The sequence below is a fragment of the Pinus tabuliformis genome, chromosome 1_1 (genome assembly GCF_031772625.1).
Source record: "Pinus tabuliformis cultivar Carrire ecotype Pingquan chromosome 1_1, CPIR1, whole genome shotgun sequence".
In the NCBI taxonomy this organism is placed as follows: domain Eukaryota; kingdom Viridiplantae; phylum Streptophyta; class Pinopsida; order Pinales; family Pinaceae; genus Pinus; species Pinus tabuliformis.
Genome location: NC_142297.1, coordinates 195470135 through 195614313, shown reverse-complemented (window position 1 = coordinate 195614313; position 144179 = coordinate 195470135). Strand labels below are relative to the sequence as shown.

Genomic DNA, 144179 nt, shown 5'->3' with positions numbered 1-144179 from the left:
AGGTTTCAAAAGGGTTTAGAACCCCTAAACCTAACCCTAACTCTAATTTTAGCTCTCAAAAGCTTGGTATATGGAAGGATGAAGGTTTTATTTTCACTGGCCACTAGTTATTCAATAATATGAGTAGGAGCAAGGAGGAGGTGCTAACATAGCAAGGAGACATGAGCATATTGTAGAGAAATGTAGAAGACCACAGTGTCCCATAGCTTCATGGTAAACTTGGAAAGTTTTGTATTCTCTATTGTAATTTCCATGAGGTAATAAGATATAAGGCATGGTCCTTCATTAAGTGTTGGTTTTCCCATATGGCCTTTTGTAACACCTCCCACCCCTTATGCCATCCCGGGCTATGGGAGTGCTAATCATTTAACCTGATCTCCAAGGTTTGTTATGAAGAAGGGGTTACAACAACCTCTTTTCTCAAAGTCTTCAAGTTCTAAAACTAATGCTACCATTTCGTTTATCTTGTCAAGAGCTTTCTGATGATATAAATTTCATCTCAATCTAAGTCACGGTTAGAAAGTTGTGCCCCTTAAAAATTTAGTCCATTAAAGAAGCCATGTCATCAAGAGGAAACGATATGGCACCCATGTAGCCATGCTTGAACCACATGATTCCATGTCCACATGGGATCCACATGGCACACACATGACATCGAGTCAGGTTCTATTAGCAATGGACCCATCGGCATTGAATAAATGCACAACTATTTCGAAGGCCCGACAACTCGATGGTCAAACAAGCCAGTGGGGTCCACTCAACACACGTCATATTGGTCCTCGGTATTACCTCCCTTGATCCGGTATCATCACACTTTCCTTAGGTACCACGTTCTCCAATGTCACTCCTCTCGATATTGTTTTCCCCGAGTACCATCTCCTCGAGATCACTTTCCCCCAATATTGAGTTTCCCAGGGCTAACACCACTTTCCCCAGTATTGTGTTACTCCGAGCCGACATCACTTACCCCAGTATTGGATTTCCTCGATCTAACATCCCTTCCCCTAGTACGATGTTTCCTTGGACCAGTATCACTTCTTCGATACTGCATCTCCGCAAGACATATCTCACTGGGTTGGGAGTTATTGCTTTCCCTCAAATCATCTTCCCCATGCCAGTGTTCTTTACCTCCCCCCCATACCACACTCTCTTGACCAATAGGCTTAAAAAATGGGTTAAACACCACTGAAGCATTGATTAAGCGCCTTAATTAAAAGGATTATTAATTAATCCTACATATACCATCCAACAAATTTTTATGTAGAATCGTATTATTTCAAAGACTCTATTCATTTCATCAATACAATGAAACATTTAATAAACTATGATCACTTACTTACACAAATTGCAATATGGTAGAAAACATGTTATTTCAAGACTCTAGACATTTCATTAGTTCAACGAAACATTTAATAAACTATTTATCGTTTCCCTTGTGATCTTGTCAAACTTGTTTGGAGAACCATGAATATTAATTCACTATGCATGAATTACACAGGTTCACATAATTATACAAGAGGAATTATAGTCCATCTATCACACATTGTTAATCCTTTGAACAAACTAAGCTAATATATACAAAATCCATTGGTGTCAATTAAGATAGAGCATAAACACACATTTTCTAATATCAATCATAACCTAAATAATGAACAACATAGTCCAAACATTCATTAAATTCATAGACATACTAGATCACATGTTAGTCTTAAACATAAAATTGAATATCATGGTTCTTGATTCAAATATACAAATGCAATATACTTATATGTGTGTTTTAAACTTGTTGGCAACTAAAGGAGGGACTTCCACTCTCCACCCAACCATAGGCCAAGTACACAACAACTTTCTTGCAGTTGACCACCCCTGAATCAGATCCAATGTCTAAGGAGATGCTTGCTTATGGAAGTTCACACCCATGGCTTGCTTTAATACTCAGAGTATGGATTCCACTATTAAGGTGGTTTTTTAGTTGTATTTTCATAGCAAGCACCAAAAGGGTCTGGTTTCCACTATCTAGGTGGCTTATCATCTATTCAACAAGAACCACAGTGATCTAGGTGTATATTGGTGGCCACCTACCTATTCTACTTAGACCCCCAACATTGTTTCTTTTCAGATTCCTTATATCTAGCACAACTTACTATTTTTTGCAGTTTTTAGGTCCTGAACTTTTAGAGCCATTTTGAGGCCCTAAAAGCGGTGTTTTTTTTTTTTTTTTGGAAAATAGGAAAACCCATGGTCTTTTTTAAGGTTTTTCAATCGAAATTTGTAGTCCTCAAATAAATCTTTCAAACGAGGTATTATATGCACCAAACAGAGATTCTACGCCAAAGTTATGACGTTGGGAAGTTGATGTTCCAACTAACCCCAACAAAGCCCACAAACTTTTGGCGCTTCATATCCTAGGGTAGGTTTTTGGATGTTTAGGGTTTTCCATTATTTATTAATGATAAATAGTCATGTGAGCCTTATTGTAACACAGTTCATAAGTCATGTAGCCACCACATCTCTTCTTAAAGATAAGCTACCATTGTCCTAACTAGTTTGTTTCCATTATGCATGTAAATAATTTTCATTGTTTGCTATTAATTAATTGAAGTTTAGTTTTTGTTGTAGCTATTTGTTTCTATTTAAATATGTATTTCATTTCGTTCCTGCATAAATTTGGATTAGTGGTATCAAAGCAAACTGCTCTTTCTCTGTTTTTTTGTGCATGTCCCCAACGAGGTCAAGGTATAAGGACTTAGGACTTGAACTGTTTGAACCCTTGCAAGACCAGTCTCGCCGACCCCGACAACCTCCCATGGTAGAAGAAAAGAAAGACAAGGGAGCAGGAGATCATTTCAAAATGTTGCTTGAAGAGGCCCTCGAGCAACAAAGGAACAAGATGATGGATAACTTTTCCCAAATCCTTCATCATGTATTAGTGGGTGAAGCATCTTCATCTGGCAATCACTTCAGAGGTGCTACCCCCTTTAAGCTACATGTTAAATTTGACATTCCTATATTTGAAGGCCAGATAGATTCATATGTCATAGATAGATGATTAAATCTGCTAGAAGAATATTTTTTGGTCCATAATTTTTCCAATAGGGAAAAGATTACTTTGGCACTCCTCAAAGACGCCCCCCATGTTAAGGACTAGTAGGAAACCTCTGCGAGAAGAGGGAGGAGAAGGAACCCTCAATATTTTCAGCCACACCCCCACTTGGTATTCTTTCTGAGACGGTGTCAAGGAACAATAGTACCCTGTTGAGTACATAAAATGTACCACACTGCGGTAAGAAAGGGACCAATATGTGTCAAAGTTCACAAATATTTTTCATACCCTTCACACAAAGTTGGGTATCAAGGATTCTAAGCGGCATCTGGCTCTCAAGTAATGCAATTATATGCTCAAATACATCTAGGCAAAGATGGAGTTCCTAGACATCTCCTTGCTTGGAGTTGCATACTGATATGTTGTCAAGATTGAGCATAAATTTAAATAGAAGAAGTGAGACTTTAGATCAGTGAATCTGGAGCAGAGAAAAGGCACCCCCAAACCACATAACAAAGGACAAATCCAAGGTGGGGTGACACAAGACAACCCATTAAAGCCACGAGCAAAGATAGCACCATGAATATGAAGAAGGACACAATAAAATGGTGTGAGTTCCACAATAGCCCCACTCACAAGACAAATGAGTGTCATGCCAAGCTGTCACTGGTGGTCGAGCTGAAAGGTTCAGAGTCAGATGCATGTTGTGACTCTGATTCGGAACCCAACAAGGGGAATGAAAAAGGGAAGTAGATTATTGATACAGAGCCAAATGCCACATTTACAACCACCAAGATCCAAAATATTGAGCCCAAAGATCCAAAGGAGGGGGAGTGTCTCTTCCACTCATAGATGTGGATGAAGGTTTATCTATTTCAATTCATTGTCGATAGTGGGAGCCAAAAAAACCTCATCTCATTCGAGGTCATGAAGTGGTTGGGTCTACCAATGACACCACACCCTCAACCGTACACCATTGGATGGCTCCACTAAGGGCGAGATCTTCGTGTCAGCCAACAATGTCGCCTTCCCTAAAGAATCAAGCCCTCCATGGATGAGGTAATGTGTAATGTTGCTCCCCTAGAATTTTGTGATGTATTATTAGGCCAACCATACTTTTGGAAGCACCATGTTATGCATGATTCCGAGCCTCATATTATCATTATTAATTTGGGAAGTAAGCTATACAGGATACTGGAGATGGTTGCACCTAACGCCATTTCTTTAATCTCTACTAGGCAATGAAATAAGATCATCTCCTAGACTGGAATTTTTTTTTCCTTTTTGATTCACTCTCAAAGTAAGGGGAATATTGTGGCCATGTCCATCACCCTCGGGAAGGGTTCCTCCATGCAGCAAAAGTTGGTGGATAAGGTCATGGAAGAATACAGGGACATATTGTCCTCACCCACAGGGGTACCTTTGCACTGTCAGGTCAAACATACGATTGATTCGACTCCTAGAATGCCTCTACCCAATGGGTCAATATATTGTTTCTCTCTTCTAGAAAACAAAGAAATCAAGTGATAGATCCAAGAGTTATTAGAAAAAAGGCACATCCAACCGATTTCCTCACCTTCTGGGAGCCCAATTGTACTCGTACAGAAGAAGGATGGGACCTAAAGACTTTGCATTGATTATTGGGCACTAAATAAAATAACTATCAGGAACAAGTATCCAATCCCATGGATTGATGGCCTTCTTGGCCAGCTCAAGGGGGCCAAGTGCTTCAGCAAGATTTATTTGAATTCTAGCTATCACTAGGTTCCAATATAACACATAGATATATGGAAAACCACCTTCAAATCCAAGGAGGGCCTTTTTGAGTGGTTGGTCATGCCTTTCTAGTTGACAGATGCCCCTGCAACTTTCATGAGGTTGATGGATGATATTTTGCGACAATTAACCAAGTCGTTTGTGATTGTATATCTGGACAACATCATCATCTGATAATGGGGGTTGGGAAGAAAACTTGCAACATATTCGGTAGGTCCTTCAAACCCCGTGGAAACACAAACTATGTGAAAATTTGGAGAAATGCACCTTTGTCATGAACCAGGTCCAATATATGGGTTACATCATTCATGAGAAAGGCATGCATGTGGATCAAGCTAAGATCCAAGTCATTTGGGATTAGACAACCCTAACCACTCTAATAGAGCTTCATAACTTTCTGGACCTTGCTAATTTATATCGAAGGTTCATGTTGGGGTTCTCTCATATCACTTGGCCTTTGAGTCAAGTTACCAAGGGCGAAGAGAAAGAAAAATTATTTTGGTTTAAGTCCCAACATAAGGCATTCGTTGAGCTAAAGCACTGCCTTTTTTATACACCAATTCTCACATTGTGGGACCTACAACAACCATTTGAAATCAAGATAGATGCCTCTAAATATGATATAGATGCAGTTCTCACCCTACAAGGGCATCTGGTGGCCTATCACAATGAGACACTCTCCAATACAATTCAGTAATGCTTCACTTGCAATAAAGAGATGTATTCCATCGTGCAGGCTTGTCGATAGTAGAAGCATAACAATATGTGGAAGTAGACGATCATCCACACAGATCACCTACCTCTCGATTTTATACAGACATAAGGGAAGTTGCAAAAATACCTCCATCAGAATGGTACACATATCTGCAACACTTTCATCTAAACATTAAGTACAAGAAGGCAGCACCAATAATGTTGCAGATTGCCTCAGTTGGCCACCGGTTTTTGCACTGACCACTGGTTTCAACTCTTGTGGGCACGAGACTTCTAGATGGCCGCAACTTTAAAAAATGATCCAAAATTTGGTACCACATACCAAATGCTAAGGGATGGAAAACAAATTCCAGAATTCCACCTGGGACACCTTTGTGTTCCTTCAAGGGAGTGTACCAAGATGATTTGGGAGGTGCACTAAAGTTGGGTCGCATGACATTTTGGTGTGGAGAAGGTAGTGGCAGTACGACATAAGTATTTTTATTGGCCAAATATCTGAAAGGATGTTGGAAAGTATATATGATCCTATACTGCCTATGCCATTGCCAAGCCAACAATTAAGAAGAAAGGCATGTATACTCATATGCCTACTCCTAAATGGACCTGGTAATCCATCTCCATGGACTATATTTTTGGTCTTACTTCTACCAAGCATGGCAATGACTGTGTATTTGTGACAGTCGAAAGATTTTTAAGATGGCCATATTGGCTACCTGTAAGAAGAGTATCACAGCAGAAGCCATTGCCAAACTCTTCTTTGAACGAGTGTGGGAACATTTTGGGATCCCACATATCCTTAGATCATATCGAGATAACAGGTTCCTAAGCACATTTTTTTCGAGCCTCTAGTCATTGTTGGATACCAAGCTCACCAAGTCGGCTGCATTCCACCCTAGAGAGATGACCAGACAAAGGTCGTCAACAAGATGATTGTGCACATATTTTGCATGTACAACTCTAGGCATCCCTGAACATGGGATGAGAATATTCCCTATGTTCAACACAACTATAACATATCTCTCCATAGCTTGACTGGCCACATCCCCTTTCAAGCGGGTCTAAGATTTCAACCATTATGTCCCCTTGGTGTTGTACTTCCTTTTGCAACTACACAGGAATAATATGTCCATGTTCAGTCCAAATTTGATAAGGCTACCAGGTTTGTTGAGCGCATTCAGCACATCTTCCAGCAGGTTCAAGACACCTTGGATAAATACAATGCCAAATACAAACAATGGCATGATCAGCATCGGGTGCCACATAAGTTTTTGGTGGGTGACAAATTTTGGTTGCATTTGTAGAAATAATGCCTTTTCGGAAACCATCGAAAGCTTAAACCACTATAATACAAGACTTACACCATCACCAAGGTTGTGGAATACAATTCTTTCGAGCTCAATATTCTCCCATTCTTCGGCTGGCATCTCGTATTCAATGTGGATCGCCTTCGGCCATAGTTTCCACCATTGTTGGACACATCAGATATTGTTGAGCAGCTGAGACTAACAAAACTTAACCTAGACACATTGAACAAGCCACAATTGATTGGATCATGGACACAAAACTCAAGAATGCTCGCAAACAGAGGATCCAACTGTATCGAGTTGTCAAAGCTAGCCAACGCCTACACCAAGGTTAGTGGCTCGCTAGGGACCAAGTTCAGCAGAAGTTTCCCCATCTCATGGAGGCACTCAACGCAGTGGGTATCGTTGCTTCCTAAGGGGGGAGGACTAATCTAGGTGGATATTGGTGGCCACCCACCTATTCCACTTGGACCCCCAACATTGTTTCTTTTCAGTTTCCTTAGCTCTAGCACACTTAGTATTTTTGGTAGTTTTTCGGGTCCTAAACTTCCAGAGTCATTTTGAGGCCCTAAACGGCATTTTTTGGGAAAATGGGCAAACCCAATGTTCATAGTAGGGGTTTGCAGTCAAAATTTGTAGTCCTCATATATATATATATATATTTCTAATAGGGTATCATACACGCCAAACAGAGATTGTATGCGAAAGTTACGACCTCGATAATTTTATGTTTCAACTGGCCCCAACAAGGCCTACAAATTTTTAGCGCTTCATATACTAAGGTTAGGTTTTTGGATGTTTAGGGTTTTCCATTATTTCTTAATGATAAATATGCCTACGAGCCTCATTGTAACATATTTCAGAAGGCATGTAGCTACCCTATCTCTTCTTAGAGATAAGCTACCATCGCCCAAGCTAGTTTATTTCCATTATTCATGTAAACAGTTTTCAGTGTTTGTTATTAATTAATTGAAGTTCAGTTTTTCCTATAGCTCTATGTTTCTATTTAAATCCATATTTCATTTTGTTCTTGCATAAAATTGGATAAGTGGTATCAGAGTAGGTTTCTGTTTATCTTTTTTTCTTTGCATGTCCACAACAAGGTAGGGGTATAAGGCGTTAGGACTTGAACTGATTGAACCCTTGCAAGATCGGCCACACTGACCCTGATGACTTCCCATGATGGAAGAAAATAAATACAAGGGAGTAGGAGATCCTTTCAAAATATTGATTGAAGAGACCCTCGAGTGACAAAGTAATGAGATGATGGATATTTTTTTCCCAAATCCTTCAACGAGTGAAGCATCTTCATTCAACGGTCACTTAAGAGGCATCGCCCCCGTTAAGGTACAAGTTAGCTTTAACATACCTATATTTCAAGGTCAGATAGATGCATATGTCATAGATAGATGGTTAAATCTGTTGGAAGGATATTTTTTGATCCATAATTTTTCCAATAGGGAAAATATTACTTTTTCACTCCTCAAAGTCGGCCCCCACATCAAGGACTAGTGGGAAACCTACTGTGAGCAGAGGGACGAAAGGGAACCCTTACTATTTTCAGCCACACCCACTTGAAATTATTTCTTATACATGATCAAGGAACAATACTACCTTGTCAGGAGCTATGAAGATAAGTACATAAAATGGGCCACACTGTGGTAGGAAAGGGACCAAGACGTGTCGAAGTTCACAAATATTTTTCGTACCCTTCGCATGAAGTTGGGTATCAAATATTGTGAGAAAAATTTGGTTCTCAAGCACCACAGTTTTCTGTACAAATACATCCATGAAAATATGGATTTCCTGGACATCTCCTTGCTTGGCACCACATACCAATATGTCGTCAAGATTGAGAAGAAATTTAAATAAAAGAAGCGAGACTTTGGATCTACAAATCTGAAGCAGGGAAAAGACACCCCCCAAACTACAGAAAAAAGGATGGAGCCAATGTGGCATAACCCAGGACAACCCATCGAAGCCACAACCAAAGAACAACACCACGAAGATAAAGAAGGACATGGGAAAATGGTGTGAGTTCCACAAGATCCCTACTCACAACACAAATGAGTGTAATGCCAAGTAGTCACTAGTGGCTAAGCTGAAATCTTCAGAGTCAAATGCATGTTCCTAATCTGAGTCGGAACCTAACAAGGGGAATGAAAAAGGGAAGAATATCATCGATGTAGAGCTCAGCACCACATTTTCCACCACCAAGGCCTAAAATATTGAGCCTGAGCATCTAGAGGAGGGGGAGCATATTTTCCACTCATTAATGTGGGTGAAGGGTTCTCCATTGCAGTTCATTGTCGACAATGGGAACCAAAATAACCTTATTTCAGTCGAGGTCATGAAGTTTTTGGGCCTACTGATGACATTTCACCCTCATCCATACACCATTGGATGGCTCCACCATGGGCGAGAACTCTGCATCAACTAGCAGTGTTGTCTATCCTATAGCATCAAGCCCTTTACGGATGGGGTATTTTGTGATGTTTCTCCCCTTGAAGTTTGTGATGTATTATTAGGCCTACCACACTTGTGGAAGCATCATGTTGTGTATGAATATAGGCCTTGTACTATTATTATTACTTTGGGCAGTAAGCTATATAGGATACTGGAGGTAGTTCCACCTACCACCATTTCTTTGATCTTTGCTAAGAAATGCAGTTAGATCATCTCCTAAACCGAGAAATCTGTTTTCTTTCAAGTTCGATCTCAAAGTAAGGGGAATATCATGGCCCTTGGGAATGGTTCCTCCACATAGCATAAGAAGGTGGATAAGGTTGTGGAAGAATATAGGGACATCTTCTCCTCACCCACAGGGGTACCTTTGTACTGTCAAGTCAAGCATATAATCAATCTCACTCCCGGAGCACCTCTACCCAATGGACTAATATACCAGCACTCTCTTCTGGAAAAGGAAGAAATCAAGCGATAGATCAAAGAGTTGCTACAAAAATGGCACATTTGACCGAGTTCCTCACCTTTTGGGATCCCAATTGAACTTTTATAAAAGAAGGATGGGACTTGGAGACTCTACATTGATTATTGGGCACTAAATAAAATCACTGTCAGGATAAAGTATCCAATCCCACAGATTGATGACCTTCTTGACTAGCTCAATGGGGCCAAGTACTTTAGTAAGGTTGATTTGAAGTCTGGCTATGACCAGTTTCCAATAGAACCCACAAATGTATGGTAGATCGCCTTCAAATCCAAGGGGGCCTTTTTGAGAGGTTGGTCATGCCTTTGGGGTTAGCAAATGCCCCTGCAACTCTTATGAGGATGATGGATGACATCTTGAAGCCCTTCACCAACTCATTCATGCTTGTATATCTGGACAACATCCTCATCTTTAGCAAGAGTTGGGAAGAACACTTGCAACATATTTGACAAGTCCTTCAAACCCTGCGACAACAAAAACTATGTGTCAACTTGGAGAATGAACCTTTGGCATGAACCAAGTCCAATATCTAGGTTACATCATTGATGAGAAATGGGTGCATGTGGATCTTATTAAGATCCAAGTCATTCAGGATTGTCTAGCCCCGACCACTCTAACAGTGCTTCGCAGCATAGTGGGCCTTACCAATTTCTATCGAAGGTTCGTATTCAGGTTTTCTCATATCACTTGGCCTTTGAGTCAAGTTGCCAAGGGCGGAGCGAAAGAAAAATTATTCAAGTCTGAGTCCCAAAAGAAGGTGTTCGTTGAGCTGAAGCACCACGTTTTCTATGCATTGGTGCTCACATTTCTAGACCTGCAACAACCATTTGAAATTGAGACATATGCCTTTGAATATGTTTTTGGTATAATTCTCACCCAACAAGGTCATCCATTGGCCTACCATAGTGAGACACTCTCATATGGAATTTTGAAATACCCCACTTACGATAAAGAGATATATTCCATCGTGCAGGATTTCCAGCAGTGGAAACATTACATTCTGGGGAAGCAGACCATCATCCACAAAGAGCACTGACCTCTCGAGTTTATACAGACACAAGGGAAGTTGCAGAATGACCGCCATCAGAAATGGTCCACATATCTACAATAGCTTCATCTGAACATTAAGTACAAGAAGGGTAGAACCAATAATGTTGTATATTTCCTCAGTTGGCCACTGGTTGTGGCGATGACCATTGTTCTCTACTCTTGTGGGCATGAGACTTCTGGATGGCCACAACTTTACAAAAATGATCCAAAATTTTCCACCACATACCATATGTTGATGGATGGAAAGAAAGTTACAAACTTCCACATCCATGATGCATTGTTATGCCACCTGGGACACCTTTGTCTTCCTTCAAACGAGCATGCTAAGATGATTTTGGAGGTGCATTATAGTCAGGTCATATGACACTTTGGTGTAAATAAGATAGTGGAAGTACTACAAAAGTATTTTTATTGGCCAAATCTTAGACAAGATGTTGGAATGTATGTCACATCCTACACTACCTGTGCCATCACCAAGCCAACCATTAAGAAGCAAGGTCGGTATACTCCTCTGCCTACTCCTAGATGGCCCTAGGAATCCATCTCCATGGACTATATGTCTAGGCTTACTACTACCAAGCATGGAAACGACTATGTTTTTGTGGTTGTCGACATATTTTCTAAGATGCCCATATTGGTTGCTTGCAAGAAGAGTATCACAACAAAATCCACTACCAAACTCTTCTTTGAACAATTGTGGGTACATTTTGGGATCCGACAGACCATTATATCAAATCAGGATAGCAGGTTCCTAAGTGCGTTTTGGTTCAACATATGGTCATTGTTGGATACCAAGCTCACCAAGTTGACTTCATTCCACCCCCATACTAATGGTCAGGCAAAGGTCGTCAACGGGATGATTGTGCATATACTACACCTATTCCACTTGGACCCCCAACACTATTTGTTTTACGTTTCCTTAATTCTAGCATAATTTATTATTTTTCACAATCTTTTGGTTACTGAATTTCTAGGTCCATTTTGAGGCCCTAAACAATGGTTTTTAGAAAATGGGAAAACTCCTAACTTTTAAGATGGGTTTGTAGTCCTTGGATACGAGATATCATACATGCCAATCAAAGATCGTATGCTAAAGTGATGACCCCGGGAAATTGATGTTCTAACTAACCCCAATGGGGCCTACAAACTTTTGGCACTTCATCTCCTAGGGTTAGGTTTTTGGATGTTTATGGGTTTAGATTATTTCTTAATGATAAATAGGCATGTGAAACTCATTGTAATACAATTTAAAAGGCATATATCCACCACATCCCTTCTCATAGATAATCTACCAACACTTGAGCTAGTCTGTTTCCATTCTGCATGTTAATAATTTCAGTGTTTGTTATTGTTTAATTGAAGTCTAGTTTTTGTTATAGCTTTGTGTTTCTATTTAAATATGTATTTCATTTCATTCCTGCATGAATTTGGATCAATGGTATCATAGTGGGCTACTCATTCTTTTTCTTTTTTCTTTTTTCTGTGCATGTCCCCAACGAGGTCTGGGTATAAGGAGTTAGGACTTAAGTTTGTTGAACCCTTGCAAGTCCGACCCCAGTGACCTTGCATGGCATAAGAAAAGAAATAAGACGGAGTAGGAGATCCTTTCAAAATGTTGTTTGAACAAGCCCTCGGGTGACCACGAAACAAGATGATGGATAACTTTATCCAAATCCTTTGGCGAGTATCAATGGGCTAAGCATCTTCATCTAACAGTCACTTCGAACGCACCAAACCCCCTAAGGTACAAGTTAACTTTGGAATTCCTATATTTGAAGATCAGATAGATGCAATTCTCAAAGATATATGATTAAATTTTCAAGAAGGATATTTTTCGGTCCATAAATTTTCCAATAGGAAAAGAATTACTTTTGCACTCCTCAAAGCTGCCCCCCACATCAAGGACTAGTGGGAAATCAACTGTGAGCAGAGGGACAAGAAGGAACACTCATTATTTTTAGTCACACCCACTTGGAATTCTTTTCTGAGACATCGTCAAGGAACAATAATACCTTGTCGGGAGTTATGAAGATAAGTACATAAAATGGACCACACTGCGACAGGAAAGGGACCAAGATATGTCAGAGTTCACAAATATTTTTCATACCCTTCACACGAAGTTGGGTATTAAGGATTCAGAGTGGAATCCAGTGCTCAAGTACCATGGTTGTCTACACAAATACATCCAAGCAAATATGAAGTTCCTGGACATAGCCTCGCTTAGCGTAACATATTGATATGTCATCAAGATTGAGCAGAAATTCAAACATAAGAAGTGATGCTTTGGATCTATGAATCTGAAGTAGGTAAAAAGCACTACCAAACCACAGAATAAAGTATAGAGCCAAGGTGGGGTGACCCAAGACAACCCATCAAAGCTAAAAACAAGGAATAACACCACGAAAATGAAGAAGGACATAGGAAAATGGTGTGAGTTCCACAAGATCCCCACTCACAACACAAATGAGTGTCACGCCAAGCAATCACTAGTGGTCGAGATGAAAGCTTCAGAGTCATATGCATGTTTTGACTTTGATTCAGAACCCATCAAGAGGAACATAAAATGGAAGTAGATTATTATTGCAGAGCCCAGCACCATCGTTGCCACCACCAAAGTCCAGAAGATTGAGCTCAAAGATCTAGAGGAGGGGGACTGTCTCTTCCACTCATAGATATGGGTGAAGGGTTCTCCACTACATTACATTGTCGATGGTGGGAGTCGAAAGAAACACATCTCTTCCAAGGTCATGAAATGGTTGGGTCTACCGACGACACCACACTCGCATCCATACACCATCATTGATGGCTCAACCAAAGGCAATATATCTACGTTAGCCAGTAGTGTTGCCTTCCATACAACATACAACCCTTCATGGGTGAGGTATTGTGTGATGTTTCTCCCCTTGAACTTTGTGATGTATTATTAGGCCAACCATACTTTTGAAATATTCATGTTGTGTATGAGTCTAAGCCTCATACTTTTATTATTACTTTGGGCAGTAAGCTAAACAGGATACCGGAGGTGGATCCACCTACCACCATTTCTTTAATGTTTTCTAAGCAATGCAGTAAGATAATCTCCTAGATTAGGAAATTTGTTTTCTTTATGAATCACTCTCACAGTAAGGGGAGGATCGTGGTCACGTCCATGGCCCTTAGGAAGGGTTCCTCCACACAGCAAAAGCAATTGGATATGGTCATATAAGAATACAGGGACAGCTTCACCTCACCCACACAAGTAAAGTTTTCACTTTCAGGTCATGTATACAATCAGTTTGATTCCCGGAGAAACTCTACCTAATGGATCGATATACCACCACTCTCTTCTAGAAAATAAAGAAATAAGGTGGCAAATCCAAGAGTTTAATAACCCTACTTTGGGAGGATGCATGGAAATAAGAACCTAGCCTAGCTACGCTAATGAGAATAGACCTCTAGGAGGAATTGCAGTGAGTTGGAAAATGGGAAGTCTACCAATACTGGGACCTAGGAGGGATAACCAGAAATGGCAAAAATGGTCATCTTTAAGCCGCCATGAGCAGGATCTGCCAGCCCAAGTTGGACAAGACCTGGACAATGAGCTTAGGGGAAGACAAATTATTTTCTTAGAGGATGACGACCAACTAAGGTGGGGGTGACAATAAGGAGGATAATTTACCTTATATTATGCCTACATATACCTAACAGGGTACCAACAGGAATTAGTAGACCTAGTGTGGAACAAAATTTGGTCCATTCCATAATGGTCGAAAATCGAGTTGTTCACTAGATTGGTAATGCACAAAAATATCTTAACTTGGGAAAACCTATGGCATAAAGGTTTCATTGGATCCTCACAATGCAGTCGTTGTGAGAATTAGGAGGGATTTGGTTTCTCAGGTGTTTGGCCAATCAGATAGATAGCGAGACAGCATTCAGGAAACGTTAAGAAAATGGCGAGGATAAATTATGAAAAATGAGTTAGTAAACCTTGCGTGGTGTTTGAGTCCGGGATTTGTGATATGGGCGATCTGGAAGGAAAGAAATGGATGGATATTTTAAGGTAAATCTTCCCTATCCTTGGCCCTGATGGCATAAATCCTGCAACAAATACAAGAATCAATCCTTAGCATCTCATTGAAAAATTCAGAAGACAAACCTACGGAACAAGAGAACGAAATCCTAGAAATTATAGGATTGAAAGGCACCCAAGCTTACTGTAATAGAAGGAAGGAACCCAAAATCCAAGGAGCCACATCGAAATGGTCACCACCAACTCAGGGGTTCCTAAAATTGAATTTCAACAGATCCTCTAAAGGAAACCTTGGTCAAGCCAGTGTGGGAGGGTTAATATCTTTGTAGAATGGTTGCTTTCACTTCTACCCAAAAGAGCAATTTTAGTTGATTCATTATCATCATCACTACATAAGAAAGGGAGTGGGAAATCATTTATACAATAGTCATCACGATTAAAATTAAAGTAAAAACCAATACATGATAATTCCTCGTCACTATATTCATTATCTTCTCCATCCTTGATCAACAGAAAATGGGGTGCACCTGAATCTGAGAATTCTCTAACTTGTTTAAATATTGTTTGTCCTTGATCTATGATTGCTGATATTTCCATTACATCTGATACATCGCTATCACTGCCACTGTTATTTTGAACTAACTTCTTCCTTTGTGCAACCTTTTTTTGTGTTTCTTTCCCATGATCCCTTATCTACTCTCAAGCGATCAAGCTTTACTAGAGAGACCTACTCTAATATCGATTTTTAGGAAAAATACTGAGAGGGGTGGTGTTGTGGGGGGGGGGGGGGGGGGTGGGGGGGGGGGTGGAATGGGGTGAATCACTAATTTTTATTTCACTTAGCCTTCAATTTCAAATTCAAAAAAGTACATGTTATTGTTATTCAGAAAACTCATCTGTGTACACGCCTTCAGTGAATTAAAACTGCGTATGTGCAGATTACTAATTTTTGTAAATTCCATGAGCGATTAACTTAATCGTTGCATCATTATTTCATTTTCCATTAATTATTCATTAATCATGATAATTAAAGAGAAGATAAACCATAACATATAAGAAACACATCAACACATAAGAACATTGGGATTTTAGGTGGAAACCCAATGTGAGAGACAACCACCATTATTGTCGTCTTTGTCTTCTTCTTTTATTATAAAGAAAATATTCTTACAATTTTGTACTAGTGCAAACTCTTTCCAGCATGCAGGCTCCTACTTGCAGGAGGCTATATCCTCCACTCATTCTCAAGCACCCATTGGAAGGGAGCTACAACCTCCTGATCAAGTTTATTGGATCCTGTTAGCTCTCCAGGAAACTCTCCTAGGTTGTAGCTCGGAGATCCCTGGTAACATATAAATTAAATTATTTTTGCAGAAGTTTATTGGAAGGGATGATGGTTTGGTTCAAGCCAGATAACCACTTCTACTCTGTTTTCACTCCAGAAATGCATGAACACACTCAGACTATAAGGCTTTAGACCACCAATGCTCAACAGTTTAGGAATTAGGTGAATATGGAGAATACTGACCACACCAACAAATACACACAACCATGTGATGGCCAGCTGCAACCAGTAAAGAAACTTGTTGATCTAATCTATCAATGCAAAGATAAGATGACAGTTGTCTTGCATCAGACATAGAAGAAACCTGAGTATCCTTTTCACTAATACATTCAATATTTCAATACAGAGATAAGATGACAGTTATCTAGTATTAAAAATGGAAGCAATCATGAATACAGCACCACAAGCACAAGCTTAGAACAGAGAAGAAATGGACAGTGAGCATGTAACAGAAAAAGAAGCTTGCATTGCTGAAAAAAAAGATGAGACGTTGCAAGTTACAGAGTGTCTACAGTCTCCAGAAGTTGAACTTTACATCAAATGCCAACCTTGGTTACGCCTTTTTTCTGGCTATTTATAATTTAACATTACAATGGCCTTGGCTGCTTAGGGATGGAGGTGTCTTTGATAGCGTCTTCGGATGCAGTTGCTTTCTCTGTTACGAAAACTCCATCAGTCTGGTACTGTGCTATCCTTCAGGCGGTTGGACTAATCATGGCAGAGGAGTTCCATGACTGTTAAATTCAGTTGCTGAGTCGTGTTGTGTCCTTTTCTCCATTTGGCCATGCTCTCTGTTTAATTCGGTTGTTGGGGTCAGACTAGACGTGGGGATGGAGTGCATGGGCAGATGAACGACGAGGATGGTCGTGGATGGTGGCCATCGGATCGAGGAGACGTGTGGCGGAGATCAATTTTACAGAGGCTAACGGTCGTGGTGGAAGCGGGATATGTCCAGGCCGTCAAATCTTTAAGCAGGTAGATCAGACGATTATCGGGCGGGGTGGTTTACTCTGGGCGGTAATGGTTTTTTTATTGCGATGACATCGGGTGGTAAGTGGTAATTGTCCGAAGTCGCGCGATTCCATTCAACGACTGACACGTAGCGGTGGAGGAGAGAGAGAAACTACCCATATCGCGTGGAAACCGCCCATGCTAGTTGTCCATGTGATATGAACGAGGACCATCAGTTTTGGCGGAGGTGATCTGACGATGGAGGCTGATCGGGTAGGTTGCCTTTATCGAGAGAAATATGGGCCATTGGATTGGCAGGAGAAGATCAACGGCGTGGATGTGGTGAGGCGTTTTATGAGCACGCAAGGGCATATGGTCAGGTTTTATGGGTACTTTGGCTTTGCGCTTGGGGCTAAGGCCAAAAGGGAGTATTTTGTCAGGGTAAGAGGGTGAACGAAGGAAACGGGAAGGTTAGCAATTGAACGGGTAAGAGGAGAAAAGGGAAAAAATGACCCAGGTGGGGCCCCTTTGAGAACAACAGATCAGACCGAGCCCCTCTTTGACCTTCCAAAAGTCAGCACTACATCTCAGGGCTAACACTGGCTCCTTCTGGGGATGAAATCCTCCCTGTGAGGTTTCAAGAACCATAGACCACTGCCTTTTACATAAAAAAACAAGATCAAAAATATTGCCTAGTATTCCATTGGGCATGGAGTCTATATAAGCCTACACTACAACTTTGAAAACAACATATTCACAATACTAAGGCCTGAAAGCCTTAAACAAAATAAACTTTCAAAAACCGCCCATTGACTGGGCCATCAAAAATTGTTTCTCCTTCCAAACTCTGCAGCATGAAAGTATTATTCCCTTGGACCTGAGAGATGACAAACGGTCCTGTCCATAGAGCATCAAATTTACCATGATTTCCTTTCTTCTCCTTTAGTGCATCCCATTTGAGGATCCAGTCACCAACCTGAAAGTTGTCCATTTTTGCCTTTCTGTCAAAAGCTTCCTTGATTTTCCTTTGATGTACTGCAGACCTCTCAATCAATTGATCTCTGATCTGATGAACTTTAGCCAAGTCACTAATCCTCCTTGCCATGGCACTTTCCTTGTTCTACTCTTCTTGTAAGAATTTGGCCACGGGGAGGCTCAATTGGATTGGGAAAATAGCCTCAGTGCCATAGACAAACTTGAATCGAGAATTCTCTGTGGATTTTTTGGTGGTAACCCTGTCAGCCCATAATGCAAACTTCAGTTTGGAATCCCAGCTCCTTTTATTGTCTTCCAGTAGCTTTTTGATTATCCTTACCAAGCTCTTATTAGATGATTCTGCTAGGCCATCTCCTTGAGGATAATACGAGGTGGAATGCACTAGTTTAATGCCCATTGAGTCGCACATGTCCACCAACTCTTTTGCCCTGAAAGCTACTGCATTGTCTGTAACCAATTTGTTTGGGCAGCCAAACCTGGTAAAAATGTTTTCTGTCAAGAATTTCATGACAACTTGGTGATCAGCTTTCTTAGTGGGGATGGCCTCGATCCATTTAGTAAAATAATCGGTGGCTACTAAAATCCATCTATGCTAGCCACTAGAATGTGGATTAATCTCCCCTATGAAATCCAAACCCCACTACTGGAAAGGGCCACTGGTGTGTATTGGCTTCAGGGGCAGGGATTTCAGCTGTTGTCTCCCCGCAAATCTCTGGCACTCATCACAAGATTTGACAAAGGAAAACACATCAGAGAATAGGGTGGGCCAATAATACCCAGCTCTCAAGATCTTGTGAGCTGTGGTCTTCCAATAATGATGTCCTCCACAGATGCTGGAATGGAGCTGGTGCATGACTTCCACGGATTGCTCTTTGTCTAGACATCTTAAGAGGATTCCGGATGGGTCCCTCCAATAAAGCAAGTTTTTATGGATACAGAACTTGGCTACTTTGAGCTTAATGGTCCTAGCTTGGCTCGAACTAAGTCCTAGAGGAACCTCTAGCTTCAACAGGAAGTGAGCTATTTTAGAATACCATTCACAAGAAGCCAGATTTTCAGCCAAAGACTGGTTCTGTCCTTGTTCCACTATTGCTTCCCCTGTCTGTCCAACATTTGAACTTGTACCCATGCAGTTTATGTCCAGCATTCTGCAATTTTCTTCAGCCATCAGCTGAGCAAGGCCCTGGCCTTTGATGAGCTTGGTGGGCTTCAATTCTATGTTGAACTCAATGAGCTTTGCAATCCATTTAACCCTTCTTCCATCAACATCTGGCTGCATTAGGACATCCTTTACTGAAGTAGAGGGAATGTAGGAAATCACCTTGGAGTGCAGAATGTAGATTCGAAATGCCTTTAAAGACTTAATAAGAGCATAAGCCTGCTTTTCAATTATGTCATATCTTAATTCAGCATCCCTTAAAGTTTTGCTAAAAAAGGCCACTGGGTGCTCTGTACCTTCATCATCTTTCTGCAACAAGACTACTATAAGGGTGTCACAGGAAGCAAAGGAGAAGATATGGAACTCCTTGTTATAGTCTGGGCTAATCAGAGTGGGAGCTTCCATAATAGCTCTTTTGATGTCTTCAAAGGATTTTCTTGCTACATTGGTCCATTTAATCTCTGATCCCTTTTTCAACATGGAGGTGATATGTTTCACTAGTTCTGCAAAATTGGGAATAAATCTCCTCACAAAGTTGATCTTGCCCAAAAAGGATTGAATGTCCTTCTTTGACCTTGGAATAGACAATGTCTGTATTGCTTTAACTCTTTCTGGGTCAATCTTGACACCTGTAGCAGAAACAATGTGTCCTAAAATTTTGCCTTCTTCTAAAGCAAACTGTGACTTCTTAGGATTTACTGAAATCCCAAACCTTCTGCACTTCAGAAACACTTTCTTCAGATGCTGCAAATGAACTTGATGACTACTGGAGTAAACTGTTATATCATCCAGGTAAACTAGGACAAACTTGTCCTTCTCACCTACAAAAGCTATATCCATGGCCCTTTGAAAGGTGGCCCCAGCATTCATCAGTCCGAATGGCATCTTGGAGTACATAAAAGTGCCCCAAGGAGTGGTGAAGGCAGTGTTTTCTTGGTCCTCCGGATGTACAGCCACTTGATTATACCCTGAAAATCCATCCAGGAAAGACATAACTTTAGCCCCTGAAACCTTCTGCAGCAAATGTTCCATTTTGGGTAGGGGATAGTTGTCCTTTTTAGAGCATTTGTTCAAGTTTCTGAAATCAACACACAGCCTGATTTCCCCACTCTTCTTCCTCACAACTACCAGGTTGGCTACCCACTTTGAATACCTCAGGGGAACTATGATCTTGGCAGCCAACAATTTCTTAATTTCCTTTTCAATCAAAGGGAGAAGCAGAGGGCTTATGGGTCTCAGTTTCTGTTTGAAAGGAATGGTGTCTTTCTCCAGTGGGATCTTATGTTGAATGATGCTTTTGTCATAAGTCTTAAGGTCACTGTACTCCCAGGCGAAGACATCAGCAAATTGCTTCATTAAGGTGCAGTATTCAGAACTTTGGGCAGTAGACAAGTGAGTGGACAGATTTATATACTTTGGATGATCTGGGCTCCCTATGTTATGTCTATGGATTGCAGACTCATTTTCTTTTTGGGTAGTCTGGTAAGGCACATCATTATGGTCAAACAACTTCTCTAAAGGCACCAACCCTTTAGGTATATAGTTACTGGGTAATTGCACAATGCTGTCTTGACCAATTTTGTTTCTCAGCTGGGACTGAGGACATTCCTCCACGGCTTCATTCTCTTGATCAATTTGCATTTCAGAGAATTCATCAATGACTTGCAGAAACCTATTGACTTCATCATCATCCTCAAAAACTTTCCAGTATTTGACATTATCAGGCAGAGATGGTCTATATTTTACCTGAACCTCATAAGCCAATCTAGGGGGCATGGGAGGGATGAACATGCTAGCAGACACAACAAGTGAATCGGCAAGCTGATTTTTTACTCTAGGAATATATGAGATACAAAAGCTATTGAAAGAATCTTTGAGCCTCCATACCTCATCTCTGTACGCTTTCAGCCTTGGGTGCCTTGCTTGGAATGTTTTGTTCACTTGCTGAATGATGAGATCAGCATCTCCAAACACCTTTATGTCTCTGATTCCCATGTCTTTGGCAGCATTTAAGCCCAATATCAGAGCCTCATACTCTGCTATATTGTTGGTGACCTGAAAAGTCAGTTTGAAAGACAGATGTATGCTTTCTTGTTTCGGGGATACCAACACCACACCTGCTCCTGTAGTTTCCTTAGAGCAGGCTCCATCAAAGAACATATCCCAAATCTGTGGCCCTTCTTTCCCCATGACCTGGCATACTGGTTTCTTGAGCTTCACTGAGGCCAAATGGGACTGTTCAATTTGGAGAATACATGCTCCAAAATCAGTGTCCATAGCATAAATGGGATGATTAGTGGGATTCTTTTCATCACTAATGATATATGCCAGCTGGGCTTCCCTGTACAACCTTCTGCTTTCTCCCCCAAAAACCGGGATAGTGGCATAGGACAGGTCATTTTGCAATGTCCCACCCAACCTCTTAATCCATCGTCTGGAAAGTAGCATGCCAAACCTAGGGGGGGACGTTTGCTACCACAAAATCCATCATCATGTTCTTCATGGGCAGTTGAGATAAGGTGATGGCCAAGTCTTTGATTAAACCCAAACATTTCACTTTTCTGGAATCGAAAGAGAATAAGTCATGATAAGGTCTGGTGATATCCAGGCCTAACTCTTCCATGACAGCTTTTGGCATCAGATTATGACTGGCACCTGTGTCCAGCAGACAGTTGTGAAGGATTTTGTCATGAATGGTCAAGGAGACATAGAAGGATGGGGATCTATCATAACAGGGTTCAGTCATGGGGCTAAGCATAACTGCACGTTTGTCATCTTGCAAATTGACACAGTCATTTGATGTTTGTGTGGCTTTGAGCTCGAGGGCATCAAGGATGGGTTTCTTAAAGGCCTCATTCTTTACCAGTTCTATCAGAGGTACAGATATTTTCAACTTCTGGACTTCTGATTCAAAACTGAAAAGGGAAGGGGATTTGTCTGGACCTCTTACCTCTTGAGCTAGTGCTTTGAGGATGATGGGATCAGTTGCTGGTCGCTTCTGCTTGCTAATCTGCTGCTCCATAGGGACCGTAGCTTTTTGGGCAAGACTTTCTTTGACATTACTCATTCTTGACCTCAGGTTATATTTTTGCTGATATTCAGTTTGCAGAACAACTTCTTTGTCCCATTCTTGGCTGGTCTGGTCCTTGAGTAATGACTCCTCATAGGCAGCTAACGTCAAAAAGGCAGCACTACCTTTGTCTTCCATGCAGTGGATCTCATCCTCTTCATCATACTGCTCCTCTTCCATGACTACATTCTGGAAAGGAGTCTTCACTTTCTGTTCTTCACTGGCCTCTCTTCCCTTTTGCATGATCTGCAACTGCTCATTTGCTCTTCTATATGGATTTGGATTTCTAGGAGCAAATGTATTAGGAACCCTTCCTTTCCCTGAATGCTACTCAACCTTCAGCTTGGAGATTTCAGAGGCTAGTGACTCTATCATCTTGGTCATTTTGTCTATTTTGGGGTTTGAAGATGAAGAAGATTCACCCCTCTGTCTCCTTCAGTCAACATGTCCCTTGAGTTTCTCTGCAGCCATGATGTTGGACTCTACTTCCAAGGCTGCATCCTGCATCTCAGCCAGGGAAGCACATCTTCTTTCTCTCAATAGCAGGCAGAAGTCAGAATCAAAGGCATTGGCATAGGTGAGCTTGGCAGAGGTGGGAGTAGGTTTCACTTCAGCTGGTATCTTGTTGTACATGCGGTTAAACCTTTTATTGAAATCGGACAATGACTCCCCATTTTCCCTTTTTAGGTTGCCAAACTCAGTATGATAATAGAGCAGATCTTTCTTATCCCCCCAATGCTTTAGGAACACATCATCTAAGGCCTCAATGTCGGTTATAGACCTAGGGGTTAATTCTCTGAACCATTTTCTAGCCTCTCCATCTAGGCTTTGGACAAAAACTCTCATCCACACATCATCTTCACTAATATCTAGGTTATCTACATAGCTATAAAAGGACTCAAGATGTTCTTCTGCTGTGACTCCTTCTGTCCCAGTGAACTTAGGCATGTACTTCTGATATTCTCCTATAGGCATAGCATTCAAAGGAGTAGGCAAGACCAAGGGTCCATACCTAGCAGCTATGATTCTTTCCATTTTGGTGGGTGCTTGTGGGCCTGCCATGACTGGGGTAGATGAATGAGTGCTAGCAGTCTAAAAGGTAGGCAGTTGAGAAATGACTGATAGGGTCAAAGGAATATGATGGACGGGAGGGGAGGTTTCCTTTGGGCTGAGATCCAAAGGAGGACCTAAAAGATAGAGAGCTTTATGAATCTCTCAAAATTTCTCTTCACTGCTAGTACTAGAGGCTATATTCTCAATATGTATGTGCTCTGTTACAAGCCTTTCTTGCAGAGATGCATAAGATTGTTTAGGTTTACCTAATCCTGATGCTCCCTTTTATGATTTCTTTCTTTGCTTGATAATATTCTCAGGGTCAGGTACTGGGTCAGCTGGTGATTTCTGAGTATTCCTCTGAGTATGCCTCACAAATTGAGCCAGAACTATGATGTGGAGTCGCCAAGAGTTTCGACCTCTAGTAGAGTCGCCAGATAGATGATTACAACCAAAAATGTGTCTAGACTTTGTCTATCATCAAAACTGGATCTGTGTCATTCTCCCAAGGAAGCTGAGCTTCAATCTCCTCTCCCCGGCAACGGTGCCAATTATGTTAGCTCTCCAGGAAACTCTCCTAGGTTGTAGCTCGGAGATGCCTAGTAACATATAAATTAAATTATTTTTGCAGAAGTTTATTGGAAGGGATGATGGTTTGGTTTAAGCCAAATAACCACTTCTACTCTGTTTTCACTCCAGACATGCATGAACACCCTCAGACTACAAGGCTTTAAACCACCAATGCTCAACAGTTTAGGAATTAGGTGAATATGGAGAATACTGACCACACCAGCAGATACACACAACCATGTGATGGTCAGTTGCAACCAGTAAAGAAACTTGTAGATCTAATCTATCAATGCAAAGACAAGATGACAGTTGTTTTGCATCAAACACAGAAGAAACCTGAGTGGCCTACTCACTGATACATTCAATATTTCAATACAGAGATAAGATGACAGTTATCTAGTATTAAACATGGAAGCAATCATGAATACAACACCATAGGCACAAGCTTAGAACAGAGAAGAAATGGACAGTGAGCATGTAACAACAAAAGAAGCTTGCATTGCTGAAAATGAAGATGAGACGCTGCAAGTTACAGAGTGTCTACAGTCTCCAGAAGTTGAACCTTACATCAAATTCCAACCTTGGTTACATCTTTTTTCTGGCTATTTATAATTTAACATTACAATGGCCTTGGCCGCTTAGGGATGGAGGTGTCTTAATTGACCACCAACTGCATTTAACTGTCTGATAGCGTCTTCGGATGCAGTTGCTTTCTCTGTTACGAAAACTCCATCAGTCTGGTACTGTGTTGTCCTTCAGGCAGTTGGACTGATCATGGCAGAGGAGTTCCATGACTGTTAAATTCGGTTGCTGAGTCATGTTGTGTCCTTTTCTCCATTTGGCCATGCTCTCTGTTTAATTCGGTTGTTGGGGTCAGACTGGATGTGGGGATGGAGTGCATGGGCAGATGAATGACAAGGATGGTCATGGATGGTGGTTGTCAGATCAAGGAGACGTGTAGTGGGAGTGGGATATGTCCGGGCCATTAGATCTTCAAGCAGGTAGATCGGACGGTTATTGGGCGGGGTGGTTTACTCTGGGTGGTAAAGGTTTTTTTATCGCGTGGACATCGAGCGGTAAGTGGTAATTGTCCGAAGCTGCGCGATTCCATTCAGCAGCTGACACGTAGTGGCGGAGGAGAGAGAGAAACCACCCATATCGCGCAGGTACCGCCCGTGCTAGTTGTCCATGCGATATGAGCGAGGACCGTCAGATCTGGCAGAGGTGATCTGACGGTGGAGGCCGATCGGGCAGGTTGCCTTTATCGAGAGCAATATGGGCCGTTGGATTGGCGGGAGAAGATCAACGGCGTGGATGCGGTGAGGTGTTTTATGAGCGCGCAAGGGCATATGGTCAGGTTTTATGGGTACTTTGGCTTTGCACTTGGGGCTAAGGCCAAAAGGGAGTATTTTGTCGGGGTTAGAGGGTGAACGAAGGAAACGGGAAGGTTAGCAATTGAATGGGTAAGAGGAGAAAAAGGAAAAATTGACCCAGGTGGGGCCCCTTTGAGAAAAACAGATCAGACCGAGCCCCTCTTTGACCTTCCAAAATTCAGCATTGCATCTCAGGGCTAATAGATCCTACTAGAAGGAAACTCCTAATCCCTCAACAAGTTTACCAACTACCAATGGAAGGAAGCTCTAACTCCCTCACTAAAGGCTCTGACCCTCAACACCTCTATGGACCACGTTTCATAATCTTTCACATTTGATCCACCTGTCTCAAATACACATCAAAACCTGTAGGCCACCTTTCATCATATTTTCAAACTGGACCCACACCTAACAATATGCTCAAACAATGAATACTGAATACTAGTAATGGAATCATTGAAAATTGAGTCATTGATCAAACCAATATACCAAACCACAACCATATCAATCTTGTGAATACCAAACACTAAATAAACTCAAAGCTAATAACCAATCAACATTGTCAGATGCCCACCATCTAGATCAAGACATCCTTGATAATCAACGACAAATAATACATAACTAATCAACTATCATCAAGGAGCACTTCAAACCCTAGAATGCATACAAGACTGTCATAAAAGGGATTCACGTATATACATGATATTTATTCATGGAAATTGAGTACAGATCTTAAATCAATATTCATAAAACCCTAGCCATAAATCATTCATCACAGGGACTTTGTCAGCCTTTATTAATCATCAATCAATAGAAATAAGGTCTGTATTCATATACAAATAACAACATTAATCAAAACGCAACTACTCAGATAGTATATGCAACTATTCTGAAGTGGATCCATGTATGCACACAAACTTGAGGAGTACAACCTGCGTATAGATCTCAAATCATTGAATCAAGTCATCTCTGCAAACATAACACGCATTTTGCATACTTCACTCTCAAAATCAATGATCTATGCAAACACATTCAGATCATAGCTCCACTATAACCATATATCTTGCATTGTTATCTACTTAAACATAAGAAACTCAAACATGTATATCCATTAGTTTTCAATATACTTTCAAATTTGAGCCTTCTCCCTACTCCCTAGTGCACACCTGTTTCAGATCAAATATAACATGAATACTCCATTACATTGCAGAAACAACTCCTTGATCTCCTACTCCCTATATAGCCATTTTCCTTGTTAATACCAGAGGAAAATCCCTTGGTAATTTTTGTCACAATACTTTGGGCGATTACCATGGGAAAGCTCCTAGTTTTTTATTTTCCATGTGTAGGATCGCATACGCAACTTTTGTTCATTAAAGCTACGTATGTATGTGACTATTCTTTACAAGGGTCGCATATACTTTTCACACTTCACACTTTCATTTTTTATCAAATTAAATCTGTGACGACACTATAAATATACTTCCTAATTTCTGCAATACCTGTATCAATATTCCTATCATCTGTATTAGTTCCATAATCATCATATCATAACTAGGTTAACATCAAGGACATATTTGACATGCAGGTTGTCATCAAGGACAACACATTAACCATAATGCCAACATAGAATATAAACCCACATTGTATTAATTTAAAAAAAAAAAACAAAAACAAAAACAAAAAACACTTATACTCCTGAATATATTACAAATAGAAACAAAACAAGACATAAAGAAACACACATACTTCCATAATCATATAACATAGGGGAATAGTGAGAATACTTGTTGGCTCAAAACATCGACCATAAAAATTTTGATGTGAGTGATCCAAAAATGTTAGAACAAAATTACTCTTCTCACAAAATCATTTTCTCTGAGACAAAACTAGTAAAAACCTACAAATAATGAAGCGTCCTTGCCAAACAAATTTATATTTAATTTCATTTTGTTTTAAATATTTTGACTTCTTCTATCTATTATAATTGTTTTATTTTTTTATTTATATTATGTAATTTTATATTATAATATGATATTTTTTATACCATCCTAGATCCCTCTTAGCTCCAGATCTACCAAATGTCGAGAGGGATCAAATCTCTTTTCACTATAAAAGAGGTTTGCACCTCAAGAGATTTGATCCCTCTCGGCACTTATACATCCGATGTTAAGATGGATCTAGGTTGGTTATATATATATATATATATATATATATATATATATATATATATATATATATATATATATATAAGAGAGAGAGAGAGAGAGAGATCTTCTTACATAAGAATACCATTGGCAAAGCCATAGGTAAATTAAACCATGGGAAAAACCTGTGATTGATTAGTTTACCTCAAAATATGGTATATATATATATGTGTGTGTGTGTGTGTGGTAATATATATATATATATATATATATATATATAGAGAGAGAGAGAGAGAGAGAGAGAGATTCTTACATAAGAATACCATTGGAAAAGCCATAGGTAAATTAAACCATGGGTAAAACCTGTGATTGATTAGTTTACCTCAAAATATGGTAAAAATATATATATAGTAATATATGGTAATATATATATATATATATATAGAGAGAGAGAGAGAGAGATCTTCTTACACAAGAATACCATTGGCAAAGCCATAGGTAAATTAAACCATGGGAAAAACCTATAATTGATTACTTTACCTCAAAATATGGTAAAAACATATTTTCCAAATTCAAGTTTTTGAAAGACTTACCCAAGAACTTATAGACTATTGTGGATTGATGGATTACTGTGCCATATGGATTATTATGCATATAAAAATGGGGATAAAATATTTTTCAGATGAAATTGAAAATATTTAGAAGAAATTTGAAACTTACCTTCGACATGTAGTGCACATGTAATCTCCATCAAACTCTTGATCCCAAAGTTCCATCAACTTGGTTAACAACTTTGTGAATCCACGATCTCAAGTTGCATAACTAAAGGAGCGGGTTCCTTATTTATATGATATCTTGGTTATAACCAAAATACATAAATTACATTACATTGCACCTAACTCGACATTTAAAATATATCAAGTCGACACTTATTAATTAGAAAAAAAAATTACATCTAACGTTTAACATTTAACATTTCTTGCCTACACATCTCCCCTATACTAGGTTGTAAAGTGCCTCTCGGTGCAATAAGTGGACATAATTGGTTATCATCATAGATTATGCAAAATTATTTTTTCTTTTCTATATACATACATAAACTAAAAAGAAAATAAATATACTTATTTGTTGCAATCTAAATTTATTACCATAACTATAAAATCTCTTTCCTTCTTTTTCTTTATTACACATATTTTAGAAAAAAAAATTACATCTAACGTTTAACATTTAACATTTATTGCCTACACATCTCCCCTATACTAGGTTGTAAAGTGCCTCTCGGCAGAATAAGTGGACATAATTGGTTATCATCATAGATTATGCGAAATTATTTTTTCTTTTCTATATACATACATAAACCAAAAAGAAAATTAGATATACCTATTTGTTGCAATCTAAATTTATTACCATAACTATAAAATCTCTTTCCTTCTTTTTCTTTATTACACATATTTCATATAAACTACTCGACTTCACAATTTAATTAAGAACATATTTAATAATGTTTTTTTAATCAAAGCAATTCTATTAATCAGAAAGATTTCTACGATGCTTCCATTTTCTCAAAGACATGTTGGCCTTACTCTTAACAAATTTATTGTCCAGTAGATAGATCCCCAAACAGATAGCTAAATGCTTAAATATTCTAAGTAGCCAAAACTTAACTAAACAGACACACAAAAAGGTGTTCAAAATTAAGATACATCCAACAAACATTATGCATCTGAGGAATTAATTGGAGTTGGGTGATCATGACCAGATCTCGGAGACGGTGGAGGTCTAAAATCCAAATGAACTTATTTTTCCATGTGGGAAAGCCTTACTTGAAGGCACTCCATCTTTACTTGCAATCTCCCTTGTCCTCTTTGAATATTGGCTAGGTAGCCTTGCATGTGTCGTTGGTTGTGTTGTAGATCATTCATGAAACTAATAATAACATTGTGATCCTCATGTAGATCCTCACCAAGCTATTCCAATAGACGAGTAACTTGACTGAGTTGATTCTCCCAAAATTCCAAGAAAGAGGGATGAACAATGTTGCCTGGTCTTTGAAGGGGATGGGGGTCGATTGCCTCGTCATGGTCATGTCCTGTAAGAAACCCCATATAATCCCCAACCCAAGTTAAGGGTAGAAGGAGGTAGTTACTATGATGACCCAACTATAACAGACCCCCTTCTAATCCCAACCCGCAACAAAGATTAGAAGGAGGTAGTTAATATGTTAACCCAATCTCCATGGTATTGTTATAGTAATGGGATCAAAAATTTTCACTTTGTTTCAACTAATTCAAAACTTAAAACATATAACATAATTTATTTTTCTTGTCGAGACCTTTCCAATGATATAAACTTTGCCTCAATCTGACTCCTAGATCAAGAGATATGACCATTCGAACAATTTGCCTAATAAATGGTGCCATGTCACTCTGACTTGCCACATGGAACCTACGTGGTCCCACGAGGTGCCAATGTGGGTATCCATGTTATCACTAACATGTCAGATCTATGTGGAGATGTGTCACCTTCCTTAGTTAGAGGTTGGCCTCCCCTTGTGATACAATAATCATGAATTTGGCCTAGGCCCCGACTCCGACCTAGCCGATCAACCCGAACTCCCGACCTTTCGAACTAGAAGTTAGCTCAACATCCTTCTAGGACCGTCTACACTTTGCACCTTGACTAGCCCGACCTTGCCCTGGTCATTTGGCCCAACCTTTCAACCCCTGACCAACAGGTCTCACCAGCGGCTTAAGTTTGTCTTATAAAATTTTACACTTAATAAATTTTTTGATTCCTTCCTGGTTTTTACGCAGGTGCCACGACATTCAACTAAATTCGTTCAAATATGCACATAATTTTTAATGGTGAAACTTGGAAAAATAACATGCATAAGAGGATACACTCAATGAACATGCATTCAAGTGCATCTATTCATAATCACAAGGGACGTGAGAAGCTCCCTCACACAACATAAAGACTTGTTTCTTATACTCAATCAACTCACATACACAAGGCAATAAATAACAAACAACCAACAGACCTTACTCATCAATTTAATGAAAGGAACACATAAAAATACGAGCTCACACAATGTTTACAGGAAATTCAACCATACTTCAAGAAATTATACAAAGAATCCAAAGAATCCAACGTTCCTGTAGTAATTATAGGAATCACATTCCACACTTTTCAAGAATTCACATTACACAAAACCAACATAAGCTTTTAACCAACATGATAAACATGTACATATCATTCAAACATTAGGAGCATAATTAGATACTTATCTTATATGGAAAATAGGCTGGCAACTGAGAGTGGGACTTCAACTCTCCACCCAACCATAGACAAGCTACAACCACTATTACTTGTAGTTGTCACCCCCAAGCTAGATTCCAAAGCTTGAGGTGGAGTACTTTCAAGGGAAAAATTCAACCAATTAAATACCTGAAACAAGATTTTCTCAAGGCCACTCTGCCTTCAGCCACCAGCTACAAAAGCTTCCACTTAGTCTTTTTATACTTTTCATACATGATAAACATCCATGCCAAGATACTATAGTACAAAGAGTTCAACTCACTTTTACGAGAAGACATTCCACAATAAAGGAAGGTTCGCCAGTGGATAAGCTATTATAGGAGCATAGAAGCCATTTTACTAGATAATTCATTAGTGAGAGAAAGTACTAGTGTTATCGTCACCCGATGGTTCATTATCTCCCCAAATACCTAGGTGAATCTCTCCTAACCAATGGTTCATCAATCCAAAAGCTTCGCGTGGTTCTTCATCCTTCAAAAAAGCCATCACTTTCTATAATGTTTTCACCTAGAAAGCCCCTGTGAGGACATTTTAGTTGGTTTTTAGCCTCTCCGAAGCTTAACAACAATGTATTTTGGTCACTTCCTTCTTTGTGTTCTCACCTCAACCCTTCGAGGAATTTATCTCTTCCTTCCTTTTTTTCTTACCACAACATTATTTGCGTGCTTTCTTCCATCTCTTCTTCACACCCTCATAGTGCTTGTTCCCTCTACATATGCCTATGTGTGTGTGTGTGTGCATGTGTGCGTGTGTGTGTGTATGTGTGAGAGAGAGAGTCATGTGTTATCACTCAGGTTGTCCTTTGGCTCCTTAAGGGATACGACCGAGGTAACCACAAACCAATCTTTGGATTACAGGTTCTAGCCTACCTGCAATCAGAGAGGGCTCTCTCTTTATAATTTAGCTTTGTTTTGATATGATTTTAGGCTAGTTATGGTGTACATGGGTTTTGTTTTTAGTTTTGGTGGGAAGGATGATGCTTTTCAAACAGAGTTGGACTGCAAAGTGTGAGAAGTTCAAACCATTGGGCATGGAGTCAAGGATAAGGGCTGCTGGTGCATTTTCTTGGTCACAAGAGGAATACAAAGCAGGATAGCTACACATAGAACAATATCAAGCTGGAATAAAGATGGAATGAAGGTCAGAGATGAAAGGCAACTAAGAATCTTTCATCAGCTAACAGAAGGAGGGTGAATGAACTTTATCTAGGAGCAGTCAAGGATTCCTAAACAATCATTCATAAATGAGAGAAACAGTGTAAACATGATCATTTAAGTATGCATATTCATAACTATTTCTGAGGAAAAACATGTAGAAATAACAGAAATTGAGCATAGAGTGCTGCTAAGCAAAGTCTAAGCTATTCTTCCTTCCTGCTATTTAGATGGTGACACAATGGTGGCATAAACACATATAAACTGTAAACAGAGGTAAGAAACACTTATTGGGCCATGTAGAAGCACAAGAATTCCATAGTTCACTCTTCAGCCCTTAAAAACACAACAGACAGTTCATCATCCAAGCATTCCAGCGATCTTTGATTATAGAGGCTCTCAAAGAATACAGCGCAAGTCTGGAGAGGAGTTATCAACCAACCAACCCTTTAAACAATGAACAGGGTGGTTTATATAGAGAAAATATCCAAAAAATATCTACAACAGCAGATCTTAAACAGATCTGAGGGAAATAAGTGCCTTTAACCTAACTTATCCTGAAATAAATGCACAAAAGATCTATCTAAGCTGCGCTGGAGGCACTTGGCCGATCAAAATATCAACAAAAAATGAGGAAATACTGAAGAAATGGCGGAGGACTTGTGGACTGATAGGTTGCTGAGGCTGTGCTCGTTGTCGGGAGCAAATCTGGGCTTGGAGCGATCAAAAAATGGTCGAGAAATGCTAAGCTTCTTTTGAACTGGAGCACGCGCGGGCGCCGATTGAAAAACATGAAGAAATGCCTTTTTCCCTATATAAAGTGAAAAATCAGTTTACACAGAAAAATTGATGAAAAATAGAGCAGGAGCGACACTGTAGCGGAAATTAAATCCGGGCCGTTGGATCTAGCGCGGGCAGATCCAACGGCTGCGATCAAATCGCAATATCGCAATCAGCGGATCTCCAAACCACAATGCCTCCGATATGCGATGAACCCCGCGGACCTGATGCGCTATAGGCTCTCTTTTTTATGGATATCGGGTCCGGCCTGTTGGCGGTCCCTTATCGGCGGGTTTATAATGAAATGGGTCTGCAGACCCGATGTCCCCTTCAAACTGTTCTTTATAATTTTTCGGATCCGGAATAAGCGATGTTGTATATGGGGCCGCGACTTAATGAGGACCGTTGATCTGAGGGCCCGAATGGGTGGCTGCGATTAAATCGGCGTTTCGCTATCGGCGGGGACATGGGGGCGGGGCTTTATATATATGCGACCATTGAAATGGGGCGATCACCGATAAGATCTGAGCCGTTGGATGAGCGGGGGTGATCCGACGGTTAAGATTAAGTCGGCGATTGGCAATCGGCGGGGTGGAGGGTGCAGGCCTTTGTACGATGCGATTGCCGACAACGAAATAGCGATATAGGTGTATTTTGATGAAAACATGCATTTGCGGCAAAACAAAGGGTTTTGCGCTAAACATGGATTAATGCCCAAAGCGGAGGATTTATGGGTAAAGCGGGAGGATGCGATAACAATATATTGTGATAGCGATATCGCTGTCGGGTGCGACGGCGATATCGCATCGGCGGAGGGGTCGGGGGCATATATATATAGGCACAAACTCTTGCGATAGCCGATTGCCGACTTGCGATATCGCTTCGGATGCGATAGCGATATCGCATCGGAGGAAGTGATCGGAGGAATGTTTAAAGGGTATTAAACCATTGCGATTGCCGACTGCGAAATCGCATCGGCGAAATGATATTGGGGAGCATAAAAAAAAAGGCCAACATTGTTATTGCGACCTCAGACAGCGATATCGCGTCGGAGGGGAGGAAAGCTCATCGGAGGAGGAATTAATCAATCGGAAGAGGGTCAATGCGATCGGAGGGAGATTCCCTTGATCGGAGAGGGGTTTTTGAAGCAAAATGAGGGATTTTTACATCGGAGGAAGGGTTTAGTGCATTAAAAAGGTTTTTTAATACCTTTGAAGGATTTTTTATGATCGGAGAAGGGAAAACTGAGATCGGAGGGAGATATATGTGCATTGGAGAGGTTTGTTAATGCATCGGAAGGGGTCCGATTGCATGGAAGAGGGTTTTTATGCTTTGGAAGGGGTCCAAAGCATTGGAAGATGGTTTAAAGAGGAAAATGAGGGTTCTTACTAAGTTTCAGGCAAACTTAGTAATTCCCAAGGGATATTTATGGTTATTTTTCAACCAAAGGGAGGGGATACATAAATAGTGGGATTTTACACATATTTTAGTAAGGGGAAGGGGAAATAGATGGGGATTTACATAATAATGTTAGAAGTTAATATGAAACTGGTGAAGAAAGCGCTAAGTTTAGAAATCTTAGGCTACAAAGGGGAATTAGGACTTATAGAAGAAATATGAGCATCCTAAGTAAAGCAGATCTTTACTTAAGCAAATGTTTATGGAATATGATGATTTTTTAAAGATATCAAGCAGATCTTGACCTCTTTAGGGGAAGTTAGTGAATGATTTTGGGGAAAAGGAAGAAGGGGAAGTTAGACATGCCTCTCTTGAGCTGCTCCGAATGGATTTTGCCTTATACTTGTGATCTGAATAGATTTAACACTTGAAAACTTGAAATGGATCACAATTCATCATTCTGCCACCTCAGAACTACCTACCCGGCCTACTTACCTAGCATTTTGTCTTCTTTTTGGTTTGGGTGCACTTGAACTAGCAAACCCAGCTTTTCAACTTTTCTTTTTGCTATCCTCCTATCTAAATCTATCCTTATTTCTGCCAGGGGTTCAGATTAAGTTGTTGAGCACCCTTTATTATCTACCTATCTAAAATCTGCCAAGATTAAACAGTTTGGACAGATATTCATTCTCTATCTTCTAAAACAAGCAATTTAAACCTAGGGAGGCCAAGATTAAGCTGTTTGGCCTTCCCTTAACTGTGAAACTCTTCAAAAATGGAATAGTTCTTCAAAAATGGAATATAGTAGTGGCATTTGAGCTAGCACACTTTCCTAGCCTTTTGTTTGGGGTTCATTTCATTTATTTTTCTCTTTGGCCAAATGATTCTTTTTGCCCTTTGATTTTTCTTTTAGGGCATACCCTCTTTACATTTTTTAATTTTTCTGAGTTTTCTTGGAAATATGGAACCTTTGCAGCATGGAAAGAATGACATATTTGGCATGTAAACAGTCAATCATGAAATATGAAAACCTATTGCAATAGGAGGCTAACATCATGAATGAAGGCCCTCCCCTTTCAAACATACTAATTGTTCATCTCCTCTCTAGCTAGCCCATGTGGCCTTTACGATTTTGTCCTTTTCTTTCTTGTTGTTGGAGCTAAAGAACACTTGGGCCTATCCTTCCTCTTTCAATTAGTCAACCCACTTAAAACCACTTAGCCAACCAAGAATATTATTTAAAACAATAATCCCCTCAAGCAATCTCCTTCCTCAAGCAATGGAATCTATGTCTCTCTCACCCATTTAAATAATTACAATTATTTTTAATGAGAGAAATATTGACCAGGGGATGTCACGCCAACTCCCATTGTCAAGTTATGGAAATTGGGTCTAATATTTTCACTTTCTTTTACTAGTTTAAAACTCAAAATGAACGATTCCATCGCGCTTGTCTCGTTTAGATGATTTTGGCGATATAATGTTTTGCTCCAATCCAGCTCCCAAATAAAAAAAATATGGCTGATGGAAGTCCTAATCAACTAAAGTGTCATGTCATCAAACCTAGCACATGGCACCCATATGGTGCCGACATGGAGTCCACGTGGTTGTTAACTCACATATTGCATCATGTTAAGTGGTAGTTGTTGAGCTGCACATACACCATGCCCTTCCAACAAATAAACACCCATGTATGGACAAGGTTGGTTATGTGGGTGTTGGCCCCTTCATAGCTGCATTGCCTAGCTGCACAAAACCCCAGCAAGTTCCCAAAATACTCCCAACGAAACTTCTGAGGGAATTCCCTTTGGGATACCTGGGAGTGCCACCACTGCGTAAAGGTTCAACCACCTCCTTGAATTAAGAGTAAAATCATTTATACCACGTGACGCTTGCCACATGCCAAGTCACCCTAGGAAGTAGATCTCATAGGTTCCACTATAACTTTCGTCAAAATTATATGTGCTTTAGGATATGAGGTGATGTCACCGACCCTGAGTGTCAGGGTGACATCATCCTTCATCACTTCTCCCACATAGACTCATTCCCACGTAACCTTTGACCCCAACAATTCATGATTTTTACACTATATTGGATTATGTCCTTCTGCCTAGTCGACATGCACGCCCATGCAGTGGCCCACCCAATCACATCAACCCAGGAATTTGGTCCCGGTATATTCCCCCTTTCAATCCATTCGAAACCCCCAGGGAGAAACCTCTAGGGAAGAACCTCCAGGATCATCCAACAGCCATGGATGCTCATCCACTAACAGTCAAGATCTCCCATGCTTACACGCCTAGTTATTGTGCCCGATCACTTGATATACTAGGCTTGGGTTCTCCGGCTCTTCCAAGCCCTAATATTTCGACCTAGTAGCTTGAGTAAAACGGGTATTAATTTGGCCTTCAAACCCTCAAAACTAAGTCACGGTGGTTCTATTACACAAGGCCTATTGAAGCTTAGGGACCAAGCTAGTTTTGTTATTGAGCCTTAACCCCGCTTTATGCCTATGCACATAAAAATGTGTAAGGCTTATATCCGATGGTTTTCTAAAGGAACTCATATATATATAGATATATATCGAAGTCCCACCAGCCTCGTCATTTTCATGCAATCATCCATATAATTAACAGAGCTCGTCTACCTCTTCATATGCAGGTCACATAGACCAATTCACAAAATTAGGATGATTATAGGAATAAACCATATATCAAAGTCCCACTAGCCTCGTAATTTTCATGCAATCATCCATCTAATTAATAGAGCTCGTCTACCTCTTCATATGCATGTCACATAGAATAATTCACAAACTTAGGATGATTACAGGAATAAACCATTTCTTAAGGAAGACATTCAGGAGTGATACTACATAGACATTCACATTCCTTATTCATGCAAGAAAACAATACTCCTCAACATTAACATGGAAATGATTCCACACACTAAATAGAAACATAATTCTCACAAGCACAAATAGTAGTATACTTATCTTATAAGAGATCTTGAAACTAAGAGTAGGACTCTAAATCTCCACCCAACCATAGATAAGCTACAACCACAATTACTTGTTTCTATGACCCCCGAGCTAAATTCTAATGCTTGAGGTGGAGTGCTTTAGAGAGGAACTTCACCAATATTGATAGTTGAATTGGGATGCCATAACGTTGGGTCCCTATAACACTAGTGATTACCCCATTACTATTGTAGTTATACCCCTTATTAATATTGTTGTGCCCCTATTTCCCCCATATTGTTATTACTGTGCCCCATAGAATCCCTCTATTGTTATTTTTGTGGCTTTATATTATTATTGTTAGGTCGGCTGGATTATATTGTGACTCCTTAGACTCCTATATATAGAAAGGAGGTTTTGTCATTTGAATCATCCAAGAATTGTTCATTTATGTAATGTAAAGGAGGTTTCCCCCTCGAAGAGGCTGAATTTTAAGGCGTTGATCTATCTTTTCTATCTTTTCTTGAGTTGGTTTCATAACATTTGGTATCAGAGCTTTGGATTCTAGGGTTTCGCTGCTCCAAACAGGTCAACGTGGCATTTTCGCTATAACTTTTTTCTGCGACGTTTCAGAAGTTGCAAAAAAAACCCATTTTAGAAGAAATCACGCTGAACCTCGGGTCCAAATTTCAGAGCTTTTTGCGCTATATTTGCGGAGATATAATCTGAGGAAGTTGGTCTTTTTGCAGACTCCTGAATTACATTCCAAACAGGTGACCTGGGGAAAATCGTCATAACTTTCTTTCTGAGCATCGGATTGAAATTTCGTAAGAAGGTACAGAAAGAGGATGGACTGTAGTTTTCTTGTATATATTTTTCAGAGTCAAAGGTCAAAACAGTGACACGTGGCACTTCATACAAGTTCGCTCTACTGAACTAGTCTATAATCAGGTCACTGTGGGAGATTGTGCATAAATCTTTCTTGGAGAATCCAATTTGGATCAGACTAGTGGCATTGGAAAGAGGACACAGAAGGCTACTACAGGTCACAATTTTAGAACTGGATGATTCGAAATTACAGAGATACATCAGATTCAATATCAGGCTTCTACAAAGTGAAAAAAGGTGTGTAGTTTTTTTTTAAATTTTTACGTAAGCTTGGTTTGAAGGAATTCAAAGGGCATAGTAAAGCATTATTATCGGTAATTGATGCCACGAGGAAAGAAAATGCAAACACCTAGTAAGCAACCTGAAAGCTCTAGCATGACTCATGAAGAAGAGGAAGAAATGCAACATGATATATCAAAATTACGAGACCAAGTGCAACAAGTGTCACTTGCACAAAAAGGAACAGAATCTAAGATGGATGGTTTAAAGAAAGATGTAGAAGCTAAGATGGATGGTTTAAAGAAAGGTGTAGAAGCTAAGATGGACGATTTGAAGATAGATTTGAAGACAGACATGGAAGAATTGAAGAAGTTGCTACAAGAAAGGGTCACTAATGGTGAAAGGGTAGTAAAGGAAACTCATGATGAGAACAAAAGAAATGTTAATCATGATTCCATAGACTCTAATGTTGGATCGAAGACCCACCATATTCCAAAAATCGATATGAGGAAGTTTGATGGCAAGGATCCCGCAACATGGATATTACAGATGGAGCAATTCTTCGATCTCAATAATGTGCAAAACACACAAAAGGTACGTATGGCAACTTTATATTTGGAACCAAATCAGTTTGTATGGTATCAATGGCTTTGCTCTCGTAAACAATTTATCACTTGGGCAATTTTTACGGAAGAATTGATAGCACATTATGAGGATACAAAAAGCAACACTTTTTTTAGCCAATTGATAAGTCTCAAACAAAAGGGTTCAATAATGGAGCACATTGAGGAGTTCCAAAAATTGAACATAAGGGTAAAAGATATTCCAGAGGAGCATAGGATTGATGTGTTCATAGGGTCTTTAAAGGATAATATCCAACATGATGTTCACCTTTGGGAACCTGATTCATTAGAGAAGGCATTCAGGTTAGCAAGAAAAATGGAAAGCAAAATTATGGCAACCAGGAAGCATACCACTCACAACTATAAAGACGGAAGTGTTGTTGCCCCTAGTCTTCCACAACCTATAAGGTTGACACCACAACAATTGGAAGAAAAAAGAGCAAAAGGGCTTTGTTACAGTTGTGATAGCAAATACACTAAAGGTCATAAGTGTGCTGAGAAGAAATTATTCTACATAGATTGTGAAGAGGAAGAAGAAAAGGAGCAAGAAAGGTCAAAAGAAGAGGATATACTCCAGGAACAAAGCCTAGATGAAGAACAAATAAATCCGACCATATCTTGTAATGCATTGGCGGGAATTACCACTCCTCAAACCATCAAGATAGAAGGACAAATCAAGAAGAAAAAGGTAATAGTGTTGATTGATTCAGGAAGCACCCACAATTTTATTCATTGTAAGGTAGCAAAAGAATTGAATTGCTTCCTATATCCAGCACCAGAGTGTCAAGTGATGATTGCAAATGGAGGAACAATAAATTTCTCTGGAAAGTGCCATAATATCAAGCTATCCATGGGAGAATATGTATTGACTAGCCCAATGCTTTCCATTCCAATGGGAGGTGATGTTGTACTAGGAGTCCAATGGCTACAATCCTTGGGTACAATAGCTTTTAATTTTCAAGAACTTTTCATCAAATTTTCTACGGAAGGAAAGGAAGTTGAATTAAGGGGTATTGCAGGGAAACCAGGAAAGATAATCAGCTCTAATGGTATGACAAAGCTTCTAAAAAAGGAGCAAAGAGGTGTAATTGCACAATTATGTTCGCTAGATGTTTCCACATCGGAATCATCTATTTCTCCAGATCTCAAAAAGTCTTGGACAATCATTCCAAGGTATTTGAGACTCCCAAAGGTCTCCCACCTATGCGTGATCATGATCATGCTATTCATCTGATTCCAGGAAGTGTTCCTCCAAACATCAGGCCGTACAGATATCCCTATGTCCAAAAGAGTGAAATTGAACGTATGGTTGCAGAAATGCTAGAGGCTGGTATAATTCAACCGAGTCAAAGTTCTTTCTCTGCTCCAGTAGTATTGGTGCACAAGAAGGATGGATCATGGCGCATGTGTCCGGATTATAGGGAGCTCAACAAGCTCACTATTAAAGATAAGTTCCCCATTCCTGTCATTGATGAATTACTGGATGAATTGCATGGATCAATTTACTTCACCAAGTTGGATCTTCGTTCAGGATATCATCAAATCAGAATGAAGATTGAAGACATTCGAAAACAGCATTTAGAACTCATGAGGGTCATTATGAATTTTTGGTCATGCCTTTTGGCCTTACCAATGCACCTTCAACATTTCAAGGTTTGATGAATTCAATTTTCAAACCATTCCTTAGAAAATTTGTGTTAGTATTTTTTGATGATATACTAATCTACAGCAAGTCTTGGAAGGATCATGTTGAACATGTTGACAGGGTGCTACAACTATTGGAGGAGAAACAATTATATGCAAAAAGATCCAAATGTTTCTTTGGAGTCCAGGAGGTGGAATATTTGGGTCATATTGTATCTCATGAAGGAGTTAAGGTAGACCCTAGCAAAATTAAAGCCATTAAGGAATGGAAAATCCCCACATCCATAAAGCATCTGCGAGGATTTCTTGGGTTGACAGGGTATTATCGCAAGTTTGTTAAGAATTATGGGAGAATAGCAGCACCTCTAACAACATTATTGAAGAAAGATGCATTTTCATGGACTCCGGAAGCAACAAAGGCCTTTGAACATCTTAAAGAGGCAATGTGCCAAGCACCGGTCTTAGCTACACCGGACTTCACAAAAACCTTTATTGTGGAATGTGATGCTTCAGGAAATGGAATTGGTGTTGTTCTAATGCAAGATGAAAGACCCATTGCTTTTGAAAGTCGTCCAATCAAGGGAAAGTTTTTAAGCAAAGCTATTTATGAGAAGGAAATGTTGGCAATACTCCATGCACTTAAGAAATGGCGACCCTACCTAATGGGAAGACACTTCAAGGTAAAAACGGATCATGATAGCCTTAAATACTTTTTAGAACAAAGATTATCCTCTGAAGAGCAACAAAAGTGGGTCACAAAGATGTTGGGTTATGACTTTGAAATCATCTACAAAAAAGGGAAGCAAAATGTGGTGGCAGATGCACTCTCAAGAAAGGATGAGGATGTGGAAGCATTGTTGTGCGCCATTTCTATTATCCAACCAGATTGGATAAACGAAGCAAGGGAGGAATGGAAGAATGACGAAGAAGTGTGGGCACTTATTCGAAAGTTACAACAAGATTCCAGTACGTCTGATACATTTAGCTGGAAAAATGATTCGTTATGGTACAAAGATCGCTTATACCTCTGTAAGAATTCCCAGCTAAAACAAAAGATTCTTATGGAATTGCACACTTCTCCCTTAGGAGGGCACTCAGGATTTTTAAAAACTTACCACAGGGTTAAGAAGGAATTTTTTTGGGATGGCCTTAAATCAGATATTCAAAAGTTTGTGGCAGAATGTTTGGTTTGCCAACAAAATAAAGTTGAAACAATTAAGACACCGGGTCTATTACAACCTTTATCCATTCCAAGCCAACGTTGGGAGGAGGTTTCAATGGATTTTATCACAGGTTTACCCAAGTCTGAGGGAAAGAGTGTCATCATGGTGGTAGTTGACAGACTTACCAAGTATGCACACTTTTGTGCATTATCACATCCATTTAAAGCCAGTACAGTTTCTACTGCATTTATGGAAACAATTCAAAAGCTACATGGAAACCCAAAGATTATTGTAAGTGACAGAGATCCCATTTTCACTGGAAATTTTTGGACAGAATTATTTTCTTGTCTTGGTACTCAGTTAGCTCATAGCTCATCTTATCATCCTCAATCTGATGGGCAAACTGAGATAGTAAACAAATGTTTGGAAGGATATCTTCGTTGCTTTGTATCTGATAAACAGACACAATGGGTCAAATGGTTGCCTCTGGCTGAATGGTGGTATAACACTTCCTTCCATACAGCAACAAAAATGACCCCATTTATGGCACTTTATGGGTATCAACCACCATCCATCACATCATATTTAAGAGAAAATTCTAAGGTTCAGGCAGTGGAACATCACATCGAACATCAACAACAAGTCCTCCAACTCTTAAAGGATAACCTCGTGTTGGCACAGAATAGAATGAAACAACAGGCAGATCAACATCGCAGTGAAAGAAGTTTTGATGTAGGTGATTGGGTATTCCTACGGCTACAACCATATAAGCAAATGTCCCTCAAGCAAGCTAAGAAGGATAATAAATTATCACCAAAGTATTATGGTCCGTACAAGGTGTTGCAAAAGATTGGTACTATGGCATACAAATTGGAGCTTCCTGCAGCTTCTCGATTGCACCCAGTTTTCCATGTTTCATGTTTAAAGAAGGTTATAGGCGACAAGCTCCCAGTTCAAACAATATTGCCAGAACTTGATGAGGAAGGAAAAATTATATTGGAACCGGAAGCAATCACAGAAACAAGAACTCGACAGCTACGAAATCGATCAATTTCAGAGTATCTTATCAAGTGGAAGAACTTATCCGCTGAAGATTCCACATGGGAGGATGAGAATTTTATGCAAAAGTATCCAGAACTACTCAAGCGTTGAGGACAACACTTTTTTGAAGGAGAGGGGCATGTTGGGTCCCTATAATACTAGTGATTACCCCATTACTATTGTAGTTATACCCCTTATTAATATTGTTGTGCCCCTATTGCCCCATATTGTTATTACTGTGCCCCATAGAATCCCTCTATTTTATTTTTGTGGCTTTATATTATTATTGTTAGGTCGGCTGGATTATATTGTGACTCCTTAGACTCCTATATATAGAAAGGAGGTTTTGTCATTTGAATCATCCAAGAATTGTTCATTTATGTAATGTAAAGGAGGTTGCCCCCTCGAAGAGGCTGAATTTTAAGGTGTTGATCTATCTTTTCTATCTTTTCTTGAGCTGGTTTCATAACACACAAGGCCACTCTGCCTTCATCCACTAGCTACACAAAATTCCACGTAGTCTTCCCATATTCCTCAGAAAATCCAACATCCAAGAGAGGATATCACCGTGTAGAGAGTCTCAACTCACTTTCAAGAGAAGGGAGTCGACATTAAGGGAAGGTTCATCAATGGATAAACTACTTATGGGTGAAAAATCACCTCTCCAGGTGGTTCATCAATGATTCAAGCACCAGAGATTTAGCCCCAAGGAAACTTTTGGTGGTTCATCAGACCTCACAAGCACCTGAGTGTCTCTTCCTACTCCATTAGGTTCATCAATACACAAAATTATAGTGGTTTATTTATCCTTACAGGAAATCCGTTGCTCTCTAACCCAACAAGCCTCTCTTTGAGGGTTCCTCAGCTGGTTCCCCTTCTCTAGATCTTGATAACTGCCATGCCAATTACATCCCTTTATGTGTTTTCACCTATGCCTTGGAGGAGTTTCCTTGCATGGCACATCGCAAATTTTTCCACTGCATATGTGTGAGAGGAATTAGAGTGCATTCCCCATTCCACCTATGTGTGAATTCCCTCTCTATTGCACCAATGCCTTTTTCCAATATACCAACCCCCTGTCATTTTCCACGACTGCACGTAGTCAACCCTTGGACAGTGCAACCCTTTCCTATCATTCAAGAGTTCATCCTATCAACTTATTATTGGAGCTAAAGGACACATGGGCCTGTCATTTTCCCTTTTCAGGTATTTTGTGGCATCATCATCCCATTTAATGTAGGTTTTAACCCTGTATAGAAATTACCTGCATATGAATTCTAAAAATAGAAAATAAACAATGGCGAGAGCATAAAACATAAAACATAAAACAGATATACACAAAGATTTTCCCTTGGATCCCAAAACGAGGACTACAAGATTGATTTTTCATTATGTTCCTTTCAATGTTACAATACATATATATACATGCCGAAGCATCCATAAACCCCAATCCATTAACTCTGGATTAGAACATAATCGCAATTCCCTTGACCGGATCTACAAAATACCATGGACAAAAAACCATCATGCCCAAAACCATGTGTGAAATCCATGCACAAAACCATAGGTAGGTATGCCCGCCTAATATAGGGTCCAAAAAAAATAAATTCGGGAGCGCTACCCCAGACCCTGTGCAGGGGGGCTACCGCCTCCCTGCTTACCCCCTATGACCCCCCGGCACAACGTACAGGGGGGGCTACCGCCCCCCTGTGACCCCTCGACAGCACCCGACACAACGTATAGGGGGGCTACCACCCCCCTGTGACCCCCTCGCGCGTGGGATAGTCGTGGAAATAATATAACACAACCCAACATTTAAATCACTCAACTAAACAAGACTGATATTCAAAACAACCCATTCCTTAAGCAATCTGTAACACCCCCTCCCAGGTCTACCCAAAGTAACCATGCCAACCGGAGTGAACATGAGATGAGAGGCTACTATGATCATATTCGACCTCCTATGTGACCTTAAGAAGTGGAATCGATGGAACATCACACACAGTCATCCAACATCATCAACAGAGCCCTCAGGAGATAAGTCAACCACTGAGACAGCCTGTACCTGGGTCCCACTGCTATTCTGGATCTTTTGGGCCATAGTCACTCTCATGCTATGGGCAAGGGAGCAACCAAAATCCTAAATTCGATCTCATAGGCCTGCTCGCCAGCGACTGTGGACCAAAATTGTCAGTTATGTGCCAACGACCCTGAGATTTAAGCCACTTTTCTAGCCCAGAATCCCGACCTCTACCCAAAACTTGCTACAACCTTTAGAATTCATTAAGGACATGATAATAATGTTGATAAATCAAAAAAAACCTCAAGACTAGACCTAAGCATCCCCAACCGGTACTGACATTTTGTCAAACACTTGGCACCAATGCAACCTATAAGTCTAGGATACAAGACAGAGCACAAATGACGAAAACAACTTATGAAACATAACCAGAAGGATCACCTCCTTCTCCATTGCACTACTACATCATAAATTAGGTTTTGCATCCATCCATTTAATAGTTAAAAGTAAATACATTAAATAACCATGACATGAAACAATGATTTAATCATGCTTATAACCAACATAAAACCATGTAAATATTAGAGATAAGACTACCATTAAATCCACATATAAATTAGTGAAAAAGTAAGAGAACTTATCTTTTATTATTCATAGGAAAATCTGACCAGGTTCGGGACTTCCATGTACCACCCGATAATAGAAATGGCTGAACCAAATCTCTCTTTCAACCAGTCACCCCTGTGCCATATTCAAAGCATGAATGTGGGATCTCATAGAACAACGAATCCAAGAACAACCAAGGGAATCTAGAGGTTAAACTACCCCCACCCTCATCAAACTGTGATCACACCAAAATCGATGCTTTGATCATAACCGAACAGAACTTGGAATGCCATCTAGAATCCATCACTATCCTTGAGGAATTTTTTGTCTCCTTGTCTCTCGAGCTTTATTGCAATCCAAACCCAGATCACTAGGCCCTAAACCGAGACTGCTCCCTTAGGCTTTACCATGTATCCCGCTTAAACAGATCAAGGGATTCCTAGGCCTTTGAGAATGGAACTTGAGACCACCTCCGCCTCAAATTCTGAAATCCATCCGACAAACCAAAGCTCAAAAACCGAAATAAACATCCCAACATACCTTAGCATCTGGAAAAAGAAAAGGCTAGGCTGAAATCTACTGTCATAACCCCTATATACCATGCCACTGAAAACAAAAGAACCATACACCAACATGCAAAGTCATGCATGTCCAAACCAGCTAGGAAATCACACATGTGAAAGGTTACCTGTAAGTATTATGTTGAAGCTGCCTGATCTTGCTTTCCTTTACTTGATCCTTGCTTGCCTTCCTTTCCCTTAATTGTTTTTCCTTCCTTGATCCAAAGCTAGAGTGCTCCAAGAAACTCTTAGTGACCAAGAGTGTGAGAGAGAGAGAGAGAGAGAATAATGAGAGAGCTTCAAAATTGAACTCACAAAAGCCATGAACTGGTCCTCATAAGCATTTTTATTGATAAGGCCTCTATTTTCTTCATTTTCCATTATTTTCCTTCAATTTTCTCCTCACATGAAATGTGTGACCTTTCACCTTACTTTTCTCCTAATTCCCTTTATTTTCGTAAATAAATGTGCCAAAAATGTCTTTTTGCCTTTTAATGCCCTTGCCTTAGCCTTTGCCAATTTTCCTTAACCAAAACACACATCCAGTGATGCCCACTAGGATATCTTTGCCCAACATTCACTAGGGGAATCTTGAGGTCTAAAATGGACCTCCTAAGCAAATTATAAAATAATAGTGGAAATAATAAAATAATATTAGATTACATCATCAAATTTTAGAGGAAAAAAAAAAAATATATGTATATATATATATATATATATACATGGATTTACTCAAATTTCGAGCAGAAACACTCGTTGGATGCAAAATTTGATTCCTCATCCAAGGATTCCCCATGTTGCATACTTTCGATGGACCCCACTACACGAAAAATGACAAATACATGAAAAACATGATTGCAATCACGTTTTTTCATGTATTTCTCATTTTTCATGTAGCTAGGTCCATCAAAAATATACAACATGAGTACTCCTTGGATCAGGAATTAAATTTTGCATCCAATGAGTACTCCCACTTGAAATTTGAGTAAAATGTTAAGGAGATAAGTTAAAATATGAGTTGAAAAAAGTAGTTTTATTATTTTATTATTTTTACATTTTTACTCCAAAATGGTGAATCATCCCCCATGGTTGACATCATCATCTTGAATCGTATTGGTTCTTATAAAGTTTATTTTAGTTGTACAATTTTCTTAGGAGGCACATTTTAGACCTCAAAATTCCCCTAATGCAACTTGGAATAAGTGTCCCTTAACCGCAATCTTATTTTACATTTATTAACTTTTATTACATGAACTTTTCAAGAGGGTTGTTACATAATCTCCTTCCTTAAGAAATCTGGAAATATGTGTTTCTTTTTCTCAGCCTATAACACCCTCCTCCCACATTCACCCAAGTTAACCGGTCCACTAGGGTAAACATGTGATGAAGAGTTATTATGATATGATTCAAGTCCCCATGTATATTTAAGTAAGTGGAATCGACATGACAAGACCAATCTGACCTTCCTCCCAAGTTACAGAACCTTCAGGAGCCAACCAGCCCCTTCAGGTGTCCAACCCCCGAGAGAACTTGCATTTTCATTGACCTAGAGCCTCAGTCACTCCCATGACAAGGCATGCATGCCACTAGGACCCTTTAGTCGCTCCCACAACAAGGAATCCATGTGACTGTGGCCTTTTACAGGAAGTTCTTTGCTAGTGAACTCAAATTTTCTGCCACTTTTTTAGGGCTAGGAGTCAGGCCATTGCCTAGAACTTCACGAAACTTCTAGAAATGACAAATAACATTGAAACAAGGTTAATAACACAAACACTTGAACAAGGACTTGATATGACCCTTAATAGCCATGACAGGCATTTTTCCAAACACATCAAGAACATGTAATCTATAGGTCATAACAAGAGACCTAAGCATAGGGGTCTCATACTTATCTAATAATCGTCAAAGAGGACTAATATCTCCTCACAATAGTTGCATTATTATTTGTTAGGTCATTCATTCATTATTGTTTCATATACTAACCAAAACATGATGAGATCCATACATCAAGACTACCATAAAACATGCTTACAACCTCCAAATAACTAGAGATACATCAAAGATGAAGCAACCATTAAAGCCATATAATGACAAGCACATTTACTCATAAAATACCAAAGGAAAATGAGCTCTTATTAACATATGAAAATCCAACCAAGTTAGGGACTTCCACGTACCACCCGATGTTAGGGTCCCACCCTAACCCCCTTATTTATGTAATAGGATCGAGTCGTAGTTATAGTTAAGTAAAGAGTTAATAAAGCCCATATTAATAATTGTAAGTGGTTAACCCGCATTTAATGAAGGGACCACAGTTAGTTGCAAATGGGCCATGGTATTAGATAGATGGTATTAATAAGAACCATGGTATTGCCAAATGGTATTGCATGTATGAATCATATATAAAGGATAGAGACTCCCCTCGAGGAGCATCGTGTCTTATTTTGTAATCGAGCTCTGCTCTATTGGAGGTTGCCCCCTCGAAGAGGTAAGTGAACATTGCTTTCTGAATAATAAAATACTTGTTGTTATTTCTCATTGTTTTATGTTCTGGGTATATTTCTTCGCATATCTGGTATTCTGGTATTGCCTTGCAGGTTAAGAACATAACAAGTGGTATCAGAGCGCTTTCTAGGGCCGGTGGATCTCCATTTTTTAGCAATTTTTTTTTTTTTGGCTAGAGACGTGTTCCAGCGTCTTTAAACCACGGGATCTGTCATTGAGCGCAAAACCTGCGGATTTGGGGAGGCATGCATGCAGGGAATACAAGAGGTGGTCACGCTTGTTGGACTCCCTTGTAACCCTTGTGGGTACCCCTTCGAGTAGTAGCGCATTAGACAGAACCGCGCACAGACTATCTTCCAAGTACCCTCTAGGTATATTAGAAGCCCCCTAGCTCCCTTGAAACCTCGCCATAGATAAATCGTCGGCCGTCTTGCTGCTACAGTACACCGAGAACAACACTTGGAGAGATTACTTGCCCGTACGATAGGGTAGTCGGGTTGTACGGCTAAGGGTATGGTTGATCCTCCTTGGTTAGTGCCCTGAAAAATTGGGTCGAGTACTACTGTCAGACCCTTATGTATATTGCGATCTGTAGCACCTGACACTCCTGGAGACCATAGTTCCCTTCTCTATCTCTGGATCACGCATAATCTCTGCCAGATCAGATCTCGCAAGTGGGGTTTTGTCGCAGCAGCAGCAATCAGTTCCGCCGTTCAGATCTATCAGAACAGCCATTCGGATCTATTAGATCCATCAGATCCGTAGCAGCAATCAGTTCCGTCGTTCAGATCTATCAGATCAGCCATTCAGATCTCTCAGATCCATCAGATCTGCCATCCAGATCTGAGTAGTTGTGTGGGTTCCTATACCTGGGCGTGATTTTCGTAGGACTTTTGGCAACATTGACATTTCCGGGATTCGGCTACTGCAGTATTCCTAAGCAAGGAGTAAAACTATGTTCAGAGTATTAAAAAATAATAATAAATAATGAATGAAACAATAATGAAGGTGTCAGGGTGGACCCCAAAAAGATCCAAGCAATGCAGGATTGGCCTCAACCTAAGACATTGAAGAGCCTAAGAGGATTTTTGGGTCTCACAGGCTATTATCGCAAATTTGTCCACAATTATGGTCACATTGCTAGGCCCCTCACTCAACTCCTCAAGAAAAATTCATTCCTCTGGAATGATGAAGCATAACAGGCCTTTACAACTCTCAAACATGCCATGTGTTCCACTCCAGTCTTAGCACTACCTGACTTCACCAAATCTTTTGTGATTGAATGTGATGCTTCGGGTACAGGTATTGGGGCGGTCTTAATGCAGGAAGGTCGACCCTTGGCCTTCACGAGCCAACAACTAAGTGGGAAGAATCTGGGACAATCTACCTATGAGAAGGAGATGATGGCCATCTTACATGCAGTAGATACCTGGCGACCATACTTATTGGGGTGACGTTTCCAAATCCGCACAGACCATCAAAGCCTTAAATATTTTTTGGAGCAATGCCTATCCTCACCACAACAAAATAAATGGCTCGCCAAAATGTTGGGATATGATTATGAGATAATTTACAAGAAAGGGTGCGAAAATATTGTAGCAGATGCATTATCCTACCAATTTGAGGAGGAAAGTACCCTGCTCGCAATTTCCCTTCCCATTCCAGAATGGATTGAAGAGGCTCGCAAGGAATGGTTTTCACATCCCTGGCTCTCCCAACTCATTAATCAATTGCAGGCGGATCCAAATTCCACAGCGGGCTACTTGTGGCAGGATGAGATTCTTCGCTACAAGGACAGAGTCGTAATATCACCAACATCCACCCTCAAAAGCTGCATTTTGGCGGAGTTGCACTCATCTCCCACTGCAGGACATTCAGGCTTTCAGAAGACGTATGCTCACACTCGAAGATCTTTTTTTTGGATAGGCATGAAAAAGGACATTCTTGCTTTTGTAGCTAAATGTGACGTCTGTCAGCACCACAAAGGAGAAACAGTCAAATCCCTAGGCACATTACAGCCATTGCCCATCCCGGCCTCAATCTGGACGGAGGTTTCTATGGATTTCATTACGGGTCTTCCAAAGTCAAGAAACAAGTCAGTCATCATGGTGGTTGTGGATAGACTTTCTAAGTATGCTCATTTTTGCGCCTTACCCCACCCTTTTACACCGACTTTGGTCGCTCAATATTTCATGGATCAGATCTTCAAATTGCATGGCATGCCCACTTCCATTGTGTCTGATCGTGACCCGGTCTTCACCAGTAACTTTTGGCAGGAACTCTTCCAGTTACAAGGTACCCAACTACAACTCAGTACTTCCTATCATCCACAAACTGATGGTCAAACTGAAGCAGTCAACAAATGTCTGGAAACATACCTTAGGTGTTTCACTTCAGAAAAGCAACATCTCTGGGTACAGTGGTTACCTCTAGCTGAATGGTGGTATAACACCAACTATCATGCCACCACCAAAATGACTCCATATGAAGCAGTTTATGGTCAACTCCCTCCTTCCCCTACTTCTTATATCAAGGGATGCTCGAAGGTACAAGCAGTGGATCAACTCCTACAGAACCGCACAACCATGTTGGCCCACCTTAGAGAGAATCTTCATCAAGCTCAAAACCGCATGAAGCAATAGGTAGATCAACATCGCTCAGAACGCCAATTTCAAGAAGGGGATCAGGTATTTTTGAGGCTGCAACCATATAAGAAAACATCACTCAAAGACAAGGGTTGTCAGAAACTATCTCCAAAATTCTACGGACCGTATCAAGTACTTCAGTGCATTGGAGAAGTTGCCTACAAGCTAGCTTTGCCACCCACTGCAAAAATCCATCCAGTTTTCCATGTCTCATGCCTCAAGAAAGTGATTGGGAACAATTGCAGAATTCAAACCAATCTACCTGAACTGGATGAAGAAGGGTCAATCTGGCTCCACCCTGGAAAAGTTCTTGATACACGAGAAAGGCACCTGCGTGGCCGCATGATCAAGGAAGTCCTCGTCAAGTGGAAAGACACCTCTCTGGAAGATGCAACCTAGGAACCAACCACTATTCTTCAGCAGTTTCCGCAGCTTCAGCCTTGAGGACAAGGCTATTCTTATGGGGGAGGGCATGTTAGGGTCCCACCCTAACCCCCTTATTTATGTAATAGGATCGAGTCATAGTTATAGTTAAGTAAAGAGTCAATAAAGCCCATATTAATAATTGTAAGTTGTTAATTTGCATTTAATGAAGGGACCACAGTTAGTTGCAAATGGGCCATGGTATTAGATAGATGGTATTAATAAGAACCATGGTATTGCATGTATGAATCCTATATAAAGGATAGAGACTCCCCTTGAGGAGCATCGTGTCTTATTTTGTAATCGAGCTCTGCTCTATTGGAGGTTGCCCCCTCGAAGAGGCAAGTGAACATTGCTTTGTGAATAATAAAATACTTGCTGTTATTTCATATTGTTCTATGTTCTGGGTATATTTCTTCGCATATCTGGTATTCTAGTATTGTCTTGCAAGTTAAGAGCATAACACCCGACCATAGATTGGGCTGAACCAAATATCTCTTTCAGCCAATCACCCCCGTGCCATATTCCAAGCATGAATGTGGGATCTCATGAAACAAATCAAACAAAACCAAACTAGGGCTTCTAGAGGCCAAACAACCTTAATACTCAACCAATGATTCCACCTCATGGTCAGACATCACTAACCATCACTATATCGGTCTCTACCCAAGTTGCCCAAGGATCTAGAGCATTTGTTCCAACCAAGGCTTCTAGGACTAGTAACTCAACCCACAATTGTTGTCGAGCTCTAGAGCATTTTTCCAACCAGGGCTTCCAGGACTAGTAAATCAACCCACCAAGGGATCCAGAGTGTTTTTCAAACCAAGGCTTCTAGGACTTGTAACTCAACACAAGTTGTTACAGGTCTTCCATAGCGTTTGTCCAACCAAGGCTGCAGGAACTAGTAACTATACCAACATCCATAAGGAACATGAGCGCCAATTAAAAAATAAAAGGAAATAAACCCACAACACCATTATCCAGAAAATGGCAAGGTCAAAAAAATTCATTGTTAATCCAGGCAATCCTCCATGCCAATGACATATCATAACCAAGAAACCACATGCATGTGCCATGCATGCCAAAACTAGCAAGGAAATCATACATGCAACTCGGTACCTGCAAGCACAACTCGCTAAAGATGTTGTTCCCGATGTCCTCTTGTGCTTTCCTTCTCTTCCTTTGCCTTCTTGCTCCAAATCCAAAGTATGCCACACTCCTCCAAGAGTGCTACAAGAAATCTCTAACTGTCCAAGAGTATGAGAGAGAGAGAATAGAATGAGAGCTCCAAAACTAAACTGACAAAAGCTACAAATTGATTCTCAAAATCCTTTTTATTAATGAGGCCTCTATTTTATTCATTTTCCATTATTTTCTCTTCATTTTCCTCCTCACATGCAACCTGTGACCTTTCACCTTCTTTTTCTCCTATTTTCCATTATTTTCATAAATAAAATGCCAATAAATGTCTCATGCCTTTCTAAAGCCATTGCCATTACCTTCGCCAATACCCATATCAATAAATTAATCGCAAAGGATCCCTATCACTATGTCTTTGCCCAACATTAAGCTTGGAATGCGTGTCTTGTAATAGCCCTAGTGAAAAATATATAAGGCCACGGTTGATGGGACACATATTCCAAGCTGAATGGTGGGTAGAACATCCTAGTGGGTGTTCATTCGGTTATTATGGCTAAAGGAAATTGGAAAAAACAATGGCAAAGGCTTTGGAAAGGCATGAGACATTAATTGGCATTTCATTTAAGAAAATAAAGGAAATTAGGAGAAAAAGAAGGTGAAAGGTCACAGGTTGCATGTAAGGAGGAAAATAATGGAAATTTAAGAAAATAGATGCCTCATTGATAAAAAGGATTATGACGATCAGTGGGTAACCTTTTTTGTCAGTTCAATTTTGGAGCTCTCTCATTATTCTATCTTTCTCATACTATTGGAGACTTAGAGTCTTTTTGAAGCACTCTTGGAGGGTGTGGCATACTTGGATTTTTTAGCAATAAGGCAAAGGAAGAGAAGGAAAGCGTAAGAGGAAATCGGGATCAACAACTACAACGAGATTTGCTTGTATGTACCGAGTTGCATGTATGTTTTCTTCACTGGTTTTGGCATGCATGACATATGCATGTGGTTTTTTGGTTGTGATCTGTCATTGGCATGGAGGATGGTCAAGATTGACAGTGGATTTCCTAGCCTTGCCATTTCCTAGTTAGCCACACGTTAGCCATGGTGATTATGGGTTTGTTTTCCTTGATTTTTTTTGGTTGGTTCTCATGTTTCCTTAGCTTGGGTTGAGTTATTAGTCCTGGAAGCCCTGTTTGGACGAATGCTCTAGAAGCGTTGTAACAACTTGGGTTGAGTTACTAGTCTTGGAAGCCTTGGTTGGACAAATTATTTGGAAGCCCTAGGTGGGTTGAGTTACTATTCCTGGAATTCCTGGTTGGAAAAATGCTCTGGAAGCCCGGTAAAAGTTGTGGGTTGAGTTACTAGTCCTGGAAGCCTTGGTTGGACAAACACTATAGAAGCCCTGGAAGGCTTGGATAGAGACCGACTTGATGATGTTTTTTGTGATGTCTGATCGTGAGGTGGGATCATTGTTTGATGGGTTAAAGTGGATGGCCTCTGGAAGCCCTCGATGGTTTTAGATTGATGTGTTTTATGAGATCCCACATTCATTCTTGGAATAGGCACAGGAGTAAATGGTTGAAGAGAGATTTGGCTCAACCATTCTATGGTCGGGTGGAACCGGGAAGTCCCATCCCAGGTTTGAATTCTTCATCATCAATATGAGGTTATTTCTCCTTGTATTTCTGAGTATTATATTGGATTATATGTGGTTTATATGGCTGTGATTTCATTGGTATTTTTGTCCCTATTATGTTGGTTATGTATATGTTTTCTGACAACATTTATGTGTGGATCTCATCATGTTTTTACTTGTATGTGATTGAAAAATGTATCTATGGTCTAATGGATGAAACTGCAGCTAAAGTGATAAGGAAACAATGCCTCATAGTGAATCTTAGATAAGTATGAGACCCCTATGCTCAGATCTGTTATTTACACCTGTAGATTACATATTCATGATATGTTTGACAAAATGTCTATCATGGCTAGTAGGGGTCCAGTTAAGGTCTTGTTGAAGTGATTGCATTAGTACTTCTATTTCCATGTTATCTTATTGTTCTGAAGGTGTCATTCAATTGTGGGCAGTGACCTGGGCTCTAGGCCTAAAAATGTGGCTTAAATCCTGGGGACGCTGGCACAAAACTGAGCAAAAGAGTCCCTAGACGCTGGTAGGCAAGCCTATGAGAGCGTCCAGAGGTCCTTGGATGTTGGCATTCCCATAACATGAGAGCGCCTAGAGGTCAAGTTGTCCAAAATTTCAGTGGGACCCAAGGGATGGTTGGCAAAAAGGTTGGATTGATTCTTGAGGGTCCTAATGCTAATGTTGAATGTATGTATGGTGTGTTTCCGTCAGTTCCACTTCCTCAATGTGACTTAGGAGGTCGAATCATATCCTAGTGGCCTCTCGTCGCATGTTTACACTGGATAGCCAGTTGCTTGGGTAGATGTGGGAGGAGGGTGTTACATGTCCCATGATCTTGGTTATCATTTTGTCTTTATTAACTTTATTACATGGATTTTTTACCAGGGTTATTACACAACCTTTTGATTAATTACAATTTATTTACGATGGAAAAATGTTAACTAGGGGATGTCACAGTCCCCTCCCCCCTTGGGGGGAACACTGTCCTTCGTGTTCAATAACCACATACAAACAAAACATGCTTTAGACCAAGCATTGCTAATATGGAGCTTTATATACACAACTTTGTATAGGATTTACATTGTATTTGAATTTTCTTTACTCAAAAAATAAGAAAGGATATGTTTCCAACACCTGGTCAACCATTTCCCATGTGGCTTACTCGGGCCCAAAGTGCCTCCAATGCATTTTGAATTGCTATATTACTTGATTCTGGACTGTGAGCTACTTATGATCCAGGATGCATAGAGGTTATGGTTGGAACTCTCCCTTTGGCTCTACCTATAACAAAAACCAATCCATTACACAATTATCCTCCTGCACATATCTTTTAAGCAATGAATCATGGAAAACATCATGTATTCTAATTGATGGAGGCAAGACCAGCCTATAGGCCACTGGCTCTATCCTTTTGAGCACTTCAAATGGCCCACTAAACCTTGGCGCCAACTTGGAACATGACCAAAATTTCAAGGACTCTTCTTAGGTTTAACTCATAAGAAAATATGTTCCCCTACTTGGAACTATTTGTGCATTCTATGTTGGCCCACATAGCTCTTTTGCCTGTCCTATGCCACTTTTAAATTTTGTTTAATAGTTTACATTTCATGTTCCATGTCCTTTAACATGTTAGGCTTTATAAGGAACATGTTCACTAGATCATTCCAGCTGATAGGAGTGTTACAACTCTTCCCATAGAGTGCTTCAAATGGGCTCATTCTCAATGATTCTTGATACCCATTATTATATGCAAACTCTACAAGTGGAAGATATTCTTCCCACTTCTTAGGCTTGTGAATTACATACATCCTTAGTATGTCTTCAAGAACTCTATTTGTCTTCTTTGTTTTCCCATCAATGTGCAAATGGTCAATTGTGCTAAATTCCAACTTTGTTCCGAAGCCTGCAACTAGTTCTCTCCAAAAAATTGAAGTGATCTAAGAATCTCTATTCGAGATAATCTTCTTGGGAACTTCGTGCAATCTCACAATCTCCTTAATGAAAATTTGAGCTACCTCACTAGCTAAATTTATGGACTTAACAACCACGAAGTGAGCCACTTTGCTCAACTTGTCAACCACTACCATGATTGCATCATGTTGCTTAGAAGTGTTTGGCAAACATGAAATGAAGTCCATAAAAATCACTTCCCACTTCCATTTTGGGATGGGAATGGGCTGCAATAAACTAACCGGTTGCTTGCATTCAAACTTTACTTGCTGACACTCTATGCACTTAGAGATGAAATTGACCACCTCTAATTTCAAATCAGGCCAAAAATATAATTTCTTAATGGTTGTTAGAGTCTTTTGTTAACCTGGGTGGCTAGAGTACAACTTAGCATGAAACTATTTTAATATGAGTTTCTTCAAGTCACTGCTATTTGGCACATAAATTTTGTTTTTGAATTTAATCAACCTACTTTCAGTGAGGTTGTACTCCTTACTATCATTGCTCTCAGAACCTTGTTGAAAATTCTCTTTCAATTGTTGATATTTTTCGTCTTGCTACCCAATTTTTTTTATCCTTTCAATGAGATCAGTTCCATAGGAACTCGTGGCTAGTATATGGTGTATTTTCACTCTCTTGTTGAGTGTGTCATCCACTTTTTTCTCTTTGCCCTTTTTATATTTGATTTCAAAATCAAATTCACTGTGCATGGCCAACCATCTAACTTGCCTTGCATTTAACATGGGTTGTTCAAATACATATTTCAAATCTCCATGATTAGTCATTAGAGTAAATTTTCTACCCATAAGGTAGTGCCTCCACATCTTCATCACTTGGATGATGGCATCCAAATCTAGGTCACAAGTTACGTAATTCTTCTCATCTTCATTTAATTTTTGAGTTATGTAACAAACCACTTGGCCTTCTTGCATCAAGACTCCACCAAGTCCTTCCTTGCAAGCATCTGTGCATACAAAGAATCCATGTTTAGGATATGTTATTTGTATCACTGGTGCATTAGATAACAATTTCTTTAGTTGATCGAAGCTTGCAGCGCAATCAGTTGTCCATTCAAACCTCTTTCATTTCTTCTGCAATGCAATAATTGGGTCGTCAATTTTGGAGAATATATTAATGAACTTCCTATGGTAGTCTGTCAATCCCATGAAGGACCTAACTTCAACCACATTGTCATGTTCTAGTCACTCCATGATGGCCTTAACCTTCTATGGGTTAAATGCTACTCCCTCCCTTGAGACAATGTGTCCCAAGTAATGGATTTGTGACCAAAAGAAATTACACTTACTAAGTGTTGCATAAATCTTATGCTCTTTTAGCAATTGTAGTAATATATCCAAATGCTCTTCATGTTCCTCCTTGGTCTTTGAATAGACAAAAATGTCATCAACAAAAACTATGACAAACTTATCCAAGTAAGGGTGCAACACATTGTTCATAAGGTACATAAAAGTTGTAGGTGCATTAGTAAGCTCAAAGGGCACCACCACTAATTCGTAATTCCCATACCTTGTTCCAAAGGATGTTTTATGGATATACTCATCTATTATGTGTACATGGTGGTATCCTAACCCAGATCAATCTTGGAGAAGATTGTTTCTCCTCTAAACTGATCAAATAAATCATTGATTCGTGACAATGGATACTTGTTCTTGATGGTCACCTTGTTCAATTATCTGTAATGAATGCACAACCTAAGTGTGTCATCCTTCTTCTTCACAAATAGAACTAGTGCTCCCCATGGAGACATGCTTGGCCTTGTGTAGCCCTTGTCCAGCATATTTTTGAGCTACAACTTTAACTCAACTAATTTTGGAGTGCATATGGAGCTTTGTATACTAAAGTTGCTCCTCACACTATTTCAGTAGAGAAATCCACCTCTCTATGAGGAAGCAATATGAGTATCTCTTCTAGAAAAACATTTGAAAAATGTTTTAAAACAAGGTATTTCCTTAGGATATCGTTGTCATCATTCTTGACACTGCAGTTAGCTTCAACATTGTTGGTCATTTACACAACAAATAAAAGACATCCCTTTCTACGATTTCTCATGGCTTACATAGCTAAAATTAATCTCACTGAAGTGGGCTTCAAATTTCCTTGCAATACTTTATGCTCTCTAGCTTCATCCAAGCATTCGATGGTCTTCTCAAAATAATCTACCTTGGTTCGATGTAGGTACAACTAATCCATACCCAATAGTACACTATATGCTCCAAATAACAACGTATTGATATTTACAACCGTTGGCATCCCATTCAATTTTATTGGGCAATCCCTCACCAAATACTCAATTCTTCTTTTCATCCCTATGGCTAGTTGAACTAACCAAGAATCATCGTGTGCTTCCTTCTTTAGTGTGCCTTTCTCAATGATAGCAGGACTGATGTAACTGAAATTTGAAACAGGGTCAATCAAAACTGAAATGTTTTGGTCATAGAGCATATCTTCCATCTCTATAATAGTTTTCTGGTGATCATCTTGGTGATTATCCATTGTTGCATAAATTCTGGGTATATTTTGAGCCACTTCCTTGACTGTCTCTACCTCCTGCGTATTGTACAGTGTCGGGTCAACATGCTTGTGTTGTGGGAAATATTTCCTCAAGTGATTTCCTCAACAAATCCAACACTTAAATGGATCCTTCTCATAACCCTTGGCTTCTTCTTGAGTAAAATGGCTTCTTCTGGCAACGTTGGACCTCTATTGATTTTCTGGGTTAACAGGGGTCACACTCACTCCCTTGGTTTCCTTTTACATTTTCCCTTTAAACTTAGCATTTCCCTTGAATTTCCAATTTGATTTATATTGAGGCATGTTCCTAGATTGCTCATAACAATGCTTCAACTTTCAAATTGCATCCTCTAATGTATTGGGTTCATCAAATTCAATTCTATCCTTGAAGGGTTGTGGCAGTCCACTAACATACCTATAACACCCCACCCCACATTTACCCGCTTTTACAAGCTCTCTAGAGTAAACATGAGCTGCGAGTTACTATGACATGACCCATTGTCCAAGTTCAAGTTATGGAAGTGGTGTCTACTAACCAGAAACATACTAAAACCTCCCAAGGACACCACATCACCTAGATACCAGACAACATTTGTTGATGATCTTCCCCTGGGCTAGAACTTTATTTTTCCTGACCATACATCCCAGCTGCACACATGCCAAGTTGTGCATGTGGTTGGAAAGCTCTAGCCGCATGCACAAACCTTCCTCCATGCAGTTGTAGCCGAGATCTCTCAGTTCAAAGGGTGCAACTAACAACCCAATTCCATATTTTTTAGGGCTAGCTACAGAACAACTATCCAGAACAACCCAAAACTTTCTAGAATTCAATATAAGATGATAATAAGTTTGTATGATGAATACTAAGGCTAGATCTTCCTCGGAATTTTCCAAATACATATTAAAAATTTCGTCAAACACATGGTAAACATAATAATCTACAGGTCACGAATGCATATTTATTCAATGTCTTCTTAACTTAATGAGAGAATCGTTAAGAAAGCTCAATGCCATCTCAAACTAGTTGCAACAACACTTGTTAGCCCATGCATTCACATAACCATTCAATAACGCATAAACAAGATCCACAACAAGAGCACATTATACAATAAGAATATACCATGCCTATATCCAACATTTAACCAGAATAAATCCATGACAAAACAGTCATGAAATCAACATAATAACCCATACAAGTGCTCATTGATCTCAATAGGAAATAACACATAATAACATATGCACAAGGCCAACCAAGTCATGGACTTCCACGTACCACCCGACCATAGATTAGGTTGAATCAAATATCTCTTTCAGCAAATCACCCCCATGCCATATTCCAAGTATGAATGTGGGAACATATGGGTTAAACCAAAATAGAACCAACCAAGGCTTCTAGAGGCCAAACCACCTCAACCCTCAACCACACTGATTTCACCTAAAATGGTCCAAAAATCACTAGCAAAAACAAGCTTGGATGCCTCTGAATTTCTTCACCATAACCACAGGAACTTTCCTGTCTCCACACATCCATCAAGAGTTTCAAGAGAAAGCCCATCTCCACCCTCGACCCTTGGGAATTTTCCTGAGACCACCTCACCAAGATCCAATGTCTATCGACCATCCATAACTTAATCAAAATAGGGAACTTGCTACACCATGGCTATCTAGGAAATTTCAAGGAAAGGATGAAACCACTATCAATCCAAGTAAATCCCATGCCAATGAAAACAAGGTAATCATGCAAACCAAATGCATGCACCATGCATTCAAATTTCAGCAAGGAAATCACACATGCAACTTGTTACTTGCACAATATTCTTATTGTAATTGCTCTTACACTCTTGTCCTTACGCTCCCTTGCTTTCCTTCGCTTGTTCTTTGCTCGCTTGTGTGCTTCCCTCTCTCTCTCTCTCTTTTGGAGCATGTTTTCTGAAACTGATCAAAATTTGTCAATTGTTTCTCATGTGCCTTTTTATCATTGATGTTTGGTGTCTCTTCCTTTCCCTTTCCTCTTTTCTTGCATTTTCCTTTATTTTCTTTTTAATTTCCCTTGCATGCATATTCTTATCTCTTCATATTTACTTTCTCCTATTTTCCTTTATTTCTTGAATTAATTGCCATTTATTGCCTTTTGCCTTTGTCAATGCCAATGCCAATTTCCATAGCCATTAATGAACCACAAGTGATGCCCACTATAATGTTTTCCCCTCATTTAACTTGGAATACGTGTCCCATGAACTTGGTTTCATTTATTTACATGGAAAATCAACCCAAGGTTGTTACGATACCTTTGAATCTTTGTTTTTTCTTCCTTAAGGCATGGAAACATTCCTTAGTAGCTCTAAGAATTTGGTGGTGTACTCATCATCTGTCATTTTCCCTAGCCTGAATTCATAGAACTCTTTAGCCTTGCTATTGAAATGTCTCTCAGATAGATACCTATTCTTGAAATACTCCTCAAATTCCTTCCAGGACAACTCTTCTTCCCTTATGCCCTTTACATTTTTCAGATCTTCCCACTATTTATAAACTTTTCCTTTTAGGTTGAAAGTGGCTACCTTCGCTTTCATGTCCTTTGAATCGTGGATTCAGAAGAACAACTTAATTCCCAGCAGCCAGGCTTCGACATCCTCTAATTTCCTCATTTCACCATCAAAGGTAGGAGGCTTAGCCTTCTTAAACTCCTCTGGTACATACTCTCTTTCCCTCCTTTCCTCATGGTGATGATGGTGTCAATGATGATGTGGCCTTCTGTAGTGTCCTCATATTGCTGCTCATAGTTTCTTAAATTATTTTTAGGATTACTTAACATAGTGCCTCCTTTCACAGTGTCTTCACCTGAAAATGTGTGCCTCTTCCTAAATCTGCTCTCATTTGTCCCATTGGTTCTTTCTTCTCATGCCAAAGGGCTTTGCATGCCCCTATAGCTGATCCCAATTCATGTTGCATTTGCCTTTATATGTCTGATAAGATTTGTAGTATGACTGCATTGACCTCTGCTTGTTTCTCTCATGCTTTGACAAGCCTCTCATTGTCAGTATTACAACTCCTTATTTCTTCTTTCAAACTCCTCAATGCGTCCATCCAATCAAGAGAGTCTACCCCTCCTCCTCATCCAACTGATTTTTCCTCTTCATTTGTCCTTCCTTCTTCATGTTCATGTTGTGATTGGTCAGAGCTATACGACACCATTCTATTATTCATTCCTTGGTATATTGGTTCTATATTGTACCATCCTTTGCTATTCATATGGTCTTTGACCTTCATGTGTTGTCCCACACACGCATGATTGTTAGATTTAAACAAATTCAAATGCATGATAAACACTATCACCTTGGCTTGTTGTTGGAAATCTACATGTGTGAGGCTAGTTTCAACATTACACCTCAATTAGTGCATTAGTATCAATAAAATCATGCCAAATCATCAATACTATGCTACATGCAAATATGGAAATGAGTACACACCAAGTAGTGCCTATGATCAATTCACACAGTAATCAAATTTCTAATACTTAATACGAGGCTTTAACGCCTCACTAGATCTTCCAAAGTCCAGTGTTGAACCTTTGCTTGTTAATTATGCGATAGAGCTCATCCAGTCAAAGTGTTGAACCTGGTGACTCTGATACCACTCTGTAACACACCCCCTACTCTCCCCAACCCAAGTTAAGGGTAGAAGGAGGTCGTTACTATGATGACCCATATCCCATTGTCACGTTACAAAATCGGGGTCTAAATTTTTTCTTTCTTTTGCCCATTCGAAACTCAAAATGAACAATGCCATCGTGCTCGTCTTGTCGAGATGATTCCAACGATATAAACTTTTGTTCCAATCTAGCTCCCAGATCAAAAGATATGGATGATGGAAGTCTTGATCAATTAAATAGTTCCATGTCATTAGGCCTAGCACGTGTCTATCAATTCACATACCATGCTATGTCAAGTAGTAGCTACTGACCCACCCATCTGTCATGCCCTTCCAATAAAGGAACTCCCATGTATGGAAAAGGCAGTTTATGTGGGTGTTGGGCCCTTCATAGCCACGTCACCCCATTGTACAAAACCCCGATGGGTTCCCAAACTGCTCCCAACTGAACTTTCAGGGACATTCCCTCCGAGCTATGTGGTAGTGCCACCTCTGCGTTAAGGTTCAATCACCCCCTTGACTTAAGTGCAAAAGCATTTACACCACACAATGCTTTCCACATGTCAAGTCACCTCGGGAAGAAGATCCTGACGGGTTCCACTATACCCTTCTTCCAAATTCTCGGAGCTTCAAGATTCAAGGTGACGTCACCGACCCTAAGTGTCGATGTGACATCATCCTTCATTACTTCTCCCATGTGGATTAGGTCCCATGTAACCTTCCACCCTGTAATTCATGATTTTGCCGCTATACAGGATTATGGCCTTCCACCTAGTCGACGTGCATGCCCATGTAGTGGCCCACCAAGCCACATCATCCTAGGAATTTGGTCCTCGCAAATTCCCCCTTATGCTCTATTTGAAACCTCTAGGGAGAAACCTCCCAGGAAGAACCTCCAAGGTCATCCAACGATCATGGACGCTCATCCATTGATGGTCTAGATCTCCCATGCTTACACGCTTTCTTATTGTGCACGGTCACTTGATCTGCTAGGTTTGGGTTCTCTAACTCTTCCAATCCCTAATCTTCTAGCTCTGTAACATAAGTAACATGTGTATTACTTGGGCTTTTCAACCCTCAGAACTCGGTCATGGTGGTTCTATTGCACAAGGCCTATTGCGGCTTAGGGCCTAAGCCCATTTTTTTATTGAGTCTCAGCCCTGCTTGATGCCTATGCACATAAATATGTGTCAGGCCTATACCCAGTGGTTTTCCAAAGGAACTCAACCTGGTTTTGGATACGGTGGATATGTACCCAACTCGGCCTAGTATAAGTATATTTTTATAAGCCCCTTGGCCTGCAACATGTGTGTGTGTGTGTAATTTCCAATCCTCATAAGCTTTTAAGTAGCCCACTAGACTCATCATTTTCAAGCAACCATTAAATTAATAGAGGTCATCTACCTCTTCATATGCAAGTCACATCGACCAATTCACAAACTTACAATGATTATAGGAATAAGACATTTCTTAATGAAGACATTTAAGAGTGATACTACACAAGCATTTACATTCCTTATTCAACAAATAAACAATACTCCTCAACATCAACATGGTGATGATTTCCCACAATAAACAAAAACATAATTCTCACAAACACAATATAGAAGTATACTTATCTTGTAAGGGATCTGGCAACTGAGAATGAGACTCTAACTCTTCACCCCACCATAGATAAGCTATAGCCACATTTACTTGTAGTTGTCACCCTCGAGCCAGATTCTAGTGATTTTGGGAGGAACTTCACTGATATTGGCAGTTGAAATGGGATGCCACAAGGCTACTTTGCCTTCATCCACCAACGACACAAGCTTCCATGCAGTCTTTGTAAATTCCTTAGACAATCTAACATCCAGGGAAGGATATCACAACACAGAGAGTCCCCACTCATTTTCAGGAGAAGAGAGTCCACATTAAGGGAAGGTTCAATAGTGGATAAGCTATTGATGGGTGAAATATCACCTCTCTAGGTGATTCATCAGTGAGTCAAGCACCAAAGCTTTAGCCCCAAGGAAACTTCTAGTGATTCATCAACCCTCACAAGCACTTCCAATAGATTCATCAATCCACAAGCTTCCAATGGGTTCTTCAGCCTTATAAGAAAGCCATTGCTCTCTATAATGTTTTTCAACAAGCTTCGCTCTAAGGTTTCCTCAGTCGGTTCCCCTTCTCTAGAGCTTGATAACTACCATGCTAATTACGACCCTTTTTGTGTTTTCACCTTCGCCCTTGGAGAGGAATAATAGTGCATCCCCCCTTCTACCTATGAGTAAGGGGAATCAAAGTGTGTTCCCCCTTCCGCCTATACGTGAATTCCCTCTTTATTGCACCAATGTCTTTTTCCAATAGACCAACCATCTGTCATTTTCCACGATTGCACGCAGTCAACCCTTGGAAATCACAACCCATTCTTGCTATTCAAGGTTTCGTCCTATTTGCTTGTTATTGGAGCTAAAGGACGCCTGAGCTTGTCCCTTTCCCTTTTTAGCTAATTCATGGCAATGTTAGCCCATTTAAACCACTCAACCAACTAGGGTTAATATTTAAAAAATGCATTCCTCAAGTAATCTGGAAATCTGTGTCCTTTTTTCTTAGCCTTTTAATTAATTACAATTTATTTGCAATGGGAAAATATTAACTAGAGGATGTCACATGACCACCCAATCCATCATCGCCCAGATGGATGGCTTCACCATGCCCCTCCTAGCCTGCCCATGGTGATGAGGCATCACTAATTCCCCAAAAATCCTACAAATCAAGAAAAAAAACTTTACGCTTGTGGTCGCACAGTTCCCACTAACTCTGAAACTATGCACCCTTCTTTCCAAAATATCACAAAAAAATTCAAAGTGGGAGTCAAGGGCAAGGACATGAAGGCATGTTTGGAGCACCAGGACAAATCACCTTCCCCTGGAGCTTTGAATCTCACATGTTTTCACTCACTACTTTACAAGTTGTCAGTTGTCCAGAATGCATAACAGTAATGAAGTTGAAGCCATTTCCAATGCCACAAAAGCTCTTAGAGATAAATCAGACCCTCTCCATTTCCTATTTCTTGGAAAGAGCTTTCCAACAGTATATGGAAGTCCAAAAATGGACTCCTGGAGCAGAAGTTACCCATGGAAAGCTTAGTAATCAAAGGAAAAACACCAAAGGACAAAGGTAAATCACAATCAGGGTCCGGGAGCTAATCTCATCGCATATCGTCCATGCCGCATCCCGCATATCAGCGATCCCGCATCTCGCTTATCGCAATCCCGCATCCCGCAGTCTTGTAGTCCCACAATCTCGCATCCTGCAGTACTGCAATCCCGTAGTCTCGTAGTCCAGTAGTCCCGTAGTCCTGCGATCCTGCAGTCTCGTAGTCCTGCGATCCCACAGTTCCATAGTCCCACGATCCCGCAGTCCTGCGATGGCCATCCTTAAGGAATTGCAGGGGTTGAAACCCGCTGATAGCTCAAATCGCTGATAATTCAGGCCCTCAGTGTTAAATCGTCGAGGAAGGACGAAACATTTAACAAAGGAAATGCATGAAAAAACAAGAATGGGTGGCCCCCTTTCTCTCTCTTCCAAGGGGCCACGTGTTGCAATCCCATTGACCCATATGTATGACATGACAACTGACCTCATCAATGACATGGCAATATGGGTGACACGTGGCACGTAGATTCAGCATTTTCAGGGGTCCTATAGGGACATTTCCGAGTGACACATGTCACCACTCACAGGGTGACACATGGAAGTGATGACATCACCCTCCCGTAGATCGGCAATCAGCGATCCCGCACAACAAAGTCTCTCTTCCGCCCAAGTTACTTTCAGGCTTGTGATTGCGATAAGCGGGGATCCTCCCGAACGCGATATATTATGTGATCTAGCCTATAAAGCCCCTACGTCTGGACAATTGGCCAGTGCTGAGAAAGAAGGTAAGGGTCCCCCTCTCCGTGGTTGCGATTGCGATATATTTGGTGGGCCCGACATCGCAGATCGTCGATTGCATGGATAAAGGGAAACGCCACAAGAAACACACTATAACTCGCTGGGATGCGGTATTCTACATAACAAAGGAAAAATACCCTCGAGACGGGAGCCTGAAGGCCTTAGCGCCCGAGGGCTAAGCCCCTGGTCATAGCCCCTGGTCATATGATAAGAAAAGTGGAAAGGGGTTAAACCAAAGGGGGCTGAGGGGGATCATAGCCCACAGATTTGTAATGTTTCAAAGGTAAAAGCCTCGATTACAGCAACGCCTCGATAACACAATACAGGGCATTGAAGGCATATGGGTTGACAACGTAAGCATTGAATGAAGTATAGTGCGACAGTAGATCCATATGGGGGGGGGACTCAGGAAGACTTAATGGCACGACATGGTGCTCCACTTCGTCACGCAACAAAGGACTACCTGGACACACTCCATTCCTAGTCCACGACATGCATTCACTGTCGACCCACTCCCTACTGTAGTGAATGAGCTACTCAGGCAGTTAAGGCAAAAATGACAGAAAACGGCTCCACAATAGTGGATCGCCTCAGCAGCAGAAAAGAGCATGATGATAGAGACGTGGCTTTGATCAGAAGCCTTCATAGGAACCGCAAAGGACCTCTTCCTCCATCTTCCTCCCGTTTCTTATTATTTTATGTAGTTTCTTATTTCCAAGAAAGGGAGCAGATCTCGATTGTAATCTTTGGGCAACCAAGCCTTACACTGGCCGAGACAGCTGGTCTAACAGACAACTGGAGCTCTGGCTCAGATATTTTGTGATTGTAACTCAAGCTCTCCCCCTCTTCTTATAAATATGGGGAAGTAATCTATAACAAAGGTTCCAGAATTTCTCACCCGTAGGGTCTGAATTCTGAGATGCCAATTTGGTTCTAATTTGTTTACTCATGGGGGCTTCACTGATATCATGTTGAATGTATGGACTAGTTATTTGGACCCTTTGAGATAAATGGCATTTCTCTATTGATTCCAAGCATGATTAATGTGTAGCATTTTCCTCTCGGTAATCTCATTTCATTTGTGTTTTTCCTCCTTTGAAATAGTATAATGAATGCAGTTGGTTTAATCTATGGATTTATCTTCGCTGCTCATAGAAGACAATCCTTGCTCTTATCACATACTTGCATGTGTTATTCACTAGCATTGCACTACCTGTAAAATTACAGATTTACTTGTGTATTTGATTAACCTGTAGGACCTATATTAGCCCAGATCTATGTTAGCTTTGGCAGAGAATGATACCCATGTCATGTTTGATCTGAAACCTTCTTTCGCATGCCTCTATTTCTATCATTCCACTAGAAAACCATGGTTTAGGATTCTGTGTTGTTTACAGCCCTATCCATCGAATTCCACTTTCTGCTGGAACATTGTTGCTTAGGATTTTGTTTGTTACAACCCTATGCATCTTTTTCCCTCCTTCCTTTCCTCCTCTCCATCATTACTACGACTTCAGTTTTAAGCTATCTCATTTCCGTGTGTCGGCCACCAAAGGAAGAAGCCATTTCTCTTTGAGATTACCCCAATATACCCCCAACATTTGGATCCATGAGTTGGCTTGAATCTACCTCATTGAAGGCTTATTGAACCAAGCCCCTCCTATTACCTTTTTACGTGACAATTGGAGTGTTGATAACCCCTCACAGATAATCTCTTAAGCACTCCTCTATTTAAGATGTCTTAGGCACTGGTCTACAATCAACCCAGAAGTTGTCTCTAGGAGGCTCTCTATCTCCCCTGGAACACCAGTGCCATAGGGTGCTATATTTAACTACAACACCACCCACCAACGATAGCTTATAGGCTCCCCAGATTGAGGCCAGGTCACATAATTAGCACTTCTTAAGACAACTCCAGACTCCCTAAACCACCATCCAACTAATCTAGGTCTAGAAAATTTCCAAGCTTGAAATGAACCACTCCCCTAGAGAATTACAATAAGATCCTTTCAAGAATACCCAAAACTGAGGCACTTGGCTTGGGGGATGAGCTTCTTTAGCTTGCCCCTAGCAAACCCCCACCTGAAATAAAGAATAACCCATATTTAACACATGCAATTTTGAACATTCGATGATAGAGGAAATCACGAGTACTTAGAAGACAAAAGAACAACAACCCAACAAAGAAAGTGGAGTTTCTTACCAAAAAAGCTAAAACCAAGCTTGGCAAGCCGAGATACATGCACCAAACCTCACATTGCTAAACCACCTCTCAAACTTCACGCAGTGAAGCCAAGCAAGTGTCTAAAATACCAAGGTCCTAATCAAGGTGTCTGCTTTTGCACACAACACCCAACAATGCAACACCAAGACCTAGTCGCCCACATGCAACACACATTCCAACTCCACTACATGCATACCTCCTTGTGCAAGAGTTGCATACATTCCTCTTACAAGCTCCACTTCCATACCACCTGCAAACTCATAGGACGCACTAGCAATCTAGACCAAGATCCATATAATTTTACCTCCCACTAACTCTATCGGCTTAACACGAACGGGCTTAATTGCAATGCTAGTGTGCATGCATAAAGGGTGATATGCCACCCCTACAAATTGTTAGGTAGATTGGTGGGGCGGCAGTCACCCTCACCGATTCCAAAGTTCCCCACGTTCATCACCCCCATCAAGGAAACACATTTAATAATGTTATATGAATAGTGAGTGACTCCGTCCCTATGAATAAGTAGGGGCCCTTCGACTCACACCGAAATGACCGATAGCGTACAAGTACCGTGAGGGAAAGGTGAAAAGAACCCTCACCCATATGAATGAGTGAGCGACTCCGTCCGAAAGGGAGTGCAATAGAAAGAAATCCGACGCGAACAATCAGTCGAAGGAGCGAGAAGCCGCTCACCCGACCTACTATTTACCCACCCACCCCAATCCCCGGTGAGGAGCGAAGCTGCGGGTAAGAAGGCTCGACTGTTAAGGAGAGGACCCTTTAGGGTGCTCGACCATAAGGGAGAGGAGAGGAGAGGGCCGCCATCGAGAGGACCCTCACCATATGAATAGTGAGTGACTCCATCCCTTTAGGGGGACTCGCTGGAATAACCAGACCTAATGGATCGAATCACCATAGTGGAACCAGGCAAGACATCCAGAGAAGGTGGAAAGACGAGACTTCTATTTTGATCCTTGCTTTACAAGGCACCCATTTAGGTGCTTCCGCTCTACAATCCCACCTTTATTCCGCTTTTCGGCGGGAAAGAATTACCTACTTTATAAACATTCTTGTGCAACCACGACGAAGCCTCAACACGCTTTGTGCCGAACTTTTTCTCCTTGCAGAACCAAGGAAAGCATCTGGCACTTAGATTATCTACGTAATTACATATAAAAAGAAAGACCCAAATTGAGAATGAAAGAGTTTCAACCTTACTAATCAAGAAGTCATTATCAGAACTTACCTCATCCATCAGGGAGTCGTTCTAACACTTACCTCAGAAATCAGGGAGTAGCTCAAAGACTAACCTCCTCAATCAGGTAGTTGGTATAATACTTACCTTAGAAAGAAAGGAGTCATTATCAGGCCTTACCTCCTCAATGGAAGTCAGAAACTACTTGATATGGTCCGTTATCCCCAACTGCTCTCAAGTGGTTCTCTCTTAATAGCAGGAATCGGGCCTTCTTGGAACTATTAGTGTGTTTACTTTGGAATAGGATTTTTAGAATTTTAATTTAATTATCAATAATTATTAGGTAAATAGTGGAGATTAACTTCATAGAATATTCTAGCGAGTTATTGTTTTTTGGGCATTCGGTATTGATAAGCCATCATATTGTAACAAAGTCTATTTACAAATTAAGATTCTTTATGGTAAAGTGGGGGTAAATGCCCATGATTAAGAATTTTGTTCCATGTTTTTTCAAAAATATACGTGTTTAACTTATATATTAAATTTTTATATAATTAACAGTGATAAACATAATTTAAAAGAAAGTTATAATTTAGTTAGTTTTTATATATTTTTTAAATTTTAGCAATGTATCATGAAACACGTGTTTTAATGTTTATTATGAATTGATGCATATGGACATTTACCAATCATTTAATTTATATGGTTGCTTGTTATAATATGATTGTGTGAGTTATTTTACTAATTTGGAATGAAAGCGTGAGAAATTTATTTATTATTATTATTTTGTTTACTTAGAATGAAAACATGAGAAATTTATTTAATTTATAGGGATTTTTATTTATTTGTTGTTATTCTTATTTATTTGAGATTTTTTTTTTGCCCACAAGGGGCTATACAACGCATTAGAGGGTGGATGGGTGAGTGTTAGATTAGATGTGAGTTTTAGATGTGAGATATTTTTTAAATTCTATTTTTTTTTATTGTAATTTTGTTTTTATTAATAAATTTACGAACAATCTTTTAGATAAAAGAAAATATAATCTACATGTAACATTAAAATATATAAAATATAAATAGTACCTATAAATTAACATCCATTTTACCATAACCATTTTTAAATTTAATTAATAAGTGGATACAAATTTAATATTTACAATATAACAAGATTTTTAATTATGAATATTGATGAAAGAAAATATAATCTACATGTAACATTAAAATATATAACATATAAGTAGTACCTATAGATTAACATCCATTTTACCATGACCATTTTTAAAAATAACTAATAAGTGGATACAAATTTAATATTTACAATATAACAAGATTTTTAATTATGAATATTTACCGTCCATATTATTAACTTCTAAATAGGCTTTTTGACAATACCATGGGCCAATACCTAGCAAAGAAAGATATAGAGAGAGGGAGGGAGAGGAGGGAAAAAAATCATAATACCATGAGCTAATACCATGGTTTATCAATACCATGGGCCATCTAGGGTTTTGATTGTTACATTATGGATCTAGGCTTTTAATTATTTTGTTACAATGCCATGGGCCAATACCATAGCTTATCAATAACACGTGCCAAAAAACCATAACTTATTTTAAAATCAAAATATTTTACAAATATTCCCATAGAGATTAAATCGAGGTTCTAATAAATTAAAAGTGAGAATATTTTTCTATATACATATGTGAAATTTATATAATATAAATAATATTATAAGAACTAATATAGATGCATCTCAACCAAGGATCCAAGCGAAGAGAGAAAGCAAAGTGACTAACAATGATAGTGAAAAGATATTGCATGATTCTTTTAAGTTTTTTATTATTGTATTTTCTTTGACATGATTGATCCAAAATATAGATTTAATATTTTATAAACAATTATGTTTTTTTAGATACTTTCTTAAATACAATACAATGGGATCATATTTAAAAGAGAGAATGAGATGGAGGGGGAATAGAGTGGGGGAGAGACAAGAAGAGAGAGGAAGGAAGAGGGGGGGCGCGGGGAGAGGAGGAGAGAGGGAGGGAGATATAGATGGATTTGGAGGGGAAAAGAGAGGGAGGGAGATATAGATGGATTTGGAGGGGAAAAGAGAGGGAGGGAAGAACAAAGACATTGAAGGATAGATGTGGAGAGAGATGGAGTGACAAGGGAGAGATGAAGATGGAATGAGGGAGAGAGGAGACGAGGGAAGAGAGAGGAAAAGAGAGGGTAGAGATAGGGAAATAACATGAAGAGAGAGATAGGGAGACATAGATATGGAGGGGGGAGAGCGTGTTATAGACAAATTTGTGCCTTACAGCAACAAGCATGAATTGTCAATAATCCAAGGGATCCAAAGTTCCCTAAACATGATGTTCCTACCCCTAGAGGAACAAGGTCAGCAAACCAACAGCTCTCAGATCAGTTCTCCACCTGAAAACACTCAAAAACAAGCAATCCTGAAATCAAAGCAGGTGCTCCACTAGGTTTCTGCGCTGAAACTCAGTTGCTCCATGGTGTACCTGCGTTGCAAAGCAAGTGGAACAAAGGCCACCTGCGCTGAGCGAGATGGGACAAGTGGCACACTGAGTCATTGCTCTGGAATCTTCCAAAAATGACACTTGGATCAGGTATTTCGCCTTGTGATGAGTCAGAGGCTCTGTTTCTCCAAGTGGAAGCAAGGTTCTCCAAGTGGACTCAAGAACTGAAGATCAACTAAAGATTAACTGAAGAGAGAGAGGACACAAGGCAGCTACACATCAGTTGCAAGCTGACTCATCCTTTCTCAATTCATCTATATATTGAGCTCTCTCCTATGAGCTCAGGAGGCTGGAATTTTGTGCAAAGTAATGATATGCTGTTGGTTTCACTATAGAGCTATTGGGTGATTGTTTGAGAGAGGTGAAGAGGAGAAATTCTTTCTGCTGGGAGGTGTTGCTGGGTTGGAGCCTTCAATGGTTGTAATACTCTCAGAACCTTTACTTCTTCATTAATAAAAGCTATTGAGGTTCTTCTATGTGCTCTTGTTTCAATAATATATTGTGATGATTGCATGTTTGGTTTACACTAATCCATGAACCAGTTATGATTGCATGCCTCTTGTAGTTTCCTTCTTTGTTATTTTGCAGGATCTCATTGTAGCTGGGCAAGCAAAAGAACAAGGAGCTAGGAGCAAGCGGCCAAAGAGAAGAGTTTGGATTCGACATTAAGCGCAAGGCAACGGTTAGTGCATTTCTCCATTCTCTTTTGCTTTCATAAAGAAGTAAACCTTAAGTAGTTTGTTTTACAGTTGTTGCTAATGAACTATCACCCTTAGAGTGGGATAGGGTCATCCGAGTCGGATACTTTTCCCTACAACAGAGCGGGAGGGAGATAGTGACAGAGTTGGAGGGTGGAGAGAGAGGGAGAGTGTGATGGGGGGAGAGAGAGGGGGAGGTGGGAGAGAAAGGGAGAGAGAGGAAGGAGGAGAGAGAGGACTTGAGAGAGAGGAGAGAGAGAGGGGGGGAGAGAGAGATGGAGTTGGAAGGGGAAGAACGACATAGAGAGAGAAAGGTGGAGAGGGAGAGAGAGTGACAAGGGAGAGATGGAGAGACGGTGAGGGAGAGAGGAGAGAAATAGGGAAGAGTGAGAGAGAGGGAGACAAGGGGAAGATGGAGAGAAAGAGGGGAAGAGAGGGAGGGAGAGTGAGATAAATAGACATGGAGAGAGAGTGTGTATGTTTTGGGGGTGAGAAGGAGAGACAAGGAGAGATAGATATATAGATGGAGGGGGGAGAGAGGGAAGAAGAGAGAGTCAAAGAGAGGGGGGAGGAAGAGACATATATATGGAGAGAGAAGTGGAAGAGGGAGAGAGAAAGAGATAAGGGGAAGAGAGGAAGAGGAAGAGGGAGGGAGAGAGAGATAGATAGATAGATATGGAGAGAGTGTGTGTATGTTTGGGGATTGAGATAGAGAGAAAAAGAGAGATAGATATATACATGGAGGGGGTAGAGAGAGAGAGAGATGGGGGGGAAGAGATAAAGAGGAGAGGAAGAGGGAGATATAAATAGATAGATAGATAGATATGGAGAGGGAGAGTGTATGTTTGTGGGCTTATATAGAGAGATAAAGGAGAGACATAGGGAGATAGAGATATATATGGAGGGGGCGAGAGAGAGAGAGAGAGAGAGAGAGAGAGAGAGAGAGAGAGATGTGTTTAGGGGGCTGATATAGAGATAGAAATAAAGAGAGATGGAGGGAGGTATAGATATAGATAACATGGGAAGAGAGGGAAGAAGACAAAGATAGAGAAAGGGAGGGAGAGGTGAAGAGAGAGAGACAAGGGAGAGAGGGAGGGAGATAGACACAAAATGGAAGGTGGAGAGAGAGGAAAGAATAAAGAGACACACAAAGAAAAATACAAACATAGAAGTTAGATCTAGAAGTTCATGAATTTTATTTATTTATTTATCTATTTTTTCCCACTAAAATAGATGTTTTGATTTTAGTGTAGTTGTTGATTTCTAATACTAATTGATCGCTTGCACTAGATGCATTGATTTCAATGTAGATGTCGATTTCTAATCTTATTTAATACCTTACACTAGATGCATTGATTTCAGTGTAGATGTTGATTTCTACTCCTATTTGATTGCTTGCATTGGATTCATTGGTTTATAATCCTATTTGATCACTTGGACTAGATGCATTGATTTCAATGTAGATGTCGATTTATAATCCTATTTAATACCTTACACTAGATGCATTGATTTCAATGTAGATGTCGATTTCTAATCCTATTTAATACCTTACACTAGATGCATTGATTTCAATGTCGATGTCAATTTCTATTCCTATTTAATACCTTACACTAGATGCATTGATTTCAGTGTAGATGTTGATTTCTATTCCTATTTGATTGCTTGCACTAGATGCATTGGTTTCAGTGTAGATATTGATTTCTAATCCTATTTGATTTCTTGCACTAGATGCATTGATTTCAGTGTAGATATTGATTTCTAATCCTATTTGATTGCTTGCACTAGATGCATTGATTTCAGTGTAGATGTTGATTTCTAATGCTATTTGATTGTTTGCACTAGATGCACTGATTTTAGTGTAAACACATCTCTGCCCCCTCCATCTATATCTCTATCTCCCATTGTATCTCCTTCTTTATCTCTCTATCTCACCCCCCAAATCATACACACACTCTCTCCATATCTATCTCTCACTCTCTCTCCCTCCCTTTCTCCTCCCTCTCTCTCTCTTCCCCTTCTCTTTCTCTCTCTAACACTTCTCTCTCCACACACACACACACATATATCTTCCTCCCTCCCTGTCTTTGTTTCTCTCTTCTTCCCCCTCTCGCCCCTCCATCTATATCTCTATCTCCACTTGTCTCTCCTTCTCAACCCCAAAACATACACACACTCTCAGAGTGTAAGCCATAAAAATGATTTATGATGTGAATTGAATTCTGTGTTACAGTAATTCAACCATAAATAATACTTGAATTTTCATCCTAAATAAAATGTTCACTTACCCTAAATGTTTGCTTCCTAAAACTGTAAACTATTTGTAATTGGCTACAAATAGTTAATCACTTTGCATTCAAAGGAGGTAATAATAATTACCATTGAATATTATTTGGAGATTAACACTCCAAAAATCACAATGATTGACTTTGGAGAAAACTAATATTAATATTGGAGAGCAACAAAGACAAGGTATGGTGTTTACTATAGTAGCTCGAGTTAAATATTTGAATGGTATGGTGTTTACTCAATATTTGAATGGTCTATGATTTCAACTGCCCTTTGCATATGATTGATATGAGAAAATGACAAAACTAATAGGTGTAACAATAAGAACTGTAGAAGAAAATAGTTCAAGATTAATCACAATGAAGATTGTTTGTAATTGACCATGTTCTTATTATTCACATTTTCTATCATTCAACATTGTTACATTGTCACTTTGCACTGTAAATTTTTATTTCATCAATTTTCATCATTCAAGTTACTAATAGTGTCTCTCATATAAAAAAACTAAGCTAACTAAGCAAATTTACAATTAAATTGACCAAATTAATCTTAAACATATTTAGCATATTTAAAATGATAAAAAAAATTAAATGTTCAACAAATTTTGTATCACTGCACAAGACTAAAACCAACCTAGATCCATCTTAAACCTGAATTTATAAAGCTCCGAACAGGATCAAATCTCTCCAGGTGCAAACCTTTTCTCAAATTTTACACAAAAAAAGAAATTTACACTTCGATAGATTTAATCCCTTGTTGAATTGAGGCTTCTGTGATCCATATTATTTATAAGTAGAACTTCGGCGTAAATCACATAAAGAGAGACATTTGTCGACGCGTTTCGAACCAACCAGTGTGGCTCATCGTCAGGACAAGTTGAAGAAACAGATCCAGCTATGCATGCTAAATAGTCTGAGCAGAGCCTCCAACGGCTATCTTGATCAACGACTAATTTTGACTTAAGGACTGTAGTCAAAAAGTCAAAATGATAATTTAATGGGAGTTATTTAGATTATATAAAAGAAATAATTATAGATGTTGATTCTGTTATTAGTTTAATAAGAATTGTGACTTATAAGGGAAATAGTTATATTAAGGACATGACTTATATATATATATATATATTTGTATATATAAAAATATAAAATATAAATATATGTGAGGCAATTTTAGCATGATAGTTAGTTATAATACCTATATATTATTAGAAAGTTAATAATATATATATATATATAAATAAAATAATAATAAAAGTTAGTTGAAAGGTATAATATAAAATGTAAATTAAGGAGAAAGGGTCAATATATAAAAATATATAAGGTAGGCTAGTTAGTTATAATAACTAGAAACCTTTAAAAGAAATAATTTTAAATGGTGATAACTTCTTGGTCGGTTAATTTTTTTCTTATTTATATAAATTTAAAGGTAATTAATTAGATAAAGGACCTTACTTTCATAAAAATATTTATAAGGTAATTTAAGGTGATAGTTAGTTATAGTAATTATATAGTACTAATCCTAAAAAATAAAACTAATTAAAAATGTGAAAAAAAATAAAAATAATAATAATAATAATAATAATAAATAAATAAATACATAAATAAATTATTAAAATAATAATAATAATAAATACATAAATAAATTAATAATAATAATATATAATAGCTACGATCATATTAATATAATAATAGTTATGATCATATCCATTAATATCTATCAGGGAGAAGTAAATAGAAAGAGCGCCTAACATAAAAAAGAAGGAGAAGGACTGGAAAAGGCCTAAAACAAGAAGGACAAACCCAAACGAAAGCAAAGAAGATGAGAAAGTGGGGGAGGGAGAGAAAGACTAGGATGAAAGGGCAGGGATCCAACATCTACTGAACTTCCAGCCGTCATCTCTATTGAGATTGTTCGGCCTTCTTTCAATCTCAATAGCTTCCCTGAATTTACAATGATGGAACTGAGCAACTTTGGCGACAACCTTGGCCTCCTCTATACACACCTGATGCTTGGTCTTTTCTGCATGCTCTGCCAACGCTGAAGACTTGGATCTCCCATGTCTTAGGTCGGCTGCATGTTCGCTGATCCTCTGATGGATGGAGCGCCCTGTTTCCCCAATATAGGGGGTCCCACAAGAACAAGGGATCAAGTAGACACCCTTCATGTCCTTAGGGTTAATGGGATCTTTCACCGATTGGAGGGAATTGCGGATGGTGTTGAGGGGCCTAAAGGTTGAGGGAATCTCATACCTCTTAAGGATCCGAGCAATCTTGTCCGTGGTTCCTTGGACATAGGGAAGATGGACACCTAGACGACGCTCTTTAGGCTCTTTCTTAATTAACGCATTCTTAGAGGCTCTTTCTTAATTAACAGATCCCGATACCGCGCATTTGGTGGAGATCTGTCTCACTTCCACTTTCTTCTGTTTTGAGGGTGAGTTCTTTGAACGGACTTGTGGTGTTGCCATGGGTTCCCCTCTTTCCCCTATTGTTGCTAATATTTTTATGGAAGATTTCGAAGCCAAAGATTTAGCCTCGGCTTGTCTCCTTCCCAAGCTTTGGAAAAGGTATGTAGATGACACTAATGTCATTTGGCCCCATGGCCCAGAGGAGCTGGAACACTTCTTTAATCACCTCAACAGCCAGTCCTCTGCCATTAAGTTCACCATGGAAAAAGAGGTCAATGGTTGCCTCCCTTTCCTGGATATTCTTATATCCAAGAATAAGGATGGCTATCTCTCCCTCTCTGTGTTCCGAAAGAAAACGCATACTGAGCAGTATCTTCATGCAGATTCCCATCATTTCCCTGCTCAGAAGATGGGTGTTCTTAACACCCTCGCTACTCGTGCCCTTAGGATTTCTGATAGTGAGAGCTTTGATAAGGAGAGATCCCATCTCCTTGATGTCTTTGTGGAAAATGGATATAGTAGGCGCCTAGGTCAGAAGGCTTTCCGTAAAGCCTCTAAGAATGCGTTAATTAAGAAAGAGCCTAAAGAGCGCCATCTAGGTGTCCATCTTCCCTATGTCCAAGGAACCACGGACAAGATTGCTCGGATCCTTAAGAGGTATGAGATTCCCTCAACCTTTAGGCCCCTCAGCACCATCCGCAATTCCCTCCGATCGGTGAAAGATCCCATTAACCCTAAGGACATGAAGGGTGTCTACTTGATCCCTTGTTCTTGTGGGACCCCCTATATTGGGGAAACAGGGCGCTCCATCCATCAGAGGATTAGTGAACATGCAGCCGACCTAAGACATGGGAGATCCAAGTCTTCAGCGTTGGCAGAGCATGCAGAAAAGACCAAGCATCAGGTGTGTATAGAGGAGGCCAAGGTTGTCGCCAAAGTTGCTCAGTTCCATCATCGTAAATTCAGGGAAGCTATTGAGATTGAAAGAAGGCCGAACAATCTCAATAGAGATGACGGCTGGAAGATCAGTAGATGTTGGATCCCCGCCCTTTCATCCTAGTCTTTCTCTCCCTCCCCCGCTTTCTCATCTTCTTTGCTTTCGTTTGGGTTTGTCCTTCTTGTTTTAGGCCTTTTCCGGTCCTTCTCCTTCTTTTTTATGTTAGGCGCTCTTTCTATTTACTTCTTCCTGATAGATATTAATGGATATGATCATAACTATTATTATATTAATATGATCGTAGCTATTATATATTATTATTATTAATTTATTTATGTATTTATTTATTATTATTATTATTATTTATTTATTATTATTTTTATTTTTAGTTTTTAATTAATTAATTATTTATTATTATTTTTTTTTCATGTTCTTAATTAGTTTTATTCAGTTTTATTTTTTAGGATTAGTACTATATAATTACTATAACTAACTATCACCTTAAATTACCTTATAAATATTTTTATGAAAGTAAGGTCCTTTATCTAATTAATTACCATTAAATTTATATAAATAAGAAAATTTTTAACTGACCAAGAAGTTATCACCATTTAAAATTATTTCTTTTAAAGGTTTCTAGTTATTATAACTAACTAGCCTACCTTATATATTTTTATATATTGACCGTTTCCCCTTAATTTACATTTTATATTATACCTTTCAACTAACTTTTATTGTTATTTTTATTTATATATATATATTTATATATTTATTATTAACTTTCTAATAATATATTGGTATTATAACTAACTATCATGCTAAAATTGCCTCACATATATTTATATTTTATATTTTTATATATACAAATATATATATATATATATATATATATATATATATATATATATAAGTCATGTCCTTAATATAACTATTTCCCTTATAAGTCACAATTCTTATTAAACTAAGAACATAAGTAACATCTATAATTATTTCTTTTATACAATCTAAATAACTCCCATTAAATTATCATTTTGACTTTTTGACTACAGTCCTTAAGTCAAAATTAGCTGTTGATCAAGATAGCCGTTGGAGGCTCTGCTCAGACTATTTAGCATGCATCGCTGGATGTCTATAATTATTTCTTTTATACAATCTAAATAACTCCCATTAAATTATCATTTTGACTTTTTGACTACAGTCCTTAAGTCAAAATTAGCTGTTGATCAAGATAGCCGTTGGAGGCTCTGCTCAGACTATTTAGCATGTATAGCTGGATGTGTTTCTTCAACTTGTCTTGACGATGAGCCACACTGGTTGGTTCGAAACGCGTTGACAAATATCTCTCTTTATGTGATTTACGCCCGAGTTCTACTTATAAAGATTTAATCCCTCTTAGTGCTTGATCCAATAATATAGCTTGGTATTTATTAAAATCAATATAAACTAATAATATTATTATGAGAATTTTATTTTATTTATTAATATTATATTATTATTTTATTTACTCGAAACGAAAGTAAAACAAATTTACATGTGAAAAACAACTAACAATAATATGAAAAACTTTACATTTAGCACTAAGGCTAAATTATAATAACTTTGAACGTCATATTACTTATTATTAATTTTCATTGTATTTTTTTTTTTTAATGTAAAACATAAATAACTTTTTATTATTACTTATAAATATAAATATTAATAAAAACACTTTTTCCATAATATTAATGAAAAAATGTCAGTAATAATTTTTTGTCATTTACCTGCTCTTATAACAACCCTATTTAAATATATCATTACTCTTAACTTCAAAATGAATAAACGCTTCTTTCTTAATACCCTAATTTAATGTTTTGATTGAAAATCAATACATTTTAAAAAATGTCATGAATCAACTTTAATGGTTTACCCACTCTGAAAAAGACTTGTTTATTTCAGAAAACCCTTATGAAGAGACTTCCAAGATAAAATAAATAAATTTTGGTTATAACTGTATAGCAAATCACTTCATAAATGTATAAAATGTACTAGTACTGAGTATCAATTTTCAACGCCACTGAATTCTTTCAAGTTGACAGTGCAGTCCAAATCGCTGGCTCCTTATCCTGCTGCTATAAAAACATTTCTTTGCCACATGCAAGTCCACCAACGATGACGGACTTCGGATGACAATATTGACTCCTAATTTGATGCATGTATGTGGTCATTGTCCAATTCCATTTTTTAAGATTGTAGGTCTGCAATTTTCAACTTTGGCGTACCACGTGCATTTGTTGAGCTGGACTTGACCATTAGACGTTTGCTCTTGAGAAATCTCACGAGTTTGTGGCCCAGAACAGTTTTTTCAGTTCCTTTTATAATCCACTCTCCTCTGAAGTTAGTGTTTACAGAGTACCCAAGTACTCTTTATAAGCTCTGAATGATTGCTAGCTCAAATAGGCCACGAAGAATTGCTTGTAAACTATTCCTGAGAAGTGGGTCTGTTACACACTTCTCAAATATCATTGATCTTCAGGATTTTGGATCACATCTGAGAACCCAGGTATGGGAGAAGAGTTGCAGACATGGATATTAATGGTCACTGCTAGAGCTCCTACAAATATAGCAGTGATCAAGTACTGGGGGAAAAGAGATGAAAAGCTGATCCTTCCCATCAATGACAGCATCAGCTTTACTTTGGATCCAGACCATCTGTCAGCCACAACCACTGTAGCAGTTAGCCCATCATTCACATCTGATAGAATGTGGCTCAACGGCAAGGTATGTTCCTCCATTGGGTTTTTGAAAATACTGTGATTTTGTTTTATTGGGAATTTTCTTAAATAATTTAAAAGAAAAAAAATTATAGTATCACGCATTCAGTTACATCATGGGATTCCAGCAAGCTTCTGTTTTTCAATTGGGTATGTGGATTCCAGGTGAGAACGAGCCAATCCACCAAATTGAATTGATGCTTTTCCCTCTGTTAAACCTACTTAACATTTTCGAAAAAGTCTGATATGTGGTATCCATGACAGAGTGATTGAAAATCCCCATAGAAACGGAGTGCACCATTCTACTTCTACTGGAAAAAAATATCTTTATATATCAGGATTGAGATATGAGGCAATTTTGTGCTTATCTGAGATAGCCTAGAGCTGCCAAAAGCCACATGAAGTCTCTTCTGATGACACCCTTCTGCGATTTGTTCTCCTCTTTTCTAATATCATAATCAAAGCTCCTGGAGATTAGGGCTTCTAATTCGAAATGTCCAGCATGGGACAGAAGCACTAATGAGGCTTGACACTTGCTTTGATAAACATCAACCACATTGCTGCTAGATGTGTCTCTGGATCATTGATGCTAATGGAATTACTGTTCATGCTTTTCATTCCGGCCGGCCATCTCCTGTAACGAATTTGGAGGATGATACGGCAGTTGCCAGTCTCTCCTGTTGATCATACTGATGACATAATTTAAGCAGTACCTGTTGTAGATCCAAAGAAGGATTTACAAAGATAGCTCAAAGAATGTTTGGTGGATTATGTTTATTAGTATAAAGCATAGTAGCATGATTCAGCTGGATTGGCCTTTTCTGTACGGAAATTCTGTGATTTTCTTATAGTACCGATAGGGTACGGTCCACCTAAACCCCAAAATGAAGTCAAAAACTAGAAACATTTAATTTTTTTCGAAGAATTTATCTTGCTGCTATGGTATAGAGCACAGCCTTTCCTTTTTAGATATTCAAAACCCAGCTTTAGTAACAGCAGTTGTAGTCACGTCCAGCCCTGGATTAAACTCAGAGCCTTTGCTGTACGGAAATTTGGCGAATTTCTTGAAGTACCTATAGGGTCCGGTCCACCTAAACTCCAAAAAGAAGCCCAAAAACGTCAAACATATTAGAGAAAAGCTAGAAACATTTAAACTTTTTTGAAGAATTATTATGCTGCTATGTTATTGAGCACAGCCTTTCCTTTAGATCTTCAAAACCCAGCTTTAGTAACAGCAGTTGTAGTCACATACACCCCTGGATTAAAATCACAGCCAAATGCACTGACATCCAGGATACCTGAGATCACGCCTTAAACGTCATGATGGCTCTCCTGTCTCCGTGGAGAGGATATGGGATTCCCTAGTCCCAGCTTATCCTGCATATCTTCTTGCACTAGCTTCAAGAGCTGGAATTTTGTCTCCTGATCTCTGAAACCTTCCCATTTGGATTCCAAACAGAGCTTCCCTGTTCTGCTTTGAACTCCTAGGTTGGCCAAGGTATCTGCAACTCGATTATTCTTGTGTGACCAAAACTGATATGCTCAAAGTGATCCTGGATGGATTCTATTCTTGATAGGCTCAGTGCCAGTCTCCAACAATCCTAGTTGAAATCTAGTTTCTTAGATCCAGACAACTTCTTCACTTGATGAATGGTGATTTGAGAATCACCTTTCAGCTGTATCCATAGGTAGCCAATGTGAGTGGCCAAGCAGAGTCCCATCTCTACCACTTGAACTTCTGCCTCATTGTTGGTGTTCATGCCTATGTTAGCAGCAAAGATTGCTACAGGTTGCCCTTGATTGTCACGGACTATACCCCCAATGTGCAGATTGCTCCTCAACGCCCTTTTAAATTCAGTTTCCGAAGGGAAGGCGTTGAAGGTCTCCAATGATTTAAGTTTTGATCTTGCTGTGATTGAGGGTTCAGTATAATTCAAAATTTAATAATTTATCCTTTGGGATCCCCAGTGCCCAAGGATTTGCTTGAAAATCGCTGGGACAGCTTGTTTTTGATCCCTGAAAATCATGTGTACATGCTTTCCAAAGATTCCACAAAAGGAAACCCCTGGTAATATCCCATGTGTGTTACAGCAACCTGCTCTGGAAGGATTCCTTAGGCCAGCACTGGATTTTTTTGTCCACTTAACTGGTGTTTGGCCCTTGTCTAAAGATGGTGACAATCCCTTCCCGACACAGAACACACTAATAACAGGTGGTCCAAGTTCTCCTGTTTATATAAAAGATTAATGGAGGGCCTCATTTCCATAAGTTTTCCCATGTAAGGACTCTCCATTGAACAATCCATAAAAGGACAACGACTCTTTGGCAGATCCTGGATTTCCAAATTCACTGCCATACTTAATGTTTTGCATTCATCTGGGTGTGCTCCTGGAGGTGTTGGAACTTCTTGGAAGGTTAACTTAACTGAGAAATCCCCACTCCCTGCCAGACCCTATCTCAAGCAATCCGCCTCCTCTTTCTGCTATGTTATTCATTGTTGTAACTCCCTCCAAAGTGATTTCTTAGCATTGTCATTTCCTTCAATCGGCCATGTCTCTGGTTCATCCGAGGTTCACTTTGGAATTCCCATGCTGCTGCTGCTCCCCCTGAAATTACTGTTATCAAACCTGCAACCATCCTTCTTCCAGAAAACTGGGCCTGATATCTTGCCAGGAATCTTAATTAAGTAGAGACTGATATTGATCATCCCAGAAAAGAGCTGAGCATCCATCCTGGACCTCCTAAAAACTTTGTCGTTGAACTAATTCGAACCCTTTCTGTGCACTGTTCCATATAAAGGATCCTGGTAAGGTTGTCTTCGTTTGCAGCAGGCTATTGACCTTTGTGGTAGGAGCAGACATGGCTTTCCAAATAGCTTCCCACAAGAAACTTCGGTCTTTCACCTGCCACTAGATAAGCTTGCTACATAGCTCCCTATTTATCGTTTCCAGGGATCTAATGCCTAAACTCCCTCTACATTGTGTTGGCATATTGATTTCCAGGAAATTAGTGACCATTTTCTCTACAGTGTTGTTTGACGGTCCACCCCACAGGATGTCCCATTGCAGGCGATCAATTTCTGTAAGGACTTTCATGGTGCTACCAGTGCTGAAAAGATATAGACTGGAATTGCATGAAGGACTGTTTTGATCAAGAGGATTCGCTCAGCCAACAAGAGAGCTCTAAAGATCCAACTATCCATCCTATTCCTGATCTTACTAATCACACCTTCCCATGATAGATTCCTACGGTCTACCTGAGCATGCAATTAAGTGAGTGGCCGGATATTTAGCCAGAAGGGAGCCCCATTGAAAGCAGAGAATACGGCAAACCTGTGCTGTACATCCATTCGTGTATTGAAGAAAAAATTGTGATTTACCTTCATTTATGGTCTCATCAGAGGCTTTATAAGAACAGATCCAGCTGTTTTATAATTTCCTTGGCTTCCGTGATTGACATTTCTCTAGTCAGCATCGTATCATCCACAAAATGCAGATGAGACGTGGCTTCAAATTTGTCGGCAACTTTGATTTCTCTTAATGTACCAGCTGATTTTGTTGAGTTAAAGTCCTGCCTAGTCTTTCTGCACAAAGAACAAACAAATAGGGTGACAGCTTCACAGGGGATCACCCCTTTGCCTTATTCCTTGCCTTGGATAGAAGGGCTGTTTGGGGCTCCATTTATCACAATGGAGAAGAAAGTTGACTCAACACAACTCAAAACCCATTTAGTCCAACCCTCTGCAAATTTCTACTAGACGAGGAAGCCATTATTTGCAATCTCAAACTTCTTTAAGCTTCAATGAATGTCTTGACTCTTCACAGCCTTAGTAGTTCTCCCACTGAAACAAAACACACTGATCAGTCTTCACAATCACAGTGAAAGACAAAACCACTTCCCCACTGTCCAGCTTCATTTATGTTTCCATTGCTTCAGTAATTCAGCTCCTCATGTAGCGAGCAGCAACTCTCAATCCTCCCTGCTCCAGGGAAATTATGCCAGAGGTCCAGACTCCAGATGATAGAGTTACATAGGGAAAATCCTAGCACTTCAGGCTGCAACTCAAGCTCCCACCAAGTGGCAAAGCTTCCCCTTGGCTTTAAAAGCAGTGTTGCAAGAGGACACATCCCCCAGTGCGGGGGACACACCCCGCATGTTTCCCTTGCTTTGGGGTTGGGGGGACACTTGGGGAAACGATTCCCCATGTCCCCCTTACGGGGAAACTTGAGGAAACACATGGTGAAACGTTCCCTTAGTGTGGGGGACATGTTTCCCCAAAAGGGGGACGTCTGAGCGCCCCTTCCCCCAAAAGGGAGACACCTGGGCACTCCTCCCAGATTTTTTGTCTAACGATCCATGAAGATAGAACAAAAATAAGGCATAAAGCTTTGAGGAGCCTAGGACCTTGGTAATTAATGTTAATATTAAATTCTTAAAGTATAAAAGGATAGAAAATTTTTAACATTACCATTAATTGTTTTAGGATGCTTGAGAGTGGTTCCAACCTCATCGGATTTCATATGCAGATACTAGAATTTCATATCCCATTCAAAATTCAGCAGACTTGAGAGTTTTCGAGATTTCAGGATAGATAGGATAATAGCATTTTCACTAGATTGCACAATGATGAATTTGAATGGGATGAGTTGTTATTATTGGGATGTTATCATTATTATTTTTTATGTTTTATAATTTTAGAGACAGGGACCCTAGTGTCGCCTCATCCCTCCTGAATTTTTCTAAAATTTGGGGGTGCTCCTGCATGTCCTTCCTTGTGCATCTCCCCCCTCCCATGCTCCCCTGTCCTGGAAACTTGGTGGAACATAGTGTAAAAGCCAATTGAGGAGCAGACATGGGTCAGCTAGGACTTGAACCCAGTACCTTCCAAATACCAGTTAAGGCCCTCTACCAACTGAGTTACCATCCCACACATTAGAGCGTTTTTCTGGAAGGTGGCTTAACCGCCAACACACCCCCTCAAGCCACATATCGGCTTGAGCACACCAAGCTGCCAACCTGGTTCTGATATCAAGTTGAGGAACAATCATGGACCAGCTAGCACTCAAACCCAGGACCTCACAAATACCGGTCAAGGTGCTCTACCAACTAAGCTACCTACCCACACATTCATTCAAGCATTTTCCAGAGGGTGGCTTGACTGGCAACAGAGGAAACCAGCTGGGTTGTTTAGGAATATTTAATTCTTTTTTTTATGTGATTCTCTGAACCTAAAAAAGCAGTCCGGGTTAAAAAATGCTTGAATCTTTGTTGGATTGTTATTTGGACCTTGAAAGGCCATTGGGCTGTTGAAAAATATACAGAAAACCAGTTGTGTGGTTAGAAATATGTAATTTCTTTTTTGGATATTTTCTAAAACTTGAAAACATCATTTGTGTTGTTTAGATATGTTTGAATTGGGATGTTCTCTAGATCTAAAAATTTTTAAAATCAGTTGGGTTATTCAGAAATGTAATTTATCTGTTGGATTTTTCTCTGCAACTTGGAAAATCATTTGGATTGTTCAGAAATGTTTTAATTATTTGTCGGGTTATCCTCTGGACCTTGAAAGGCCAATTTGGTTGCTGAAGAATATTTAGAAAAATAGTTGGCTTGTTTAGGAACATATAGTTTATTTTGCTCATTCTCTGAACCTTAGAAAACCTTTTGGGTTGTTCAGAAGTGCTCGAATTAATTGTTGGGTTGTTAAGAAATGCTTGAATTATATGTTGGATTGTTCTCTGGACCTTAAAATGCCATTTGAGTTGTTGAAAAATACTTAGAAAAGCAGTTGGTTTGTTTAGAAATGTAATTTATTTGTTGTGTCATTTTCTGGATCTTAAAAAACCAGTTGGCTTGTTTAGAAATGCGTGAATTATTTTCTGCGTTGCTCTCTAAACCCTAAAAAGCCCGTTGGGCCTTTGAACAATATTTATAAAACCAGATGGTAGTTTAGAAATACGAAGATGTTATTTATTTTTTGGATCTTTCTCTGAATCTTTAAAAACCATTTGGGTTGTTTAGAAAATATTTGAATTATTTGTTGGGTTGTTCTTTGAAGTTTGAAGCTTTGGTTGATTAGGAATAAACTATTTTTTTTTTTGAGTTTTTCTCTGGACCTCAAGAAACCAATGAGGCTGCTCGGCAATGCATAATTAATTTTGTGGGTCATCACAGGAGGTCTCCCTTGGAGGGGAGAGATATCAGAATTGTCTGAGGGAAATCAGAAGCAGGGGAAATGATGTAGTGGACGAGAAGAAGGGAATTGTTATCAGGAAAGAGGATTGGCAGAGGCTTCACTTGCATATTGCTTCGTATAATAATTTCCCAACTGCAGCTGGCTTGGCTTCTTCTGCTGCTGGATTCGCTTGTCTAGGTCCCTTTTCTTTGTTTTCTTTGCTCACTTCCTTAAAATTGCCTTACATATGAATTTTGCGTAGTTTTTTGTTTTGAAAAATGTCAGATACTTACAGAAAAATATTTACATCAGCAAAAAAAAGGCAGAAGGGTATATAAAATGGAACTCATATCCTCTTCCTCAACACTACTAAAGCAGAATAAAATCAGAAGAAGCCACTACATCTAGAGACTTATCCTCTAAATATGAATCACAGCATGTTCCCTTACAACTGTGCTTTGCTAACTGTTTTGCAGTTTATGGTCTGGCAAAATTAATGGACGTCGAGGAAAAATATCAGGGGGAACTTTCAGCCATTGCCCGGTAAGTCCATAATAGTTGTGCTCTTTTGCCTCTCCCATCAAACACACAGTTTCTATTTGATTTTGATCTGGCGAAGCTCAGGGCTCAAACATGATTCCTTTCTTATTAGGGATCCATATTCTCGACATAGATTGGGATGTCTGCACCAGCCACTTGCAAATACATATATCTTTCTGTATAAACAGGCGTGTATGCCTGTCTCCATAAATGTGTATATTTATTTGCCTGTGTATGCATGCACACACTTTTTCTTTTCTTGGAAAGGATACAAAGATGCATTTGCATTATGTTTACAAAACCTTGACTTGCACATTGAAACTCCAGCTCAAGTAGAAGTTAGCTTAGGTGTAGTTCTGCAAACACTATTCACCATGTATACACAATTAATGGATGCAACCATCCAGCAGTGACAACTGTCATATAAGGGTATTTCTTATATGGTGGATACATGCACATATAGTTCTCTCTGCTTGTGTATGCATATATGTAAAAAATTTGAATGTGTAATTGTGCATGTGCTACCCTCTTTCTAGACTCATGTATGTTTTGCACTTGAAGATAGACATATGTGCCTATGTATCTGTAATAGCCCTAGAGAACTTTTGCCCTTAGGGTTATACGAACACAAGATAAATTGTACTGATTTCGCAGTATTTCTTTCAATTTCAGACACAGGTGATATAGAATACACAACAATGTAATCAAGCAGTAGATTTCACGATATGCCAATAGCTCACATCAGATTTCATTTTTACAGCTGCTCCTAGTGCTATTACACCAGCAGACCTGGTATAGCATCCATAACAGTGACAGTCCCTCTACTACAAATGCTAGCAATATATATATGGTTAAAACAACAGCCAAGTACTCCTCGCAACCAATCTGACTCATTAAACAACTTACAGAACTGTTTGTATCTGCGCTGTCTCAGGAGACAGCTTGACAGTAACCTTTACAAGCATCTGCTAGTGATGCCCTAACAGTCCTTATTATCTTGCTGTTGCCTTCAGCTGCAAGTCCAGCTGTTCCAAACCCTTGCCGCTGCTTAGAATTGCCTGCTGCCTCGAAACCCTCACTCCACTGTACCTTGTTGCCCAGAAAACGTTTGGGCAGACCTCTGTACAGGATTAGCCTCTTCACTGGCCTCAAGCTACTGTCCAGGCCTCAGAAGAATGCTGCTGTCATACTTTCCCTATAAGTTCTCTGCTGCCACATATCAGTGCTAGTGAGAGGGCCGCTGTCTCAACAATAACTTGGACGATGAGTCACTGCTTCAGTGTATTCTCAGGACTTGGCCCGCAGCCCTAGAATGGCCTCCACTAGGCTCTAGAAGGGATTTGCTGGCCAAATTTACCTTCAAACCCTATGCTGTCATATATCAGTGCTTGGAAAGTGTCACTATCTCAGATGGTGAGCTTGGAGAAGATCCACTGCCTACTGAGGTTGGTCTGCAGCCCTAAAAGGGGCCTCAGGAGCGACAGAACTGTTCTGCAGCCACAATAAACCTTCAAAACCCCGCACTGATATAGACAAACCCTGGTTCCTGATCCCAAAATTGCCTTAGACTGCCTCGCTGCCCTAGCTATTAGCCACAGAAACCACAGATTGTCTTTCCAAGCCAATAACCCACAGAATTCTTCGTTGCTTCCCAAAAACCATATGAGAAGTGCTTGAGAAAACTATGTCAAACGAGAGAAAGAGAGGGGATTGGCTAGGGTGGAATCTTTCACCAGCGAAACTAATCAAAGGAAAAATGAGTCTTAACACCCACAGAGCCTCAACACACAAAACAAATATAGCCAATCAACCATGATGAGAATAATGATTCTCCTCTCTCTTATTTATAGACTCCCTTTGAGGTCTTTTCTCCTTATTTTAATTTGAGGGGTTACAAGATTCCCTCCACATAGCCCCAATTCTGGCTTCTTTCACAAGCTTTCCCCCTTTCCCCCAATTACCCCAATTTACCCAATGTTGCCCCAAAAGCATTGGATAATGTGTTTCCCCCTTTATCATTAACTATAGCCTATGGGGTTGGATATGCTACTTCTTCCTCCCTTGGGCAATTAATTAGTAGGGGACATTACAATATCTGAGTGCTTATGTGCTACATGGTACATGCACGAAATAATATATGATAGTTCCATGATACTTCCATCTTTCCTAAAGCCTACTTATGTCACCCTTGCTGGTTTTGGACTTCTAGAAAGCCATTGAAATTCTTTATGCTATGACTTGAGACAACTGTGGTGTTCATTGTGATACTGCTTGATGTGAGAAACATTACACTGCTCATAACAAGCATCACCATTCTCTTTGCAACTTGTCCTAAAAAATGAAGGAAACAGGTGAAATGTAAAGCTGGAAAGTACATTCACAGAAAAATGTAATATTCAGGACTAAAACATGTTAAGGCAGTTTAAGTTACAACTGATAGATGATGTTAACTTGTTACGACTCATTGTCAATGTAGAGTATGTGGATCTAATATTTGGAATGAATTGCAGCCGAGGTTCAGGGAGTGCATGCCGTAGCCTTTATGGTGGAGTTGTAAAATGGATGATGGGAAAGGTAATTTTTAGCATTACAGACTGACTTTTTTTGAGGAAACTGCATATGTTTCCTTATTTAATTTAAGCCTCTTATCTTCTGCCATATAATATGCTGCAATGGGTTCTTTTCATATAAATTTTCAGATGTTTGTCACTACTTTGTGTATCTACAATTGAGGAAAACTATCTTGTTGTTATCTTCCATGTTGCCAATTATCTATACTGATACTTGTACTGTACTCTGATTATAAAGGAAACCGATGGAAGTGACAGCATTGCTGTTCAGCTTGCAACTGAGAAACATTGGGAGGATCTTGTCATTTTGATTGCTGTGGTATGTATGATTGTTGACTTGTAGGAGGCCTTTTATTTGGGTGAATGTTTCCTATTACAGAAGAATTGCTGTTTGGGCTTCAAATAGTCTCTAGAAGCTTTTATACACTGCTAAGTAATTTTTTGGTCCTCTGAAAATCACTATGTAGTTGAGCAAATATTCATTTGATAATGACGATATTCATTTGTTGTGATAAAATGTTAGTGGAGCAATTATTTAACATTCTGAATGAGTTTGGAAGCCAATTGCACTTCAGAAGTTTACACAAGTGGGAATCAATTTCTTATTCATATGGGTGATCGAAAATTTTGTGAACTAAACATGTGAACATACGGAAAAGAGAAGTAGATTTCCAAAAATCTGGGAATGGACAAGTTAGGCTTTCTCCTGGGCAAATCTAAAGTCTCACTCCTCATCAACATGCTGCGTTGTAAGCTGTGTTATTCATTATTGCACTTGAGATCCAAAGTCTAAAGATTGGTGCAAGCCTAAGGGTAACTCAAGAGGGATGCCAATGTCATCACACAACCCTCGTCTCACTTAAGATCAGCTCTCCTCTGGTGCAAGGGGGTTGTCCCTAGGGTTAGGATCAGTAAGACATAGACAAACAGAGCTCAAAGTGATACAAAGAGTTGTCTTAGCAAAACAGTTTTTTATATGATTATTTAAATTGGTTTTAAGGTTTGTTTATGGGGCAAGACTAGTGCCAAAAGTGCAAGAGGGCATATGGGATCAATGAAGACATTATGGGAGCTGAATATTGGTGGTAAATGAGAGCAATAACTGCTGTAAAAACACATAAAAAATCAGTATAAAGGGATTTATGATGGCTGGAAATTAACTAGAATGTAGTTCCTCTAATGCTACTCTACTGATATACAGGCAAATGAAGAGTGATTTTATTTCATACTAAAAGATATTGAACCACAATACTTAATCAGAAATTGAAAATGGAAAGGAGAATAAATTTACATGACCTTATTTGTGCCTCCTTCTCCAACAGTTGGCTGCCCTGCTTGAGAACTTTATTGCAGCAGATTTAAAAGAGAATCCTGCATGTACAAATCAGCAACAAATGGAAGATGGAAAGCCACACATTTGATAAGAGAATTCAGCAATCATATTGCTATAAAAGGTCACCAATACAAGCCAAAAATCAAGCGAATAAATGTCTCCTCAAGCCATCAACAATTCTTACAATAGGAGGAGCTCATCTTAGGTTGCTGAAAAGCTCAAAACCTCCTCCAATAAAATAATAATATCCAATGTTAGATTCTTGATCTCTCTTAGTGAGAAGTAAACAAGCAATATTGTCAAAGAAACTCATGACAAGTCAAAGAAAACATTAAAAAATGAGTAATAAGTGGTGGCTATGCCACATGTCTCCTCAAGGTAGACTTCTCGAATCTCCATTAGCTAGGGTATGATTCAAGTCTAAATTGACCGAGTAGCATGTGTGATCTCTCCAAGGAAATTGATCCACTCCATAATCTTCAGTACGCATGCAAGGAACCCTCAAACTATGGATCAACCCATAATAAATGAGGTAGAGACTCAGAAGTAGTAACTACATGCCAAAAATAGCAGTGTTCTGCCAAGTTTTCGGGATGCAGGAGCGGGGAAGTGCACATGGGGGAAGTGTGGAGACACCCCCCAAATTTTAGGAAAATTCATGTGGGATGAGGGGATGTTGGGGTCTCTAACATAGGGGGTCCTGTTCCCACCCAAACTAGCAGGGTTGCCAAGGTCCTTGCAACCTGCTAAGATGGCACACATAGGACAAGTGCCCACTTTAATCTTGGCATGAGTTCCCACTCTTTAAGCCCAACTCCTAATAGAATGACTATGGGTGGATTCCCTGAAAACAAGTGCTTCAACTCAAAATTAGAATATTAGTGCCTTGAATGGGGTATTAGGTGAAGAGAGAAGTTAGTTCTGATTGATAAATCTGATATGAAATGTGTGATTTATGCAGTAAATGAATGGACCAACAATATGATTCACTCAAAATTCGAGATATGCAACATGTAAATAGCCCAATAGAGTGAAAATTTAATTTGATTACCAAATCTATAAATTTTTCTTATTATAAACCTTTGGTAAGAGGGGTTTCTGTGTAAATTTGTTTGCTGTTCTATGATTGCAAATTTGAAAATCTGCAAAAAAACACAGAAAACAACAGTGCAAACCCCTTTTTAGGGCCACCCAATAGTGAATAAGCAATCTAGATTGATGATCTAGGGGTGGAGAAGCTGAGACAACAAATATAAAATGCTTTAGAGTCTAGACCCTTCTTAAGCTTCCAACCGCAACAAAAATGAATTTTCAGCGAGCTGGAAACTCTTTTGCAGGGGTTTTGGGATCAGATCCCACTGGTTAGCAACCCAGAAAATTATTGAAGTCTATAATAAGACCTCTAGATGCTGGAATAGGTTAAAGATAATACCCAATTGAAGATATAACAATGAGGAATAAATGTGGTAAGTATTACAAGGGCCTATGAGATGAAAACTTGTATAGTGCCTTTGTACCTCTATTTCTGCAAAATCTGAAATGTATGTGGCTGTAATAAAATGCAGAACTGCAAAAGCATCTCAATATACCTGTGAACAAATGTGTTTGAAAGCTCAAAACATAGGTATATTGATCTTTTGGATGGTGATTAAATTTATGCTCATGACCCCCAAGGGGTCCTAGCTAATCTTAAGATAGAACTTGAAAATGCAAGCTAGTAAATGTCTAATTAAAACAGAAAAATAAAAATAATTTGGATTTTTAAACATGGAGTGGTTGTTGAAAATGACTTATCTTGGCCACAATTTTACTTCTCAAAATGCCGGGTTGTGAATCACTGTCACCCTTAAGTCAATTATGCAACTTGGACACTTAGGTGAGTTTGGAGTTGAGAAGACTATGTTATCCCCACTTATGTCTATGATCTGCCACAATTGTCGAGATCCAACTAGGAGCGTTCTCTAGTGAAGCACCTCGAATCTTTGGGTCGACTATGTGGCAAGAGAAACTTTCCCCCCAATTGAAGCTATGCCTGACAAGGATTGGTCCAACCTTTGTTTCCAATCGCTTCTACCTACAACAAAAGAGATAGAGAAAACTAGCGCCGTGACTACTTTCTCCATGTGGCTATGTAGTTCCTCTATGGATCTTCTCTACATCCCTTTTACAACATTAACCAAGAAAAGATAAAATAGAAAGAGCCAACCCAAAAAATGTACACAAATTGTTTGCAAAATAAGAGTTCTCATTATGGCATAGAGTGATCTCACAGTTCAACAACAACAACAATGGGGGGATGATCTAAGCCTTTATAATCTTTATTGTAGACTAGTTTGACTTTCTCCCAAAATAATATAATTTACTTGTCATCCACAACCCAAAGACTAAGTAAATTCAATAAAGTTAAATTTATTACAATAATTGTCCACAAGAGAGTTCAATTTGACTAATTTGTCCCTTGGAAGTGCAATGTTCCCCTTGACTTGACCTCGGAGGAGCAAAATGCGAAAAATATTAGTCAAGGATGCTTGACGTCTTGCTTAAGAAGACTCCAACTGTCAACAACTAGTTGATGGCTTGACTTTTGTCATTGCTTCTGACAATTTTGAGTTGCTTGTGAGATGTCTTTATGTGATAGATCATTATAAGTGTTATTAGTATATGTGCGAGGTGTGGGTGTTTTAAGGATTTCAACAGCTGCAACCAAGCTGGAAAGAGCAGGAAGGAGAAAAATATAATTTTTTTGGGTTGTTTTAGGGTGCATAGTATGCAGGTGGGTTAGGCCCTAGATTTCTAATCTGGTCTCTGATACCATGCGTTAGACTCCCTTCTCGAGGTCTCAAGCCTGTCTATGAAAATAGACTACTCAGCAATTTTTTTTGTTTTGTTTATTACAAGTACATAATTAATATTTTCCTATTCATTCCACAACATATTAACAATTAGCATATTTAAATGAGCACAGAGCAATTCATATAACTGGACAATAACAAATAACAAGAAAAATACTTGGTTATAGTGGCTTAGTTGCAGTGTTCCTGCTGGGACCACCCAATTGAATATGCCACCCTGCCAACTAGGAACAAACTATATGGCTTCCTAGCCTAGGAAACCTCCACAGGTTCCTTAACCCCCTGAGTCCAAGTGGAGACCGCAACCGTAGTGTCTGAGTTCTCAGTCCAACACCTTCCTGATGTTCCACTCAAAATCCACTTCTCCTGTCCAAAACTTCCTTTTGCCTTCTCTCGACCCTCCTTTCTCTTACTTCTCTGTGACAGAATTATTTCTCTCCCAAAACTTCCAAAACCCCCTCCCAAAAGTCCCCTCTGCAAGCTCTTCCCTCACACTTATCTCCTGTGAACCCCAAAGGCCAGCCTCCCCTCCCTCCCTCACCATTAATGCCACTTAACTTCTCATTTATGACCCTCGACCCATCCCCATATTATCTCTTCCACCTGCCACATTGCCCCCTAATTAATACCTTGGGTGATCAAGTCATTCACCCAACTCTTTAATGCAATATAAAAGTAATATAAACTTTTGAGGGTTGGTCAAATCAATGAATTCATAAGAATCTTAATTAATTAAAACTTAAATTAATCATAATACAATCTAAATCATTAATCAATTATCAATTAGGCTTAAAGGTTAATAATTTAATTAACCACTAATCAAACTTAACCATTAATCAAGCTTAAGGCTGATCATAAGCTTAATCATTAATCAAGCTTAAGGTTAATCATAGCTTAATCATTAATCACGCTGAACCATTAATCAATCATCTAGCATAATAGGCCATAGAATACTAGCGTATTCGTCTGAGGTGTGGGTATGTAGCTAGCATACACATACCTTGTACGTATACTAATAACACTAATAAGGATCTATCACATCAAGACATCTCACAACAAGTAGACTAACAACCTAGCATAGCATAATAGGGTAAAGGAGTGGGCATTACATTATGAAAACTAAAACAAAATTGCCTCCCCTGTTTCTCCCTTGCCCAATATTCTGTTGAATGTAAATGAATGTTGGCTTGTATTACATCCTGGGTATTTAATGTTTGTTGTAGTCTTCCTGTTACCTTGGGTGGGGAATTTGGTTCCCTATTGACATGAAATCCTGCTGGCACCTTTGGAGCTTATTGACACAAATCCTGCTGATATCTTTGGAGCTCATTCTGAATTGTACATTTGAGGGTTTCATTGGAGAAGACTTCCCATCTAGCTAGCTGAAAAGCAAACTCTGCCCACAGGTCCTAATCCAAGTTTGCTAAGAGCTGGTCATCTCATTTGCTCTGCACCTTACATGTTGAAATTTTAGGTGTTCAAAGGAGGCTGGGCAGTTGTCAATGCTTCTAGTGCCCAATGCTTTAATCCATCTGGCAATTTATGAAAACCAAGGTTGGTTTCTCTGACATCCTGGGCATTTAATGTTTGTTGTAGCATTGTAGTCTCCCTGTTACCCTGGGTGGGGAATGGGGTTCCCTATTGACACAAAATCCTGCTGATATCTTTGGAGCTTATCCTGAATCTTACATTTGAAGGTCTCCTTGGAGAACACCTCCCGTCTAGCTGCAAAGCAAACTCTGCCCACAGGTCCTGCCCCAAAGTTTGTAAAGAGGTTGGCCACTTTGTTTGTCCTGTGCCTTACATGTTCAAATTTTAGGTGTTCAAAGGAGCCCAGGCAGTTCTCAATGCTTCTCATGCTCAAGCTTAGTGGATCTGAAGATTTTGAGTGTGGGATTTTGTCATTTGTTTTTTGATGAGGTTAATCATGAGCTGCAAATCTCCTTCCACCAGCAACTGTCTGAGCACATTCTGTTCTTCTAATCTCATTCCAAATGCCACAGCCCATGCTTCCACTGAATTGTTAGTGTCCACACCTATGTTTGCAGGGTAAATGAGGATAAGGTTGCTGTGGGAGTCTTGAATGATGTCTGTCAAACCTGCCATCACTGGGTTACCTAGTGAGGCACTGTAGAAGTTAATTCTGTATCCGTGCTGTTCTGGGTGCTGCCATCTATCTTGAACCTTAGGCAAACTACCAAGCATAGTGTCAAGCCTGAGTTGAGAGAAATCTACATCCCAAGCTTCACAGGTTTTCTTTTCTGTCTGATTCATTTCCTTGTCCTCCTTCCTCAGATTTTTGCTAGGACTGATCTCTTAATTTTTGCGCTGTTTGCTTCAGAACTTTCTCTGTGTCTCTTGCATTCCCCTGAAACTTCCTTTCCTTCTAAATGTTCCAAAGGATCAAACTTGACATCATTTTCCAAATACAATTTTCAGACAATTCTTGAAAGCATCCTCTGGCCAACCTTTAGAGAGTTTGTCCTTTTGCCAGAAACTTCCTCCAGTCCTCCTGAACTTTATGGTTGCCCATTCCCAAATGAAGGCCGCCATAGGGCAGCAAAGGAAAAGATGATCAATTGTCTCATTTGCATTAGTATAGCAAATGCATTGAGATGGCCCATGTAAACTTTGCCTCTGATGGTTTTCCAATGTCAAGATCCCCCTCCACTGGTGTTGCCACAGGAAGGCTACCACTTTTGGCGACCTTCCCATTCTCCAAACATTCATCTACTTTCTGTTGACCTGATTGAGGTCCTCCTGTTGAAGGAGGTAGGCATATGCCTGTTTGGTTGAGAATTCCCTACTACCAGAAAAACCCCAATGTGAGCAATTCATTCCTTGATTGGCAGTACTCTTTTTACCAGTAGATTCCATAATTTCAATTTGTCCATCTTCCTCCCATATCCATCAGACCAAGAGCTTTCAAGCGTTCATATCCTTGTGACCAAAGCATTTGGCTATGCTAGATCTACCCTAGCCCAGTTTGGTGCAGTGAGGTTCAGCCTGCTTGTTGAAAAATCTCCTTGATATTCTCTGCAATGTCCTCTTTCATGAGGGGTTTGTGTTGTTCCCAAGAGTTCTCCCAGAATAGGGTTGACCTGCCATCTTTTACCTCCCAAAAACATTGTGATTGGGTGACATAGTCTGCCTAGCTCACTATTCCATAGGTAGGACTCTTTTACAAGTAAGTCTGTATGACGTAGGTGAAAGGTCACTTGGCTCCACACCCAGAGAGTATTTTGTCCTCCATACAGTAGTCCACTCCCTCGAGTTCCCCTAGGATATATAAGCACCTGCCCTCTCTTGAACAACACATAATACCCTCTGTCCTCAAGTGTTGAGATGATATAAGGTTCTTCTTCATTCCAGGCACATATAGAACATTTGACACTTTCAAGGGAGGTTTGGGTCCTTTATCAAATGTCAATGTCCCCACACCGACTGCGCTAACAATGCTGTCATCACCAAGTACTACCTCCATATTAGTATCATCCTCTGAAAGCTCTGAGAAGTACTCTCTGACTCCTGTCATGTGGCGGGAAGCGCCACTGTCAACATACCAAATGCTAGAAGATGCTTTGCTAGTAGCGGGGAGTGCACACTCCCTCTGAAGCTGTATGGCAGGTGATCCTGCACTAGTGGCCTCACAAGCTATGAACCCAAACTCCCGATCCAATCTCTCTGGAGTCTGAGAAGCTCTCTATCTTTGCAGAAGCTGCCATGGGTTTGTCTTTGTCTTTCTTGTTCTTCTTCTTCGGACACAAAACAACATAGTGTTCCAACTTTTCACAATTCCAACATTTGACTTTGGAATAGTCCTTCTCCTTGTTCTGCTACTTGTCTTTACCTTTGCATTTGCCTCCATTGTTGGAAGCTTGCTTCTTTGCTATGCCATTCTTGCCTCTTGTTAACAATGCCACATTGTCATCCTCCTCCACCTGTTTGGCTGCCCCAAGATGGTTCTTTCTGATCTCATTTTGAATGCAATCATCCCACAACCTCTCCTAATCTGGAAGGTTTTCTCGTGCAACAATGCCATCCACAAAATTTTCCCAAGTCTTGGGAAGACCATTCAAAGAAATCCTCACCAATTCAGTGGGTGCAATGATCTCACCTATGGCTGCTAACTCATCTCTCACTGATGTGATATTTGTGAGGTATGTTGTAGCATTGTTAGTCTTAGCCATTTTAATTGCTTTCAGTTTCTCCTTTAGGACCATTTTTCTGTTTTCATTTGAGCTCTGGTAAAGACTGGTCAAAGCTATCTACATCTCATGTGCATAAGTCTTTCCTCTCACATGAAGAATGACATGATCTTTGATTCCTTCCAGAATCAATCTTTTTGCCTTAGCATTCTTTTTGTTAAACTTTGCCAACTATACAGGGTCATCAAGAACTGCTACTGAGTTCTGTGTGGTATTTACCATAGTGCCCCAGACTTCTGCTTCTTGAAAGATGCTCTGGATTCTCTCCTTCCATGCACTGTAGTTGTTCTGCCCATCCAACTTGTCTTCAACTCTCAAACCCAAAGACATGTTTCACTGTCTTACCAAACTGAAATTTTCAAATCTGTGGTAAAGGTTTCTGTTTTTTGTGTAAAAATCAGCTTGCTGTAATTTTCACTTTGTTGTCCCAAACTGCACTCTTCAACCAACTAAGCTTTGATACCATGAAGAATTTTAACCTCCACTCCGTTTTTCAGTTTTCCTTATCACTCCATGCATTTAGTTTTAAATCCAAGCATGATAAAAAAATTCTAAAATCTGGAAATGACAATATTTTCTGAAAAACACAAATTTAGAGATTTCACAACTGCTGAAATTGCAGAAATAAAACACAGCAAAATTATGATAGCCACACACAGAAAATAACACAGTGATTTTTGGTTAATGTGACCCTGGAAAAACTCCCTACAACTCTTGGGGAAAACCAGTTTGAGAGCTCTTCTTTATTTCTGAAAATGCTTTTACAGAGAAACTGAAATACACAGTGAAAATTCTAGCAACCACAAATTACAACTTATCTCGATTTCCGTGCTTGAACTCCACCTCGAAAATCATGCCAATCAGCAAATAGCCAAAACATAATTTTTCCAGCAATAAAACAACATTAAATGCTGTACGACTTGCCTCGGAAAATGTGCCCAGAACTTGTACGGACTGTACGGATTTCAACAATACGATTGCCTCGAAATTCGTGCCCTTGTTGTTGTCCCTTGGGATGCGTGCAAATAAATGCTGCTGCCTAGAATTGCTGAAATGTCTTCTTGTTGCTCTCTTTCACTTCTTCACTGCTAAGAAATTTTCTCCTTGCTCTCTCTTCTCTTTCTCTCAAATGCTCATGAAAAAATGAATTGATCTTTTCACTTCTCTTCTCCTTTTACTCTCTAAATGACCTTTTGGGTTACCCTAATATTTAATGGTTGAGATTCATTTAGATCTAGGGTTGAGAATAAATGTGCATTTAATTCTCACTTTCTATTTTTTAACTCATCCACTTAAATAAAGACCCACTTAGCCTTTTATTTCCATAGTCACTTTTTTACTTTCTAATTGTTCATTAACTTTAATAAAGTCACTTTTAAATTAGAATGTAATTTTACCACTTATAAAATTACTTTTAAATTAGAATGTAACTTCACCACTTATAAAGTCACTTTTAAATTAAATTGACTTTACCACTTATAAAGTCACTTTAGGAGAAAAGTAAAAATAAATTTGAACACTTTTCCCTAGGCCAAAGATCAAAGCCTTAGGGAACCACTTGTCCTCTGGTACCCAAATTTTAACACCAATGTCCTTTTCCACCCCAAAGAAATTAACATTTCTGTAACTTTTCCAGGGGTACTGATAAGGTAGAGAACACTTAGACCAGGATTGCCTGAAGAACGGATTTTATAAGTGTGATCCTGCCTGCTAATGATAACTCCCAGAAAGTCCAACTGTTTACTTTATTCCAGATCCTCCCTATGACTACCTCCCACACTAAATTTCTCCTTGATTTTTCCATCATGGAGATCCCTAAATATTTTGTTGGCAAGGAGCATCTTTGAAAATGCAGATCTCTACATACTTTTAATTGGACATCCATTCTTGTGTTAAAGAATATTTTTCGATTTACAGTCATTAATGAGTCTTCCTGACACTAACTGAAAAAGGTCATTCTGTTTGAAAATCCTTGCCCTAGTACTGATGCTTCACCAGCTAGCAATGTATTATCTGCAAACAATAGATACGAAATATGTTTCATATTGGAGATAAATTAGTCCCTTTTAACATACCTGAAACTTTTGCTGCATTCAAGGTTCTTCTTAGCTCCTCTGTCGTGATTATATATAAATAGGGTGACAAGGGGTCCCCTTGTCGAATGTCCCTCCTAGGGTGAATGGGGGGAGCTGGGTTGCCTTTTATTGGGATAGAGAAAAAAGTTGATCATCATTGGATGAGACACAACTCGTTAGACAATTTATCCATCATTATATAAACACAAAGGTGGTGAGGATTGCTCTAGTAAATTCCCAATTTAGCGGATCATAAGCTTTCAACATATTCAACATCATTCTGGGCTTCTTATCTGTTTTTAGTGAGTAGATGGTTTCCAGAGCCACTATCACCTCATGAAGGATCTGCTTGCTCCCCATAAACTTTCCTTGTTCCTTAGAGATTATATGAGGTAAGAACTGCCTCAGCCTGTTTGCTATGACCTTTGAGATAATATTATAGACAGTATGACATTTATGAAAGTTACATTCAAAGCTTTAAGCATAATTTCCTTTATCTTGGTTTCTTCTGTTGCGTTAGATATCTTCTCTGACTAGACCACATCATTCATGAAAGAAATCTGATGGTCCCAATGCTTTCTCCTTTGATAAACTGAAGGCTGCTTGTTGCAATTCGTCTGTGGTTTTTGGTCTCACGAGAGCATCGTTCTGTTGTGCTGTGATTTGTTTAGGAATATTGGCACATATCTTCCTTATCGCTTCTTGCTTATCCCTCTCTGGTCATGTAAGCTGCTGTTTGAATAAAATTGTGATTTCTCGTTCTATTTCTACTAGAGATTAAGTCATCTCCCTTGCCTACATCCACAACCAAGGTACTTTGTTCACGGTTCTGTTTCACATCATTACCTTATGATTTTTTTTTGTTTTTTGTTTTTTTGTTTTTTGTGGTCCCATTGAAACCATCAAATCTAAGATTTTTGCTTCCAGAATATCTCCTCTTTTTGTTCTTTCTCATTTTTTCCGTTTGCTAGTTTGTCTGTGATTTATGGGACTAGCCTTTGGCTATGAAATTACGACCTAGAGGCATCTAAGCTGTCAAAATCACTTGGGGAGCGCACTCGGCCTGGGCCACACTAACCTTTAAAATGACTAGAATTTTTGTACCCATAAGGTTTCAAACTTGATGACCTTCACACAAAGAGTGCTTTAACAGAACACCCCGTCACCAACTGTTCTACATCTCGTGGGTTTTCTGTTCCTTCTAATTGATTTGGATGTGAATTTGGCTTTCTTGCCTTTGAACCTCTCGGCTCATTCCTTCCCACACAACCAGTTTTTGAATGCTTTGCATCTTGTTCTGTAGTTGTTTTCACTGAAAAATGTGTTGAAATCACATAGATATTCTATACTGATAATTCCTTATGATGTTTTAATTCTTTTACATATTTATTTCATCCATGAATTCATCATTAAACAAATTATACAAAAGACATCAACAATGCAATATTTAAGATAGTGAGATCATAAAGAGACAACCACACGAAGAACACAAAGATTTACCCTGGGAAAACCCACATGGGGAAAACCCAACAACCCTTTTCAATAAAGAATTCTTGAATTCAATAGAGACACATCTAAGTCAACAACTAGGTCAAACATGGTCCAAAGTCCATACTCCTAGTCAAGTCAATCTTGCCCATCACAAATTCTGCTCTAGCCTAAAAAAAGCTGCTCTACTAGGTTGCTTCAGACCTCAGTGTTTGCTCTTTTTAGCTACCGTAGGGTGTAACTATACGATGCCTCAAAGATGCGAGTTTCTCTACCTTAGAGCTGTGAGTTTTTCCGCCTCAGAACAGATGAGCGAGCTACCTCAGATTGTCATACGAACTACCTCAGAGCTACCATACGAGCTACCTTAGAGCTTGCCTCAGACCATCCGAAACTTCCACAGAAGGTGTGAGCTACTCCATGGCTTTTTGGAGGAATGAATTGGCTCTTTTATATAGTTTCTCTTTAGGCCGTGTTGCCACCTCACTTACACACCTAAGCTAATGTGGTTTTCTCTTTAGGCCGTGTTGCCGCCTCACTTACACACCTAAGCTAATGTGGGAAAAATCCTCAACCCCACTAGGTGTGGCCTTGGTGGCAAAACTCAGAGAAGGGGTTGTCACCTAATACCAACTCTCTCCGTCTAGGCTCTCTCCTAGCTAAAGCCAAGGGGGGTGTGTTATATTCTTTCCATGACTAGCCTCCCTAGTTAACTGGGGGTTGGAGCCCTCCCTTCGTTGCGTAGCGAGGGGGTCATAGGGGGTTGAGGGGGGCGGTTAGCCCCCTCTACAGGGTCCGGGGCAGTGCCCCGGGGAATTTTTTTTAGATCCTATATTAGGTTGGGTGAACCTACCTATGGTTATGTGCATGGTTTTTGCACATGGTTTTGGACGCGATGATTTTCGGTCTATGTTATTGGATGCTTCGGCATATATATATATGTATTGTAACATTGAAAGGAACATAATGAAAAATCAAGCAGGTAGTCCCGGTTTTGGGATCCAGGGGAAAATCTCTATGTATATGTGTTTTATGTGTTATGCTCTCGCATTGTTTATTTTCTGTTCTTAGAATTCGTATGTAGGTAATTTCTGTACGGGGTTAAAACCTACATTTGGTATTAGAGCTATTTTGGCTTCAAGGGGACGCCTTTGTTGCTGAGGGGTTTCGCTCGGGCCTGTGGTAGATCCTGTTCAGTGGGAGATTTGCGGGATCGATTCTGGTGGTGAAGGAAGATATTGAGCAGTGGAAAGATAGAGATCGAGAAATTTAATAGTCAAAGTTTTGAGTTGTGGAAACTCAAGATGGAGGATCTATTGGTGGATAAAGATCAGTGGATCGCGGTAGATCCAGGTGCTAAACCATCGGGAGTGTCCGATGAAGAATGGAAGAAGTTGGATCAGAAGGCAAAGAGCACAATACGCTTGTGTGTCTCAAATTCAGTATTGTTGAACGTATTAGGGGAAGCTACGACCAGGGCTTTGTGGGATAAGTTAGGGACTTTGTACCAATCTAAGTCTCTGGTGAATAAACTATTCCTACGGAAAAAACTATATAACCTGGGGATGAAAGATGGAGACTCGGTGACAGAGCATCTGAACGCATTTAATACTGTGGTAAGTCGGTTATTATCTGTTGATATTAAAATTTCATATGAAGATAAGTGCATCAATTTGTTGTGTTCTCTACCAGATTCGTGGGATAGTCTGGTTATTGCAATAGGTAGCAATGCAACTGCCTTGCAGTTTGATGAAATAGTCTCATCCTTGCTGATGGAGATGAGACAGAAAACTATGGGGAACTAGAATGGTGATGCCTTGTCTGTACGAGGACGGTCCCAGAACAGAAACAAAAATAAGTCATCGAGTGGGAGATCTAAATTTAGAGGGAGATCTAAATCTCCAGGAAAACCTGTAAAGGTAGTGTGCTGGAAATGTGGAAAGGAAGGGTAGTACAAAAGGGACTGTAAATTTAAAGCTCCTGACAAAGGAAAGGGATCTGATGATGCTTCTTCTGCAGAGGCGAAAACCACCTCAGATGAAGGTGGGGATGTGTACTTGGCTTATTCAAATACACATGTAGATCATGAGGCATGGTTGATTGACTTAGGTGCATCCTTTCATTTCACTCCCCATAGAGAGTGGTTCTGCGAGTATGAGAAATACGATGGTGGTGATGTTTTCTTAGGGGATGATAGGAAGGTTAGAATCGTTGGTCGCAGAAAAATAAAGTTGAAGTTGCAAGGTGGAAGGGTTAGAACACTTCTGGGTGTTTTGCATATTTTTGCATTGGCCAGAAATCTGATTTCCGTAAGCAAGCTGGATGTTGCATGTGTAAAAACAGTGTTCGAGAAGGATAACTGCAAGATGGTTCGGGGAGCACTGGTATTGATGCGGGGAGTTCGGATTGGAACTCTGTACAAGCTGCAAGGTAGCACTGTTGTTGATGGGTGCAACAGTTCTGTGGTTCCTGAAAGTGGAGCAGAAAATTTAGTGGTCTCTAGAGAAAAGACCCATGCTATGGCATCAAAGGCTTGGACATATTGGAGAAAAGGGTCTTCGAATACTTCATGGCAAAAGTGTGGTAGAAGGTATGACTAATAATTTTGATTTCTATGAAAATTGTGTATATGGGAAGCAAAATTGGGTGAGTTTCCCCTCTGGTGGTAAGAGGGTGAAACATATATTAGAGCTTGTGCATAGTGATTTGTTTAGACCTGTGAAGGTACCATCACTGGGTAAGTCTATGTACTATGTATCATTTATAAATGACTTCTCAAGGAATACATGGATATATTTCCTCAAGAAGAAATCTGAAGTCTTTGACAGGTTTAAAGAATTTAAGGCTTTGGTGGAAAACCAGACAGAGAACAAGATAAAGGTGCTGAGGACAGATAATGGTGGAGAGTTTTGCAGTAAGGAATTTAAAGAATTCTGTAAGAAGTGTGGTATAGCACAACAGAAGACTACTCCATATACGCTTGAGCAAAATGGAGTTGTAGAAAGAATGAACAAGACGTTGATGGAAAGGGCAAGAAGCATGCTCAGTGGTGTCGCGTTAGGACAAGAATTTTGGGTAGAGGCAGTGGAGACAACATGTTACCTAGTCAACAGATCACCTTCATCAGCGTTGTTGGATAAGACTCCACAAGAGGTATGGACTGGTAAGAAACCCTCTCTTTCACATCTGAGGGTATTTGGATGTGATGCATATGTACATGTTCCAAAGGAGAAAAGAACCAAGTTGGATAGTAAATCTAAAAAGTGCATCTTTATTGGGTATAAGGATGGTTTAAAGGGTTATAAGCTTTGGAACCCAGTAACAAGGAAGGTTGTGTACAACCGAGATGTGGTGTTTAGAGAGGTTAAAGATGTCATTAAACATGAAGTCCCATCAAAGGAACCTGAGAAGATAGAGTTTGAGCTAAAGGAGGAAGAATCAGACTCTACAACAGAAGAGGAACCAGAAGATGAAGAGCCACAAACTCCGGTTGTGAGAAGATTAGTTGGAGAAAGAAGGCAGCCAGAAAGGTATAGTCCATCTGCTTTCTGTTCAAATTTTGCTTTATCTATTATTGATGATGATTCCAGAACTGTGAAGGAAGCAGTAGATTCAGAGGATGGCAAACTCTGGAAAGAGGCCATGGTTGGTGAAATGGCATCTTTGCACAAAAATGAGGTTTGGGATCTGATGGAGTTGCCAGTTGGAAGGAAACCCATTGGTAGCAAATGGGTGTTCAAGAAGAAGACAAATGCAGAAGGAAAGGTGGAGAAATACAAAGCTCGGTTGGTAGCAAAAGGTTATTCCCAGGTGCCGGGAATTGATTTTGGTGATATTTTTTCCTGTTGCCAAGGTAGCTTCTATTAGATTACTTTTATCTGTTGTTGCTGCTTTTGATTTTGAGGTAGAACAGATGGATGTGAAGACATCATTTCTCCATGGGGATCTAGAAGAGGAAATCTACATGAAGCAACCTGAAGGCTTTGCGGTGAAGGGTAAGAAATAACTGGTATGCAAGTTAAAGAAGTCTCTGCATGGGATAAAACAATCACCAAGGATGTGGTATCAGAAATTTGATACATTTATACGGGGACTTGGCTTCACTAGAAGCAAAGCAGATCACTGTGTGTATTTTAAATTAATTGGTGACCGTGTTATTTATCTACTCTTGTATGTGGGTGACATGTTGCTGGTTGGAAATGACAAAGAAATTATCCAGGATTTGAAGACCCAATTGTCCTCCAAATTCGACATGAAAGATCTTGGTGCTGCAAACTATATTTTGGGCATGGAAATTAAAAGAGATCGAGCAAAGAGGAAGCTTTGGTTAAACCAGAGGAAGTATGTCGAGACAATATTGCAGCGGTTTAATAAGCATGATAGTAAACCGGTGAAGGTTCCTATTCCTGTAGGTGTAAAGTTATCCGTTGAACAGTGTCCCAAGACATAAAAGGAGGAAGATGACATGTCCCGTGTTCCATATGCAAGTGCAGTCGGTAGCTTGATGTATGCGATGGTTTGTACTAGACCAGACATTGCACATGCAATGGGAGTATTGAGCAGGTTTATGTCAAAACCAGGAAAGGAGCATTGGACAACAGTGAAGCAGGTTTTTAGGTATTTGCGTGGCACTAGTGATTATGGTTTGTGCTACCAAGGAAGACTAGGATTGGACAAAGTTTTTGATATTCGTGGCTTTGTTGATGCAGACTGGGCTGGAGATCTGGATCAGAGAAGATCTACAAGTGGGTATGTGTTTAACCTATTTGGAGGTGCAGTCAGTTGGATGAGTAAGAAACAATCTATAGTAGCATTATCAACTACAGAGATGGAATACATGGCAGCCACTCATGCAAACAAGGAAGCAGTTTGGTTGCAGAGATTGTGTTCAAGTATGGGGTTAGTACAGGGAGCTATAAGGATAGACCGTGACAGCCAAAGTGCAATTTTCTTGGCAAAGAACCCTGCTTACCATTCAAAGACAAAGCCAATTGATGTTCAGTATCACTTTGTGAGGGATATGATAGAAGACAAAAAGGTTTTGCTGGTAAAGGTGGACACTTTGAAGAATACTGCAGATGCATTGACAAAATCTGTGAGCTCTGAGAAGTTCTCTTGGTGTAGAGAAACAATGAGCATTGCAGGGGCTGGATAAATGACTAAGCTCTCCTGTGGCCCGCTGTGGAAAGAAAACAACAAGTGGGAGAATGTTGGGTTGTGTTATATTCTTTCCACGACTAGCCTCCCTAGTTAACTGGGGGCCCCCCCTCGTTGCGCCAATTGTGCAGCGGGGGAGTCACAGGGGGTTTGAGGGGGGCCGGTAGCCCCCCTCTACAGGGTCCCCCGAGGAAATTTGTTTTGGACCCTATATGAGGTTGGGCGAACCTACCTATGGTTTTGTGCATGGTTTTGGACATGATGGTTTTCGGTCCATGGTATTAGATGCTTCGGCATGTATATATATGTATTGTAACATTGAAAGGAACATAATGAAAAATTAAGCTGGTAGTCCTGGTTTGGGGATCCAGGGGAAAATCTCTGTGTATATGTGCTTTATGTGTTATGCTCTCGCATTGTTTATTTCTATTCTTAGAATTCGTATGTAGGTAATTTTTGTACGGGGTTAAAACCTACAGGGTGGATGCTAATGATGGATTCTAAAGGAAGACTTTTTAAAGTAACAAGTTCTAGGAGATAGTTAGTGCATTAGAACATTCACCATTCAACAATTTGAAAGATAACTTGAAAACAAATAAATGATAAGCAAGTTCAAATAGATATGAGTATATAAGTATTAATAATGTAGATAAAACAAATGAATTCAACAAGATAAATCATGCAAGAAAAGTATATGTGAGTAGACCAGTGTCAATATACTTGCAAGAAATAATATGCTTAAAGTGAAGTCATAATACTTGCATGTAAAATATGTCTTTCAAGACACAGTAAATTGCAAGAATGGAAAATTGCCAACCAGATGCTAGTGCAAGAAACAACTGAAACTATGAGCAACAAGATTAAAGATATAACTTGCAAGAAAGGAAAGCTTGTACTTCCTATGGAAAATGCTCAATACTGATATAATAAACAAGTACAAGAATATAAGTAAAGCTTGCAAGTAAATGCATTAGCTCACAATTTCATTATCCTAGCAAATTGAGAGACTAAGCTAGATGAATAAATGCAAGATCTATCTAGGTGTGATGTAAGGATCTTGGTTGATTTTAGTTAAATGCCTAGTCTATAGTGAGAAATCTCTCTTTCAATTTCTTACAACTAGGTAAAGATTGGGGTGACTTGCAGGGAAGATGGGCTGAGGAGGCAAAGTTCTTTGTTAACAATACTCTTCCCAAGATCCTTGCATTCCACGTGCCTTTGTTCCTATAAGGGCTCGACCACAATAGAACTATGGGGTCACGTGTTTTAACCTTATTCCATACACAAGTGAAAGAAAATCAAACAGATTTGACCTAGAAGTTTCTATTCAACCAAGCTTATGCTTGGAGGTAGTTTTTAGAAATGCAAAGTTAAGTTTAATGTAAGTAAAATGCTTAAATGTTAGTGAAATGCTTTCAAATAGATATATTGATAACAATGCTTCAAGTAGAGAGATAAAAAATGCAATTTTGTGATCAAGATTATATAAAGTATAATAAGCTTGCAATGATGCTCAATGAAACATGTACCAATAACTAAATGAATGAAATTAGCTCAATGTTTGAAATACCAACTCAAGATTCCTTGGAATGAAAAATGTATATTCACTACAACATATTATGATCATCATCCAATGAATGTTGCATCATAAAGCATAAGAGGGCATAGGCTAATGAGTTGCTTCAATATGTAAATGGGAACAAAACAAAAGTGCACAATTAGATTGCTCAAGCTAGGTTGCAAATAAATGAAACTTGCAAAGAGTTGCTCCAAAGATGTGCTCAAAGTGAGATTCCCAATTGCAATCAGACTAAACCAAATTGAACTTGGAGCTTCAAAACAAATTGCAATTAGATGGCATGAAATAAAAAATGAAAAGTTACCACATGTTAAGCTTGACAATGGAAAGAGACAAGATAAACAAATTAGAACAAGCTCCAAGGAAAACTAATCAAGCACCAAACAAGAAAAAGGCCTTCTCTCAAAGAGAGAAGGGAATGGATGCCAAGGGGATGATTCCCCGAGTTCCAAGAGATAAAAGTCACTTTTATTATTATGATGTTACAAGGTAAGATCCTCTTTATAGTGGGGAGGGCTCAAATAATTTAAGGAAGGTTTTACAAATGATATCAAATCTTTGAAATGGGATCATCATTTGTAGAAATTTGATAGAAATTGCAACTGTTCAAGATTTCGAACTGAAAACAAGGGACACAAGTTCCACTCTACTAATCTGTGGAATGGAAATCACAATTTAGAACATCATGCATAGACTTGCAACAAGCAAAACCAGAAGTACACAGTGATTTCTAGGGAAACACATCTGGGAAAAACCCCTCAAGCCTCTTTGCATTAATCAGTTGAATAGAGAAACTATTACAATTGCATGCTCGAGCTCTGAGCACCACCTGTAAAGGTAAAACTATTCTCCCTATTGAATGAGAACTTCTGACCAACACTTAGCCACTTTATGCCTCCTCTAACTTCCTTTTTCCTTCCGCAAATTTGAGCTAATTCGAGCTCCTAAACAATAGGGAAGTTCCTATTTCCTTGATCAGTTCCCAAGGAATTGATCTCCTGATTGCATGCAACAACTGTACACTAAACTAGTATATAGCTCATGTTACACTAGCCTTTGTCTCCTCCACTCCAGTAGAGCAATTCGAATTTCATGCATGCATGAGCTATTTTGGGCTAATTGATAAGCTAACTGACAAATCTGAGTTAGACTGCTGTCCCACTGCACAATTGACCTTCAATTGACTCTATTAGTTGTTAGAGGTAAGTTAACTGAGTACAACTGAAAATAATTGAACTAGGTTGCTAAAATTTAGCAATCAACACATGCATGACTAAACTCCAAGCCCACTAAACTCCAAGCCCACTAACTCGAATTCGTTGATCTCACTGAGTGACAAGAGCCATGTCACACTAGTTAACTGCCTCCAAGTTGTCCTACTAATGTGGAATTTCAATTTGACTAAGGCTAAAGTCAAATTGAGTCTTTCTTGCTACATTTTCTAACACTCCATCTTAGCAAGAAAGGGATTTTTCACCACCCCTATCCAACACTTGTGGAATGTATTATAGCACTAACTGTCATTGCTGTTGTTGCTACTGAAACAACTACAAATGAGAAGCATCCAAAAAACACTGAATCAATTGTCTCTGCAACTATCCACTGGGAAAACTGCATTGATGTTGATTCTGCACTGTGCCTCCTTCACTGCTATGAACACTGCCCTGTGCTCCTCAACATTTGACTACACCAACTGATGCTGATCCTTTTGCTACTGAATACTGTGGGCCCCTATAGCAAGGTAATGATCCATGAGGAGGACACCTCAATGGACCCTGCCCAAATCTCTGCAACTCTGGGACTAAGGTTCTACATCGCCCCACCTCACTCCAAGAGGTATAGCTGCAATTTCTCCCTCTACCCACTTGGCTTGAACTCTCCTTCTACTGGAGGTCTTTGACTGGTCCTCATCATCATCATCCTGCTGGTCAGCCCAACTGCCAACTGGCTGAGGCTCCATCTTGAGAGGTCTATCCTGCTCCCTCTCAACCACCACATCTCTAATCTCTGCCTTGCTCCTCAAGGTTGCACATGCATCTTCTTCTAATGTGTAGAGGCTCTCGATCCTGACACTAATTTGCTTGATCTGACCTGAAGCAAAATGCTTGAGGTAGGCCTTCCCATTGTTGAAGACTACCTCATACCCTTTGTCTTCAATCCTCAATTTGTTCATCAAACCAAGTTTTCTGGCATCATTGCTATTTTCGAATAGCTCAGTGAGGGTCTTCCACATAGCAAAGGGAGTCTCCTTGCCATGTAATTTCAAGACTATGTGGTCTCTCACACCCTCCAGGATGATCCTCCTGGCTCTAGCAACATCCTTCTTCCATTGGGCTAATTTCTATGCATCAGATTGCTGGGGTTTTACAATGTCAATTTTAACATATTCTAACACACCATTATCATCAAGCACTGCTTCCATTCAGTCCTTCTAGGCTATGAAATTCGAGCTACCCTCTAGGGCATACTCCAATCTCAGTTCGTTGAAAGACATTCTCCCGAATTTGAAGAAAAACTGCTACACTAAAGCTGCAAATTCGAAATTCCTGAGAGACAAATTCGAAATACTGGTTCTAATGTGATTTCAGGGCTTTGATACCATGTAGAAATTTGATAGAAATTGCAATTGCTCAATATTTCAAACTAAAAACAAGAGACACAAATTCTACTCTACTAATCTGCAGAATGGAAATCACAATTTAGAACAACATGCATAGACATGCAACAAGCAAAACCACAAGTACACAGTGATTTCTAGGGGAACCCAACTGGGAAAAACCCCTCAAGCCTCTTTGCATTAATTAGTTGAATAGAGAAACTATTACAATTGCATGTTCCAGTTTTGAGCACCACTTGCAAAGGTAAAACTGTTCTCCCTACTGAATGAGAACTTTTGGCCAACACTTAGCCACTTTTTGCCTCCTCCAGCCTCCTATTTCCTTGCACAAATCTGAGCTAATTCAAGCTCCTAAACAATAGGGAAGTCCCTATTTCCTTGTGCAATTCCCAAGGAATTGATCTCTTGACTGCATGCAACAATTGTACACTCAACTAGTATACAACTCATGTTACACTAGCCTTTGTCTCCTCCACTCCAGCTGAGCAATTCGAATTCCATGCATGCATGAGCTATTTTGGGTTGATTGATCAGTTAACTGATAGATCTTTGAGTTAGACTGCTGTCCCACTGCACAACTGACCTTCAACTGACTCTATTAATTGTTAGAGGTCAGTTAACTGAGTACAACTGAAAATAACTGAACTAGATTGCTAAAATTTAGCAATCAACACATGCATGACTGAACTCCAAGCCCACTAACTCGAATTTGCTGATTTAACTGAGTGACAAGAGCCATGTCACACTAGTTAACTGCCTCCAAGTTGTCCCGCTGTTGTGGAATTTCGATTTACTCAATTGGACTAAGGCTAAAGTCAAATTGAGCCTTTCTTGCTACACTTTCTAACATCCTTCCCTTAAGCAAGATAGTGAGGATATTTTACAACAATTTTGGCAATGATATACAAGTAAACTCCTCCATACAAGAATGAAACTTCCAAACTCTCCCATACAAGAATGAAACTTCCAATAGGATTTATGCTCAAAATGATCAGCCACTGGTTATGATGAAATATGCTCAATAAGGGCAGCTTGTTCTCACTGTGTCAACAGAGATTGGTGGCAGCTTTTCGTGCAAGAAAAAGGAATGAGCCTCATCCCAATGTTCACGGCTAGTAGAGATGGAAAGTAACCCTCATAAAGTTCACGTCTAGGCAAGGAAAAGAGGCCTCCAAGGCCCACGACCTTGAGAAAATTTCTGCTCCTAAAAGGTGTCGACAATCTGCAAAATTTTCATGAATAACTTCCAGCCTTGGGAACCTAAATCCCTGCAAAAGTTAGAAATAGAATGACTGTTGAAAGGGTTGTTAAACCTCTGCAAAACAGGCCAAACAATTAGTAAATGAAGATGAGAAAAATTTGCCAAAAAAAGCATCTACAAGTAATCTACAAGAACTAGGTCAAAGGTTGGGAGTATGACTCCTATCCTTGACTAGCCATAAATATGCTCTATGCTAGCTGATGTATATCAATGAAAGCTCCAAGGAAGTTTTGGAAAAATATTTTTGAAGTAGATTTTTGCCACAAGTCAAGACTTGGGAGATCCCTGCACAATATTTCAAATGATAAGACTCGGGGAAAACAAATATGTGATCTCTTCCACTTTTTTCCTCAAGAATGGGATAGTCCAACCGAGCACGTTCCCTCACTCTTGAGATCTGATTCACAAGAATTCTACGCAAGCTCAGGGCAATTTGTTAGATCCATTTGGCATTAGATAATATAATGAAAAGGAAATCTTAGCAATTCAACCAAAAATTAACTAAAATTAAAAATGTTCAATTCTAGGATAACTCTCTAATCCAAATACTAGTGCAAGGTAGCTAGATACTAGTAAATCGATGAAGCTAATGGAAATGACAAATTAGAAATTATAGCAAGTAGAACATAACTACATAATAAAAAATCATACCATTAAAATGGAAGCAAGACACCACATATGAACCCCAAAGTCTTGTTATTACATCAAAATGAAAGTATACAAGGCAAGATAATCTCCCCAAGCACATGCGCTTGTTTTTCATAGGAGAATAGGAGCCAATGGTTCATTTAAATAGAAACATGGGAGCAAATCCCAATGGAGACACCAAATGACAAGTGGAGAGGTGAAAATCCCAAAGAAGGAAAGTCGAAATCCTCATCAAGACATGTGTGAGACAACTGCTGAGATGTGGCATGAAATTAGTGTGAAAATCCTTCCCTCCTGGCCAGCGTAATCTTCCTTCACATGTGTATATTTCTTGGAGCTGCCAAGTGTGAGGTGTGGTAGGTGATGAGGGGGCATATTCCCCAATGAATTCCCATCAAGAAACCATGCCTTGACACCTCTGAAATCCGTCCACCAAACTGGCAGGAGTAGACTGCATGTAAGTTTCCAGCGTAGAGGAGATCTGATCTGCGTGGGAGTGAGAGTGTAGTCTTGGTGCCAAGCGTGAGGAGTGAACTGATGTAAGGTGGAGACATGTCTCCACTAAAATATCAATCGAATCTCTTATCATGTGCTGATTTACCCAAGCAAATCGAACTGCCAAGTCACCAAATCGAATGCTCTATTCTGGTCCACAAATTCGATTTCTTGGAGTGAAATAACTCCTAGCTAATCTCATGTGCCATATCATCGTTTCATTGCCTCTTGACTTTCCTTTTGACTTTAGATAATTTCCAAGTCATTTTGTCACATGGAATCTTTTTATTTTTCTCCATTTTATTTATTTTTGGGTTATTTTTTTGCCACATTTTCCCCTACACTTAGGAAAATTGGGTTTTGAGGGTTTATAATTGATTTTTTTACCCCTCAAAGTGTGTCTTAATAGAAAGTTGAGGAGTAGAAGTCCAATTTTGACTACTCATACCCCCTACAACTTCTCTCGACATCACTTATTACAATTTACATAGAAAATTTATTAAAAATTTCGTTTTGCGGGAAATTTTAATAAATTAAAAAATGACACCTAGACCTAATCAAATTCTGTGAAATTTTACGAGTGATCTAACATGGTAATATACAATGACTCTAGACACTAGGACTCACTTAAAGCCTTGCTATCAAGCCGCATTCTAGCTTTGGGGTTATGTCTGGGAGGAAAAAATCAATTAATTATTAAGCGCTGAAAAAAACAAATAATTAACCAAGTAAAAGAAACTCCCTAGAGTGAACTCAGTTGATAACGAAGCCCTAAGCTATCTAGGCCTGTTATATGACTCTATTTCATCATGCTAGCATCACTTTACAATGTCCCTGTGGGGCTTGCGGAATCTGAGTACAATGAAGAAGAAGAGAGAGAAGAAGGGGTTTAGAAACCCTGATGATATTTGAGCTTTGCAGGTACAAGACTCCTTTGACATATCCTTGGGCATGGAGTCTTCAAGTGTATTTCAATGGTCAATAGGCCGAATAGATGTGTCTTTTGGATCAAGCTGACATGAACAATTTTAGAGGGCCAACTTGACTAGGAGGAGGCTGACCCTATTTTTTGGAGCTAAAAACATTAATTTCAAAAATTCAAATTTCTCCCTTTTGAAAGTCGCAATGGGACTTTGACTCAAAATAATCTTCTTTTGACTCTTAGAATTTAAATATATGCTTTATAAATTCAAAATGACTCAAACATCCATTATGAAGACCGACCATAGTTACAAAAATCAACAAGATGTTCCTGAAAACATGTTTGTTACAAACTTTTAGATCTCTACATGCTTTTAATTAGACATCCATTCCTTTGTTAAATTTTTTTATATTTTTTATTGACAGTCATTAATGAGGCTTCCTGACACTAACAGAAAAAGGTCAATCCATTTGAAATCCTTGCCTATGGTACTGATGCTTCACCAGCTAGCAATGTATCATCTGCAAAGAGTATATACAAGATAGGTTCTGCATCTGGAGATAAATTAACCCCTTTTAACATACCTGAAACTTTTGCTGTACTCAAAGTTCTTCTTAGGCCCTCTGTCATGATTATATATAAATAATGTGATAGGAGGTCCCCTTGTCAAATGTCCCTAGTAGGGTGAAAGGGGGGAGCTGGGCTGCCATATATCAGGATAGAGAAAAAAGTGGTGTTAAATTCTTGAATACCAGATCTGATTTATATCCCAAGCTATTTTTATAACTCAGAAATTTAATTAATCCGGTAAATATTTTCTGAAATTCCTGAATAAAGGTACACTAGTATTTTAACAATCAAATTTGACAGCAGAAGCACAAATAGAAAATAAAAAACGCAACAAAAAATATAAACCCTCCAATTTATCCTTCACTTTTATTTCTCAGAATAAATAAGGGCTCCCTTACAGGGAAATTGGCCCACAGAGAAATATGGAATTTTTACTGCAGTTGGAACCTGCAAAACTGAGCTCCCTGAAACCCCAAACTGCACCCACTCATGGCCTTCCTTTCTCCTATCCGTCACACGTGCAGCCCACGAGCTGTACTATCCACGTGTGCTGCCCAAATTCAGCTTAGCTGTTACACATGTGGCCTTCCTGCACAAGCCCTCAGCTCGTGTGACTCTCTTGGAGCTAGATCTTGGCCCTCTGCAAATCTGGTGCTCAGCAACTTGTACGGTCTCGGCCTCCACTAAGCTCCCTTCTCCAGAATTTTTCAGCTGCAAACATTTCCTTCTCTTCAGCCAATTGTGTTGTCTCTCCTCCTTCCGTTATGCTGTCTTTATAATTGTTCATTGAGTTATATCTTAAACCTTGATCTCCAAAGTGATAGATGGCTAGGGTTGATCTCCAATGAGATCAACGGTTCATATTAGATATAGACCACTAAAGTGAATAATTTACTTCTGTTTAGAAAACCTTAGCCCAATAGCCAACATTAATCAATTAATTAATTAGTGTGTTTTTTCTAAGATAGACTTAGGAAAAAGATCATAATAGATACTCACTCAACATGTTGAGTAAGTTCTTAGGAAAGTCTTAGACTACTCCAGCATGCTTCACACTTAGCCTATGTAGAAGTATCTGTCCGCTGCTACAAACATCAACAAGTGGATCAACATCGGATGGGATGCATCGTGCAACTCATTACACAATTTATCCATCCTTACATAAACACAGAGGTGGTGAGGATTGCTCTCATGAATTCCCCATTTAGCGTATCATAAGCTTTCAACATATCCAGCATCATTCTGGGCTTCTTCTCTGTTCTTAATAAGTAGATCATTTCCCAGTCATTATCACCTCATCAAGGATCTGCTTGCTGCCCACAAACCCTCCATATTCCTTAGAGATCATCTGAGTCAAGAGCTGCTTCAGCCTGTTTGCCATAACCTTTGAGATAATATTATATAGAGTCTCTGTTTAGGAATATTGTTAGATATCTTCCTTATAGTTTCTTGCCTATCCCTCTTTGGGCCTGTAAGCAGCTGTTTGAATTTGTAAGTTCTTGTTCTATTTCTGCTGGAGATTAAGTCACGTCTCCTGCTTCCGTCTACAACTGAGTTACTTTGTTCATAGTTCTGTTTCACATCATTATCTTATGAAATTTTTCTGTTTTTGTGGTCCCACTGAAACCATCAGACCTAAGATTTTTGCTTCCAGAATATCTCTTCTTTCTGTTCCTTCTTATTGATTTGGATGTGAAATTGATTTTCTTGCCTTTCAACCATTAGTGTCATTCCTTCCTGGACAACCAGTTCTTGAATCCTTTGCATCTTGTTCTATACTTGTTGTCTTCACTTAAAGATGTTCCTGAAAACATGTTTATTACAAACGTTTAGATTTCCTGAAGTAATTTCAATTTCTGTTAGATATAACACATTTTATGTCTCCTTTGCAAATGATGTCAACCATTTCTGAACCTTTCATTTGAAATCTGGGTTGGTTAGTGACATATTCTCGAACCTGAATAGGGTGTTATAGGGTTGCTTTGGTTATCCATGCACAATAATATTAGCCAGTGATATGTCTCTGCAATTAATTCTCTGCTGCCCTTCTTATTGTTCCAAGTAACGGAACTGTCTTCAGGAAAAATGTCTACCAGACTTATCTTGGGGATTGGAGCTTTATGCTGCAAGCCTGTGTCATCAACTTGCCAGAGACCTCCCTTATTCCATATCAAGGATATTATGTGTTAGAATCACCTCCAAAAATACATTTCTGATTTGCTTGCTCTCCCTCAGACTTCTGAAATTTTCCCAGAATTTTGTTTTTCACTTGGCTTACGGTGGGGCATACACCTTAATCAAACATCTATTAAATTACTGTTATAGTGCTTAAAATTTCTTGTGATCTGCAGTCTGTCTCCTGGACCACCTTGCAGTGACAAACAATTGTCTACATTGTCAATTGCTATCTCAGAGAGGTGTCCAATTCCCTGGAGACACCTGCTGATGGGCAGGACCCTGTGGTTCTTATTGGTGCCAGTTCTCTGGGGATTGGCTGGGGCAAGGCCCCAGATGACCATGACCAGCCTTCTGCTTCTGGCTGGGTTGTAGGCTATCTGCTAGATGTATGTTTTGGGCTTATGCCCTTTGCTTCTTAATACGACTAGACTGAGACTTCATGACGAGGGGTGTTTTGGCAGAAGCCAGCCCTAATTTTTGCATTTTGAACTTGCTAGTGGAGGCTTTGTTGGAAACCTTCCCTTTTTTATATTAAAGCATGTACATATTTCCAATTAATAGAGTTTATAGGAAGCATTAATTCAAAAGAAAATTTCCTGCTATCCAGTCTTGTGAGCCCTCCAGATTGGATATCTCCACATTAGCTGGATTCCAGAGTATAGCTATTCCTCCTGCAAAACCTTTTGGTGAAATGGTGATGCTCTTCACCCCTCCAGATGGATGGCAGCATTCTGTTCAGGAACTCAATACTGTATTTTGTTTCTCAAATGAAACAGATGTCTGGTCTTTTCATCATACTCTTTCTTTGAGGTAGTAAAGTCGTCTTGTACCTTGGGCATTAATGCCTCAGAAGAAAGATTATGATGGAAAGACCAGACAGTTGTTTCATTCAAGAAACCAAATGCATGCAGGATAATGTTTCTTTGAGGAGTTAAAGTTGTCTTTTACCCTTGGCATTAATATCTCAAAGAAAGATTATGATGGAAAGACTAGGCATTTGTATTATTCAAGAAACAAAATGCAGTATAGATTTTAGTACCTCAAAAGTTCCATGATAAATTTTTCATTGTAAACTAGGAGTGGTGGTTTGAAGGAAAGATCACTTGAGTGTTGCTACCTTACCAGAGTCGATGAGAAATTCTTCCACATCCCAGAGTTTTTTGCTGTTGTTGATTGGTCTTGACTCTTTCTGGAGTGTTTGAGAGGACAAGATTTAATTTCCAGTATCTTTTGAGATTCACTCCCTAGTCCTCTTAGCTGTTGTTTTCCTTTCTGTTTGAGAATCTAAGTTACAGGAAATGGGAACAGATAAGGATCTGGATTTGGATTCGGATACAGATCCACCAGATTTTTGAAAGAGAGGATCCGGATATGGTGGGGAAACACCACATACAAAAATACAATTATATATATATATATATATATTTTTTTTTTTTTAATTTTAAACAACATATTCAATGTTAAAGTCAATATCTTTCATGAATCACAATGTTAGGAACTGAAATCATTAGATAATTTATAACTTTGAAGACTGAAATCATGATGCATCGTTCTTTATACAAAAAGGATAAATGTAAATACAAATTTACTGTCTCATCAATGATCACTTTATTGATATGATGATGTAGAGTAGGTCTAACTACATGTCCAAAAATGGGTCTACATGCTCATCATTTGAATATTTCAACTCTACATCATGATCAACCTGTCATCTTCCCTGAAATTTGCCTTAAAATCTAAAAATTCCCATCTAGTTACAATGGTAAATGAATATTGTACACTGTTTGAGAACATGCTATAGTCTATGTATCATATTGTTATAGGACTCTTCACCTAGAGTTGGATGGGATTGATCTAATTAAATTATTAATGGCATAGCCATCCTTTGTACACTATACATTATTATCTATGTATTGTCTCAAAGCTTTCCTGTTAGCATTATCAAAAAATGAAAATGAAAAATTTGATGTGTTAGACCTTTCCTGCTAGCATTATCATGTGCTATACAGCCTATAGGTAATTAATAACTTACTTATACAACTTACAAATTACTAATAAGTAATCAAACTAAAAATATAAATAGAATATTTGGTTTTTAGGGTTTCAAACAGGTGGCAAATATCCTTAAAAAAATAAACCAAAAACTCTATTTTTATTTGCTTGGTATCCATCACATGAGAGCTAGCTGGCACAGGATTTGTTTCAGTAGCATGGGATCCATTTCCGGATTTGAAGGATCCGTTTATGTGGCAAATCCTACGTGGGTTTGGGTGGATCCGTATCCTAAATGCTGATTTGTGTATTCAGCATCAAGACCCTGTGGATACTGGATCCATTAACATAGTTGAGAATATGTCTGTGAAGGTGATGAGAAATTGTGTGTACTATCTTTTGAAATCCAATGGGGTTGCCTCCAGCATTTCTATATCACTCTCTTGCAGGTCAGTTGTTGCACTTGCCCGGTATGGTTGCTCCCCTGAGTTAACTGTCTCTTTCTTTTCCACTAGATGTTTTCTCTTCACTATTTGTTCCTGACCTATTAATTCCATTTAATGACGGGGAGTTCTCAACCTTTCTGTCTTTCCTGCTGGTTCCAATAGTTGTTGCCTTTAACCTCTTGATCTCCTCATCCTTTCCTTGATAGTCATGCTTCATTCATCTTGCTGCGTCTGTTCTCCCACTCACTCTCCTCCATTGTTATTTGAATCGAGGTGCTCATTGTCTTGCACTATAACAGTACCTCCTTGCCTTCCTTATGGTTTCCTTCTGTATCGTTTACAATTTGAGATTTTGGATTTTCTTGGTTTGAGCTGTCATGATTTTTCTACTTTCCCTTTGCTGCATTATTGCATATGTTTGGTAAGGCTTGGAATCGATTTGAGGTGTCTTTTGATGAAATGCCCCCAGGAGTTTTGTTTTGCTTACCTCCTTTGGGTGATTTTCTCACCTCTGAAATCATCATTCTCTGATTTCTTCTGGTGTTGGGGTTTTGCTGCCAACAAATAGTTTCTCATGAAATGTCTGTGTTGACGGTATTGTCTGCACTGAAATGGAACCTGTTCATAATCTAAAGCCTCTGATCACTTCACATCCCAATAGTCTAAAAATATTTATTCCGGAAATGGGTGGGAGATGTTCATGTATACACAGATGGCATTTGAGGCATAGGTAATAACAACCTGCCTTTTTTTCCTTTGATGCTTTGATGTAGACACCTAAGTGTTACCGACTTCTTCAAATATCTGCTCAGACAAAAACTACAGCGGGAGGGAGTATAACTGCACCTAAACTGGTGCATTACCAAAGCCCTCCTTTGGATCAAAAGGGTCATGCCAAAATCTCATGTATAACCCGGAAGATTTAAACTCATAGTCAATATGGACCTCTTTCAAAAATTTGATTTTGTCCTCTGTGTTGGTGAAAACCACTACAAGGAATCTTTAGTGCAGAGTTTCAGGTCAATCAATCCCTTTACCCACCATTTCAGCTTGATACATCCCCTTCGAGCTTCTTCAGTTGCCAGAAATTAAACTAAAAAGGCAGATTATTATGTGCTCTTGTTGGTTTTGGATATAACCAGTATTTTCTGGCAATGTGGTCTGAAGGTGAGGGTTCTGCACCAGCTTCTAGAGACAATGATTGGTTTCCTTCCCAAAAAATGTCATCCTCTATCTGCTCTAGGATGTGACCCTAATAGGCTTCCCCTTCTCTTAGCCACCACATCCTGGAAGGAGGTGGGAGCCAATGGCTGTGTCCCCTTTGAACCCGAGGTCATTGCCTCCGTGTTGGATCAAAATTACCAAGTCTATGGTGAAAACTTGGCTCTGTTTTACTGTTGAGTAGGCATATCCTTAAATTTAACATTTGTGACTAGTGGCGTCCCTAGTAATGACAGAGTTAAGAAGAATATGATTTAACTATAGTTTTATAATAATTTGTTTTAAAGTACAACTGCATGAAAATTTCTATGTTCAATCACTGTGTTATTTCCTTTTTTGGTTTGAGCTTTTGCTATGGTCATCTTGAAAATTCAAATACATCATATATAAAGGAATCTTGTTTAAAGTAATGTTCCTGTATAGATTAAAGCTAAATCAATCTGGCTCTCCTATTTGTGAACCTTTTATGTCCTACTCATAGGAGTCAAGATGATGGAAACAGAATTTCACAACAACACATGGCTATCAAGCATACAACTAATGAGTTTTTCTTTAAGGGATTGATTTTGTTCAACATAAACTGGCCTGACAAAATTCTATTTCTATTAGCGGTAGATGACTTATGATCATATATCTTATAAATGGCAGGTAAGCTCACGTCAGAAGGAAACAAGCAGCACAACTGGCATGAGTCAAAGTGTTGAAACTAGTGAACTTCTTCGCCACAGATCACAGGTAATAACTAAGGTAGACGTGATGTTTGAGGTGTGGAAAGTAGTCTTTAGCTACTTTATGGACTCCTTATGAACACACCAAACACTAGAATTTAACTCAGGGATATGTATTTAGAGAGCAACAATTAACGCTCCAGTGCCTAACAGGATTGTTTTTATCTGTATAACTCACTTGAAAGAGCTGTCATGTCTTTTCCGGTAGTTTAAAAATCTGTCTGCAGAAGTGTTCTGGATTTCAAAACTGATATTTCTATTTTTATATAAAATGTTGATAGGAAGTGGTTCCAAAGCGAATTTTGCAAATGGAAGAAGCAATTGAAAATCATGATTTTGGATCCTTTGCGAAGATTACTTGTGCAGACAGTAACCAGTTCCATGCAGTTTGCCTTGACACATCTCCTCCAATATTCTACATGAATGACACATCACACAGGCAGGCTTCTCTTTCTCCTTTTTCTTGGTTTGTCTTGATGTTTGGTGTTTACTAGGGCTGATCTTGGATATATAAACATACTATTTCAAAATTTCTTGTCCATCTTGCTATTTTTCTTAGATACTTTTTAAGTATCAGTTTTTTTAAAATACACATTAAGAGTGCTTTTGAGATAAATTTTCAAGTGTTTAATGACAGGATTATTAACTGTATTGAAAGATGGAATCGGTCTGAAGGAACTCCACAGGTACAGTAATACATCTCTTCCCTAATCTTATTCACATCAAGCATATTACTAAAGTAATTGAGAAATGAATATCAGCTCGCCTTGAATTTTTTAGATGCCATTGAAGTTGGAATTGCAGCCCACAGTTTCAAGTTTAAAGACCAAACTCCAACATGATAGAAATCTACTCAATTTCACACTCTCTACTACAGGCCTGAATAGTGAATGACTTGCTGAGGGTCATTCTACCAATGAACTTCTATTGGTGTAGAATCTAGATAGCTTACCCTCTACACTGACAAACCTTTTTGCTGAACACATAAGCCCTAATAAGTAGACACTAATTAACACATAGCTCCTATGATCCTATGATCTATCAATTACTAGAATGTTGGGTGGTATGTGATTGCAACTTGCAAGTACCATGTAAACAAAGAGTGAAGTAACCTACTTCAGATTGTTTGGTCACTTCTCCAATGGAGTTTGGACATTTCAGTGTGTTGGTTTCTGCTCTTCTGAAGGGCAAGGTTGTGAATCAGTCCCCCATTTTCTGGAGTGTAGAATGATGCATATGATGAATTTCTGTTGCCTTAGCTCTAAACTGAAGAATACTTTTGTTTACTGCTGATCTCTTTGTCCCATATTCGAGGCTCTCATCATTGATTTTTGATCACTTGTCAGCTCTTTGTCTAGAACATCACTTTTGATACCTTGTCAACCATTTGTTAGGAACATCACCACATGGATTGTTAGTAGTTCCATTATTGTATAAGTTTTTATTGATACCCCCCCACATTTTTTGATATCTACTATCTCATTCCTTGCTTTCGTTTAACCATTCAGCAGGTTCGCTGTAGCAGGTGCAATTCTATAGATCACAATTTATGCTGGAAGAATGAAATAGTAAACATAAGCCTTCTGATCACATATAACCAATGCATGTTTTAAAAGTGTGAAAACATCATTACAATCCAATGTTGCCAGAGCATGGAGCAAAGTTAGAGTGTCATTTCCCAAAAAAAGGTGGGATCGAAGTGTCTAGGGAGTGTCTTTTATATTATATATATTAATGCATACATATTCATAAAAAAGCATGCAGAATACAAATTAGTCGCTGAAAACATGAAAACATATGTATTTATTCTGCTTGTCTACTTATTATGAAGTTGTAAACATGTCATCGCAGTAGAATCTAGATTAATCATGGAGCATCAACTATTGAGTACTATATCGATAACATCAGCCATAGTGGAAATACAGTTACAAAGTACAAACTTACAAAGATTTAAACTACATTTAAATAATAGGAAGTAGAGTAGACTATGAATTTATGAATTGAAATTTGAAATAGGCTATCATGATCAAAAAGTTATGTTTAAAAAATAGGCCATGTACCTAATTTCCAAAATAGATATTAGAAACTGAAACCTGAAAATTGAAAACTCTAATATGACCACTAAATAAGTGAAATAAAAAACCATTATTCTAATCCACTATCTGTTTTTCCTTCCCCTTTGCACCACCACAAGCCCCACCTAGTTTTGAATGTGGAGGAATCTGTTGAGATGAAGTTGGACCTAAAGTTCATGCTGCTGGACTCCTGCTCGGTTTGGATGTGACAATAGGTGGTGATGGGGTCTCAACATGCTTGTTATCATCACTATATAAAATAATATAAAGAATAACTCATAATTAAATAATATTTAGTAATGAAAGGACATGTTTTAAAGGACATGACTATTAATAAAAGGGCACTTCACTTATATATATATATATATATATATATATATGTGGCTCCATTGTAAGATCATTTCATATCATTTTTACTCAAACATTTTATCAGTTTTGCAAACATCTCGCGACGATAACATCCCAATTTTATCTCGAAATCACGATTTTTTGGCTAGCCAATATTTGCCGATTTTTACTGATATTTTCCCAATTTTTACATTTTTGGGTTTTCTGGACCCTTCCCGATTTAATCCCGATGCTGATGTTTGCAGCATTGCATTTTATACATTATTTATTTATCTTAAATGGATATATTTATATTTCAAGAATTTTGGATAATTTAACTTGGGAGCCAAGTTTGGCTATCACATTTGGTATTAAAACCTTGTTTTCTGATCTCAGCCATTGACCATACAGGCTTTTAACTACGCTGAAAAATTTCCAGTTTTCTTTTTGTTTGGTTCTTGAGCACAAATCAGCTCTAGGCTACTCACTCCAATTTTTTTTATTGTTCGCTGCAAATTCAAAGAGCTGGCAATATAACACAGATTTCACAGGAGGGGTGAAAACAGTTCATACAAGCTGGCCACTAATTTATGATTGATCTGCTGCCTTCAATTTATGGTTGATCACATTGAAGATGACTTTCAAGGTGAGCAAGTCGGGCATCCAAACTAGCAATACAAAAGCATTGATAACGTTGCACCCACTTGATTTCATTGAAAGAAAAGATTATATCATTGCGGTATTCATGTTTTTCCTACAAGACCTTGCCCATAAGTGTTTTCATCTGCCAATGGAGGGTGGCAGAGTTCACGTTTTTGGCTCCGTCTTCCCATGGTATGGCCAGGGTCAAAAACCCAATTGGCTACCTTTGCATGTATTTCTAAATCAGAATAGGCTTGATGGTTGATAGTGGTTAAGGCTTTGAGTTGGTGAATTTCCTCACGAATTTTAGGGGGGTTGCAAAATGGAAGATGGTTGCAGCATCTTGAGCTTGAGCTTGAGCTTGGGCACACGACTTGTCCTGAGGGCCTCTGCTCCTAACCCCTCGACGGCTATGTATTCGCTATCGAGGCATACTACACCAAAAGAAAAATAGCTAGACAAGATGGCTTACCCCACAACACCTAGGGACTCAAAGAATTGAGACTGAGAAAGCCAAAAAATGACAAAGCCCAGGGGGTTTTGGGTTTCCAAGACAAATTAGGCCAACAGGCAACAAACAAGGAGGACGTATGGAAAGAAATGGCAGATGAAAGATTTCTGGCAGGTTCTAATACTCACCGAGAGACACCATAATTCAGGTCGCTACCCAACCCAGTTGAGCTCAACACAAAACAAGGGAACATCCACTAGCTAAAATCGAAACTAGAGAATGAAATTGTTGAACTAGGAGAATATAACACTACCCTGTGCTGACTAGTCCTTCGAACTTGAATCGGTGATGTCATGCAAGTTGGAGAAAGACTAGCGCCTCTTGCTCTTGCATCGACGAGCTCCAGTGGTGCCATCAGGATCCCAAGCTTTGCGACACTTGCATCCCCAAGGCCTATCCCCTTAACAATGCTCCGCTGCTAGTGCCTGTGCCAAAGGCCTCCAAACCTAGAATCTAGGTCACCTAGAAAGCAAGTGCATGTCAATTCATAACCATAATAGAAGGCCAACATCTGAGTTTGATAGAAAGCCCACTAACTATGCCATGGAATTGCGAATTTACCACCGAACGCACACCTTTCTCTGTCAGACGCCCTAGGGAATTGCCCCACTTGCGACGAGGGAGAAGCTTAGACATACCAGAAAAGCCAGAGAGAAAGGTCTCTTCTCTCAGAGCGGTCGAGTGTAGGAAAGATTGGCATTTGAATGAAGATTAATGTATGTTGTTTGCATATGTGTTGCATGGGGAGGGTTGGCGATGCCACCCCCCTCTCAAATGCTATGGGAGGTGGCGGGCTCCCCCCGACCTCTAACATCCCAACTTCCAACACCTTGAGGGGGGGCATAAGGAAAATCACATTAATATCAATTTAGCAAATCAATTATTAATTGCGGACCTAAATATAATTGAAAAGGAAGATATTTTTTGGAAGAGAGTCAGAGACATTATGAAATTAAAGACTTGTAAGTGACAATTGATGAATATGAATATATATTTCTCAATTTAGTGTTGCAAATATGTATAAAGAAGAGATCGACATAATTTTCGTTTTACCTTGGTTTGGAGCAATGGGTATCTTCATCTCAAACAAAGAGAATTATTTTTGGAATTCCCTATAAGAAGAAGATGATGACATTCAAGGATATTACAATGAGGTCAAATTCGATAATACTTTCATCAAAAGATTTAAAGATATTTTGAAGGCGGTTTTTCAAGAAAATCAAAAGTCAATATCCAAGATGCAAAACGTATTTGATGAAGTTATCATTAGATAAAAAGGAGGAATTTTTTTGGTTAAAAAATCTTAGTTAGAAATTATTTGCATAAGTGAAGAAGTCCAAGGCTATGAAAAGTTATAAAAAATTAGAACAGGAAAACGAAGATATCGAGAAAGAATTCCAGAAGATCCTATGAGCAAAAGATGAAGAAGATTATGAAAAATCTTTATCAAACTTTGGTTTTTCACATTTATTGAACTGCTAGATACAACAAAAACCTCACTATCCGGCCACTCATTTGTAAACTGTCCTAGAGCTCTTTGGACTTTGGGTTTTTTCCATATTAGCAATACAGTTATCGCTTTCTCATACCTGGGGCCCTTGTATCCTTCAAGGGCATTGTGGATGGCCTTAACCATATCATGCCAATAGGGGGAGGGAAGAACATTGAATGGTATAGCGCATGCATAGAGAAACCTCACCACTTTTGCATCCACTTTGTCCCTATCACCAAACATCAAGGATATCTTCTACTGTTCTGCTTATACTTCCACCCACTGAACGTGATCCCTCAGCTCCATTAGCATTAAGGGAATATGCCCCAAATTTGGAATGGCCAAACACTCTTGGTGTGGCATCAGATTGAAATTTTGTTTTTTGTCCACACTTTTTTTGCTGCTTCCTATTCCTTGATGTATTTAGCTTTCTCTTTTCATTTGATATTAGGGGGAAACTTCGATTCCACTAGTAGTGGAATTGTCACTTGGCAATACCCCACAAAGATGCCTCCTCACACAAGTATATGAACCACTGTAAGGTTTGCCCCCATGACAATTTTTTTTGCACTTAAATTTTATGATTCCATCCCCTCTCGCCTCCTCAGATTTTGTCACATACTTCTATAATGGTGTTGGGTCAAGTTTTTTTGTATCTTCACTTGCATTTTCACCATCATTTTCTTCATCCCCTTCTAAACCTTTGCCATTTTCAGAGAATGGGTTGCTATGAACATTGTCATATTATTCACTCTCATGCGTGTTCCACACTAACACCATAAGAATAAAAAAGAGAAGCATACACCAAATAAAAACATTTTTTTCAAGTGACAAACATGCAAACCTGCAATAGAATGAACAAGGAATGAGAAAGAGTAGAAGAGAGCATATTGATTATTTAAAAACAGAAAAAAAAACCTTGCAAAGAATGGGGTTTAAGGTTACCTATTCAGCTCTCTAGTCATTAAAAACAGTGGAATTGCTATGGCAGCCTTCAATCTCCTCTAAGCGCTCATCAATATGCTTTCCTCAAAAACCTGCAAGCTCCTCTTTCAATAGTCAAAACCCTAGCTTTGGATGCAGGAAATCATGAAATGAAATGAGAAAGATGAGGGAGAAGGTGTTTAATGCTTCCAAAGCATTTGTCCTAACCTCAAATGCCTATCTGGGCCTTCCCATGGGCTGCATGACATGTTTTAAAAAAATAAATAAAAAACCTCCCTTTTTTGGGATTTCACGGAGCATTCTAGGAGTGTTGAGGGAGCGTGGCTGAGAGAATTTAGGATCTTTGACAGACCGTGGCCAGGTGTGATGCAGGAGTGTGGTGGGGTGTGCTTCCTGCTGGTACTCCCACAATGATCTGGGTGCGTTCAAATACAGCCTGCTCATTCTTAAACAAAATTAGAAAGTGTCACATTGTTGTCTTTCAACTATGTTATTTCATCGTACAGGGTTACACTTGAGTATATAGTGTTTACTTATTGCTTTATATTCAAGAAAAATTCCTCCCTACTGTAAATGCTGACAATCAAAGTCATGGTCGACCTGCTTATTCTAAATGTGGCATTGGCCAAATGGTTTCTTGCAAAACTATATAAATTCATTCACAGCAAATGATATTGCACTAATAGCATGCTATCTGATGCTAAATAATCAGTCGTAGGCAAGTTATCATGTTAACGTTTTCAACTTTTGATTAATGCTTTTCTGAGCCAACATCTAAGCTAAATAGTATTTTGAAATATTTGGAGTCATTATATTTATTTCAGTCAACACAACATGGGACTTTAGTTTTGTAAATTGAGCTCTAGTATCTTAATTGACAAATTGTATTTGTCAAGTGGGTGTATCTCGGGTGGTAGGGAGGAGTCACTATTAGCCTCCCCACCCGGGTTCCTGTCCCACCGATATTGACATGCTCGCTCCTTGGGACCACTTATACATGAAAGATAACCAGCTCACCTAGTCACCGGTGGGTTTTCTGTGGATGTAGCTAGTACCAATCTCCAGTACAGTGAACCACATATATATATATATATTTTTTTTTTGACAAATTGTATTTTTATAGTTCAATTTCACAATACTTACTTAGATTTTCTTCTTGTTGCAGGTTGCATATACTTTTGATGCTGGTCCAAATGCAGTAATGTACGCACCTAATAGGAAAGTTGCAGGCCACCTTCTTCAGCGACTGCTTTTCTATTTTCCTCCAGACTCCAGCAAAACATTGTCAAGGTTTCCCTTTCCTTCTAGTTCTCACTTGGGTTTTGCGTGTTTTATTTCTCACTTGGATTGGATTTCATTCTTCACAGCATTCGGGTTTTACTTATTTGTTCATAATCTCAGCCATTTAACTGGATCCAATATTTTCCCCTCCAAACAGAGGAATTGTAATGCTTTTAAGTTTTCATACACAAATGCATAGGTAGGTATGTGGTTGGTTATACTGATTTGTTTGATCTTTTCAGTTATGTGATAGGCGACACCTCAATACTAGGAGAAATCGGCGTGGACTCAATGAAGGATGTTGAATCCTTGACTGCTCCTCCAGAGCTCAAGAGTGAAAGCAGCAGTTCCACATTTCCAGGCAGTATCGATTACTTTATCTGTACTCGACCTGGAAAAGGTCCTATCCTGTTTAGAAATGAAGATCAAGCTCTTCTTAACCCAAAAACAGGTTTTCCTCTATAGAGCAGTCAAACCTGAGTTTCTTCTTTTGCTTTAGGGCTACTGTGGACTGGCTAGAAAAGTCATGTAAGTTTACAGTTAACAGGATTCTGGCAATTGTTATTTTAGACCTGAATTTGATTGTCATATTATTTTTGGGTTTTGTACCTCCTTGAAGTATCGAGGTACTTTTTCACTTTCAGAACTGTTATTGTGTTAGCAAATAATTGGTTATGATATCGGTTTGTGACATTTCCCCAAGTCCTGGATTATGGAGAAATTTTCTCCGAAAGCATTTTTGGATTGGTTTCCCCTAAAGGGGAGACCGTCCTCATTAAGGATTGGGGATTTGATTGGTCAACCTAAGCTAGTTTAAAGTCATTTCATGTTTTTTATCTCCACTGTTGAGATGATTTAATTTGTCCAAGCAAAGTCTATTTTTCTTTTCTTATGTCAAATACAGAGTTTATTCGCCACTCTACTTGAAGCCAAGTCTTCCACATATAAGTTGTCATTTTAAGAAATTAATTTTATGTAAAAGTTTGCAGATACAAAGAACATCATATCATCACATTAACTAAGCATAACCGTACTCAACTCCACTTGAGTGGCATAATAACATGTTACTGTTAAAAGAAATTTACCTTGTGTACTCTTGATGGTCACTCAGAGAAGTGTGGGACATCAGCCTGTGGTCAAATAATAATAAATTCATCAATGGCCACCCATAGGTCCCAGGTTCTATTTTCACCAATTTGGCACTGTTTACTGCAATGTAGCAGAAATATAGGGGTTGGGGTTAGGAGAACAAAAGCTGAAACCAGACTTCCTAATGTTAGTATGCCGTGCCTAGAGTACACTCTCCAATAAAAGGGAAAATATATTTTAAGTCTTTGGGAACATTACAATAATATTTGAACTACCAAAGATTCAATATGGTCATTGCAGTTGGTCATCGTTGTAGATTTGCATTCTTCTGACATAATTTACTTATTCGTAGCATATTAGCATGATCCTCTTTCCCCAAAAACCCAATTCAGGAAAATAGTTTCACTTCAACTCAAATTCAATGTATGGATATTTCAAGATGTTGAGCTAATGGTCACCTACCAAATTGCATGAAGAGCATTAGAGTGTTTTATGAGTTTGGATTGAATACCCTCTCGATGGAGGTTATTTCGAGCAATGGCACTTAGAAATCATATATTTTCAAATCACTAAATTGGAAATTAAAAGATATATTTGACTCGGCAAATCTCAAGTCTCAAATTTAACACCATGCATATTAGGCACCAGTGTCTTGTACTTGGGCGAATTACAATCAAACCTGTATGATTTGAATGATATCTTATTAATCAACTGGGTGTAATTATGCATCAAATTACAGGAGGTGGTGCAAGAGATTAAATGGATGAAAAGTTGGGTTTTCATTTACCATATTGGTGAATTTGGTTTTATCTCATCCTAACATTAAGACTACATACTCACCACCAGGTGCTTCAAAGCCTTGGGATAACTTATAATAAATTTTATGGCCAATGGCACTTTCTTGGTTGTGCTTGCATGACCAATAAAATGTAGAAAATTTATTTCCTTGACTAAATTTCTTTTCAAGTATTTTCTTTATTAAGATGTCCAGTCATCCAACAACCCTTCCATTCTCAAGGCTTTCATTGTTTTGTTCTTTAATATTTTCCCATGTATAATTTCAAAATCTATCAGAAGAAATGCAGAACAGGGCACTGAACATAGATTTTCAGAAGCTCCAACTAATAGTTGCCTTATGTTTTAAACAAGAACTGTCCCAGAGTTTGATCCCTGCATTTGATACCATTGAATTTCACTTCATCATATACTCATACTATTTGTAGCAATATAACTTGTGCAATTTCTGAATAGCATGCCTTATTGAGGCAAAGCAATCCCCATGGACCAAACAAAAGTGTAGACTTATTTGACCACTGTGTTATACTTCTTGCCTACTTGGTTGATAGGTAATCATTTGAGACGAAATAATGATATTTTGTCTTTAGTTTGTATAACTGGAAATCTAATAACGCTTGTTCTTCTTATTACAAAACACGGTTGTGATTTCTGGTGTAGGCAAAAACTAAGAACCTAAGAACAATCATGCTAATTATATGTGGTATTATGAAATAATAAAAGTTTCTCTTATAAGGAAATGAGGCTGTTATTCTTTTCCTTTAAATTAGATTTTGCGAATCATATTAGTTGGGAATTAGTCTTTGGATCGACAAAGTGTGCTAGCTTGGAAGAAGTTAGTTAAAAGTAAAAACCTACAAAATTATTTCTTGAACTATATTTAGAAAAGGAACTATACTTTGGTCACACGGTAAACCAAAGTAAATTGAAAATGGTGTTAAAGTTACTTGACCAAGTGTTCATATATAGCATAACTCAGGGATTCATTGCAAATTGGCATCTTAATTTTATGTTAACAGGCACTAACATTAACATACCCGAACTATATGGTAATAATTCCTAGATAACGCCATAATTTGTTGTAATACAGTCTAATTATACATTAATTAACCTTATAATAACCCATTCAAACCCCAATTTAATGCCAACAATCCTACAAAAAAAACCTAATTACACCGAATAACACTAAATAAATCTTGATTAAACCCTATTAACATGCTAATAAACCATAATTGACCCAATTATACCTTAAGTGAACCATACTAACTCAAGTAAACTCTACTAAAATCCTAATTATACAATAATAGACCTTAATTATGGTCAATCAGATCACAACTTTTCATTTATTTATTATGGCATACATATCCACATGAAACACACCAAGTACTTTCGCTCATTGCAATGTTGGTACCTAGGTACATTGTATTTGTTAGAAGCCCATGGATTTTTAACATAGGACTCAAGGTCATTACAATAATATACTCATTAAGAGCTCATGTCACTTGCGAGAATTGAATTTGGGCGGGGAGGATAACAATTAATTCTTCCCACCACTCGAGCTAGATCTAATTGACTAATTAAATCAAATATATCTTAGTTATATGTTAATAAACCTTAATAAAACCACGCAGGTCATAATTATATGTTAAACATAAATAACATTATTTAAACCCTAATCATATGTTAATAAACCACAATCAAAAGAAAGGGCTAGAAAGTGAGATGTAATAAAGTGTTATGACTTTAGTGAGATACTCTGTGCAGTTAAGCTAATGCATCCCTCTCAAATGGATTGGACAAACCACTCAAATGATGGAGGTAGAGAACGATGAAGTTGGTTTATTGTTTATTATGAAGGCAAGCTACGAAGGGGGTTTTATCAAGTGATTTATGAGGTACCCCTCTAACTCCTGACAAAGGAAGGTGAATAACTCGTTTTGATATGGTGGTCAAAAGATCATAATAGATGGAATTGATGTTTTTTTTTTGCTCAAGCAAGAAACGATCCTTCTATTCAAATTAAGCAGCAGGGATGACACATAGTATACATGATGTCAACTGTTTGACATACACCCTTAGTTTGAGAACTGAGCAACATGCTCAAGAACGCGGCTAAGGGCCCACAAAATGATGAAACCATCAAAGCCGAAGGGCGGTCTCAAAAGTGAAAACGAGACCCCCGAGTTAACCCGATAGTGGGAAACTTGCACATCAAAACAGAGCCCTTGATTTGCATCCGCAAAATCCAATGGCTGAGAGGGATATCGGGCGGAAGAAAAGGACTAGGATTACCTGTCCGATGAGGGCGGTAATAAAAACAGTTTGAAGACACGTGTAACACGGTCGGTGGAATCGGAGGCATGTCCAAAAAAAACCACTTATGGTAAAGTCGACGCCCGATAACCATGGACACTGTAGCAAAACCATTACGGTCCCTCCAGCAAAACCATCGCGGTCTTCCTAGCGCCACATGTAACTCCTTCTGTGACAGCGGAGGCATAACGGTTAAACAGGCCGCCCTCCAATGGCCCTCCAATTCTGTTGCAAAACTTTCCGATGCTGAAGAGAAGCTTCGACCACTTTTTGGTTTAATGATATATCTCCTTTGCCCCTTAGTCCCCTGCATTATCCTAAACCTGGGCTACCTATTAAGAGAACTCATGACTTCCATCCACCTGGATGTCTACTGGATGCTTCCCCTTGGAGTGACGATAAAGATCCCTGTCTTCGCGCGCCAGAGTGCTGCAATCCTTTCTCAGTTGTCCATTTTGAGCAAACTCCCATACACAACACTTGTTTTCTCTTGCACAAATCACCCCTTCATTGGCTAACCTGTTCGCCACTCTGTTGGCATCTCTGTGCACGTGAACGAAGTTCAGAGTTCTCAGGGTTTTGAGGTGAGATTGAACTCGATGAAAAACTTGCGAGTCTCCAGTGGTTTGAAACTTTGTCTGGTGCTGTACCGACGCTTATCCTTTTGACCGCATTAATCATTAATTCCGAGTCTGCCTCTATGATAGTGTTATGCAAATTTTAGTCTTTCAGGATTTCTAGGCCTTGCTCCATGGCCATGAGTTTAGCCATATTGTTGGTAGCCCTCCCCAAATGGCTGTGGAAAATTATTTTGATAATGCCATCTGCATCTTTGATGACTCCCCCGAAACCAGCGTCCCCTGGGTTCCCTTTTGAGGCTCCATCTATGTTGAGTTTCAAGAAGCCAAGGGGAGGGGGTTGCCACAAGGCCTTGCTATTTGATCTTTGCCTTGCTTTCTTGTGGGTGTCAGAAGGGTTGTGAAGCTTAAGTCCCAACTTTTCCAGGATGTGGGTGTCCCTTGGACTCGACGGTTTCTCTAGAGGATGCTTCAGAAAGACATTCACTGTTTCTTTGAGCTGTTTTAGGATCTGAGCAATGATGCCTTGAGTTGAACCAGATTTATTCTTGAAGATCTTGTTGTTGTGTTCTTCCCACACATCCCATATAAAAAAACCTGGAATCAATTTCCAGGCTACATTGACTGTCTCATAGTCTGAAAAGTCTTTTCTCGAGTTCTTTAGAGTAGCAGTGATATCATCATCCTTCCTGACTCTCTAGTCAAAGATGGAGGCAACCCAATTCCATATAGAGGAAGTGAACACACAGAGGTTAAGGATGTGATCTATGGTCTCCTCCTGCAGGCCACATAAATGACATTTTGAAGGAACTACAAAACCTCTTTTCCTAAGATTATCCTAGGTCAGAATCTTTTTATGCTGTACTAGCCATATGAAAATTTTAATCTTCATCCAGTGAGGGTTGCTCCAAAGGTTTCATCGCGTCTTGTTCGGATTTGGATGATCAAATCCGGTGATTATTCTTTTTGCTTCTTTGAGGTTGAAGTTTCCCTCACTGTTTCTACCCCACCTTAGCAGGTCATTCGAGTTAGAAGTTAAAATTTGCCTTTTTTCTAGGATCTCTTCCAGGACTTTAGCCTGGGCTTTCAAAGGGGTCTCTGCAATGTATTCTGGTACTCTCCATATTCTCCATTTCCTTTCCTCTCTTGACTGATCCCAAAAGTCACAAACCCTTTTTAGACCTTTGTTGAGGGTGTCATCTCTGATGATATCTAGGCCTTCCCTGCTGAGATTTTGTTCCTGTTGCCAGTTGTCCTCCCAGAACCAGGTTAGCTTCCCATTTCTTATCTCCCAGAAACTATGATTTTATACTAAGGCTCTGTTTTCCCAAGCCTTGTTCCAAATGTGAGAACCCCTAATGTGTCCTGACATCCAAATATGGTCCTGCTCCTGCCAATTCATTGCATACTTTTGTTTCCATAGCTTGGTCCATGGGCTGTTGGTTTCCTTTAGCCATCTCCACCAAAGTTTTGCTCCCAAAACTTTACTCAGGGTGTCCGGGTCGTGGAGACCTAAACCACCGTGGGTTTTGGGTTTGCAAAGTTTCTCCCACGCGACTAGGGCCCATTTCTTTTTCTCTTCTCCTTTACCCCAAAGAAAGTTCCTTTGAATATTCTTGATTTGTTGTGAAACTCCTTTTGGTGCAAGAAGGGCTAAAAACATATAAACTGGAATGGTCTGAAGAACAACCTTTGTTAGTATTAATCTTCTTGCTAAATTCAAAGATCTGCTAGTCCAGTGGTTGACTTTGTCCTTCAGTTTATTCATAATTGACTCCCATACTTCCTTCTTCAGAGATTTGTCAGTGAGAGGCATTCCCAGATATTTAGATGGAAGATTCTCTCTTTGAAATCCCAGAATTCTGGAGAGATGTCTTTGTATGGAAATGTCCGTATTGAAAAAGAAAACTTTTGATTTTGTGAGGCTTACCTCTGTGCTGGCGGCCAAGGCAAAGTCATGCAGGGTTTGTTTGAAGGCTTTGGCCTCCTTGATTGTGGGTGTGCCCTGCAGCATAGTATCATCCACAAATTGTTGATGGGTTAAAGTGTCCCCATTCTGAGTGAGTTTTAGCCCCTTGATTCTTCCTTCTTCCTTGGCTTAGTTTATCATTCTTCCCAAACCTTCCATCATGAGAATGAAGAGGAAAGGGGAAAGAGGATCCCCTTGCCTAAGGCCCCGTGAAGCCCTGAAGGTTCTAGATGGGGAGCCATTGAGAAGGATGGGGCAACTTGCCGTAGTAACCAGGGCCAAAACCCACTTTATCCAGTTGTAGTCAAAGCCAAAAGCTTTAAGAATTTCCTTTATGTAATTCCAACTTAGCTTGTCATACACTTTTGCTATGTCCAGCTGTATTATCATCCCAGCTTGCTTTTTGGTCTTGAGGGAGTGCACCACTTCGTGTGCTTGGATGATATTGTTGAGAATTTGTCTACCTTCCACATATGTTGTTTGCTCCTTAGACACAAGCGATGGAAGTAGAGGTTTGAGTCTGTTAGCAACAACCTTGGAAATGATTTTATACACCACATTGCATAAAGCTATGGGTCTAAATCTTTCAGGTGTCATGGCTTTTCCTGTTTAGGGATTAATGCTATGAAAGATTCATTAATCGCTCTAAGAACTATTCTGGATTTTCTTGAGTCCTCCACTACATCTAGAGTGTCACATTTGACTATTTCCCAACATGTTTTGAAGAAGTCAACATTGAATCCATCCGGGCCTGGAGTTTTCCCATTGTGCATCTCTTTGATGACTTCATTGACCTCTTCTTCCGTTACTGCCCTGTTGAGATTATGGTTGTCTTCCCTGGTCACCAATTTTGGAATGTTCTTTGTGAAGCTTTTGATGAACTGAGATCTGTCTGCAATGTTTTCCTCAGCAATGTTTTGGAAATGTTGCACCAGAGTCGATTCCATTTCCTTGTGAGTATTTAACTCTTTCCCTTGCGGATCTAAGAGTTTAGTGATCTTGTTATGAGCCCTGTGTTTCATGGTGGATTTGTGAAAGAATCTGGTATTTCTCTCCCCTTCCTCTATCCAATTTATTCTAGATTTTTGTCTCCAGAAGGTTTCTTTCTGCCGGCATCTATAGTCCCATTCTTGCTGCAGAAATTCCACCTGTTCTTTCCTTTCCTATGTGAATCCTTCCTTGATGAGAAATTGATTAACTTCTTGTAATTTTCTTTCTACCTCTCTTTTGGCTTCAAAAATGTTGCCAAACTCATTTCTGTTCCATTCTTTGAGCCTTTGCTTGAGATGTTTGAGTCTCTGATGCATGAGGAACATTTTTGTGCCCTGGGTGGGCAAGTATTCCATCCACCAATTTCTAATATTAGAAATGAAGTTGGGGTGGGTGAGCCATGCATTTTTGAACCTAAAAGGTCTATTTCTTGGGGTTCCAATGAAAGAAGCTTCCAACTGGACTGGCCAGTGATCCGAGCCTCCAAAAGAAAGGATCTAAGATGTCAAAGAGTGTCTGGAAAGAAGGAGATCCTTCGAGATTATGAATCTGTCTAATGTCGAGGAAACTTGGGCGGTTCCCCCTCTCCTGTTGTTCCAAGTGAAGGTGCAATTTGTTGTTTCCATGCTCACCATTCTCATATTGCCTATGAAGTTCTGGAAAGCCAGTGAGTCGTATCCTAACATTTTGCTTCCCCCTTTTTTCTTAGAGAGGGATTTGATCATATTGAAGTCCCCTCCCATGATCCACGAGATAATAGGGTGTCTCTCTCTTAGTTCCTCCAGAGAGGTGAGGAGATTTAGTTTCTCTTCTAGCATTTGAGGACCATATACGTTTGTGATCAAGTAGCATTCTTTGTCTCCCAAAGGTTGTATTACCATTGAAAGGTGATTTCTAGTAGCTTCTGCATCTATGATCTCAAATTTTTACGGATTCCAGAGGGTAAGAATTCCCCCCGTTGTGTTAATTGCTTTGACCTCAAGGAACTTGTAATTATAGAGCCATTTGTTGTGTAATTATCTGATCTTATCTACTGAGCATTTTGTTTCTTGAATAAACACCATGTCTGGTTTGTCTTCTTTTATTCTGTTACTGAGATTTCTTTGTTTTCTCTTGCTTCCCAGCCCCCTAATGTTCCAGGATGTGAGCTTCATTATTATGTGTTTGTGAAAGAGTAACTGGTAAGATATTTCATCTTACCGGAATTAATCATGATTTTCCCACATTCTGACAGGAGTTCATTTTGTCTCCTCCTTCCTCTTTTCTTGCCTGGGTTTTTAGTGGAGCATTCAGATGTAATATCCATTTGTCTGACCCCATTATTTTCCTGGCTATCATGGTTTCTTTTGACCCCTGCAACCTTTGTTTGGGACCTTCAGAGGAATAGCTGTTGTATTCTATCAAACTCCTCTTGTGGTAGAGTCTATCCCTTTGTTGGTTCCTTATTCTAAGAAGTGTTCTAGTTCCAGGTTCTCCCTTTCTAGAATCTCTTGTAGGTCTTGGTCCTCCGTGCCTCCTTCACTCGATCATTTCCTGGTCCCTTCCCAGTCCTGTGGTGCTTAGTGGATTCTCCTTTAGCTTATTATCTCGCCTTGTGATGTCCATGCTGTCCTCTTTATCTTTTTCTGATGTAGTTTCCTCCATATCCTTACTCTATCCATTTTCTTCACCCTCTTCTTCTAAAATCTCAAAACTGTTGTGACTTGGTATCTTGTTTTCACTGGGTTTCTTTTGGTGCCTTTTTCCCCCTCCTTTCCCCCTCCTTTCCCTTTGGTGTATCCTTCAGGATCTCTTCCGATGCTACCTTTCAGTTTGTCCTCTCTTTTGATGAGTGGGCATTCTCTAAAGAGGTGCCCATGTTCATGAAATTTGCGGCATCTGAAGGGGATGTGTTCATAGTCAATCGCCTGAACCCATTCCTTATCATAAACTTCTAGGATGACTTTGTTCGGGAGTGCTCCCGATAAGTCCATTTCTACACACATGCGGGCAAAGGAGGTATATTTTCCTAGCAGAGTCGCCTCTGATATCTTTATAAAATGTCATAGTTTATTGCCTATAGCTTTTAAGGATTCCGGAAGCCAATAACCTAAAGGTACATAATATAATGTAATCCATACCGGGACCGAAGTGAACATTTCTCGCTTCGGCACAAAGTTCATCATCCAAGATCGCATGTAGAGCCCTGCGGCAACATAGAAGTATGGTCCTCCCTTGAAAATTCTGTCTTTATCCTCCAGGTTCGAGAATACCACTGTAAAAAAGCCCTTAGACCCTAGATGTATGGTAAGTTCCCCTTTTGGTTTCCAGGTCTTTTTTATCCATGTGTATAGTGCTTTCTCCGTGGGCCAAATGCCCATAAACTTGCATATGACCGCATAGGTTGCCATGTGATCTCTATGCTCATGCAGAGTTGGATGATTCAGGACCACTCGTGGTTTAATGTTGGACTTGGGTTTGCAGGGTCCCATTGTAGCTCTACCCTCTGTCCCCTGACCACTGTCACCCGCTTTCGAGTCCTGCTGAGCCTCCTCGTGGGTCCCTTCCTCATTATGGGGTTTCCTGCCCTCCATTTTTTGGGTTCCTGTAGTTTTTGTCTCATTCTCCGATGGATTTTGGGGCTTGTTCCTGCTCTTCCCTTTGCCTCTGTTTGAAACTGCGTTACTGTAGGAGGGAGTGGAGCTCCCTCCTCCTTGCCCCTTCATAGTTACCAGCTTGCTTGCTTGCTTCCTTCTGTCGTCCCTGTTTCCCTAACTTCCCCCTTCCCAGATCCGGAATTGATGTTTCAAATGTAGAGGAAGCATTGAAATATTTGTAGCCATCACTTTTCACTAAGATTCATACTTTCCCATATGCTTATGATGTTGTATTAGATAGAGATTATGTTGAAGGGCTCCACAATATTGGAGATCTCTTTGAAGAGCAAACATCCTGGGAAGATATTGGAACCCCAACAACCTTTGATTTGAATTTTTTTTAGTTTTCACTATTGAATTGAGGAAAGAAGAGGGAAATTCATTATATTGGGGCAACAAGGTCAAGTAGACGATGGTTCTTTTGTATTTGGAGATTTTTTTGTATCATAATTGATCTTAACAATCAATCTAATTTCCCTTTGGGTGCACCTTTCACTTAGTGGGTTCAACATATATGAGAGGTGTCCAAAAGTATGTAGGGGATGGTACACTTTCATTTAGTATGGAAACATCCTTTACCCCTCTACAAAACAACATTTAAATCACATATCACAAGAAGTGGTGTCTATAAAAATGTTTGAGAGGGGCCCTCCCTCAGATTCAATGTGTTCGAAGATGCTCTGCTGAGTTTAAGGGATTCCATTCTCTTTGATAGCTCCTTTGAAAACCCCTTAAAGATAATATTATTAGATACATTATCTTTAGGCAAAGGTAGGAAGCTTAAGTTTTTTCCTCTAGACATTTCCCCTCCTAGTTCTTACACATGAGGTCTTACTTAGTGGAGGAAGTAAAGTTAGGAAGTTGTTGGTCTCCCTCATATGGGAGGCCTTTAAGAAACTATTGAGTTGATTGGTTAATTGAGAAATTTTCAATTATGTGAACCTCCAAGTGGGGCTTATGGATTTTGAGTTATTTGACATTTGACCTTGCCTACATATGTATCAAGACTAGTTTTCTATCTCCAAATTGAAGGTAAGCTGATTGAACTTTTAATTTTCATAGTTAAATTGGTTGGAAAAAATACCTTTGTCCCTGGGTGCTCCCTTGGTACTTTGTTTAAAGGAGTCCATCATAGACAATGGGTTATATATAACCCTAGTTGTAAATATCTTGTTGAAGAATATATGAACCAACATGGTTTTCTTTTTAATACTATTTATAGGGAAAAAAACATTAATAAACCATAGTTAATTCAATAAATCCTAATCACATGGTAAGAATTCTTAGTTAATCCTTAATTATATTATAATAAGCCCCAAGTAACCCATATAAACCTTTACAATATATGTTTAAATTTTAAGTAATACAAATAAACCCTACTTGACCCAAATAAATCTTGATTACAAGCTAATAAACCAAATTAATTGTAGGTTAACAAACCTTAATTTAACTTTCATTATATGCCAATATATCTTATAATCAAAATAAATTATAATTGTACTCTAATTATATGCTAATAAACATAAATATCATAAATAAACCCTATATAAGCTTAATTTATATTCTAGTAAACTTGAATTAACCGAAATAAACCTTAATGATATGTTGAGGAACCTTGAATAACTCAAATAAGCCTTAATTAAACCTTTATTTTACCTTGAGCATAGTGGTGTTACAATGAAGTGCGATTGTGATTACAACAACTATCTTAGTGATATAAATTAAATAACTCAAATAAGCCCAAATTAAACCTTTAGTATATCTTGAGGATATTGGTGTTATAATGAACTGTGATCATGATTACAACTACCTCAACTATATAAATTAAATAGCTGATATATTGGGAAAGGCAGAAACATTTACTTCATGATACATCTTATATTGCCAAGATTAAAAATATTCATAAAAAATAACTAAATTATAAAAATAACTAAATTATAACTTTAGTTTAAATAATAATAATAATAATAATTATTAAAAATAATTAATATATGAGTTATATATATGTACATTTAAAAAAGTTTAGTGTAACTAATAGATGAAATGACATTTTTAAGGGTATTTTTCTTTGTTAATTTTAACGAAAATTTGGTAGAGATTTTTAAAATTTTGAGTTCAAGTTGTTTAATCTATAGGTGCCCTAGGGGTTTTTCAGGATGCCGAATCTATTTATGCATTCAAAAATATAGTTTAAACAACAAAAAATCATAATCTTGCTTGAAATTGTATCGTTGGATTTTGGTGAAAAATGCCATTTTGTCTATAAGTTAGACTGTGCATTTAGAAAAACATGTAATAAGATTCATTACTATGGAGATTTATTCCCACTTTTCCGTGGAGATTCATAACTTGTAAATAGGCCTTGTTAGAATACCATGGGCCAATACTGTGACTTGTCAATATCACATGCCCAAAAAACCATAACTCTATTAATAATTGATAATTATAATTAATATCGGATATCACCTTAAACCTTCATGCTATACTAGAGCAGACTGGAAATGGATCTCTGACCGTTACTTCAAAAGGATGTCAGGCTGGGAAAATAAGTGTTTGTCTATGACAGGAAGAACGGTTTTAGCACAATCTGTGCTAGCACAACTGACTGTGTATTGGGCCCACCTGTTTTATATTCCGGCAAGTATTATAACTTTGCTGAATAGAATGACAACAAATTTCATCTGGGGTGGATGCAAAGATAAAAGAAAATTTCATCTGACAAAACTTTCAAATATTACTCTTCCAAAGGATCTAGGAGGCTGGGGGATCATGGATCTTCGCAAATTTGGGATGGCCTTGTTATGTAAATCTCTATGGAGGAGTATTTTCGGGGATGGCTTATGGAGTAGATTCATAAGAAGAAAGTACACGGGCAATAAGGACTTCTCTTTCTGGTACAGGAAAGGCACCATAGGATCCCCACATGGCTCTGCCATCTGGCAGAGCTTTCGTAAAATCGAGTCTTTTTTCCTTCAAAACCTCTCTTGGAGCTTACAGAATGGAAACAATGTGTACATTGATTTTGATCCCATTTCGGGAGCAGGGAAAGAACTCATTATACCACCCCAAATCAAAAATGCCTTCCATCGTTCGGGGATTTTTGTCTGGAGTCAAGTCATTGCAGGCTGGCAGGGACCTTCTCCCATTTGGAAAGAAGCCCAAGAGTTGGGCCTACAAGGAATTTTGGCTCTCCAATGGAACAAGACTCTGATGATCATGAGGAATATCGGTTTCTGCCGCACCGAAACATGTGACTTTCTCACCTGGAAGGGAAAAAGGGGAAAGGATAACATAAGTGTTGAGGAAATCTATTTATCCTTAACCAAAAGTCAACTTTCTCTCTCAGATTGTCTATTCCCTTATCCGTTATGGAAAATAGGTGTCCCCAACAAAATTATTATATTCTCCTGGCTTGTCTACCATAACAAAAACCTCACATGGGAAAATCTGCAAAAGAGACAATGGACATGACCGGGTTTATGCTCAATCTGTAAAGCTGATGGGGAAAATAATTATCATATGTTCCTTAACTGCAGCATCACCCTTCAGGTATGGAGGAACCTATCGTCTTATTTCGGTTTCAGTTTTATATTACATTCTTCTCTTAAAGAGTCACTTGAATGGTGGAGTGCACAGAAAGCATCATGGAGATCCATTCCACAAATTGTTTTTTGGACAATCTAGAAGTGGAGAAACAAGTATCTGTTTCAAAACATACAGGAAGATTTTCAGTTAGTTTTCTACATGATCATCTCTCTCTATAACTTTGTTTCTCCTCAGATCATAAAATATAAAAAAAATCAAGAAACATAAAATTTCTCAATTGAATTTCCCTAGAGATTTTTTCGATGGGGCAACGTAAAATGGGATATGTGCCTACGATATTTTCATTTCTATGAATGAACATCAAAATTTCTCCATTCACTGGAATGGTGGAAAAGGCACAAATAACAAAGCAGAAGCAATGACACTTTCGGGTCTCCTATATCTTAGTACCTTCCTAAACATTCTGGCTATTCATATCTATGGAGATTCTAAAATCATAATTGATCATGTCATTGGCAAACTTTCCATAAAAAATCAGATGCTAAAAGGATGTATGAGCATAATCGATTTTTTTCAGGAAAAGGAAAAATG

General features: G+C 39.2%; 1 protein-coding gene across 1 annotated transcript; it reads left to right on the top strand.

The window, feature by feature from the left end:
* The first annotated feature begins 80635 nt into the window (after positions 1–80635).
* Positions 80636–130600, top strand: LOC149212193 (diphosphomevalonate decarboxylase MVD2, peroxisomal-like). The gene is made up of 10 exons (XM_089391762.1): positions 80636–81351; positions 87519–87717; positions 87996–88062; positions 90570–90633; positions 90868–90948; positions 122320–122406; positions 122681–122838; positions 123037–123085; positions 129557–129681; positions 129915–130600. The coding sequence occupies exons 1-10, from the start codon at positions 81136–81138 to the stop codon at positions 130135–130137; spliced, it is 1269 nt and encodes a 422-aa protein (XP_089247888.1). The 5' UTR covers positions 80636–81135; the 3' UTR covers positions 130138–130600.
* The last annotated feature ends 13579 nt before the right edge of the window (positions 130601–144179 follow it).

What these genes read in the sequence shown, in the direction of transcription:
- LOC149212193 (XM_089391762.1), top strand. Translation starts at nt 81,136, where the DNA reads ATGGGAGAAGAGTTGCAGACATGGATATTAATGGTCACTGCTAGAGCT. An exon ending in GAATGTGGCTCAACGGCAAG is followed by an intron (nt 81,352 to 87,518) that starts GTATGTTCCTCC and finishes GGGTCATCACAG; the next exon opens with GAGGTCTCCCTTGGAGGGGA. An exon ending in TAAAATGGATGATGGGAAAG is followed by an intron (nt 90,634 to 90,867) that starts GTAATTTTTAGC and finishes CTGATTATAAAG; the next exon opens with GAAACCGATGGAAGTGACAG.